Raw genomic sequence first — 121,896 nt, forward strand, 5'->3', positions numbered from 1 at the left:
ATATAGGCTTGTTTATGTCCCACCATAAATCTCAAAATTTATAAAATACAACAAACTGTTTACTGTGGATGCCTCTAGAAGGCCAAGTAGGAAACTTTTTACTTTGTACAACTTTTACCCCATAAACATATACAAATTTATTTTATTTTTTAACGATTTTATGTATTTATTCATGAGAGACACACAAAGAGGCAGAGACATAGGCAGAGGGAGAAGCAGGCTCCCTGCAGGGACCCCAAATGTGGGACTCAATTCCAGGACCCCGGGGTCACCCCCTGAGTCAAAGGCAGACGCTCTACCGCTGAGCCACTCAGATGTCCGCATATTCAAATTTTAAAGGGAGGAAAAAGCCAAACCACCAAGGAAAGTACTGTATAAAGAAGTGAAGCGTCTATTCAAGGCATGCAGTGATCTCACACTAGAACCCACTGAAGAAAGTAGCTGCCCATTGCTCCTCTCATTCCTACGATTCAAAGAACAAAACAAAAGCTCCTGGGGTCTGATCAGTTCTGAGAAGCACTGTCCACACTGACCTTGTGGTTTACCTGGGATCTTAACCTCTCTAGTTAAATGAAGACCCTCACTGGAGGGTCAATATATTAAGTGTGAATCATTCTCACTGTAGTCACAGATGAGTGGATTGGATGCTGCCTGCAAGGACTAGGAACAGAAAGAAGCTCTTTCTTGAGCAAGTCTTCCTACCATTTCCTTGGGTTCTGACAAGAAGAGTCCTCAGAGCTATTATCACCAACTTCTAAACTTGCTGAAACCCTTTTCTCATTATGTTATATATTTTGTTTAACTCTAGAGTTAGAATCACAGAGTGTTATTCTAATGAGCGACTGTTCAAGATAAAGGGCAAGTTAATTAGGAGTTAGTTTTTGTACAATTATCTGTCCAGGTCCCCCTACAGTCCCCATTCCACCTCCGCGTCTCCCTTTCCTCCAACCATTAGACTATTATTCTGTCTTTACCAGTGTTTTCCAAGGAGGAGGCACAACTTCAATTTATAGTTGAAGAAACTATGGGCTTAGAGATTAAGTGACTTGTACTCATTCCCAGAATAAGAAAGTGGCAGGCACCGACTGAAACCCAGCTTCCTGACTTCTGGCCAAGTGTCCCCAGTCTTGAAATAAAACTGCTTATTTCTCCTTTTCCCTCAAGTGACTGCCCTTTTCTTCTCTCCTCCCTTTCACTGTCAAAATTCCCACACTTGCAGTTAAGTGCCTTTGGTCTTTCCTGATAGACTGTTAGCAGGACCATGGCAGGGACTTCCTTTTCTCCTGTATCTATAGCCAGCCCAGGGCCTGGCATCAACCAGGAGCCGAATGAACATTAGTTAATGACCAGGACTGTCGATCTGATTTCTGTTGCCAAAACTCTCCCTTTTGAAGGCTTTTGTGTTTGTCTTCCTACTTGGATGATCCTTTGAAGGAGTGCTGACCATACGGACTCGTCACATCTTGGGCCCCCCCATCCTGTCCATGAGCGTGCAATGACCTCCCTCAGGGCTACGCGTTCCAGGCTCCGTGGAGATAACTGTGTGCCCCGACCGGAAGGCAGGAAGGCTTGTTCTGATCTTTCCTAAAGTGGCACATGGCACACTGCAGGTACCACTTTAGGCAACTAGCAGACATCCCTGGTGCATAGAATGCCCCACTTCAGCTAAGTGGTGGAGACCCTCTGGTGCACAGATGCTTTGGCCTCATCACCATGTCATCTTGCTCTGTGGATTAAGGTCTGAATGGGGTTAGGGACTAGGGGCCTAGTGCCATGGATTCCCTGTCTGATACTTACTCTGAATAAAATTGTGATTAGTATGAAATGGCTCACTTTATTTCTCACTCTCAAACTTTGTTTCTCAGTCTGGAGGATACTTTACTGACCCTCCTCCACCTTCTAACAGTCTCCTTGCTCTAGTTCCTTTCCCTGGACGTTATCATCAATTGATCAATCTGTTCATTACAGAAGAACTGTAGGAGACAGAGAAAGAACTAGTCTGACATTGGGGCACTTATATTTTGTTTGTGAAAAATGTGAATATAAATGAATAATAGAGTCACACACAGTATGATACTAGTGTTACAGCTATGAGCAGGATGGGAGCAAGACTCCATGCATACTTAGCCTCTCTGTGCTTTAGATTCCTCATTTATAGGATGGAGATGGTGGTAGTTTCTACTTCATAAGATGATTGTGAAGATTAAGTTATTTAATACATTTGAAGCACTTCAGAGAGGGTCTGGTATATCGTAAGTGCTCGACAATGTTTTAAAATATAAGTGCTGTAGAAAGTCTCCTTTTAAGAACCTTTTTTTTCCCCCCAGGGAGAACTGGGAATCAATTCTCCAAAATTCCTTTCACATATCCTCTCCAGACTTTTCTTTATCATTTTGACTTTATCTTTTCATTGTACCAGGGCTACTAAGCCAGCCCCAAATATTTTAAGGTCCTAGAAAGGGAGAATTGAAGAGCCCCCGATAACAGCCAGCACCAACCATCATGTATGTGAGTGAAGCTATCTGTGTCCTTCTGATCCAGCCCATCCCTCAGCTGGCTGCAGCAACAGGAGAGAGCCCCGGGAGACCAGCAGAGGCACCAAGCACCAGCCCACAGGAGGGGGAGAAACCATGAATAATAATAGTTGCTTTTCAAGCCACTAAGTGGTAAGGTGTTTTTTTTTTCACAGCAAAACACAGTAGAAATTTTGCGGTTCAGAGATGGACATGCTAACATTTTAAATATTCCGAATCCAGATGTGAAGTCTGTACACATAGTTATTTGCACTTTGAAAAATGCAAAGTAGGGCATGCTGCGTGATGTGCTTTAAAGCAATTTTTTCCTATGTAACATATTATGAATTTTAATGAATATTTATATATCTATGGTATAATTTTTGGTAGCTGCATTGTACATCGTGATTTATTGATGCATCTCCTACCAGTAAACATTTAGTGTGCTTCTAATTTTTGCCATGGTAAGAAGTGCTTTGATGAACATCCTTGAACATAGTTCTTTGCACACCTCAAGGATTATTTCCTCAGGATTATTTTTCCTGCCATAATGGAATTAATAAATCAAACATTTATTTTCAAGGTTTTGAGTATGTATCATCTGACTGCCCTCCAGAAAGGTTGTACCAATTTACATTTCACCATAAATGAGTCAGAACTCTTTTCTGCCTGCACTTTTACCAACAGTGGGTTTTTAAAATACCTTTGTATTTGGATGGAAGAAGACCTATGATCTCATGACTGTTTAATGGTATTTTTACTGTTGGGGCTGAATATATTTTCTTTTTTAAAAAAGATTTTATTTATTTATTCATGAGAGACACGGAGAGAGGCAGAGACGGAGGCAGAGGGAGAAGCAGGCTCCACGCGGGGAGCCCGATGTGGGACTGGATCCCAGGACCCCGGGGTCGTGCCCTGAGCACAAGGCACACGCTCAACATAGATACAGGCGTCCCTATATTTTTATAGATAGGATTCATGTCTTCTCTAAAACCTGCATTCTCACTCTTCTGATTTTTCCATTGTTACCTTTTTCTTACTGATTTGTGAACGATATAGATATTAATGCTTTGTCTATTCTGTATATATATCAATATTTTTCTCTAAGATTTCCCACAGAGTTTATGGGCTTAGGTGGATTTTTTTTTAGTCCACAAACAAATCTGTTTATTTCTGAGACTGGTGTTGACAGATTTATCATTTTAAACAATAGTGAAGCTTAAGTGTTTTCAGGGTGTCAGATAACATCCACGTAAAAATCCAGGTCCCTCAGTTTATGCCACACACCACATTCTGTTCTCATCGTATTTAGCCATGTCAGTCTCCCACTACTTCTAACTACAAACGCTCGGTTCTTGTGAGTTTAGTTTCTGGTTGTGTGGAGCTTGTAGGCTCTGAAGTCTGAGTCTGACGGACCTGAGTTAGGGTCTGACTCAACTACTCACCAACAGTATGAGAAGAGTATTTTGAACCTCAGCACTTCATATTTAAATGGAGACAGGATTAATGAGTTTGAATTATAGGTAATGAAGGACAATGTTTGACATATAGTTGGCACTTAAGAAATATGTTTTCCAGTCATCCCTCCATGTTTTTGCTCATGCTGGGACATGTTTCTGGGTTACCCTTCTCTTGTTCTGCATATCACAATATTTTTCCTATTATTCTGGCCTCGTTCTAGCCAGACTTCTTTTCAAAGGTGTTCAAGGAACAGGGAGCTTACCACGTGTCTTATTCAGGTTGGGTGCCTTGTATTATTATTTTAATGTTTCAGATCTAGTTGGCTAACAAATGACACTTAAGAATAGCCTAATTATTATGCCAGGCATGTAATTAGTGATCAAGGCAAATTGGTTTCATAAATACAGCAATAATTGGTATCTCAGCCTCTGGTATCTTATACCATTGAATATTTTTAATATCATTGGGGGAAAGGAGTGAAGATGGTCAAAGGTGCAAACTTAAGAGTTGTAAGTGAATTCTGGGGATCCAGAGTACAGCTTGGTGATCATAGTTAATACTTTATTGTATATTTGAAAGTTGCTAAGAGCAAATAGAGAAAGTTCTCATCATCCACAAAAATTACAACCAACGTCATGCATGTTACCTAACTTGTAATCATTTTGAAATATATACATATGTCAAATCATTATGCTGTACACCTTATAATAGTACAACAGTATGTCAATTATAACTCAATAGAACAGGAAATTTTAATTTTTAAAAATTAGAAAAATATATATATGTCACTGGAATGTATCTTTCCTCATTAACACACTATACGCATTTCCCCAGTTCTAAGAAATACTCTGGCCCCACATTTCAATGTATCTGAAACTGGGATATGTTTTGCTTTAAGAAATAGACATTGGCCAAGTGGCAGTCACATGTAGTTGGCCTTGCCTCTGTATTTGTGAGCATGGCCCTAACCGTTCTAATTGTCATCATTTCACTGAGTTCTATGCAACTCAATACTACATGTGTCAAAGTCATATGATAAGAGATGCTATTGAAGGCAGAAGTAACTGCCCAGTGTGTCAGATTAGGTGTAAGAAATTTGGCCTCTCTCTGTGTCTCTCATGAATAAAATAAAGATTGTAAATAAATTTAAAAAAAGAAAATTTAAAGCAACAAGAGGCTGATATAAGCCACTCATGTATCATACAGGAAGGACTATAGTTAAGGCACGGAATTTAATTTGTCAGAAACTTCCTTGTGGCCATTAACAGAGAAGCTGCAGAGCTTATAGTAGCAGATGATTTAGTTGAACAATAAAACTACGCTTTTGGTCAAATAGGATAGCACCAGCATCAGACTTGCATGCAGAATGAGTGTCATTGGCTAGGAAGCAAATTCCAGAGACAAGACTAGAATATTATTTTAAGAAATGCTGCCCTATCAATGATATTGAGAAGAAAACCACATATATTGATGCTCTGTGAGAAAAGGGATTCAGAAGAGTTAGATTGAGTGTACAGAATTTTTAGAAATACTTACTTTATTTTGCCTGCCTTTCCCACTGGCCTAAATGCATATTACTGTAAAATATGATATCTAAGTCTAAAAGCGCTCTTTAAATAAGCAGAAAACAAAAATCCTACATGATAACATGTTGTGTCATAGTCTAATTGGCAACTCTTCTTTTTTTTGGTGGTTCGTACAACTGAAGATGTCTTTGATTTGGATATGATAAATTGAATGGAGGCTAAAATAGGCAGTAAGTCTGTGAATTTCCAAACTTCCCCTAGTGAAGGAACAGAACTTGGTGTCTTGTTATTGTTTTGGCGGGCATGAATAATGCTGTTGCCTAGGAATGAGGAAGGAAGATCCTGGGACTTCTTTACAATCCTCTGCTATACTTGTTTGCAGACCCACCATAGGTTTAAGAGAAGCTAGTTTCTCTTAGCACCACGTATAACTTAAGTCACAGATTGCATTCTGAATCAGGCAACACTTCATTTATCATTATTTAAGCATATTTATTTATTTATTTATTTATTTTTAATTTTTTAATTAATTTATCCATGAGAGACAGAGACACAGGCAGAGGGGAAAAGCAGGCTCCCATTGGGGAACCCAATGTAGGACTCGATCCCAGAGTCCCGGGATCCGACCTGAGCCAAAGGCAGATGCTCAACCACTGAACCACCCAGGTGCCTCTAGTTAAACATTTTAAAAGTATACTTTTCCAATATAAAAGTAATATATGTGAGTAAAGAAAATGTTCCGTATTAAAAAGAGGGTATGTATGAATGTGTAACCCGCTGTATTTCTTCTTTAAATTTCTGAAAAAAATGTTTTTAAAAATTTCTTGATGCTATTTCTTCTTTACAGAAATATCTCTGACCGAAGTAGTATATATTCAATGCACAGCATTGGATAATACAGTAAAGTATAAAACATGAAAAACCTCATGCTTTATTCACAACCCGGAGCTTTCCTCTCAATACTTTTGGCCATTACATTCAATGTAGGTAAGGCAAAAACGAGTAGCTTAAGTTGCACACAGTGGATGCTCACTATATCTCTGCTGGATGAATGCATGCATGCTGAAAGAGAACTTGGAGAACAGCCCATATGTCTTGCTGATAGAATTAATTACATAGATCTTAAGGTCATTTGTCCTCTCAAGTTTGCCTTATTCTTCTCACATAGCAGGAGCTTGGCCAGGATACAACCAACTTTCCACTATTTGGCAATGGAGCACTCTGGAAAGATGTTCTCTGTCCTTACTTCATTCCTTTCAGAAATTCATTCAACAAATACTTACTAAGTGCCCACTCTGTGTCTGGAATCCAGAGGGGCAATAAATCGACAGCTCCTGCCCTCTTGAAGCTTACAGCCTAAAGAAGATAAAGCAGATAATAAACATGAACACAAAAATAAGTGTGTATGCATGAAGATTCTCATTAAATATAGAAAAGGAAGAGAACAGGTGGCTGGGAAAATAAGCAGGGCGGTGGGCTGATTCTGGAGGGCTCAGGGAAGTCGTCTTTGATGGGGTAACCTGTCAGAAGGTCAAGGAGAAACACAAGGGCAGGTTCTAGGGTGGTCAAACTTAAAGGCGGCTGTGGCCTAAGAAAAAAAATGAAGGATAAAGTATTGGGAGAAAAGACTGCTGCAGAGGTAGGCAGGTTGTGCAAGGCCTTGTAAGTTACGGAGGACTTTGAACTTTTATTCGATGTCTGCTTAGAAGCACATGTACATATACATTTTAGTTACATTTATCTTTGATTGGTAAAATTCAGGATTCAAAGCATAAAATATGGGCAGCCCGGGTGGCCCAGCGCTTTAGCACCTGCCTTCGGCCCAGGGTGTGATCCTGGAGACCTAGGATCGAGTCCCACATCGGGCTTTCTGCATGGAGCCTGCTTCTCCCTCTGCCTGGGTGTCTGCCTCTCTCTTTCTCTCTCTCATGAATAAATAAAAATCTTCAACAACAACAACAAAAAAAGCATAAACTATTCTGGGCACCTGGATGGTTCCTCTTTTCCTCCGGAGGTCGGGATGGAGCTGAGTCCTGGGATCCAGCCCCATAGCGGGGGGTGTAGTGTAAGATTCTCAGTCTCTCTGCCCTTTCCCTTCTCTAAACACACACACACACACACACACACACACACACACAAACACCCCCCCCCCACCCCGGCAAAGCCTAAGATATCCCAAATCCCTGAACGCAAACGCCCGCTGGCCTCCGTTTCCTCGCACGCAGCGCCCCCCCCACCCTCGGGAGCTCCGCTACGGCCGGGCCGTGGCCCGCGGGGGCAGCGGGGCCCGCACACGCGAGTTCGCAGGCCCCGGGAGCGCGGCGAGGCCCGGCTGTCACCCGCAGGCCCGCCCCGGGGCTCTCTAAGTTGCAAGCGGCCGCGCTCCCACGCTGGTTCCCACGCTGCGCCCCGGCTCCCCGCGCGGAGCCCCGAGCCGGCACCCAGCCCGCGGGCGGCCGGGGCGGGGGCGGGGCGGGGGCGGGGCCGCGCGGCGGGGCGGGGGCGGGGGCGGGGGGCGGGGCGGGGCCGCGGGGCAGCGGGCGGCCGGCGAGCTCGGCGGGGCTGCGGCTGCGGCTGCGGCGACTGGGCGCGACCCCGGCCCCGAGGGCGGGGATGCTCGTGGGCCCTGGGCGCCGCGGAGCCGCGGAGGTACAGCGGCCGGTCGGGGCGCGGGGGACCCCGGGGGCCCGGGGCGGCTGGAGGGGCGCGGGCGCCCGGAGCATCGGCTGGCAGCCCGCGGCGGGTGGCGGCTCCTGGGGGGTGGGGGGGGGGCTGCCTGCCCTGCCCTGCCCCTGCCCTGCCCGCCCTGCCCTGCCCCCGCCGGGGGGCGCGCGGGCTCCACGCTCTCTTTCCCGCCCAGGCGAGCCCGACCGACCGCGCCCCGGCGACCCCGCTATGGACGCGAGAGCCGCGTGGACTTCCCGGCAGCCTGACCCCGCTGTGCGGAGGCGCTCCACCCCTCGGCCGCCGCCGCGGCCCGGAGCAAGCGCGGCCGCAGCCTGCCAGAGCCCGGCGCCCGCGACGCAAGAAGGAAAAGAGGAGGAAAGGGGAGGAGAACCACAAAAGAAAAAAAAAGAGGCCTCCGGGAGCACGAGGGACAGCAAGGGAGGGAAGCGCCCCAGTGCAGCGAAAGGGGCCGGTGCCCGACGGGAGGACGCTGCGCCGGAACCTCGGAGCCGGCTCCCCGAGGCCGCCAGGGCCCGCGCGCCCCCCGCGCACCGCCAGCTCGCCCTGCAGCCCCCCGCCCCCGCCCCCGGCCCAGGGGCCCGCCCCGCGCCCCCCGGGGGCCCCCGCCGCGCCCCAGAGCCGGTCCCCCGAGCGCAGGGCGCCCCCGCCGCGGCGGCCGGCCCAGGACGGCGCGCCCCCGGGGGGCCCCTGCGTGGTGCTGAGCACCAACAGCCCCGCCGCGCTCAAGGTGGGCAAGCAGCAGCTCATTCCCAGGAGCCTGGCCTCCGAGGTCCGAGCCAGCAAGGCCCCCCTGCAGAACGGGGAGCCCCACAGGAGACTCCTCAAGGTGCGCAGCATGGTGGAGGGGCTGCGGGCGCAGGACGCGCAGGACGAGGCCGAGCCCGAGCACGACGCCGGCAGCCCGGGCTCCCTGCGCAGGGGCCTGCGCTCCACGTCCTACCGCCGCGCCGTGGTCAGCGGCCTGGACTTGGACAGCCCCACCACGTCCAAGAAGAAGAACAGGATGTCCCAGCCCGTGCTCAGAGCGGTGATGGAAGACAAGGAGAGGTTTTCCAGCCTGGGAAGGATAAAGGTGAGAGTAGGCAGGTGTGTCTCCCTCCCCCCTCCCCCCTCCCCTACACACACACCCTCCTCCTGCTGCTGCCCCTGGAAGCCAGGGTCTTGGACGGGGTTGGCGGTGGGGGCCAGGGCCACGCAGGAAACCTGAAGCTATCCTTCTCTCTTTTTTTTTTTTTTCTTTTTTAGGTTTTATTTATTTATTTATTCATGAGAGACACAGAGAGAGAGAGAGAGAGAGGCAGAGACACAGGCAGAGGGGGAAGCAGGCTCCATGCAGGGAGCCCAATGTGGGACTCGATCCCAGGACCCCGAGGTCATGCCCTAGGCTGAAGGCAGGTGCTAAACCGCTGAGCCGCCCAGGGATCCCTTATCCTTCTCTTTTAATTCTCTTTGTGGGTCAGACCCGTGCACACCGACCTCTTGGCCCTCCCAGTGCTGGCTGTCACAGCCAGGGTAATAATGCACCTTCGTGGGAAGAAGGGAAACGCTTAGTGCTGTTGTAACTTTTTAGGGCAACACGTGGGGGGACTAATGTGAAGAAAGAAATACAGCGAGTCAGGTATGGGCTGAGTGCTGAACGCTCTGAATACAGGGGGCTGAACAGAGGGTGGAGAGCAGCCCCGGTGCCCTGGGCCCTGTGCTCAACCTGGTGCTCATCCAGAGGTGTCACTTAGGGACACCTGTCAGGGGCACCGGCGACTGACTCCTGATTTCTTTTGAGCGTATTGATTACTTTATTGAAAGCGGCTTATCTACGTGAATCAATTACAGAATGGTTTGGTCAGTGCTGATAACATACTACATAGCGTTCAGGCAAAATGCGATTTTTATTTTTTTATTATTTTTTTAAGACTTTATTTATTTATGATAGACACAGAGAGAGGCAGAGACACAGGCAGAGGGAGAGGCAGGCTCCATGCAAGGAGCCCGACACGGCACTCGATCTCGGGGCTCCAGGATCGCACCCTGGGCCAAAGGCAGGCACCAAACCTCTGAGCCACCCAGGGATCCCCAAAATGTGATTTTTAAAGTTATTTGCCAGAATTACAGAAGATACAGAGAGTTTGTCATCTCTGTTGTTGCTGGTGTCTTTCGCCACCGTCTGTGGTTGTGTTTTATGCCCATGCTGTGCCCGTTTATTCTTGGATGCATTTAACAAGTTGGTAGCTCAGAACTTCAGGTTCAACTGAGCCGTGTGTATTAATTACTCCCTGATAAAGGCCTGGGAGTTGCGCGTATTAAAATACTGCCAAATATGACGAAGGGACGGGGAAAACTAAAGAAGGATATTTTGGAGTGTGCATGTGCCGCTTTCTCTGGGAACAGTTTAGACAGATCTCAGCAGAAATTCATTTTGGCAGCCACCACTTTTCTTGATTAATCAGAGAACTGGAAACAGTTTGTGTAAGCGTCAATATGTAATACGCAAGTCAGGCTATTTTATTTTTGCTCTCATGGCCTTAAAGAAATGACATAACATTTTAGGGGTCCCCTCCCAACCCCCTCACCTCTGCAAGTATAGCAGAGTTCAATTTAACAGTGATTGGTGAACCCTGAGTAGTGAAATGAGCTGAAGTGCTGGTCATTTGAGGATTCTCAAGCTGTTTTGCTGGGGTGTGGGGGACATTGTACGTTTTATTTCACCGTTTAGTGGGTTGTACATTTTATTTCACCATTTTAGTGGGTTGTAGTCAGATGAGTGAACTACTCAAGGGATCATCTGCTGTATGCTTTTGGAAATCCAATGAATGTAACAAGTACTTTTTCTTAAAATAGCTGTATTTTTTTTTATTTGGCTCATTCATACATAGTTTGCTTTGCTTTTTCTTTTTCTTTTTTTTTTTTTTTTTTGCTTGTTTCTTAGAAAAAAATGCTGAAAGGACAAGGAACATTTGATGGGGAAGGTAAGCATTTGATTTTCCAGACTTTTATTGCTGCTTCAATGTGGAATATCAATTATAAGTTGAAATCCAACTGCAGTAACAAAAACACTTAAGATGAGAAAAATGTCCAACTTCTTCCCAAATTATACAGTACAAAGCTCTGCACTAAGCTAAATTTTCATCCAGTAATACCAGCAGTGAATGGAATTAACGGCATTCTTTGTAAACTGATAACTTTGTCTGCCAGTGTCCTGGATTTTTAATTCTTATCTACTCTGACTCTATCCTCGCCTTCCTTGAAAAATGGAAAAAGGGTGAGAGCTAGTCTAGCTTTTTAGTTAAAATATCCCAATTTTGGCATTTAGCTGTTAAGTCATATTCCCTTTGACTTAATTATTCCCTTCCCCATATTTCCACATTTTAGTGTCACTTCTGACTTCCTGTTTGCTTATCAAGTTTCAATTTTAGGGAAATCTAACTCTCCTGGCTGCTAGAAACATAGTCCTAAGAATCTGTAACCCGTATAGAAAAGCTGCTTCAGCCAGGTGTTCAAGCCCTAATCAGATTAGTGGACTTTGGTAAACAGAGGGGTCAAGTGTCAACCGACTGGAAGAGCAGTGGGAAGCGAGTGAACAGCCCCACCTGCAGAGCACAGTGGAGCTGAAGGTAGTCACTTCCTATCATACTTTGAAATGTTAGGATTTTCTGACCTTTGAAGAGTCATGAAGAAGGGTAAATAAATAAAGAATCACCCAGAGTTGTAAAATACGTAAATCTTAGGTGATTATAAACTATTTCCCAATAATAATTCTTATCAACATCCGATCCCTTGGAGTAGTTACACAGGACCAGATTAAAAAAACAGTTTTCATTGCACCAATCTTAGGAAACTATATGGAGAAGAAACCCTGATACAGTATTTTAGCTGGTTTGGATAAATTCATCTCCCTGGTTTTATAATTAGAGGAAACTGGGAACTTGGAGAGGTTTAGTGCCTTGCCCACTGTCACACAGCCTGTCCTAGGACATGTGACTGGTTCTTAGTCCAGGTTGCTTCCTTTTTTTTTTTTAAGATTTTTATTTATTTATTCATAAGAGACACACACAGAGAGACACAGGCAGAGGGAGAAGCAGGCTCCCTGCAGGGAGCCCGACGTGGGACTGGATCCCGGGTCTCCAGGATCACGCCCTGGGCTGAAGGCGGCGCTAAACCGCTGCGCCACCTGGGCTGCCCCAGGTTACTTCCTCTTATATCCCTTTGTGACCATGAAGTGAACAGAGCATCTACCCAATAGGTATTTAGAGAGGTGTTTTGCATCTTCTCGAATTTGACATTGATTCTGGGATCTTTGTCTCAAAGGGTCAGAAATGTTGAGGGTTTTTTTTTTTTTTTTTAATGTCAGAGGACACAGCTTTTTTGCAGTTCTGTGTTGTCTCCTTTTAGATGGAGCTGTTTCTGTGCACTCTCGTGTCTCTTCTCAAATATAATGACCTAGAAATTTTTCTCACACATGTGTACATGAGGAATACAGAATGCCTACAGTTAATGACTAACAAGAATGTAGCTCTGGATCAGGTGCAGTAAAGTGGTAAGAACCTCTGATGGTGGAGCCCGGGACCTGGGTTCCTATCCTACTGCTTCTGTCCATCGGTGGAATTACAATGAGCAAAGCATCGTAACCTCACGGAGCCTTAGTTTCATCATGTCTGAGAGGAGGCTAACGATACTATTGCCTGCGTTGTGGGAACAAAGGAGGAATCTTATCAGCAGTGTATCCATGTGTTTTGTGTCAACCACTGAGGACTTCAAAGAGCCCTACAGAGGTGTGGTAACCGGGTCTTTACCCTCATAATCGGTTTTACATGTGCAAAACAATCAGAGGACAGTAAAATCGCGCAGTTGACTCCAGTATTATTTTAGTCCTGGTGCCTGCGGAACCCGCAGCAGTTGATGAGAGAGAAGGCGGATGTTTGCCAGCTTTGGTAGGTGGGAAAGGCGTTGTGAGCTCAGGATGTCCTAAACCAAATTCATGGTCTTTCCCTCTAAAGGTGAAGGTCTTCAGGGGTTGCCATCTCCTGCTGTGCATTTGTTGGTGCCTGCAGACTTAGGGACCTAGGGAACATCCTTACCACATCCCTTTCTCTGACACACCCCCCCCCCCGCCCCACCTCCAGTCCATCCCTAATAGCCCAATTCTCTATTCTTCCATAGTAATCCTCGTAGGTCCCCTACACAGTCAGTATCTTGCTCCAACGATAGAATCAAACCTTTCCTTTCCGTGGATTCCCACTGCCGGCAGGATAAAATACAGTCTTGGCTGTGTGAAGGAAATCCAGTTGTTTTGTACTTGGGATAAAATCCAGTTTTTTACCATTGCCTGCAGACTTCTGCTTGATTTAGACCATCTGGTTCATCTCCCTAAACTCACCTTGCCCTTCTGTCCGCCAGACACCCATGCTCTCTACCTATGGACTTTTGCCTTTGTTCTTCTAAGGTATTGTGTTTCTTCTTGCCTCAGGGCTTTTGCATATGCTCGCTCCTTTATCTCTGTAGCTTCTCAGCTTTCAGATCTTAGATTTTTCTTAGTAACACCTACCTGTCTGACTCCCAGACTGGGTCACACCCTTCTGAGACTGTTCTCAGAGCACCTGTATATAGATCATTCAGTTTATAGGTAGGTTTATGTACAAGATCATTGTGTTCTCAATCCAACGATAACTTGCCTTCTCACTCCGAGTGAAAACCAGAGGAGCCCTTTGAATGGCATTGAGGCAAGGGCCTCCATGATCTCCCCCTGTACATTCCCAGCCCTTATCTGTTAAACTTTCTCCCTTCCCTCACCCAGTTCATCCATTTAGGCCTCCTTGCTGATCCTTGTACGTATAGAGTATGCAACAGACTCCTGTCCCAGGACCTTTGTACTTGCTGCTCCCTCCAGTGGTGTATTCTTTCCCCAGCTGTAAGGTGGATTGCTTTCTTACCTCTTTCAGGTCTTTGCTTACATGTCATCATGGTGAGGCCTTCCTAAATCACCCTATTTACAATCTACATTACCCCCTTGTAACGCTCCCCTGCTTTATTTTTCTCCATTTTATTTTATTTTTCCCTCCTTTATTTTTCTCCATGACGTACCAGCATCTGACATAAGTTCTTGGCTTATTGCTTGTCATTCTCTGCTCACCCTAATGTCTGCTCTATGTAGACAGAGATTTTTATCTTTCTTGTTCATCGTTGTATTCCTAATGCTTAGCCATTGTTGGCATCAAGTAGGCATTTTCTAAACATCAGCCGAATGAATACATGATTGAGTGACATGGACTAATAGCTTTTCCTACTTTTAGCTCATGAGGGCACAAGAAAAGTCTTCTATTTTCCATTTACTCCCAGCCGTTGGCACATTGTAGGTATACAGTAGATGTTTGTAAAATAGGTAATGAATGGTGATGGACATTGAAGGAAAGGTAGGGTGTGAATCCAGTTTAACCACCACCACCACCCCCCAAAATAGTGATTTAACAGGCACAGCTCTCCTCCATGAGTGGTAGACAGAGACATGGGAACTTTGCTTCAGTTGCTATTTCATGTATGGATCCCTCCCCTTGCCCTACCCATGAATTTGAGGCAGAGCTAAATGAGTGAGAAAAGTCATTTTTTGGTTAATAATTCTTCAGCAACAAAATCCATTCAATTCTTTGTTTATTAACCTGGAGACCAAACATTGTATAAACCTGGATGTTTGTTTAGAACAAGTAGCATGATAATGGCAGTTAGTGACATATGGGGTTTGTATTTGTTGCAGAAAATGCTGTCCTATATCAGAACTACAAAGAAAAGGCTCTTGACATTGACTCTGATGAAGAGTCAGAGCCCAAAGAGCAGAAGTCAGATGAAAAAATTGTGATTCACCACAAGCCACTGAGGTCCACATGGAGCCAGCTCTCTGCGGTAAGTGTTTACCTTTTTCTTTCCAATCTGTGGGCAGGAGAAAACCAAATTGGGGAAATTAGGTCTGGATGTGGTTTTAATTTTTTCTGCTAATGATCCTATGACCCGAAAGAGAAAGATTCTTCATTTTAGGTCGTGAAATGTTTCTTAAAACTCTTCGAGCACTAGTGAGAATATGGATTTTGACACTTCTGATTAGGAAAATTAGATTTTGACAAAATGGGGTGCCGTGACACCGATATACTATACTCTGGAACTTTTTCCTGCTTGATAATCTTTTCTCATATTTTTTTTAATACAGTGTATATAGAGAGGTAACTTAATCTATCCTGAACTTTATCATAATCATGGCTCTATATATACAAACATGTATGCTTGTCTGTGGTCAATAGGGAGTTTATGATGGCTCTTCCTTGGAAATTTCATTTAATTTAGACACATGTATGTGTTCTTGCAGCTGATTTCCTTCTGTGCATCTTTTGTGTGAGCGTGTCTGACACTTACTTTGTGTTGATGAGTAATTTATCTTCTCTGCATCAAACCTCTTTTGTTTGTAGCTATAATTTCTCTTCCTCCTGGCTTAACAAATGTCACAGTGTGCTGCTGAGTTTACTTGATAGGAGTTTGGGCACAGCATCTGTGGGCATCTGATGCATTACCAAGTAGAAAGGAATTTCCATGGCTGGCTTGGGTGGTGGGAGCATTGCATCAAAAACAAGCCAGTACACCTCTGTGAGTCCCTTAGGCAACATGGGTGCAGAAGTGATTCCCTCTTAAGCTGAAATGAGCATTGTTCGGAGTCCGGAATCTCATATTCAGTCAGGGGACACGCCGGCTTAAGGAAAGGAGTTGGTCTCGTAACCGGGCCATGGGAATGGACGGACGCTGATGATGGGAATGACTTCTGGTCGGATTCTTCCTCCTTTCGTCTCCCCTGCGTTAGAATTCAGAATTGTAGAAACTGAGCCCTTTCTCTCCATCTCCGTCTTAACCCCTGATTCTGTTCTAAGGAGAGTTTATTCTTTTCCAAAGCCTCCAAGGTGTGGCATGCTTAGTATATGCCACAGACTGCAATGCCTGCAGGGACAGGGCAAGCAGCATTATAAGGGATGCTGGGGAGTGTGGATGCTGAGACCTGGTGGGGATTGTGGTGAACAGACCCCATATAACCTGAGCAGCTGCCACTTAGCTCGCACCAGCCCAGTGTTGCCGGACCTTCTGATATTTAGAGAAGAGAATGCAGAAATCCAGATTAGTTTTTAGTATTATTAGTATTAGGACAATTAGTATTGTCCTAATTCAAGGGTTAGAAAAGTGACGTGTGAGGCTAACAAAGTATTTATGGGCCGGTCTTGTCTCCTATGCCAACAGTTTGGAACTCCTGTGATATTTCTAGGTTTTGCATATGTTCAGGTGGTAACACCTGTTCACAGAGCTGACATAGTGGTAGCCTTGTAGCCTTGTATCCTGATCTAATGATCTCATGATATTATATACCGAAGCACATATGTGGAAGAGCTGGGGACAAGGCCCTTGGAGGCCGCGTTGGCTCTAAATGGCTGTCATTCCGTTGTTGGTGTGGACCATTTGGCAGAGGATCCTTGAGGAGAAAGCTGTGGATTTTTTGCGCTTTCTCCATGGCCAGCAGCTGCGTTTGTTAGCACGGGCCTAAATCTTGCTGCTGTTCTCTGAATGCTAAACAGAAATGTATACTTCTGTGCCGCTTACGCTCTCATCCTACCTGGCTTTAGTGCAGACAGGCAAGCTGCCTTCCTTAGGCCCCCTCAAGTTTGGCTTTCATCTAGATTAACAAATGCACATTAGACTAATACTACACTTCCTTCAGTACATTATCAAATAGGGGCATGCATGTCGTTTGGCAAAGGGTAAGTGTACCAATGGTGCCTTTTGTTAACAAGATTGCTATCAAAAGACTAGTGATAAGATGTAAGACTATAAAGTGGGTTCTAACTTTGGTGTGTGTTATCTCGGATGTTAGTGCTCCCAGGAGGCTCGTGTGTATTTATTGTGTTGCTTGGCAATTACATTTAATCAGAGCAGCTTTGGACTTTGCCACCTTCCATTCTTAGACACCAGCCTGCGTTTTCTTTGCGCTTTTCGTGTCTCCTTTTCACACTTAAAACATTTTACCTTTTTAAAAAATATATGTAAAGTACTTCAAACATGCAGAAAAGCTTAAAAATAAATGTGTGTAATAGATTTCTGGGTACCTGCCACCCACATTGAACAAATGTTAACATTACAGTATGTTTACTGCAGATCTCTGTTTTTTTGTTTTTTTGTTTTTTGTTTTTTTATTTTTTAAGGAATATCCAGTTAACCACCCTCCTCTCCAGTATGTTTCTCCTTTCTGCCTTCCCAAAATAATCACTGTCCTGACGTTCTCTTCTGTACTTCCCACGTGGGTTTTCTACCCACTAAAAAGATTGCAAGCAGCTCTGGCTTTTAGGAAAGTAGATATTTCAACACAAAAAGTGGTCATTACTGTTCTAGAAGCCTGGCAGTTGTCATGTCCGAGTTGCAGTTAGGACCCTGAAGAGAGGAAGCTTTGCGAATTAGGAACAATGTCAGGATGTTTCCATAGGGATCTGCACCTCTGTTTCTCTGTGTGAGCTCATGTCCTAATCCTCCTTCGTGGAGGGGCTGCAGCAGTGAGCGTGGATCTCAGAAACATCCACTCTTCCCATGCATACTTTTAATGTGCCAAATTAATAGGGTAGTCCCCATCTCGTCTTGCATCTTGTCATGTCACTTTAATACAAAACCCTTATTTGAGTATGGCCTCCATCCCAGAAAGAGAGGAGGATGCTGGTGGTGGTGGTGGTGGTGGGTGGTTCTGGGTGTGAGGGTATGTGTGAGCCCACATGTGCATTAGCTCTGGTTGATGGTTTTATTTTCTAAAAATCTATTTGTTGCAAACCCCTGCTTGCCTCCTGGAATGATGGAACTTCTCTTACCAGCTGACTGTGAGGAACATTCAGTATGCAGCAACTTGCAGTAACTTAGGGTTGTTACATAGGTCTTTAAGCCTCCAATCTGTCGTATAATGCCTTAGTGTGCTTGTTCATACATCTCCTTTGGTTCCATTGGACAATCACACAGGTGACAAGTGTCCCCACTTACATGGCTGGGAATAGGTTTCACGGTAGTGTTGGGATTATCTCACAATCAGGGAGAATTAGAACGGTGTAAGAGGCGTTTATTTGGACTTCAAGAAAAGGGAAGGTCTAGCTGCCACACACTTCTGGAGTCAGATTAAAGCAAATTAATGGTGATGTACTTCGCAGGGGTGCCTCCTCCAGCAGGTTCTCCCATCTAGCCATGGCTCTTCTCCAATAGTTAGGAATACAACCCCAGGCTCCTTAGGATCCTAAGACAGTGACAGGTTTACTCTTCATTCACTTGATTGTCAAAGGAGGTAGGATCCCATCTCTTCCAGTCGATACAAAGTAGGTTGGTGGGCAGTAGGATGTCTTCATTCCAGGGGATATAATGTTGTGCTGCTCTTGAGTCCTGCGAGAACACTAATTACACGAGAAATCATTTAAAATGATTATGGTTCCCAGTTTTGAAGGGCATGGGATATGAGGTTTTGAATGTGGAAAGTCATTGTTGACTTCCAGAGATCTGTGCCCAGAGACTCGGAACCTGCCACCCACAGGTCGGTAACCCAGTGACTCACCTGGAATGGCAGCATGAGGACTAAGTCAACAGTTCTTAGATCTCTGGGAAAAGCCTGTGGGTTTGAAGAAAAATATTGATATTATTATTCTGGAATGGAACACTAAGGACTTGTTACGGTGAGTGCCAGGTGGGCAGGCACTTGAGTCCTGGATGCAAAGTGATCTCCCTAAAGTTCATCCTTTAATGGGATTCTGGAAGCATTTACAGTATGACAGAAAATAAAAGATAGATCTTGACTGGAGTCTTTTTGTTTTTCCTCCTAACCACACCTCCTCGTCCCGAGGTCTCGAGATCACATACTGTGTACTGTGCATGTACTGAAAAAATCCTGATTGTGAAACCAGTGTTTGTTTTGTCAAGATCAGCAACAGCACCAAAGCCACACTTGCCAGCCATGCCCTGACCCTATTTTTTCTTTTTTCTTTCTTTTCTTTCTTTTCTTTTCTTTTCTTTTCTTTTCTTTTCTTTTCTTTTCTTTTCTTTTCTTTTCTTTTCTTTTCCTTTCTCTTCTCTTCTCTTCTCTTCTCTTCTCTTCTCTTCTCTTCTCTTCTCTTCTCTTCTCTTCTCTTTTCTTTTCTTTTCTTTTTTTTTTGCCATGGGGTGCGTTTGTGTAATTTCCATCACCTTGACATATCAGGTACCTTTGAAAAGGGTGTTCAGACCCCAGAGGCAGCAACAAGCACGTGGGCAAACTGCGCTGGAATTGAGCACCTGATACGGTCACCCTCTGCTCTGCTCCCCTTTGGCACTTGCTGACATGGGGCTTTATCAATAATCTTAGATCCTTTTGGGTATCTCTTCAGTTTGTTCAGAAATTTGAAACTCTCTAGTTGGGATCCGGTCTCTCTGTTTCCATCCGAGTGTTCCTGCAGCCGTGCGTAGTGTGGCTAACGGTCCAACGGGCCATCTGACGTTAGGACCTGGGTCTTGAGTCCTGGCTCCGCTCTTCGGGCGCACATTGTTTGCCTCTGGATGACTTTCTGGAACTGCCAAATTAGACAGGACGATTTGAAAAATGGTGATTTTTCTATAAATACAATTTCATTCAGTTGAACGTATAACAGACACTTTGGAGACTTAGCCGTTGGATCTGATGGGACTTATTCTTTTAGAATTTACACTGTGTTTATTGTGAAAGACCTACCGTGTTCTACTAAAAACCAGAGCTCCACGGATGTAATAAACCTGAATATCATCCTTTTGGCAGAAATGCTTTATGCGTTTAGAGGTCGTAGAAAATTGTGTCCCTTTTCCTTAAATTTTCACACTTGTCTGAATTTTCAGGGGTTCAGTGACTTGCTGCTTAAAATAATCTCTTCAGTCACATCACATAACTTTCCACTCATGTTTTGCAACATTGTGGTCTCATAAAATTATTTTTTTTACCTTACATGGTGATTAATGCCTTTTACCATATCTATCTTTTGTGTCTGTGGTTTTTTTTTTTTTTTTTTTTTTTTTTTTTTAATACTCGTTTTTCACGTCTGGCATGCTTTTAGCACTCATAGTGGAAACAGTCAAGGCTTTAGATATATACTTGTCCACACTTTTAAATTGGACAGTAGGTTTCCTGGAATGTTTATATCTTTGTAAACAGAAATAGAGATCATGTGCCTACACCTGAGACCCATGCAGAGATCCTATTCTAGCTAAGAGGGCTGGAGCTGCGGGCCTGCTTAGCTGAGCCAAGGATTGGCCTTTATGCTCCTGCCCTTTCAGTATTATTAGATTATGGTGTTCTCTTAACATTTCTGAAAATTAATTTTGATTTAATAAGTTCTCCATGTTAAAAAAAAACATTTCAGATAAGACTAAAATCTCTTTTATCATATCTGCGATCTCAATCTCTTTCCCCTACCCTATAGGAATGCTATTCTCAATTTGGTAATGTTCTTCTCAAAATCCCCGTATATACATTTAAGGGAAATATAAAGATTGCATGTGTTTACTTAAATATATACTCCACAGCTTTTACAATTTCCTTTTTTTCTGAACTATGTGTCTTATAAATAATTTTGTGTCCATACATGCTGATTTTCAGGGTTCTTTCTAGTTTCTGCATTATTCTGTACAATGCATATAGTTTTTTCCCCTTTCCTTTTGGGAGTTACACATACCTTGAGAATATAATAAAAACTTGGAGGAATGCATCTTTAGAAAAATGCACACACACGTTTATGTTTATTCATTTATATATATTTTTTAATATTTCAGTTTGAGGATTTTGTTTTTCTTGACTTTATCTCCAAATATGGGGAACACCTTACTGGAGCTTTCTATTTTTTTTTTTCAAGATTTTATTTATTTGGGGTGGGGGTGCAGTGAGGAGGAGAGGGAGAGGGATAAATAGACTGTACTGAGCACAGAGTCCGATGCAGGGCTCATTCCCATGACCCTGAGATCATGACCTGAGACAAATCAAGAGCCAGATGCTCGACCAACTGAGCCACCCAGGTACCCCTGGAGCTCTCTATGTATTACGTATAATTTCCATGTTGTTCATATCACCTTTAGAAGTTTTCCTTTTTTCTGAATTCTAGCAGAGTTGGAACTTGAACTTTAGAAGTTTTCCTTTTTTCTGAATTCTAGCAGAGTTGGAACTTGAACTTTATAAACCTTTCTGAATAATATATATAGATTGAAGGGAAAAACTGCTCAAGCTGCAGCTGAGTAATGAAAGGACAATTGAATAATAGATATGCCAATGTTTATGTTCTTGATTCTCCAGAGAGAACAATAGGGTGTGAAATGTAGGTATGGGTGCACCATGCCCCTAGGGAGGCAGAGCACAAGACAGGTGCTCCAAGAAAGTGGGAGGAGATGAGCACAGAGTTATTAAATTTTGATTGGCATAACTACAAAAAGACATTTCAACCAGAAATCTAGATTTGAGACCCAATACAAAGAGGGTCTCATTATTTCATTGAGCAGAAAACCAATGAGAGAGATGGATGAATGATTCCTTCATTCATCTGGTCTTTATGGAGAGCCTGCTCTGCTAGATGCCCGGAGATAGAGCAGAACAGACTCCACCTTGCTTTCATGTCCTTATAGACGCCCTTCGTGGTGAGACAAGTATCAAATAACCCCACAAATGAAAGACTTATAACTGTATTAATGCCATGAAGGAATGTTTGTGTTGCTCTGAGATCCTGTTCGGGGAGGGCACCCGTCTGGGCAAGGTGCTGTCAACCGGCAGATGGTGGCAAAGGAAGAGACAAAAGCCACCATCACTGGCATGTCAAGATAGGTGTCTGGGTGCAGTTGGTGGTAGGGGCCAGGGACAGAATTGAGGAGCTCCAGGCAGAGATACTGCCCTATACGGAGACCCTTTGGGGGTAATGGTGGGTAAGTGGAATTAAAAAAAAAATTGGTGTTGGGGCAGCCCGGTGGCTCAGTAGTTTAGCACCGCCTTCAGCCCTGGGGTGTGATCCTGGAGACCCGGGATCGAGTCCCACGTCGGGCTCCCTGCATGGAGCCTGCTTCTCCCTCTGCCTGTGTCTCTGCCTCTCTCTCTCTCTCTCTCTCATGAATAAATAAATAAAATCTTAAAAAAAAATTGGTGCAGCTGGGGGTTCTTGCTCTACTTGGTGGGCACTTCCTCCTCCCGTCTCTAAATGTCAGAGGTGCCCTGGCTCCTACTTGGGCTTCTTCTCCGTGCCTATTTAGTGATCTCATCCAATCGCGTGGATTTAAATACATCACATACTCTGATGACTTCCAAGTTTATTTCTCTAGACTGGACCCTTCCCGCAACTTTCAGACAAGCATGCCCAGCTTCTTTTCTAATATATTTGGCATCTCAAAGTTAACCTGGCCAAAAGTTTACTTTTGCTAATTCTCTTCTCTCCCACCCAGACCTGCTTTTTCCCACACTATACTTTTTTTTTTTCTAAGCAAATAACAATTCCATCTTTCTAGATGCCAGGGTCAAAAACCTTGGAGCCATTCCCCACTCTTCTCTTTATCCCTTAACCTCTTACAGTTTGGTGCAAAGCCTGTGTGTTGCCTTTACCTTCAGAAGTGAATTATCCACACTGCTTCTCAGCTCAATTCCTGTATCTACTGGGGTCCCCTCTACATCCCCTGTCCATGTAGCAGCATATAATTATATTGTTATTTGTGATGCTGTTAAAATATGCTGAGATACTGTCTCTTTGTTCTGAACCCTCCGGTGTTTGCATCTTCATTAGAGTCAAGACCAAGCCTTACAGTGGCCGGTGAGGCTATGGGATCTGGCCTGGTTACCTTTCTGGACGCATCTCCTGCTTTCTCCTACATCTTGCTCATTTATTGCTCAGTCACACTGATGTTCCTCGAATACAAGGTGTACTCTGTGCCAGGGCCTTGGCATTAGTGGTCTGCCCAGCTTATAGTAGCTCTTCTTCCAGAGAGCCACATGGTTTTCTCCCTCACCTTCTCCCTAGCACCTTTTGAATATTTCTTATCCTCTTCATGACGCTTACCTCTCTTACATACTGTGTGGTTTCTTTTTTTTTTTTGGTTAATTGTCCATCTGCTCTGCTGGAATAAAAGCTGCCTAAAGGTAGAAGTTTTGGTTCATTTTGTTTCCTATTTGCGTAGCACATGAAATAGCATCTGACTTACAGTAGGTGTGTAGTAACTATTAGCTGAGTTTATGAATGGATCTATAAATAAATGAATAAATGCAGAATCCAATCCCACAAATGAAAATTAATAGAAAGTTACTGAGCAGTGAAAACAGCGAGGAAGTTTCCTATTCAGGGACCATTTGGAGGCTGATTTTAATTTTTATATAAAAAAAAATCCTTAATGGTTGGTTAGCTATATCCTAGGTTGATTGATTGATTTTTTATTTTATTTATTTATTCATGAGAGACACACAGAGAGAGGCAGAGGGAGAAGCAGGCTCCCTGTGGGAAACCTGATACAGGACTCGATACCAGGATTCTGGGATCATGCCCTGAGCCCAAGGCAGGTGCTCAACCACTGGGCCACCCATGTGCCCCTGCATCCTAGATTTAATATATGTCTTTGATACGTTGGGGAACTTGGCATCTTCATAGTTTAAAATTATGTTAGCCTGTGGTAGGTATTGGCTACTATGAAATCAAATTCAATGGCTGTCTGGTTTTTCACTTGGTATTGCTTTTGGGGAGGTAAATGAGATGCATTCAAGAACAATAGCACTCGGTAAGAATAAGGTGCAATTAGGTAAAAGGACGGAAGGTTCTGCTACTTTGAGGAGTTCTGAATAACTGTGTGAAAAGGCTCCATCATACTGAGCTTTGGATTGTGGAAATCATCTATCAGACTCTCGAATTTACCCTCTCGATCTTAAGATGTGCCCTTGTGGCGTCTGCTCCTATAGTCCGATGACGGCACTGTTGCTTAAGACCACAACCTCGGAGTGATTTGTCTCCATGACGAATTGAGAAGTCGTGACTATAAAAATTATTAGTGAATCTTTAAATACAGAACTTGTGTTTAAAAATTTCTCAAAATTTGTAGATTTATCCAGCCTGTTGATTTTCTACTTTAGTCCGTGCTCTGTCTTAAGATTATCACGGCATTCGTTATCTGAATGCCTATTACTTGAAGAGGTAAAGACTATAGAGCCCACGGGTAGCTTCTACAGAAGTATGGTTGCCAGTGAAAGGAAACGGCAGATTATTTTCCCTTTTGGTGTGGGAGATAAACAAACACTGCCACCCATCCAACCCAAGTCACCCGAACATGGAGTGGTTCCCATTTTGAAGTGGCAGGAAACTCTGTTTCAGATGGTGATACGCAAAGGAGTATGATTGTTTGCTCAACTGAGCAACAGGGAGCCCTTATATCCTTATATCCGCAAGGGTTCAAGGTCTCAGGAGGAGCATGCAGTGCAGCAGCTGACTTGCGGGATAGCTGTAGCTCAGGAACTCTACCATTGGTCATTATGAGGATAATTTGTTGACATGCAGTTAAATTATTGACCAAATATTTGCAGAGGACTTACTGTGCACCAGGGACTGTGCTGGGTCATGTAGCCCTCAGGACAACAGCATGAGGGCAGTAATGTTTCTCCACCTTGTATCGAGGCAGCTGAAACTAGGAGTGTTAAATACTGTTTTCCTCTCCTATTTTTGTTAGGGTTTGGAGACTACCTGGAATGGAGCCTCTCAAGTTTCTCTTTATCATGCATGGATACATGTGCCCAGGGCTCTGGGAGAGCAGGAACGATATTTCCCCTCTGATGTTTGGCTGATGATGTGGCTCAGTAACTATCTCTTCTTGTCGTGAACTTCTTTCCCCTTTTTACCATGGCTGTCTTTTCTCCTGAGAGCTCCTGCATCCTCTGTTTCTGAGTTCTCCTAACGTGGACTCGAAGTTACCTAGCGTGGGCCTAGCCACCTCATGTTACCTATTGGCTTCCAGATACAGCCACCCGTTCAGTTTCTTGAGAGATAATCATATTGGATTAGATCAGCTCAGCACTTTCCTGCCACTTACTAGGCCACTTTTTGTTGTTGGGACAGGTGCCTAACTATTACTCTATTCCAATCAGCTTTGGCCTCCATGATGCGTTATGGTGCAAAATGTGGCCACCTTAGGTTCTTTATTTTATGGATCCTGTGAGTAGAACAGCTTTTCTTTTCTTTTTTTTTTTTTTTTTTAATTTTTATTCATTTTTTCACGAGAGACAGAGGCGGAGGGAGAAGCAGGCTCCATGTAGGGAGCCCGATGTGCGACTGGATCCTGGGATCACGTCCTGAGCCAAAGGCAGATGCTCAGCTACTGAGCCACCCAAGTGCCTCTAGAACAGCTTTCCTTGTAGGGGTCTGTGTGACCATTCAGTGACGTGGCTGACTTATCTAGTTGTAAATTTACACACAGTGGAGTCGATGTTGCACAAGTGGGGTATATCAGAGGCTTAGCAAATGAGAAATACACTTTTGCCTTGTCATCGTGTGTGTGTGTGTGTGTGTGTGTCTCAAACAAGAGTTAGAAGTTACCCTTAATACTTATATTGTACTATGCCTTTTTCTGTCTTTTCTGTTTCATTACATTTAAATAGATGTTGACCAGAAATTCACGGACTTGGTCGTGTCATTCACTTGTAGTTTGGAAAGCGCTGGTGTCCGATTCGGGAATGCATTGGTGTTGCGCTGCATCGTGGTGGGTGTGGCAAACAAAGCAAGCCTAAGTCCCAACACCTGCACCGTAGGAACTCAGGAGCTGGTTCAGAAGACAATAGACGTGAAACATCTAAACGGTGACTCTGAAAGGGGCCAAAGCGAATGACGCAGGTAGACATCCCAGAGAGCCGTAAGGGTCAGGGAGGCTTTCTCTAGAGAGGTTGACTAAGACTAGGTAGGCAGATGAGTAGGAAAGGAAAGCTGTATGAAGTACGGCTGGATGGAGTTTGATATATAGGTCACTGGACGTGACCAGTGTCTCAGATCTCCGTACGATGAGGTGCTCCCTGGCCAATGGAGCCATCACATGCTTTGTCCATCTAACAAAAAGCATCAGTTCACTTTCTTCTCCGATTTTCCAGAACAGGTTTTGCTCAGGTTAGACTGTCACCGCACATCTCAGAAACCAACTTTATTGTCAGTGATGCTGTAAGTTGCTTACTGGTTTGGAGTGCGATCGTTCCTCTCCATCTGCCACTTGACAAAAACAACGAATAAAAATGAAACGGCCACCAAGGTGTTGGCACCACCTTCACAAACGGGGGTCCTCCTCTCCTGCAAGAGGAGCACCGCAGCCGTGCTCTGCCCTCCCCAGGCCTTGCTGACTCGGCCTTTCGCTCTGAGTCAGTGATGCCAGCATGCTCACCCACCCCGACGCCGGCCCGTCCTCGCCGCTGGCACACCTGCACACCTGCACACCTGCCCGTCCTCACACTCCCGCACGTGCCTCCCTGCCTCCGAGGCCACCGTGTGGTTTGGGCTTGACTGAGGTCTTCTTTCTTGTTGCCTCTCTTGCCCTTAGCTACTTGACTTCTTTTATCTGCTGGTGGTCACTTGCCGTGTCTCTAGATTTCCTTGGGGGCAACGACAAAGAAAATGCAGGTATTATGGGCATCCTTAAACAGTTCCATTTGTCTGTCCTGCTCACTGTCTTCCTTTCTTGAGAAAGGACTTTAAAACCTATTTTAATTTTTGTTAAAAATGAGGCTTTAGTTGCACAGCCAAGACATGTTTCCTATGCAAAAATAAAAAATTACCAATAGATAAAAATAAGAAAATAAAAATTAGTTGAAATCTCTTTCTCTCCCCATCACTGTTGACATTTTCGTATAGATCTTCTCAGACTTTTTTGGTCTGTATGTACAAGTATAGAGGTCTTTTTTGTTTTTGTTTCTGTTTTGTTTTGTTTTTGCACGTGTGTGTGTAAATATAAAAATTTTTAAAGCAAAACTTCAATAATATAATATTGTCTTTTTACCCATATGTTCCCCTTAACAGTGTTGTAAATATCTTTTCATGTCATTAAACCTGCTACTTTGTCACACATTTCTTTTTCTCTTACCCATGTTGGGAAATGTCATTAAACTTTCTTCCATAAGAACCTTTTTTTTTTCTATTTTTTTAATTTTTTTTCATAAGAACCTTTTTAAAGCCCGCATTGCATTTCATCAAATAAGTGGATGTTTGGTTCCTTTACCCAATTATTTATTGTTGATGATTAGTTTGTTCTTTAGTTTTCAGTTTAAAATGCAAGATTTCAAGGTGATTAAGTTTATTAAAACAATATTTATGGGGCACCTGGGTGGCTCCATGGTTGAGCATCTACCTGCAGCCCAGGGCATGACCCCGAGGTCCTGGAATCGAGTCCTGCATCGGGCTCCCTGCAGGGAGACTGCTTCTCCCTCTGCCTCTCTGTGTGTGTCTTTCATGAATAAATAAATAAAATATTTTTTAAAAAGTAAAACAATCTTTATGAATCACAGAAGTAACACAGATAGGTTCTCCTTATTATAACATCAACCACACCCATTCAGATGGAAATCTGCTTTGATTTTATGACCATTCCCAATCCCTTCCCCTGTTCACCACTATTAACACTACTCCTCAGTGTTTCATTAAGCATCCTACTTTTTAAAACTGTTCATCTTTTATTAAATACTTGTAGAGGATTGTCTAGTCTCTTCTAAAACTGGTTTCTTGGGATCCCTGAGTGGCTCAGCAGTTTAGTGCCTGCCTTTGGCCCAGGGCGTGATCCTGGAGTCCCGGTATTGAGTCCTGCATTGGGCTCCCGGCATGGAGCCTGCTTCTCCCTCTGCCTGTGTCTCTGCCACTCTCTCTCTGTCTATCATAAAAAAAAAAAAAAAAAAATCTTAATAAAAAAATAAAACCTAAAACCAGTTTCTTTTTCACCCTTTCTACTCCATGTCATTACCTTTCCATGCCTGCCTCACTTCATTTTCTTCTCTTAAGTGCTGATAGAAGCAGGAGAGCTGTTTCCCTAACTTCTGGGGGGTTGGGTGGGGGGGCTCGAGGTTGAGTACCTGGGAGTCGGGGCTTAGTAGCCCACAGGGAAATGAGGCCAGTAAGAGCTACAAGTGAAAGAGAGGAATGTGTTTAGGGGGAGCAATGTGGAGACTAATGAAGGACTTGAATTGCCAGGGCACCCTGCTGACAGCTTAGCTTTCACAGCCTCAGAAGCTAGGAGCCCGGTGGGAGAGGAAGTGTCTGGGGCATTCGGGAGGAGGGCCCTGGTGTAGGGGAAGAGCAGCTGCAGCTCACAACTCCCAGGAATTCAGATGAGTTAGAAGGCAGTTGTCTGGGAAGGTTAAGAGCTTACAGCCTTTGGGGATGAGTCTCAGGCCTGGGTTTGAATCCCAAGGTTACTGCTTACAGGGGCCAATGACTTAACTCTTCTGTGATTCAGTGTGTTGTTTGTAAAATAGGGACAGTGCCAGCTTCCTTGTGGGGTTGCTGTAAGGTTCTGGTGCACGGAAGCACTTGATGCAGCGGTAGTTGGAGAAATAAACGTATAGAGGACTGACAAGAACTCTGAATCAGGAGTGGGCTAGATGTGGAGAGTTAACTAGAAGCGGGCTGGTTGCAATGAAGTACTGCATGCTTATCTTCTCAACTGTACAAAGGACGACAGTTTATTCTTGTGCCTTTCTTCTTATTATTATTACCTATCTGCTTGTGGTTTGTACTTTCAGCCTCATGTCTGTATTGAAATAATTTGGGTTCATTCAGGAATCCTGGCTCTGTAGAAGGTGACGCAGGCCATCGAGGAGCAAAAGCCTCAAGCCCTGGCCTGCCTTATCTGGGTTTGCCACTAATTTAGCAGACCTGAGGTTACCTCCAGGAGGCTTGCTGCTTCTTAAGATCCAAGAACGTTGGCAAGGATTACGGAATTATCATGAGTATAGATCAAAGAGGAGATCAGTTTTTTTTTAACTCAAAAACAAATTAGGAGGTCCCTGGCATGGTTGTGGACATATTTTAAAAATGATTTTATTACATGGGCCATTGTCCTCTACCTCTCCATTTTTTTTTAAACTAGTATTTTATTTATTTACCTACCCCTCCCTGAAAGTGTCGACACTGTCCTCATCATCTCATTTATCTGATCTTTGGTGACACAGATCTCTATTCCTTTTTTTTTTTTTAAGAGTTTATTTATTTATTTGAGAGGTAAAGAACTCGTGCTCATGAGCAGAGGGGGAGGGGAGGGGAAAGAGGTAATCAGAGTCCCCGCTGAGCAGGGAGCCTGATGCAGGACTGGATGCCAGGACCCCAGGATCCTGACCTGAGCTGAAGGCAGATGCTTAACCCACTGAGCCTCCCTGGGGGGGCCCCCCGTATCTCTGATCCTTTAGACTGGTGTCCTATGGCAGCTCATAGCTTAGCTGAAGGGGTCTTGACTCAGGATTGTTCACCGTGGAATGCGGTGGGCTTGGAGAGAGCCTCCAGGCCTTGGTTACAAGGACACGTTCCGGATCCTGGCAGATTTTTAGTTTTAGGGACTTCAGACATACTCTCAGGACGGCTGTCCCCATGTTATTGACAGTGAAAGAAGTCTAACTCATTTGTAATTCAGGGGCTACTCGGGTTGTGTGAAGTCTATAGAAAGGCCCTGGGAGTGATTGTGTCCCATGGTATAATTTTACTTGGCAATTCATTCCCTTACCACTTTTGAACTCTGGAGAACAAAAGCCCGTGAATAGGGAATCTCCAACAGGCATGAACAACCAGCTGATTTTCAGCAAGTGGTTAAACTCCAGCGAGTTTAAAAGTCTTAGCTCAGGTTGAGTATTCAATTTACATTAGTGCTTTATGGAGCCAGAGTGATCTTGGATTATAAATATCTGATCTGATTTTTAACTAGCTATATTTCTGAGCCTTTTTGGACGGTTAGTCCTTTGGGGCCCTCCCCCCCTGGTTTCCGTGGCTGATGGGGAAACATGGAAGGAATGTGCCAGCTGCCCATCTCCTCTAGAAACAGTGTCAGCTCACGGAGGGTCTGAGAATACGGAAAATGTTCATCTGGGTGGCCGAGAGACTGGTGTTATTAAGGTCGGTTCCCTCCACAGATATAGGACTGGCTCTATTCTATAGATAGGTTCTGTGTAAGTGTCGGGACCGGGGCTCTGTTTGGCCCTGAGAATCCTACTGGCTCATAAATAAACACTTGCAGTCGGTGAAGTCAAAAGCCAAGGAATAACTGTACAAAGTTTATGGGTGTCCTGACACAATTCTCTGCAAAGTGAAAAATCCTGTAACTGTGCTGATTGCAGGAATGGAATGAACTGCCCAAAGTCTGCCTGTTACCCTCATAGGGTAGTTCTCCCAGAAGCTCAAACTTGCAAGATGTCAGGAAGGAGCCAGGCACCGAGTTTAGGTGGAGTAGCTAATAATTAACTTTTGGCTTCATACTTCAGGGAGTTTACCCTTTTATCAGTTTCAAAATTTTAGTTCTAACTAGATAATATCATATCCATAGATAAAGTATCTTATACTATTCTTCATGAGTTTTAGCCAATTGTGAATTTCTATCTCATTTGAATATGCAAAATATCCCATTACAAAGATCATGAGTGAAGAGTTTCCATACTGATAACAACAGTGCATGTATATGAATATTATAAATATATACAAAATATAAATACAATATATAATATTAAATATATATTAAATATATTAAATATATATAAAATGGCATATATTATATATTATATGTTATATATTTTTATATAATACAGTGTATTATCATATATACTCTATTATGATAATTATTAATTACCAATAGTTATCACATATAATTTATATATAATTGTATATAATATACATTTATATATTAATATATAACATATTATACACATATATAATATATATAATATGTATTTAATGTGTAAATGTATATTTATAATATATGTGTATATATGTATATAACATATAAATGTATGTTATAAATATACATTTATATGTTAATATATGATATATACATGTATATGTATAATATATAATATTAATATATATAACATGTATAATATATATAACATATACATTTGTATATTATATATAAGATATCATATATAAATATATGCATATATATAATCTATAATGATAAATATAAAACTATTAGAATATTAGTGAGTTCTCTGTATCCCCTATCTTGATAAGTTACATATCTGTGTATGTTTTTTAACTTATGTTGAAACTGTAGTTGTGGGCTCAGGCCTGTTGTTTTATTTGAATTAATTTTTATCCACTTAAAATGTTGAAGATAATGACATGCATCATACTTTCTCCTTAGAGTCTAGAATCTGCCGTGGTAGGATTTGAACACTTTTAGTGAATTGGTTAGATTATATAAAACCAAGAACCCCACGTTGAATCCAGTTGTTAGTGTTTCGTTAAACTACTTTTGCAGGTCTACTCACCGATGACATAGTTAAATAAAAATTTAAGTCAGTGTGGAATAAGCAAGCTCCAGTGAAGTCAGACGAGGCTTTTAGAGGAGTGCTGCTCTGGCTCCCTGTGGGCGCCCAGTTGTACTCAGCCAACAGAGCTACCAATACGAAATATAGGTTATTAAAATGTAGAAGGAGCCTGTACAGTTTTAACTTTTTTTTCATATAGAGTAGCAAATAGGAATCAGGTGTTAGAAGCTGCTGTACTATTTTTTTTTTCTTTTCCACATATGGAAACAAGAGGAACACCCAAAAAAGCATGATAAACTTGGTAATATTTCAGATTCTCTCTCTCTCTCTTTTTTTTTTTTTATTTCAGATTCTCTTAACAAGAATGTGCAAACTGCAAAAAGCAGGTCAATTCTAAAACTATAGGTATAAACATAGGGTTTTCACACATTTTTCCCCCCCTAGGGGAAAAAAAAAAAAGCCTGAGCCGTCCAGGTCCAGTGAGTTAAGTTTACTGATAAGGTTTGCTGTTTTTGAATTAGAATGTTTCTAGAAGTTTTTTGAGAGAGAGAGAGAGAGAGAGAGAGAGAGAGAATGAGCCTAAGCAGGGCAGGGGCTGGGGAGGGGCAGAGAGAGAGAGTCTTAAGCAGGCTCCGAGCTCAGCACACAGCCCAACATGGGATGGGGCTCGATCTCACGATCCCGAGATCATAACCTGAGCTGAAATCAAGAGTTGGATGCTTAACCAGGTGAGCCACCCAGGTGCCACTAGAGGTGTTTTGTATTAAAAACTTGGCACATCTTCTCCTTTTTTTCCTTCTTTCTTCTTCCTTTCCTTCCTTGTTTCTTTCTGTTTGATATTTTTCTCCAGTGTGTCTGTTTTACCCTAATATTCTGTTCTCTGCCTTTCACCAGTCTCCACATATCATTCTCTCCCTTGTCTTTCTTGGGTTTCATTTCTCCAGTCTGCTCAGTCTCTGGAAGCATCTGGCCTGTGCGTGACCTTCTGCAGCCAGGCACCTGCTGTCAGGTCCTGCCGAACTTAGAGTTGACCGTGGAATGAAGTCTCCAGTGGACATAACGATCCCTGTTGGCTCTGCAGGGAGAAGCTTGCAGCCTGCCCTGCACAGGGTACAGAAGGGCCGAGAGGACAGGCCTCGGAGCCGTGGCCTGGCCGCCAGCCAGCAGGGGCTGGTCTGTCAATAACTCTCTGGAGCAAACTTTCAGGCTCCTCCCATGTGCTGCACTTCAGTTTTCTTAGTGATGATTCAAGAATGCTCCCTGGGAATCTTTTCCTTTCCTGTCTCAGTAGTTTTGTATGGGTTGCTGGTTTCTTACTGATGACGTTTTGGTTACAGGGGCGTTTTACCATTGTTTGTATTAAGCATTAATGAAACATGATGATTCTGGGAGTTCACATTTTTGCCTTTTTCAAAACTACCTTTCTTCCCTTTCAAAAGAGAAACTTTTTTGTTTTGTTTTGTTTTGTTTTGTTCTGTTCTTCTTATTGGGATGAAGTACTGTTAATCCCTCAGTAAACTTGCTGTCACCTGCGTAGGTCTCTTGAGTCCACACAGTTCATTCTCTTTCCCTTCTGATTTCTGCGTCTGAGCTCGTGAGTAATTCTGGATGACAGCGCCGGTGTATGGAAGTTCTTGCCAGGTGATCTCACCTGCAGAGACTGTGGGCATGGCGCCCCGATATCGATCTGCCAGGACTGTGTGTCAGGAAGGACATCCTGTGAAATTCCTGCTCGGGGTTAACCAAACGGGAGCGGTGCTGAAGGGTTTCATTCTTCTGGCCTGTCTCCTCCCTTATTAAAATGGATGAAGAAGCCTCTTTAGCCATGAATTCTTGCTGACAGGCTGACCCAGGGTCAGGATGGTGGGTAAGGCTAAGAACATTCCACAGGATGGGTGGATGAAAAAGAACATATGGAGACTCGATACAGGCCTGACCTAGAAGGGGTTTCAGTAATGATCACCTGACCCTAGAATGGGGTGCCCCTCACAGGGAGCAGGGGTCCCTCAGCACCTGGGGCACCTGAGTGGTGCAGTCGGTTAGGGGTCCCACTCGTGGTTTCGGCTCAGGTCATGATCTTGGGGTCATGGGATCAGGCTTCTCATGGGGCTTTGTGCTCAGTGTGGCGTCTGCTGAGGACTCTCTCTCCCTCTCCTTCAGTCCCTGCCCCCAGCTCTCTCTGTCTCTCTTTCTCTCTAATAAACGAATAAATCTTAAAAAGAGAGAGCCTGAGCTCTGGAGTTAGACAGGCCTGGATGCAGATCCTGCCCTCACTCCTTGTTAGCTCTGTGATCTTAGACCTTACACTTTGTTATTCCCACCTGAACTGGGGATAAGAGTAGTATTGACTTTCTTGAGGTTTTTTTTTGTTCTTTTTTGTTGTTGTTGTTGTTTGTTTGTTTGTTTGTTTGTTTGTTTTTACTTTCTTGAGGTTTTAGGAAGATTCAATGGGAAAGGGGGTATAAAATGCTTACCACCCATCCAGACACACAGTAACTATTCAGTAAATGATCGCTGATTTTACCCCCGGCTTAGGACTCTTTCTACACTTACTCTGTTGCTTCCCATCCTTTTCCAAAAATCAGGTTAGAGACTGTGACATATGTGTCTATTTCCGCACAATGCGGGGTGCTATGCACCAGGGGCCTTCGCCTTACAGTTTACCCCGCCAAGGATCCGTGAAGACTATGCAAAGCGGACAGGGATAGACTTAAGGGCACCATTTTTCAGATCTTTAAGTACCAGGTATCCTCCTTTCTGAAACTGACTGCATGTGCTAAGTGTCACCCCAGGATTTTTTTTTCCAGTCTCCTCTCTCACAATTGCCCTTTTTTCAGTTTTACTAAAGAAAGGCATCTCGGGGCACCTGGGTGGCTCAGTGGGTTGGGCATCTGCCTTCGATTCAGGTCGTGATCCCAGGGTGCTAGAGCGCTGGGCCCCACATCGGGCTCCTTGGTCAGCGGGGAGCCTGCTTCTCCCTCTGTCCCTCGCCCTACTTGTGCTTGCTCTCTCTCTCTCAAATAAATTAAATAAATAAATAAATAAATAAATAAATAAATAAATAAATAAATAAAATCCTTTAGAAAAAACAGAGAAGAAAGGCATTACTTTTACTCATCTCAAATCGTAGTGTGGTGTCTTGTTTCAAAGTCTCTAACTGGGCAGCCCGGGTGGCTCAGCGGTTTAGCGCCTGCCTTCATCCCAGGGTGTGATTCTGGAGACCTGGGATCGAGTCCCATGTTGGGCTCCCTGCATGGAGCCTACTTCTCCCTCTTCCTGTGTCTCTGCCTCTCTCTCTGTCTCTCATGAATAAATAAATAAATTTTTTTTAAAAAGTCTCAAACCACTGGGGCAGAAGATATTGGGAGGGTCAATTAAAAAAATTGGTTTCAGTGAAGCCTCTTTTAATGAAGCCACCATACCCCCTCCTCCTACCCTATTAAAATTGCATTCTCAGGAAAATTTATTTTTAGGGCCTAATGAATTAGAATTGGAAGCTGTTTTATTATTTTGGTCATACATTATTAGTGATATTTTTGGTGATTATATAATCTGAAGAGTCTCTTTTATACTTAAAGCTCAATGGTCACACAGGAAATTTCAGTAAATTGAATCGAAAAATGTATTTTTGCATCAAAGTATGCTAGGGTGATTAATAAGATACCCTAAACACATAGAATTACATTAGGAAATTCGGGGGGAAAACTGACATAGAAATGTGTTTTTTTAAGGAGAAAGAAAAATAATCTCCCAACTGTTAACGGAAAGCACATTTATCTCTAAATGGAATATGGTAGATATCAAATCACTGCTTTTTATAAATGTTTGAAGACCCCTGTTATATTTTATCGTTATTAGTTTCTCATAGAAGAGGAGGGCACTTAGAGCCTTTCTTGCTGTTCTTTCTGTTAAGCACAGAATTTAATTGGTCGATATTTTATGTATGCCTTACCTTTTGCTGATTTAATCTTTAGCTGAAAGATACATGGGTATCTTTCATGTGCCAGACTCAGTGCTGAGTTGTACCAGAAGATATACCAGGCCCTGCCTTCATGGAGTTTATGGGTCAGCCTCTACTCTGGTTGAAAAGCTGAATCATGGTAGGCATTGCAGTTAAAAAAAAAAAAAAGAAAATGTGGTCATTTAGGTAGAGATCGCAGTGATTCCGCTAACGGTGCCCCTGCATTACTCCAAGTAATTATTCTTTTCTTTTGTTTTTTAAAGATTATTTATTTATTCATGAGACACACACACACAGAGAAAGAGAGGCAGAGACACCGGCAGAGGGAGAAGCAGGCTCCCTGTAGGGAGCCCGACATGGGACTCGATCCTGGATCTCCAGGATCAGGCCCTGGGCTGAAGGCGGGCGCTAAACCACTGAGCCACCCGGGAATCCCCTCAAGTAATTACTCTTGTGGGTACTGTTGCTTCTCCAAAGAATGTCGGGTTAGCATCCTTCTTTGTCTAATTAATTAATTAATTAATTTTGAGAGAGAGAGAGCATGCGTGTGTGAGCCAGTGGTGGGGGTGAGGGGCAGAGGGAGAGGGAGAGAGAGAAAATCTCAAGCAGACTCCCTGCTGAGCACAAAGTCTGGTGTGGGATTCGATCTCATGACCCTGAGATCATGACCTGAGCAGAAATCAAGAGTCTGGTGCTCGATGGACTGAGCCACTAGGCGTTTCCTCTTTGTCAGATTTCCATGTGCTGGAAAGAATGCTGAAATCGGGGCTGAGGAGACTTTGTTTTCTTGTTTGATTGGGTTTCTGTGAAGAGCACGAGTATTCCAGGAAGTCTTGGTGAACAATGGCATTAAAGTTATTTCTTCAGAGTGCGATCCTGGGTGGTAAACTCTCAGAAGGGTGGCTTCGCTTTCTTTATTGTCAGCGTTCTTCATTTATGATTTGGGAAATTAATTTGATAAGCACTTTAGAAATATCTAGACCTAGGACTAGCGCAGATTAGCACAACCTGGTGGAGTAGAGTTGTAGACACTTGGCAGTTCTTTTGTGTTGATGCTAATTTATTAAAGTGATTAAATATTTACATGAGGGACCCCAAATTGCATACGTGCTGAAGTCACACATTTTACATAATTTTCATTCCTCCAAGGGCACGGAGTTAGGCCTTATGTAATAAATTGCTTGTTGAAGTAAATGAGCTCAAGCTTATTTTGCTTTTTCCTCTAGGTGAAAAGAAATGGATTATCACAGACAGTTAGCCAGGAGGAAAGAAAGAGACAGGAGGTATGTTTTCTACTGAGCAGAGGCTTTAGAGCTCCAAAGAGTGTGTGTGTGTGCTTTTTACCCACTGTGTGCACTGGTTCAGTGTCTTCCTTGAAAATGTATTCATTTTGTTCTTTTTGCATAAGAGGTATGTGATCATTGTCAAAGGAAACTACACCTAAAAGCCCAGAATCTCCTGTGCCTTTTGGGCCAAGGGCTTGAGGGGAGTGATGATGGCAGTGTTACCAGGGAGATCTTCTAGGAAGGATGTGAATCTCAGGCCTGTGAGGATATTTATTTACTGTCCCTACCTGAGGAAGAGATGTAAAATTGGCCAGTGTTGCCAATTTTGGAAGGATCCGCAGTTGATTTTGTTAAGGAGCTAGATGAATTCCTTACACAGGATGTTGGTGCCTATCAGCACATGTGGGTTGGCTTTTCATCATTAATGAACATTTATCAGGTAAAGGATTGTGTGCCTGACCCCAAGCATTTCTGCAAGAGTGTCCTTCGCTCCTTCTTGAGACACTGATGGAAGCAGACTGGGCGTCTTGTTGAATGAGCAGAATTACTTTCAGTTGTCTGAGTTTAATATAAAAGAATTCCTGTGGCTGATAAGAACCTTTTGTGGCTAGATACAGTCACGCTCTTTTACTACGCCCAGACTCTTTGCTGTAATTGACAACAAATTTGTTGGATTAAAATATGGGGAGAGAAGGGGCCCTCACGAGAGGAGAGCAAAGAAATGTATTTGTGAGAGATCTTCTCTGAATCCCAAGTGATGTCTGTAAATCCTTAGTGTCCCAGAGCAGCATACTTTGAAAATAGGCCTGGAGGAGGTGACCCTAGAGGTTAATTAATGTCTCACTGAGATTTTATGACATGACCTAGCTTTCCTTCCATAAATTCTACCCCTTGACAAAGCATGACCTCAGGATGCAATCTCAAGCCATCTGAATGCTTTTGCTTTTTCCTTTTTACACTGTGGGCATGGACTCTTATTTCTTATGGTTTGGGTGTATGTGCCTTATATAAACAGTATTTTGATGATGCATTTTTCTTCTGCTTATCTTTTTGTGCTTTTCAAGGTAATGTTTTTTTTTTCTATAGGAGAATCATGAAAACTATTTAGCTCTTCAATTATCATAATTAATAATACGTCTCTTTTTCCTTCATACCAGGCTATCTTTGAAGTCATATCCTCTGAACATTCCTATTTACTTAGCTTGGAGATCTTGATACGAATGTTTAAAAACTCTAAAGAACTGGGTGACACAATGACCAAAACAGAGAGTCATCATCTTTTTTCCAACATTACAGATGTCTGTGAGGCAAGCAAAAAGTAAGTTCAACTTGGTTGGCCTTTGGGCATTCTAAGACCTTACTTACCAACAAACGTCTATGTTACCTCAAAAGGAAGACCTTTAAAAGTATGAGGTCTCTCATTGATTCGGTGACTTTCATCTTCATCTTTTGAAATAAATATTAAGCTCTATTTCGGGTTGTTGATGTATAGATGGATGGCAGGTGCGTAATGAATCGTCACCGCGGATAGTTTTATCTGAGGTCCTTCAGTCCTTCTCTGTCCCTGCCTCTTCTCCTCACACCTGTCCTCTTCTTCTTCCTTTTAAATATTTATATGAATAATAGAATGACCTTTCATCATGAGGGAAAATAACTCATAGTAGTACTATTCAGATACAAAAATTATTTTTGTTTACACCTACATGGTTTTTTGTTCATATATTGTAAATACTATTTTGAAAATATAGTCATAGTGACCATAATGGTTTCTTTAGGTTTTCCCTATCTAACATTCCGTAAGGCACTATTAGAGAGGAGTTTGCATTATTAGGTTTTTTAAAATTTTTATTTATTTATTTATTCATGAGACACAGAGAGAGAGACAGAGGCAGAGACACAGGTAGAGGAGAAGCAGGCTCCATGTGGGGAGTCCAGTGTAGGATTCGATCCTGGGATTCCCAGGACCATGCCCTAGGCTGAAGGCAGGTGCTCAACCCCTGAACCACCCAGGCGTCCCTTCATTATTAGTTTTAATGAGCGTAGGAATCTCAGTTCATATACCAATAGTGGGCTCTTACGTTCTTCTGAGTGAACGACGGAGCCTACAGGGGAGCTGTGTGCCATCCTAAGTTGCTGCTTTGTTAGATCAAAACAGTCGAATATTGGCAGTTTTCTATAGTTGGGTCCAAGGTTTACCGTATCATTAATGAAGGTTTAGTAGCTTCAAAGCTTCTCATTTGGAAAGGTACCTCTTAAATATTTGCTTTTGTGCCTGCTGACTCCATCGCTGTGTGCAGGTAGGATCTACCTTTTGAACTTACAAGATGGAACATTCATGGTGAACAGCTGAGCATGCACGTTGGGGCTACTTCAGAGAGCTGGAGTTTGTGGTCAGATCAATGAGATCTTCATATTTGCATGATAGTGGCAGGACTTCAGAAGCCAGACTCTGCCACAGGAGAAAAGTTCCTGGAAATCTTGATACCGACACGGATAATTAAAAATACATGTTCAGAGGACACACTGGGCCTCGGGGCACACTGGGCTCATGGTGTGCAGATGGTGGCACGTACCACAACTTGGGAATCCTTGTTTAGAAGTTAAGCTGTTACTTGTGTTCAGCCCCACTGGTCCTTTTGGTACCAGTCTTGCAAGTTTCAGTAAGAGAAATGAAAATCTCTTTCCTCCTTCAGTGAAGAGGTTCAGAACAAGAGCCTTCAGTGATGTGTCCCTGTTTGAAAGGTATTCAGATTTCAAAATGGGTCTCTTTCATTTTATCGTGTGCTTTGGTTGATCTACAGAAACAAAGCTCTGTATTAGATGCACAGCTACCAAGAATTATTACTGTTTTGATAACTGTAAAATGTAAGTCATGATTTTAATTGGAATATGTTTTCTGAGAACCACAGTGGCATGCCTCCACAGAATTGTGCTTTGAATTGTGTTGGCATCAGTCAGCTTCTTACAGTGTATGAATGACTCCAGCGAAAGCTTTTAGTAAATTCTGTTGTAAATTAATCACAGTTCCTTGAAGAGAGGATACTTTGGGCCCTTATACTTTGGGTCCTGATAGCACTGCTTGTATCAGTGTGATTCATAAGGGACCTGGGCTCAAGCAGTCGCTTCTCCTTTTGGTAGTTGATTAACCTTGAGCAGGTTGCTAAACCTCACCCCCTCAATTATTTATTTATTAAAAAATAAATTTAAAAAATCTATAGCTGGTTCATCCGAAATAACTCGTTTTTTTTGGATTATAGATTAATATTTTATTTTTAATTTCAATCTTTCGCAAAATCTAAATCTTTTACGATTTTGTAAAAAGTTTTCATTTCTATACTGGCTTATCGTAAGACACCATTCTGGACATTTCTGTTTATTTTTTATTTTTAAAACAAAATTCAAAATTCTTAACTCGATCGCACAACCCTGAGATCATGACTTGAGCCGAAATCAAGAGTTGGATGCTCAAATGACTGAGCCCACTCAGGTGCCCCAAGAGGCGGTGTTTTGATTTGGATCGCTGCTGATGTGATCCCCAATCTCTCTTATGATGTATTTCAACTGAGAATGTTCATCTTCTGCATGATAATCTGATGTCTGTATCATAGAAACATATTACAGAAATTTTCTTTGATTTAGTTTGAAACACTCAGATACAGCATTTTAAAAATTCGGAAATGCTCAGCTTTGCAAAGCTCATCTCATGACATAATGCCTTCTTGCTGAACTTCTCATATTCGGTCCCCGAGTGACTGACTCTAAAGGGACAACTGCTTACTGTGCTACCCACAAAAGGGTTTGCGGTCATCAGAAAATGCTAAGATGTTGAATGAAGCCAATGACTGGTGTTGAATTAGTGACTACCGGCGAAGCGTGGTGCTGTTCAGTGTGGCATAAGGAAGATGCACACTGTCTTCATTGTTGTACTTTCCCCTGCTGGAAGATCATAGCCGGAGGTGATGGCATGTTTAGAGCAGGGTAAGGTCAGAATATGTTCGATATTCAGCTCTGGGGATTCACTGATGCGATGTCTGGTCCCCTTTCCATCGGCAGAGGTTCTGCTTGCTGGTAAGTAAGAGTCAGAAGCCCTCGGGAGTCAGAAACAGGAGCGCTCGGATGCTGGGCCCATCCGTGGGATGTCCCCGCTCCGTTCTTCTCTTTGTGAAGAATTGATGCCCGGTTTCTAGAAGGTGCATTTCTGCCGGCCTCCGCCCAGGGGCTGTTGTCCCCCGGGGTCAGCTGCTGGACATGCACAGTGTGTGCAGAGGGTCCCCTGCGGGCCACCGGCCCTGGGGTGCGCGGGCCTGGCTCCCTCTGAGGTGGGATGGTGCAGGCCCCCATGTGCCCACCCAGGGGTGTCCAGGGCTTCCTGGAGGCTGCGGGGACCCTCGGGCCGCCCAGGCAGGCGCTCGGGCTTGCCCTGGGGACGACGGGACGACAGTGAAAGAGCCCGCCACGCTGGGAAACTGAGGCAGGGCCTGCGAGGAAGGTTTGCGGGACATTTGGCACCTGGAGTCGCCAGGAGCTGGCAAGAAAGAGGAGTTGTGTTTGCCTGCCAGGCGTCTGCCCAGGTGGCCGCGGCCTGTGCTAGAGAACGTGCGAGATGCTTGCTTCTCCTTTTTCCCATCGCCAGGTTAAAACTGCGGTATTTCTTAGGAAGTCAGTTTAAAGCTACAACTGCGCTGTCTTCGGTTTCTTCAGAGTAAAATAAAAACATCCCTCAGTGTGCTTTCGAGTCCTGAGGAACTGAGTCTGTTCCCCAACCTAGAAAGAGCAGCCAGTGCCAGACTCTTCAGTTTCTGCCTTGCGTGGAAGAGTAAATGACGGAAATCATTAACGTGCAAAGTAGCCCCCAGCACTTGGTGCCCAGAAGACTCTCCTTCCTGATTTTCATCAGATTATATTAACATCCAAATATCGTGCGGCACCGAACCCTGCTCTAAATGCATATGCTTTAATATTACCTGTTGAGATTATAGTTCAAAAATTTTACTCAAATAAGGGTGCATCGTATCTGCATTGTAAAATGCATTTCCTACTTGGTCATTAAAAATTCCAAGCTCGAATGCGTCAACAGGAAACCTTCAAAAGCTTTCTAGTATTAATATCAGCATTTCTTCCTTCCTGACTAATTTTTGGAGCTAAATTTTAAAAGAAAAACATGTTAAATTTAACTAGGCCAGAATATGGAACTCTTTATGTTGTAAAGCCTGAAGTATTGGCTGTTGGCATTTTTTTTTTTTTTCATTAGCAAACATTCTTCTCTTAGGCAGTAGGCAATACGGGTTTACCACAGAATCTTTGGTAAATAAAGCAGCTGGCCCGTTACTCTGCATGTGACAGAAAAATGTCCTTTTCAAAACCAAACTTCTTCAGCTGATAGCTGAACGGCAGTGACTTTCAGAAGCCCCTTTTTACGATGTGCTTTGCCTTTTTTTTCTTTGTCCTGAAATAAATAGTGGAAGAGGCTGATTGGAAATTTATCAATATTTTAGTCCACATGGTTCAGCTTTTATCAATAACCGGTATCTGAAGTCATAGTAAAAGAAATAAGTCGTTATTTAAGTTACCATTTCAAGTAAGGGAAGAAAGACTACAGGTGTCGGAATAATAGTCCCAGTCCTTTCAGCTAAGACTGTGGAAAAGCACTGGGTCTGGAAGTCTATAAAAAGTCTCCGTAACTGATGCCACCCGTGAAAGATGACTCATGAGACACATGCCCTGAAGTTCATTTGCTTCTGAAATCCCATTAAAAAGGATCAGATAGTCAATGCACAAACCCCCAAGGATTGAAAGAAAAACAACAAGAAAACAAGAAAAACAAAAAAACAAAAACAAGAAAAACAATAAAACAAGAAAAACAATAAGAAAGAGATAACAGCAGCAATATTTTGGAACCTGAAAACAGATGGACTCCTAGTAGCTAGTTCAGGCAATCTGGGAAGGTTACCTGTAAGCCGGTAGTGAGGAGAGCCAAGAAAGAACCAGATTTGAACCCCAGAACCTCTGGAAGGTACAGGAATTGATGAAGTTGGAGTAAAGGTGTGACTAAAAAGGATTTTTGTGAAAGCCAGTCTGAGAAGTAGAGCCCAGATCCCCACTTCAACTCTACACAGGTGGACGATGCCCTGCTTCGCTCAGCAGTAGGGCGAAATAGGTGCACTCTGGCCTAAGGGATGAAGCAAACCCCCAAACCAGGGACAGTGACAGTTGACACCTTGAAGCCCCCCTCTCCCTTTGGAATACCAGTAGCCAGGTACAGGTATACCCTTCATTCTATTTTTGTCAAATGGCAATTGGCATTGCTTTGAGTTAAGTAATATTTTATAATTTTTGTCAACAATATTCATGTTAAATCTGTTATTACTACCACTACCACTATTAACTTTTGCAGGAAGCTGGCCATTGAAGATTATCACACAACATGTAAAGCCTCACACTTTGTTTTTTTTTTTTTTTTTTTTTTTTTTTTTTTTTTAAGCCTCACACTTTGAAAGATATATCTCGGGATCCCTGGGTGGCGCAGCAGTTTGGCGCCTGCCTTTGGCCCAGGGCGCGATCCTGGAGACCAGGGATCGAATCCCACATCGGGCTCCCGGTGCATGGAGCCTGCTTCTCCCTCTGCCTGTGTCTCTGCCTCTCTCTCTCTCTCTCTCTCTCTCTGTGTGTGTGACTATCATAAATAAATAAAAATTTAAAAAAAATTTTTAAAAAATAAAACTTATAAAAAAAGAAAGATATATCTCGGGCAGCCGGGTGGCTCAGCGGTTTAGTGCCTGCCTTCAGCCCAGGGCCTGATCCTGGAGACCTGGGATTGAGTCCCATGTCGGCTCCCTGCATGGAGCCTGCTCCTCCCACTGCCTGTGTCTCTGCCATTCTCTCTCTCTCTCTCTCTCTCTCTCTCATGAATAAATAAATAAAATCTTAAAAAAAAGAAAAATATATCTCGTTAGCAACATGGTCGGCAACTACGTATTATCTCTAAATCTTCATTCTCCCTATAATGGGGTCCCTAGATTATCTAACCCGTAGGGTTGGTGTGAGAATTAGAGGAGCTCATACTTAGCACAGGGCGAGGTAAGCTCTCAAGTCGCACTGATTTTGTAGATATTATCACTGTCATTTTGATCATCTCTGCCTGGTATTCCGAAATGTGTCTGGATTTATGTAATGACTTCTGCATGATGTCCTGTCTATATTTGCCTCTGCTTGCATTGTTCCAGGACTAGGTTCAAGCACTGGTCTTGTCTTATAGACTCTTCCTCAGTGGTTGGCATGAGTTTGTTTTTAAGGCTGGTTGTGGCATGTCTTACAATACGGTAAGAGCCACCTTCGTTTTGTCGTTGAATGAAGTCCAGATAAGTGGCTTTTTCCCTAATTATAAAGCGTGTTAGTCCTGACTTAGGTTAGGACTAGAATCTGAGCTGTTGGCTTCCTCTCACCCTGGTGTTTGCCTTGCAAGCAGTGGAATCCTTGGACCAGTACTTCAGAACAGGCCCTGACGTGTGCCAGCTGCCAATTAGGCCATTCTCCTGGTTAGTTTTTGCAGACATCTGGGGCTACTACATGCTTTTTTGCCTTCTTGCATTGCTTTTGCAAGCTCCAAGACTCTGTGGATTCCGAGTTGTCACATGGAGATTTAAACTTGGACAATGATCCTGGTTGAGACCGATGAAAGTGTTACCCAGCTTAGTCATTAGCTGTTATCAATCTTAAACTAGGGTAGGACTTTGGAAAAAGAAACAATGGCTGGGGTTTAGTTGCAGTATTTCATCTGCATTGCATTTACAGCTGGAGATTTTGAACCATTACATGGGTTTTTGACTCTGCCAGTTGTGAGTTAAACAAGCAGGACCACACAGTTTTTCTGGCCGATGGAAAAGATTTTAATGTAAACTTTGCGATCTAGCCAAGTTAAATCTAGCACTTGATTTAAGCATGAGGAAGATGGTTGATGAATTAGATTTCAAAGGCAAGCTCTTTTAAGCTTGCAGATTGCTCGCTTATTGTGGGATGCTGCCTCTGAATGCTATGAATTAATTATTAGCACCTGGGCATGAATTTTATGTTTTTACAGTGGTTTTCTTATTTCATCTGCTTTAATCCTTTAAAGCATCCTGTGGAGTACCATCATTTCTCTGCTACAGGTAAGGAGATCGAGACCCAAATTCTATGAATTGGTCTAAGGTCATTCACTTCTAGGGAATTGAAAATAGTAATTTTTTTTTTTGATTCTCCAGAATGCATTCCTTGAAGCTACTCTTTCTAAACTACACATATATTTTAAGTACAGTTAAAGTTAAGTCTTAAAAACTTAAGTCTTAATACAGTTAAGTATTTTAAGTACTGTTAAAGTTTCAGTCTGAAAAACTAAATTTCAGTTGAGGCCTCTGCTAAGGGTTGCGCATTTGGAAAATAATTAGGATTTGCTCTTTGGTGTACATCACCCTTCGAGCTAGTCATAGAGCATGCATGATTATTAGACTCTTTTCTGGTATTTGGATGTCTTTGACCTCCTAGAATATGGAAACCTTAAAAGCAAAGAGCATCTAGTTCTCTGACACTGCCTCGTGCACGGCACATCATAGAAATCATCTTGTCATTTCCCCGTGGTCATTGTCCACAGGCAGTCCCTGAATGTGGCCCTCTGGTTGAAGTGTTGACAGTGTCCTCTAGACACAAGCTACTTGATTATGAAAGTGTCCTATAATTTATATCTTATCAGAAGCCTTAACATGCAACTATACAATAAAATTTAAAAGACATCCAAGTCAACTACGTGAAAGTCCTTAAACTATTTTCAGAATGATTTGGGGGAAGAGAAGGAAATGTATGTTTGCAAAGTGGTGTCTAAGTTCAGATTAAAAAAAGAAAAAGAACTAAATAAATTCAGATTATTTGCTGCTGCTTTGTGAGAAGTCTAATGTTTTCAAAGTAAATTTTCATAGAAAATGAGTTTGCAAGTCCCTCTTAGGACTTAAATGAAAGAATTCTTTGTCCCCTAGGTGGTAATGTAAATACAGAGCAACCTTGCAGGGAAATACTTTAATTTTTAAAAATGTCAACTTTATGTAAAAGCTGTGAAAATATGATTTTATTAAAAAAATCTGCACTTTCTATATGCTAAGAAGACAGGTGAATACTGTTTTAAATATTAATTCCGTGTATTATTACCATGTTCTTAGCCTATGTTTTAAAGGATGTGGATTAAATCATACAAACCTTGCGATTTTAGATTTTACAAGTATATTTATAGAATAATGTCTTGAGGAAAATGCGTATCGTGAATGGTATTTCTGAAAGAACCTAACGGATACTTTATCTATACAAGTGTTTTCTTTGGATTTCAAAAAGGTTTCAGGAAGTGATTTGCGTTTAGAAAAAAATCTGGTGGAAAGGTTCCATCGAAATGTCAAGATTGGCTAAGATTGACCTTGTCACTTGTGGGGGTTTCAAACAAAGGTCCCTTTGTAGCAAGAAAACTGTCTCTGTATCGGGAGCTCATTGGAATTTCTTTTCTAGCAGAGGAGAGTGATACGAACAACCAGAACAGGGCACAATAGCAGTGCTTGTGTTTACCCGCTGAAGCTGTCCTGTCATGGAACTCCTACTTCTGAGTCTCTTGTGTACACTTCATGCACAGCACTTAGTTATACATTCGTGTATATGTTTGCATACGTAGGTAGGGATCTTTGAAAAATCTGCAAAGAATAACATGTTTTCCAGGATATCTCTGATAGCCGCTCTCGTACGTTGAAATTTTTCTTGAGGTTTGTTCTGTTGAAAAGAGAGCAGACATGATCAAGCCATGAGATTATTCTCTTGGATTTCAGTGTAATAAGTAAGATCTTTAGGAAGACTGTTCTTCAAAAATCGATATCACAGATTTTGCTGCCTTATCCCTGATTTTTGGAGCATCTGGAGATTTGAGAATCTGTGTTTATAGGTTTTAAACCATATTACGTATCAGTGAGAGTTTGGTTTGCCTTGTCTGTGCCATCCGTGGGGATCACTGTATTAGATAGAATGCCTTTAGTTGGACCCTTGTATTTTTTTTTCCCTTTTTCTTTGTCAGTCTTTCTGGCCAATGTCCAGTTTACTAACACAACACTAGTTTTGTGATCAGACTTTAGTTTTATTAATTTAGGATATCAGACTATCAGTTAACCAATTTATTAATAAATTCCAAGATGGGGATATCATTTTATTAACATTTCAGAATAGTATACACTAGGGTAGGGATCTGCTTCTTTGCTTATTATGTATCCTTTCCAACTGAGAGAGAAGAGAAAATGTATAATTATTTAAACTCAAAACACTCAAAAAAAAAAAGAAAGAAAGAAAGAAAGAAAGAAAGAAAGAAAGAAAGAAAGAAAGAAAGAAAGAAAGAAAGAAAGACTCAAAACACTCTTCCTCCGGCATATTTTTAAATAAGATGTATTCCTCTGGACTCTTTGAAGACCCCTGTGTTTGGAAGCTCAGATGTTCACACTGGAGAAATTTTGGCCTGCCTCTGTCTGTTTCATTGCAGACTTTCTTGGCATGAACGGATTCCTAATTTTGTAGACTGGTTCTTATTGATCACACACACTCATTCTCTCTCTCTCCTGAGACTAGAGTAAGGAATGCTAATCTCATCTGTAGGCAGATCACTTCATCCTTCCCCAAGTCAGCTGCTTAAGTGAGTTTTCCATCAGCATGGAGCTGATGTCTGTTAGACTAAGGAATCTAAAAACGGGAGCCCTGAGGTCCTCGTCCGCTTGGGAGTCTGTTCTCCCCACCTCACACTTGGAGAATTACTTGCTCCTACCAGTGCTTTCCCTAGGCCGTATATTCTCCCCATGGTATGAATTCAGGAAAGTTGGTCTCACGAGGGTGAGACCTTAGGCTCAGGAGTCTGCAACCTTTATCTTAGGCTCAGAAGTCTGGCTTCCCTTAGGGCCTGGATGTGGTGGGAACCTTTTGGGGATGGTATGAAAAAATGTAGCTGTACACGTTGCCAGTGTTTTGTTTTGTAATGTGGGGAGGATTGGCTAGAAGCAGTAAAGATGTGAATAACCTGCTAATAAGATAATATGTGAAAACGGTCTTCCAAGAGTCAACATCCAAGCTATGAAAACCAGATGGGGCGGAGGGCTCTGTGAGCATAACTGCATTCCCTTTCCTCTGCAGACTGTTCAACACCATGTTTGAGGAGAACGAGGCATAACATTCTGATTATCTTAGTGGGTGTATTTCTTTTTAAGGAGCCTGGAATTCAGTAGTAGGCCATAGTGTGACGAGGTAAAAGATTAATTTGTCTAGACCTGCTTTGATCCGTTTGAAATGCCCACTTTTTCCCCCCGTGAGCTGCGTATACCCCCGAGAAGAGCTGGCTTAGAGGCGGATCCATCTGGAGAAGGCTGCTCTGTTAGAACCCAAGAAAGAGTGGGTGGGAGGTCCTGCCCACCACCACCCAAAATAACCCGCACAGATGGTGAAAAGTTCAAATTCTGCCAACGGGTTTGCTGCGTGGCTTCCAGAGATGTTCTCTGCACGTGCAAGTACGATTTCTCTCCTACGATGATAGCTTTCTGCACGCGCTGTCACACACCAGTACCTGTTTACTCTCCTTTTAGTTTGTCAAACAGCCAGAGTCCTAGATGAAGACTAGCACGAGGTATGTTTTTCTTTTTTTTTTTTTTTCTTTCTGTACTCCCCAAATAAGCCAGGGCTTCCTCTGTTTTTTGTTTTTTTGTTTTTTGTTTTCCCCTTACTTTAAATGAATGAATGGTTCCACATGAGTTATAGAATTTATTTTCCTGGGGAAATAGTCATTTCTGTGAATATGAGACTTTTAGAAGGAGGTTTTTTTTTTTTCCACTAGCATAATTTATAGAGCACCTACTGTGTACCAGGCAATGTGCTAGGCATTGGAAATGTAACAATGGATAGGACAGGCACAGTTGCCATCCTGGGAAACAGGGTAGGGACTCAGCATGGCCCCCGGGAAATCAGGAAAGTCACTTTTCTAACCCTTAGTTACTCTTCCTTCTTTATGCTTCTTTATTAGATTAATCTCATAAGATGAATAGTCTTTAATAGATGTTTTAATTTGCATATAATTTAGTTTTGTCTTTATATGTAGAAATACCGTACTAGTCATATGTTGTTAATTATTTTATATTAGCAAATAACTTCATTAAATGGGCAACTGGCATATATGAAATGGGGCTTAGCAAACCGACCTTTCTGTAATGTTATAAATTGATCATGTAACTGCAGTATGAAGATTTTTATTTAAAGAAAAACAGAGCCTGGTTTCTGTCACAGTTCAAAATACAAAATATGCTTCTAGTTTGAATGCATAATTCTTCAATTTCCTTACTTCTGAGTGATTTATAAATCTGGGGGATTTGGATACTGTCAGTTTATCTAGCTTCAGGGAAAGGCATCTGATTTATGCATTACTAGAAACTCCTTTCATATCACGTCCTTAGATAATGTTTACTTTTGTTAAAATTTCTGTAACTCATGATTAGTTTTGTTTTTTAAACTTCCAGATAATTTATTTGGTACAGGAAACTGAAATTGTAAAACCTACATGTTAGATAATTAGCTTGACTAAGATCTAGCCCACTTGCTGTTCATTTGTGTCTCACAGTAAATGCTATGGTACCACTGAGCTCGATGAACACTTTTACTTTGTTTTGTGATTAATAAACGATTTCCATGGACATTTGGGATTGGAGGGGAGCTTAGAGGCCATGTATCCCAGTCTGTAACTTATAGTCTCCCAGGCCTCACAACTGATAAGAATCAGAGCTAAGTCTAGAACCCAGACTTCTGACCCTTGCTTGGCTCATTGTTTTACAGGAAAGGATATTTCATTGTGTTAATACGTTCTTATGTGTACATGGCTTTAAATGCAAACAATATCAGTTGTATAGATTTATACTGAGATGCCCTCCACACCCTCCTCCCCGTTGACCCTGTTACGGCTCACTCTCTTTAACCATGAAAGATATCCTGTTTGTCCTGCTGGCATTTCTTTATGCAAGTATAGGCAAATATAAATGGTTTCTTGCTGTCCTTCTTTTCTTAAGAAGGAGCATATTGATTATCTACTCTATTCTGCATCCTTTTTTTCTCTCATTGGAGTTTAAATTTAGGCTCCCTTAGAAGAGTTGGTGTACCTACATCCCACTTCATTTACTATAGTTAGATCAGAGCCAGCTTCCTCTATTTAGCCTGATTCCATAGTATATATGAGAACTATGGGGGTTTAGCTTTGTAAAGACCATGTAGTGAAAAATTATTAGAAGTGGAAAATAAAACTCAAGATGAAAAGTTACTAAAATTACTATTACTTGACCCAAAGAAGAGATGGTTTGGGCATGATTACCTTGTAGATAAGACAAGAAGGCTCAGAGGGAGGTAAGTTACCCCACTCACCCAACCAGTGGGCATCTGAGTGGGGACCGGCCCGCACATTTCCCCGTCCGTATCGAAGTCCTTGCTGCGGGACTATGATACCTTTGTGAGTGACATGTACAGTTGATACCTGCGATTTGTGGAGTCCATATTAGCAAATTGGCCTACTACTTACTAACATTTATGTGTAACCCAGAATTAATACTTGCTGTGCTTTTGCAGTCATTCAGACATGTAGGCTATTTAATGGCACTTTTTTTTCCCACATTTTTGTTGGTTGATTTCACCAACAAAATTTCAAAAATTTCACCTTTTTGGTTGGTGATCCTGCTGTTTAAAATGGCCCCCCGAGAGGTAGAGTACTGAAGTGCTGTCTGGAGTTTCTTGGTTCAAGGAGGCCGTGCTGTGACTTCTGGAGAAAATATCTGCGTTAGATAAGCCTTGTCGGGCATGAGTTATGGTGCCGTTGGCCACAAGTTCAATGCTAGGTAATTAATAGTATTAAGTGAAATGTCTTTAAACAGAGACATACGTAAAATGAGGTTATGTGTTGCGCAGTTGATGAAAATGTGGTGACCAGAGGCTGATAGGAAGCTAACCCCATATTTCCACTAGGAGCAATGGTTCCCCGTACTCACTAATTTAGTGTTCACAGTAACTTTATAGAACATAACTACCATAAATAATAAGAATCGACAACACATGCAAAACTCAAGTGGCCAGTTCCTTGCTAGCTCTCTTTGGGTTTGTCTTCTCTCCTTCAGCCCTAAGGTATATCAGGAGTAAAATCAATTGGATGTAAAAGAAAGGACATTACACAGCAATGAAATAATTCACGATTATGAAAACCTGTGATTAAGATTGAATTGCTTGTTTTAAGACACGGTAAAGATCGAGACTTCTAGAATGTCACCGAAGTAGTGGTACCATATGGCAAGGTGACTGATCAAGAGCATCATCGGTCGGCGTGAATTCCAGTCCCTGTTCTCCCTCTTGACCTGTGTGATGTCGGGCAAGCTTTTTAACATCATCCAGCCTCAGAATCCACCTACATAACATGGAAATGATCACGGCACCCGCTTCCTCAGGTTGTTGTGGAAATTAAATTAGTCAGTACCTGAAAAGGAGTTAGAATAGTTGCCGGTATGCAGCAAGTGCTCTTTAGATTATTAGGATAATTGCGCATTCTCATCTGCCCAGGATAAGTTCAGTTGTTCAGGTGTAATTATTATTTGTCCCCGTTCACTCTCAAGAGGTACCCAGTTTGGAGGGTAAATTATGCGTTGATGCCAGCCAGCTGTGAGGATGATTCTTCATTATCAGACGATACCTCATCAGTGGCTACTTCTATAAATAGAAGCCGGGATGATTGTTTTCTTGTTTTCCTCTTCAAGAACCAAGGTGGAGGCTCCCTTCTCCTAGTTTTGGAGGGCTGCTAGGTGAAGAGGAAGTGAAAAACAGGTTGAAGATTCCGGTGTGGCAGGAAGGTGTGTGACTTTTACTTATTTTGCTTCCTGCTCCGTGGAAAAGAGTAGCCTGGAGTCTAGTTCTGGTTGGAGAGTTACGTCTTTCCCCCTGGTCAGCTCTTTCCCCAGTAGCCAGGAAGGACTTGTGGGAAACACTACTGGTCAAGGGGTCTAAGAGTTCGGCGTTGGTTCCCATTAAAACTCGTCTTCATATTAACCCAGATGAGAAGATTCAGGACACCCACGGACTCCACTGATGGAGGGAAGTATAAACTGGTGGCTGATGCTACTGCTACGGAAGGATGACGAGGACCCTTATTCCTCTTGAAATCTTTAGAAAAAGTATTATATACCATTCTAGCTAGGAGCCTGTAAATGCGCCCTGTTACACAGGAACAGAGATGGATTGATGAGCTTTTGGATGTCCCTCTTCACGTGGCTCATTTACTGCCGTTGTTTTAATATACCTTTTTTTTTTTTTTTTTAGAACAGTTTTAGGTTACAGCAAAATCGAGTGCTAAGTACAGAGACTTCCCACATACTCCCTGACCTCCCACAAGCACAGCCTCCCTCTCTATCAGCACCTTCCACTGGAGTGGTACGCTTGTGACCATCCAACCCATGTGGATCCATCATTTCACCCAAAATCCTACTTGACATTAGGGTTCATTCTTGGTGTTGCACAATCTGTGGGTTTTGACAAATGTATAAGGACACATACCACCATTATAGTATCATATGGTTAGTTTCACTGCCCCAAAAATCCTCTGTGTTGTATCTCTTCATCCCTCCCCATCCCCAAGCCCCTGGCAACCACTGATCCTTTTATTGTCTCCCTAGTTTTCCCTTTTACCACAATGTTGAGATTTTAAGTGGTTATTTGTCCTACATGCCCTTTTGAGATGGCTGTGAGACCTGAGGCACAGCTGAATAAGCAGTTATGTACGTACGTCTGGATTTGGCAGTTCGATGGTTGGGCACGTATTTGGGAGTGGTTGGCATTTAGGTGGAATTTCAGGCAAGGGTGACTCACTGAGGTTACTGGGGAAAGGATGGAGATAGAGAAGTGAGTGCTGAGCACCAAGCCCTGGGACCTTCCAACACTAAGACATTGGGAAGATGGGGCAGGGGCCAGCCAGCAAGGGAGACTGAGAAGGAGCAGCCGGTGGGGGTGGGTAGGAGGAGGCCCAGGGGAATGGTGTGCTCTAGAAGCCAAGTGGCATCAAGCTTGCTTTTTTTTTTTTTTTCCTATTTATAAAGGAAACAAATCAACCTATGTTACAAAGGACTTCAATCTTGTAAAATCCTTTGGAGGGCCCGTATTTTGCCCTGTGTCTGTGAGTTGCAAAGTTCTGCACCAGAAGCACTTGCTGTAGGGTCACTTCTCTGTGCCATGGGCGTATAATGGAGGCATCATCTTCAGAACCTGTTTGTCTCGGTGCGGCTTTTGTGCCTTCAGAGGATCATCAGAGTAATGGCGTTCCTGCCAGATGGAGAAAGGAGGGACTGAGCACTCGATTCAAAATGGCAAGATGCCTTTTAAGTTTCCCTGGGACAGTCGGATGTAGGTGTTTCTTCCTGGTTTAATTTGCTTTCTGAATGCAAAGACAGGTGTATAAAGGCAGGTTGGCCTAAGATACAGACATATAGAATAGAGATCTTCTAAGTGGGAGCATCTCCATCCCCAAATTACCTTTTTACAAATGAACTATCCAGGGTTTGGGTTTTTTGTTTGTTGGTTTGTTTTTTGTTTGTTTGTTTTTTGTCTGTTTTGTCATTTGTTAGTGATTTGATTTACAAAAAGTATTAGCTTTATACAGACATCTGTTAGAGAAATAAGGTACCTGTTCTTGTAACTTCAAATATTGTTGTGTAAACGATAGGCTGTGCTTTACTGCTATTGACTTTGAAGTGAAGTGCTCATAAGGATCATAGTTTCGTCCTTGTTTATACCAATTCTCACATACACAGTAGCCAAAACCAACATTTGGGACATTGTTAAGGCTTTACAACACAGCTTACTTATCCTCAGAATGTCTGCCTTCAGCCAGGTGCTATTAATACCTAAATATGCCATCGCAAGAGAATTTATTAGTAAAGTTTCCATGGATTCTTTTTCCTTCCTTCCCCAGCCCCTCTGAAAATACATTATGGTCCTGCCTTGGGCTTTTGCCAGCATGCCGTAAATAATTGGATTTAGCTTCTCATCTACTTTCTTCTGGCTCAGATTATGAATATGAGTTGACAGGACTTTTCTACTGATTTTTGCTCACTAGGATTGCACTAAGATTATGAAAAAAGATGGCTGAGTATAATTTTTCTTCCTTTATTCCTTCTGTATCTGAAGCGTAAAAGTTCCCAATTAATCATAGTTCTTACAGAGGTATCAGTTACTGCAATTTGCAAACCCCAAAGTGTTGATAATGAGGGACATTTTACAACCGTATATATTTTTTCAAAATTTGATGCTAATTGCAGCAATTAATTCTTCCTCACAGTTTAAATAACATTTTGTGGGTTAATAATAAGCGCTTGTTTTCTTTCTTTTCAGGTTAATGGAAACTTTTAAGGTATAGGGAACAATCTGTATGTGTATAAGACTAATTTTTCAATATTTTATTTATCTGAGAGAGAAAGAATGAATGAGATGAGTGGGGGAAGGACAGAGGGAGAAGCAGGGAGCCCGACAGGGAGTCCCACATGAGCCTGGATCCCAGGCCCCGGGGATCATGACCTGACCTGAAGGCAAGATGCTTAACCAACTGAGCCACCCTCGTGCCCCCTATAAAACTATTTCTGATCAACACCATGTTGCTTTTCTTACGAACTGAATGAAAACCAGAGGTTGCAGAGGTTTTTGTTTTTTCTACATATGTGGAATTTGGCCTTGCACGTTCCTGACAAATGGAAACAGAAGCTTAATAAGCCCCTGAAAAGTCAGCTTCTAATCATACATAAGTTTGAGGAGGTAGAAATAGTGATTTCAGAAACGTTTTTCGACCTGAATGGAAGTTAGCATCTTTCTTTCTAAGTACCCTTTGGATGCTTTGTCATCTGGTGATAACACTAACCACCATTAATTCAGCCCTGTGTGCCAGGTGCTGTGCTAAGTCCTTTCTATTTTTGTGTTAAAGGATCCTTGCCATGGTCTCTGCGGCAGATCGTATTATATCCTTTTTTTTTTTAGCAGATGACTGAGGTTAAGTAAATTGCTAGAGTGATGAGTACTCAGATACTAAGTGGCAAGCCAAAATTCAGACCAAAATCTGATTCCAGAGCCCTCTCTAAAGGGGGTAAATTCAAATCCCTGCCCTGGCAGCCAGGTCACATAGCTGAGTACAGCAGGATGGGTGTGAGATGGTTCTCCGTGGTGGTGGAGTCGCTGTAAACAGGGGTGTGAGTGCAGCTCCAGCCACTGTGGAATTTGAGCTCAGTGTTGTGATCTGATATTTCAAGAAAAGTGGAAAATCTGGATGTGTGGGTGCAGTATATCTTGATTTTTAAATGTTGGGAGCTAATTCTGATTTTTTTCTAATATATGTGCATAGCGTGGTTTCAGCCCATTGGCCACCCATTTGAGAGCTCTGATGCACGTTTTGTTGGTTTAAATTAGCCTGATAAAATCAATTGGCCTTGTGCCCATGCACAAAGTCACACTCGTGGAGTTCCTCGGAGACTTTATAAATTTAGCAGCATTGGAGGACAGAGGAAAGGGAAATATGTTTTAATCTATTAGGGTACATGCTGTCACCAGGACTTAGGGAGATTAAGCATAAAGAACTCCAAGTACACTTCTGTCTAATAGTATGTAATTTGAGGCATTAAGAAAACACACTTGTATAATTCTCAATAACACATGCTTGTCTTTATTCCTCACTCTGTTAAACTTGGATGGGCCCTTGGTTAAATAATACGACTTTGTCAAATTTTTGACAATAGAGCAACGGAAGGGTCAAGTAGACTCGCCTTTTTTATGGTGCTAACGTAGAAGTAAACACAGTGCCCGTGGCCCGGCTGTTTAAAAGAACGGGGAGGGAGATGTGTGCAAACATGCACATGCACACAACTGAGTTTTTGCTTGTCTAATCCAAAGAGTTACTTGAGTTGATTCCCAGGTGTTAGTCTGGTAAGAAGGTGAGGCAACCACAGAAAACTAAGAAATGCTTAAAATGAGAAAATACATAGGTAAGAGAAATCTACCTTGTAGGCACGCAGAGAAGGAGGACAATGGAGACCGTCGTTACGTTGAATCCTGGGAGGTCCTAGACGTGGTGCAGATACCCACGGCGTGCGAGTCATGACTTCCCGGTGAAGGGTCTCCTACCCAGAATGCTTTCAGCATCTACTTTTTCAACAATTAAATTTTGCTACTCATGTCACGGAGTCGAGGATAAAGTTCAGGTTTTGAAAGGCATCCCTTTCATCTTGTTTTAAAGGTCTCTAGGAAAGGTGATGGTTAGATTTTTTGACCTCTGCCCTTGCACCTGCAGCTCTACTTAAATCAAACCATTTGAGTCTGACTTGGCCTGCATGCACAGCTTGGAGCGGAAGGCAGGGTATCCTGCGGCCATGGCCAAGTCGGCCTCTGGGGAGGGAGGGCAGGCACTCATTCATGTGTCGTTAACCTTCCAAGGCAGTAAAATACTTCTTCTTCTTTCTCTGTTGTTTATCTTCGAGCTGACCTTAACAACAGGAACAAAAGCATACAAGGAATTAATATACAGAAGCCTGAAAATTTGTAAAAGAAAAGTAAGCCTTATTAAAATTATATTTTTCAATAGTCTTGAGTACTTTTAACATTCCTAGAGATAACAGTAAATTCAGCCTGGCTTATCAATAGATTGCCAATTGGTAATAATAATAATAATAATATAATTCCCAATTGAGTTATTATTTCAGAAACCACTTCTCAGGGGTTAATTCTCTATAGCCGAATTTGGGATTTTTTTAGTTTGCCCCAATTTTTTTTTCCTGCTCAATGTCTTGTTTAGTTTTGCTTTAGAAAGAAGCTGGTGGGTATTTATTTGGTATAGCTATAATGAGTTCTAAGGAAAGCCCTTAGAAAAAGTACTCATGTTTAATAGAAAACACAAAACCACTTGGAAACTGTGAAGCACTCTGCAAAGTCTAGTTAAGCTCTCAGGTATAATAGCAGATGATAATTCTGTAGTTGAAATTCATGTTGGCTCTGTTAGCACAGGGGCCAAGGCGTCTCCAGTTCTTGATGCGTTACAGAAACTAGAGAAGCTGCTGACAACTTGAGCGGTGGGTCGCGTGCCGCAGGAGGACCTAGACCGTGCAGTCCTGCGTCCAGTAGCATGTCCCTTCCCCTTCCCTCCCAGGCGGTCGCCTCTTGCATTCCTTTGAAGTGGAGACCGTCACCCTACAAAGGGAATCACAGTGCAGTTTCCCCTTGAGTAAACTACAGATAGGCAGTCTCTTTTTCAAATTCCTACAACTGGCCGAGAGCCGGCTCTGCTTCTGTGGCAGGAAGGGAGGATGGAGAGTATGGTTGGGAGCGCCTGCTCAATGGACAAGCCACCCAATGCAAGTGTGTGTGTACGTTGGCCAAAGTCCAGATTAAGCTTTATGCAGGAGTTTCCACTACAGCGATTAAGATGTCAATAAAAAAGGAAGAAGGCTAGAGGATGACAAACTCCCTGCAGACTGTAAGTGGTCACTGCTCTATGGTCCAGCTGCTGCATCTGCTGGCGAGCAACACAGGTGTGGTGATTTTGTGTGAACATTCTTAGCAAGCACTGGAAGAAGATTCTGCGGTGATCTTGTCCGTCCACAGTGTGCAGGTGGCTGCAGGCATGTAGGCTGGTTTTGTAAAGTGGCTCAGAGAGCAGGTGGGGAAGGAACAAAGAAGAGGTATGCGTCCATGGGCCTTTCTTAGAGGGAGTTGTGTTGTGAAGCCAAAGTTAGAAATTTAGTTTGGACAGCTGGGTATCATCAGTGGTTTAGAAGAAGGGGATGATGGGACCAGAGGGTTTTTGTTTTTTTTTTTTTTTTTTTTTTAAGAAAGGGTTTTGGTAGGTCCTTAAAAGTAGATTGAAGCAAAGGCCAAAAAAAAAAAAAAAAAAAAAAGAGTGGAGCAAGAGGAAGATACCATTGCAGAAGATGTGTGTTTTGGTAGGGAAATAAGAGAAGGAGGGGGTGCGTGCATAAAAGGGAACACAAACAGTGGGGAAACGGGACTGCTCGTGGTTTATCAATTACTGACTAGCAGCAGCAAATGTAAAGTTAAGATGTACACACATACTAGAGAAATTTCTCTGAAGGAATAGATCATGTGCCTTACAATCCTAAATTTAGCATCATTAAAAAGAGTAAGCATCTTCCTTGTGGTCCAATGCTAGGTGAAATTTTTGGAACATTTGGATTCTTCTGGACTTAAATTGCCATCACCGGACCTCTCCAAAAGTCTTATGGGAAGGGTGTGAAAGCAAACCTTTGTTAGCTTTCTCTAAAGGAAACCATTATCCCCTCTGGTTGGGGAATCTTGTATGGTGAGGGAGCAGAAGGCTAACAGTTGTTAGTTGGGCCAAAGGCCCGTGCAGCGGGGCAGGGCTGCTTTGGGGTGGATGTACTGTCTCCAATTGCCTGGTGTGGCTAGGGAGATTTTGGCTAGATTCCTTCTCCATGACCCTATAAAGATGCTTAGCATTCCCACATCTCTCAGCCCTTTTGGATATGTGGAGTGGTTTCAGATTGTGTTCCACGGGGCCTGGAATTCCTTGAAGGCACTTTCGGGTTGGCCAGCTTGGGTGTCAGGGAAGCCAAACAACAGAAACTCTGGGCCTCCTGACCCTACCTCAACCAGGACAGCTCGCTTATATTGTTTAAATCCTGGAACTTTTCATGAAAGTCCCTTGACAAGAGATGGAACACATGCAAAATCACTCTCTGGGAAAGTAGGAAAAGAGAGTGCTTTATCTCTGAATGAAAGCTCCTGGATATCGGCTTTTGAACCCTGCTGTCTATTTCCCAGCTGTTGCCCTTTTAATTAAAGAGCTTGATTAAGAGAATAATTCATATGCCATACAAATAGTCTGTTCAAGTTGTATAATTTGGTGATTTTTAGTATAGTCACAGGCTGAGCAAAGATCACCCCAATCAGTCTTCCAAAATTTTCATCACCTCGGAAGGAAAGGCTGTATCCATTAGCCCTCACTACCTATTTTCCCCCAAACGTCTTCATCCATAGACAACTAACACTCCACTTTCTATGGATCTGACTCTTCTGAACACTTCATATTAAGGGACTCCTAAAATATAGGGTCTTTTGTGACTGGCTTCTTTCTGCCTAATGTACTGTTTTCACCTGTGGGTTCATCCTACCACATTTTATCGATCCATTCATTACTTGGTGGACCTTGGGCTGTTTCTCCTACTTGCCATTTTAAATTATGCTGCCGTGATCATCTGTATGCAGGTTTTTGTGTGAACATGTTTTCATTTCTCTAGGGTGTTTGGCTACGAGGGGGTTGGTGGGTCATATGGTAACTCTGACATTTTGAGGAACTGCTAGATTCCTTTCTACATGGATGATGCATGTAGAGGGTGGCTGGCCTCCTTGCTTTCTTCGTTACACCACAGTTCAGTCTTCAGCCCTACATTGTGTTCCTTATCCAGCTATTTGACTTCCTAAAATATAAGAAATCTCTGTAGTCCTCTATTACATAAGGCATTAAGACTCCTTGCCATGGGACTCTAAGTTCTTCACAGTCTAGGGCTGGGCTGCCTTTATAATTTCATCTTCTAGTAATTTCCCGAGTTTTGAGGATCTCTCTGTGTTAACCATTTTCATTATCCAAAGCCAGTGGTTCTTAAACTTCTCTGCGTCATGGACTCCTTTAAAAGCCCGCCATTAAAAAGAATTTAAAAATAAAAATAATAATAATAATAATAAAAGCCTGCCATTAACAAACCTGAGCTCCACCACCCCCATTCCCTGGGCACAAACCGTGCGTTCCCATCTTTGGGAACTTTCATACCATTCCTTCCCTCACTGCCCCATCTCCCTCCTCCTCTTTGGTAGTTACTTAAGATGAACGTAGAAGAGAAAGTGTTTTGTTCTGGTTTTCATCGGCAGCGCTAACAGCTGTTTGTCCAGGCCTCCTGTAGGTCCTGGAGGAGTGGAGTGAGCTCACCTCCCTAGGAGCTATGCTGTGAGTGCCACGAAGGTGGGGACTTTTGTTGGAACTGCCCTGGGCTGTCTGGGTACATAATAGGTGTTCAGTGAAAAGTCAGTGAGTGAATGAGTAGGAGAGGGAGCTGGGTCTTTCTGGAATTGGTAAAGCTCTAAGGTCAGGGTCATGAGTCATGGGGGAGCCTCCATATAGAAACTGGGTATTAGATATTAGAGAAGAAACAGAGGTTAGAAGATAGAGATTCCCAGATGGATTAAGGGGATATATTCCTTTTGTAACAAACTGTTGCAAACTTAGCGGTGTAAAACAACACATGATTTTTTTTTTCCTCTTACAATTCTGAGGATCAGAAGTCTGTGATTTTTTTTTTCCTCTTACAATTCTGAGGGCCAGAAGTCTGAGGTCCATTTCACTGGGCTGACATCAAGGTGTCACTGGGGCTAATTCCTTCTGGAGGCTCCCGAGGATGATGTGTTTCTGAGCCTTTCCCAGCACCTGGAGGTCACCTGCATCCCTTGGCATCTGACCATCTCTAAAGCCAACTGCATTGTGCTTTCTCTCTTATTTTTTTTTAAGATTTTATTTATTTATTTATTTTATTATTTATTATTTATTTATTTATTTATTCATTTATTCATGAGAGAGAGAGAGAGAGAGAGGCAGAGACACAGGCAGAGGAAGAGGCAGGCTCCCTGCAGGGAGCCTGATGCAGAACTCGATCCCAGGACCCCGGGGTCATGCCCTGAGCTGAAGGCAGACGCTCAACCACTGAGCCCCCCCCAGGTGCCCCCTTTCCTTCCTCTCTGATTTCTGCTTCCATCCTTACATCTTCTCTGTGATCCTGATCTTCCTGTCTTCTGCGTAGAGGGACCCTCCTGATTGCATTGGGCCTGGGTAATCCAGGATGACTTCCCCATCTCCAGATCCTTAATCGAATCTGCAGAGTCGCTCTTACCACATAGGAGAACATACAGGACACGAACATCTTTGGGGGCCACGATTCAGCCTGCCACAGGGCGCTCTACAGGTAAACACAACACGGTGCCTTTTGTGTTTTTGCCCACTGTGACACTTTTGCCTTTGTGTCTGTGCCTCGCCTGGCTGCAAGCCTCTTTCTTACTTGTGACATGACCTCTTCCTCACAGCGTAAGGGAATGGTCTATCCCTTCTTGGCAGAAAAGTGTTGGTTTGCCCTGGTCTGTTGTTTACCCATTTGTCACTCCCTGAAGAGGCACCAAAACACAGGACCTGAAATGGACCAATTAGATCCTCCTTTAATTTTGTCATTGATAAGTACCCATTAGAAACATTTTTAAAGTTGTTGGGAACGTGCATACCCTGTGATTTTGAGCCTTTTTGGTGGATGGCAGGATTACATTATACCTGCCACCTGAACGTCATGGATGGAAACATAGGAGCTGGGCTTTGTTGTCCTTGAGCAGAATGGACTGGAAAAGCAAGACCACTTACTGGCATTACTTAAAAGAGGTATGCGTTGCCCTTTACATGATAATTAATGTTAATGAGCATGAACCATGGGCTAGATCATGTTCTAACCACTTAACATGTTTTAATTCATTCAGTCATCATGAGAACCACATGAGGTCACACCATTATTATTCCCATTTTACAAATGAGGAAATAGGACCGGCTGATGTTAGGCAAGTTGCCTAAGGTTACGCTGCTAATAAAAAGAGGACCTGGGTTTGAACCGAGGCCATTTGGCTTCTGAGCCTGCACACGTTTTCCAGAGGTGTGTCGTAAGGGTGCACAGTGGGCCTTGCCGCAGTGCATGTGAGATTGACTTTATCTGGAGGTATTACTCACGCACAGCTGTTGTTATCTAACAGGGTTTGCTTGTGAGATAAGAGATCACAGAACCCCAATACCGAGAAAGGGGAGAGCAGGAACCCTGGTGTTTGGTAGTGAGGAGGTGATTTGGAAGCTAATAAGCTGGCGTTCCCTCTTTTTGTTCTTTCGTGCTCTCCTCCCATTGGCCTGTGGACTCTTTTTCCTTCCTTTCCGGAGTGTTTCTCCCTCTGCTGTGTTGCTGGTGGTCTTTCTTGGGCTGGTTGCTGTGGGTGGCAGGACCAAAGGTTGACCCGGTCATCTTCTCTGTTCAGTTGTTCGTTTTGTTTTACTGAGTGAAGAAACAGAAAATTCATCATTATCCACTTACAGCCAGGATGAGAATTTGTTTATCCCATAGATCCCATTCTTTCGGATACTTTAGCTAACCAGTGCTAATAACCATCTAAAAGGAAAGCTTTTTAAAAATCCTTGATGAAGATCTGAGGGGGCAGTGGGGAGAGGACGGGAGCCAGCTGCTGCAGCGTAAACTGGAACAGGTTTGAAAAATGTCAGAGACGATATGAAATTCTATTTCCCTTGCATAGACAAGCATCATTTTTCTTAGGGCCTTATGCCTTAGGAAGCTGACCTTTATGGGTTTTTTTTTTTCCAAATTGTGTCCTGGTCCCTTTGTCTTTTTTTGATGAAATTGATGGGATGCCAGAGGAAGCATTTCTTTCTTTAGGAAGACAACTTTTAGGGGCATGATTAATAAAGAAAAACAGAGATGCAGAGATTTGGGGCTTCCTTTAAACATTATTCTTCTCTGTGGATTGAATTTGGATTGAAAGACTGTGGGCACCACCTAAAAGGATCTGGAAATAGTGCCTGAAGACAAATGTGTTCTTTCGTGTGCTGATTTTATTCCAGAATGACCAGCGCACAATAGGAAAGGGGGCTTCAGCACGAAGACCGTTGTGTTTGACTTGACTTCGTTCCAGTGTTCTATAAATTTACTCTTGGTGCTCTTTCCCAGCAGCCACCAAGCATGCACATTTTCCTGGTTGGTTTATAATTGATAATTTATATTCCCAACTGCATCCACAAAAGGCTCAAGGCAACTTACAGTAAATGACATGTTTGAGTAGGAAATGAATGTGGCCGTTTAAGTGGGAAATAGAAAAGGAGGCAGTGAGGAGGAGAGCCGACGTGCTCAGCTGCCTCTCCTGCTGGCGTTTCTGGGAGCGAGGGTTAAACACAGTAATGTTTTTAGAAGTAGCCAAGGTAAAGGGGCCACAGGATTGGTTATGTAACTGTCATCCCATGAAAGGAAACAGTTCCTCAGAAGTCATAAATCTTGCCTAGGTTCTGAGTTCTTGAAGGATTTTTGCCAGGCAGTGGATTAGCAGAATTATTCTTGAGGTCACAAGCCAGGATCTCAGATGCCACATAAATGCGCACGTGCGCATATTTGCCACCCAGCCGAGCTATGCAGAGCCACCTCGCCCCTGCCCACCCCTGCCGTGAGCACCCTGGTGATCTAAGGGCATTATTAAATCAGCCCTGGTGGATGCTTGCTTCATATTATAACTCACTGTTGCTCCCCTTGGAAGATGGAACTTGAACAAAGAGGCAAAGGAGGATAGCAGGCATCTCGTATCGATTCATTTGGCACATTTATCGCGTGCTTATTCTTTGCTAAGTCCTGGAGAGCCAGTGGTGAACCAGGAATACTTGGTCTCAGTCTCCAGGGTCCTATATAAAATTTGGAAGTGATTTTTCCATTGTGTGGCAATTAATAGTTGTGCTCCAGGAAAAAAAAAAAAATGAAAACTGTAGAAATTGTCCCTAATAAGCCAGGGCATCACAGGCCCACTCATCTAGTGGCTTTCATCTCTTCTAAGGACGTCTTGATAAGAGCACTGGCACTTGCTCTCCGTCATTCATTAGCATGAGACCCTCATTCTGGAAGGATTTGCAATATGGGTGAAGGCACGTGAGCGGTGCTGAAAGAAACCAGTATGCAGTGAGTTACCATGGGAACCGGCTTCTTCTCCAGTATATTTTTGTGAAGCAGATTCACATGATAAATACTTGAAATTCTCATTTTTAAGTGAAAATAGCCTAATGGCATTAATGTCGCAGGAACTTTTAAAATACTGTTTTCCTATCTCGGTATGGTCCAGTTTACATTCCTTTGAGCATATACATTCTCGGTGAGAGGAAGAACTAGTTAAAGGGGAGCCTTGACTGATGTGAAGGGGTCTTGCGGGGGGCACTTAGCTCTCTAGTCTCTCCTTGCCTTTCTCTTCCCTGGCCCCCAGCTCCACCTTCCTTTTTTGGGGTTTGCTGGGTGCCTTGAACTGAAGGTATCTGGAGGAGTAGGATTGAAACCCAAGCATGCTCTGTGTTGTGCGGGATGGAGGTTTAAAAAAAAAAAATCCTTTGTCCGTCTCTTTCACTCCAGTCTCTTCTGTTCTATGCCTGGGCTGATCTTGGAGGTTTCGTGAGGATGATAAGAATCTCTTAACAAAATCCATCCTAGAGATTTTAAGGATCGAGCAGGAGCTATCTGAATGGGAGTTAAGGCTACCAGAATATTTTTATTTGGAATTTTGTTTTTCTTAATCTCCCATTCCCAGCCTCTCTTCATTCCAACTCTTACCCCTTGCCAATTCAGAGGCAAAATTTCAGAAGGAAAAGCTGAAATAGAACAGGACAAGATATATGGTCTGCTGAGGAGGGAACCCTCATGAGGCCTTTACCAGATCAGGATGTTGAGAAGCAACAGCCCTCTGTCTTTGTCAAAGTAGCACATTTTCCATCATGGCTAGTCTGGTGGAGGATTCCTAGGTGGACTTCATCTTATTCATCCATTGTGATTGGTCGGTGACGTCCTGCTAGAGTGCGGAGCATGCCTCTGGGCAGAGCGCCACGTAGGTTAGTGGCATCCTCTTGTCACGCACTCCTGTCCCCGACCCAGCAGAGTATTAGCAGAACTTGATGCTGATCTTTAGCGTCAACATGACCACCAACAAAAAGCCCCAAACAAACGCTCAAAGCCCCAAATCTCCCTTATCTGCGCAGAATATGAATTCATTTTTGGTAGAGTACAGAATGTTCTTCTGTTGGTGCTCTGTTAGGAAAAGTACTTCCAGCAGCAAATAGTTTGCTGCCACTTATCTGGACTATTTCTTTGTTTAGTGGAGATATTTTATGATACAGCAGCAACTTAGACATGTGAAACCTGCCTGGTATGTCACATGGCTCAGCATAAGGGAATATGACCCTCTCTGGTGGGATCCTGCAGCTGTTTAGTTGACGGCTCATTCGAGTGAGGAAGACGTCCAAGAATGGTTCGGAGTTTGCTTTAGGCAGATGGATATTAATGAAGGAAAAGTACCTTGAAAGGATGCCATTCCAGGAAGGGCACAGGACAGTGCTGATTATAACCAGAGCCCTGCTTTCTGGGCTTCTCCTGCAAGAGCGCTGAGAGCTTCCTTAGCGGGGCTAGAATCTTCCCTCGGCTGCATGCGTGGGGGAGACGCGGGTCCTGGCAGGTTTTTTGGAGAGTGCAGCTGGCACTGAAGAGACTTGGGGCTGGACTGGGTCTCATTTCGGTGACCCCGCGTGATAGGATTATAAAAGGCGTCTGTGTCTTCATTGGTTGGTGACCCTCATTGTGTCTTGCATAGTTCTGGGAACCCAGTTTGTGGTTAAAAAAACAAAAAACAAAAAAAACAAAAAAACAGTACATTCACTTGATTTATCAGTGAGTAAAGCAAAGATACTGACCAATTTATGGGTGTGACATGGTGACATGTTTGGTGAAATACCGGTAAAACAAAATTACTTGAACATGTTTCATCTTTAATTTTTCTATTTAGAACACAAATTTGGTTTATGCACATCAAATATTTGACTGTGTTTCAGGTACCATGGCCAGGTTTTTTTTGGTCATACCCTGGTTAGGGTCAGGTAGTTGAACAAAAGAGACACGGTCCCTCTTCTCTAGAGTTTGCTAAGAGAGGCAGATGTAAACACAATCATAATATAATTAGTAAGGATCACAGGTAGGACTATCAAAGGAGAAGCATAGGGGTTTATAAAGACGTAAATTAACCCAGTCCAGTGGGGCAGGGAAAGCTTCTTGAAGGACTCTTGAAAGATGAGTGGGGGGTTGCGAGGCAAAGTGGAGGGCCCCAGGGTGTAAGGCAGCAAAAAATGAATGACTCTGAATTTCGCAGGGCACCTGGAAAGCAGCATTTGCTTATACTGTGTCAGCCAGGACCAGAGCACATCACTGGCTGTGGCCTTCCTGATTGTTTTCCCTGGAGGCCACACACAAGGGGTGGTTGACCACTCCCGGGCCGCCCTGCAGATCTCAGCACAGCATAAATCTACTGTGGAAGCCTTTACTGTGTTGATGTGTGTGATTTACGTGCTGAGATGATTCGACAGCTGGTCTTCTTGGAAGATACTGTGGTTCCTTCTCAGCTCCAGCTGCTCGTCTTTTTGCTGGATGTCTCGGTGGAAGGATGGCTGGTCGTAGCAGGCAAGCTCAGCGGGTGTCTGTGAGCAGAGGCGTTGGTGTGGTTGGATCACAGGCGTGGGGCTCTGGTTCAAACTGAGGCTTGGTGGTTTTGAGTTTTGACGTAAGCTCTCTCAGCCTTGGTTTTGTTATCTCTAAAGTGGGTATAAAAGCCTTCCCATAAAGCAGGCTTGAGGGTTAAATTAAATGAGGCGGTATATGGGAAGCATGTAGCCCTGAGCTTAATGGTCATAAATATCAGTTGTTTGCTCCTTGATGTTTACCAAAGCCTGTCACTTTGAGGGAGACACATAGGAGGAGATTTCGCTGGTTGACTGATTGAATCAGATTTATTGTCTGTATTTAATAGACTGTAATCTCCTCTATAGATTGGTAGATTTACCCTACAGTTCTCAAGAGCTATCAGGAACTCTCATATCTGACTTGCCAGTTACATTATCAATCGAATATTAAGAAGGCTGTTAATATGATATGGGTACGTATATAGCTCACATCTGTCTTTTCTACCCATTGCAGAAGGGAGAAGGTGAAGCTAACAAAAGTACAGGTGCTGATTATATCAAAAACAGCTACCTCCTTGTTGGCTTTTTTTTTTTTTTTTTTTTTTTTTAACACCCCACAGTGCAGCTCTACATTTAAGATTACCGCTTGATAACACAGCCACACAGAGCTTAGAGACTATGCAGTCCTTGCAGTTCTAGGAAATATTAGAGGAAAGGATATAGGCCATGATTAAGCTTTTCTAATGTAGTTTCATCTTTTTTTTTTAATTTTTATTTATTTATGAGAGACACAGAGAGAGAGAGAGAGGCAGAGACACAGGCAGAGGGAGAAGCAGGCTCCATGCAGGGAGCCTGACGTGGGACTCGATCCCGGGTCTCCAGGATCACACCCTGGCCCAAGGTGGCGCTAAACCGCTGAGCCACCCGGGCTGCCCTGTAGTCTCGTCTTAAGTCATCTTGAAGACCCAGCTCCCGAGAGGCCACCATGGTGTCCTTGAAGGTCTGACCACTCTCTGCACAGCTGGGGAGCTCATCTGGGCAGGTTGCAATCCTCTGAAGCATGGGTGTGATTGTGCCTGGTGCCCGAGAGTCAACAGTCAAACAGGGCTAACTACTAGGGTTTCTGGTTAGGAGGCAATGTTTCCAGGAAGCCTTTTCTGGTCCATCAGAATCTTCTCAACATCTGGACTTTAGCGATGGGATTTAGAATTTTGTTGGAGAAAAGAGACATGAGAGAAGTTGTAGAGCATGATTGTTTATAAAACATGATCATCTGGGTGATGCTACACAGATGAAATAATGAAGGTATTGTCCCGAGGTGGGGGGGGTGGAATTCACAGGGCTGACATGTATTTCCATTAAAATGTTGTCCTTCCAATAAGCCAAATTACTTCCCAAACTCATTTAAATTTCATTGAGGGAACCGGAATGCTTTTACTTTGGCTTCAGGTTTGATTTGGATTTCCAGCATTCTCGGTTATTGAAATAATATCTCATTCTTCAATAATAACTTTCTTGGTCTTTTTGTAGCCCAGCTCACTTAGTAAACTATGCAAATTTGCCAAAATAACCAATAGATAATTTAACATAGGAAGCTTTAAATTATGTCTTAATTATGCTATTGTCAAAATAAAAGATGGGTGGCTCAGTTTATGTTATATTAAAGTAAGTAGCATAAACACATATTTCATTAGTACTTTGTTTTTAATCTTATACTTTGGCAGGGCTTGTACTGTGATAAATGAATTTTCCTTTTCGTTGGGAAAAGCCAAGTTACTGTTGTTTTTGGTTATGTAGTTGCATTCCTTCAGACTACAATGGTTAGTTAAAGACAAGAAAGGGATATTTGCCTCTGAGACATTTATTTCTTAGATTTACATGATAATGGCCTTTTGAATGGTTTTTCTTAATTTTTTTTTCAGTTTTCTCTGAACATTTTCCTGAAAGACACATGGAGTTAAAACAATGAGTAACTATTTTGCATTTATATGAAAACCAGCTAAACGTGAACCTGTCCTGACTACATACTACCCAGAATTCCCGTGGCTCTGAATTCTCACAGACATGTATTTTTAGCTGTCCTTTTGACACGTCTAAGACAAAATCAAACTGCTCCTTCATGCTCCTTCTCACTCCTCCTAAATCCCTGTCTTTGTGATTGTTTCTTGGCCCACCTTGATGCCCAGGCGGAAATCTTGAATAGAAACCCCAGCATCTTCCTTGATTTCCCCTCTGATGAGGTTTTTTTTTTTCTTTCTGTTAATTTTTTCTCCTAATTGTTTCCCTAATCTGTGTCCCCTCTTTTTTGACTTCCCCATAAAGCCAGGCTTTGTGCCCACATTAGCCATTTCATTGGCCTGCTTGCAGTCTCCTCTCTCCCCATTTGCACTTCTCTGCCCCAGTTTTCTCTGATCGGATGATGTATTGTCCTCATCACCTCCAGTGGTTCTCATCATCCACAGACGAAGTGCAAGCTGCTCAGCATACAGTCAGACCTTTGCAGTCTGGCTTTGACATGCATTTCAACCCTCATTCTCTGCCGTTGGTCCTCCCATGGTCAACATCTCAGCCTTACTGAATCCCAGTTTCCCAGTTTGTGCCTGTACCTATGTTATTTCCCGTGCCGCTCTGCTCCCACTAATGCCATCCTCATCACTGATGACCCTCCTCCCATTCTTTCCTTGCAGTCAGTCACCCGGCCCTCTGGACTTTGCACTGTATGCCTTTGTTACAGGTCTTGTATCGTAATTAAGTGGTTCCATGCCTCCTATGGGCTGCTCGTCTATGCGTGTTGGGAAGGATCATTTCCTATTCAGCTTTGATTTAATGAAATAATCTCTCCTCGGTATATAACCCAACTTCTTCTGTACTGGTTCTTGGCAGGATACTAGCCCTTCTTGATACATATATCATTTTTAGCAGAGTCAGTGAAGTTAAAGGTCCACCTGTAGGTATATAGCCCCAAAGACGTGAAAACAAGGACTCAGACAGATGCTTGTGGACGTATGTTCATAACAGCATCATTTATTCACAGTGGCCAGAAAGGTAGAAACAGCCTAAGTGTCCATCAGCAGATGAATGGATAAGCATAATATATGTACACACACACAACAGAATATTATTCAGCCATAAGGAGGAATAAAGTTGTTACGTGTGTTAGCATAGATTAACATGGAAAACATGACACTAAATGTAATAAGCCAGACAACACAAAGATTTTATGATCACTTATATGAGATATCTAGAAGAGGCAAATTCATAGAGATGGAAAGTGTTGGCAGGGGCACCTGGATGGCTCAGTCAGTTACATGCCAGACTCTTGATTTCGGCGCAGGCCACGATCTCAGGGTGGTGAGATCGAGCCCCACATGGGGCTCTGCACTAGGTGTGGATCCTGCTGGGATTCCCTCTCTTCCTCAACCCCTCCTCCTTCAATCCCTTCCCCCCTCAAAAAAGAAAAAAAGGTGATTAGAGGCTGGGGAGAGGGGGGATGGAACATTATTAGGTGATGGGTATAGCATTTCTGTTGGAGGTGATGAAAATATTTTGGAAATAGAAGGTGCTGAAAATTGTACAACATTGTGCATGTAATATCCTTGAATTGTATACTTAAAAATGGTTAAGATGGCAACTTTTGTTGTACATATATCTTACCCTAATTAAAAACATACATAGTTCTTGAAATTAAAAAAAAAAAAAAGATACTGACACCACCACCACCATCATCTGTGTAGCCTTACCTTCCCAATATAACATGCAGTTCTTGAAGTCAGGGACCTGTCTATATAGAAAATATCCTTTAAGAAACATGGCTTTTAAATATCCTTTAACAGACATAGTAGGGGTTTAGAGTAGGTTGTTTTTACAATTGCTGAAACTCTGAGGAGAGCATTTGATATTTTACTTGAATGTTAATAGATTCAGTCCTGACAAAGTGATATGAAGCTTTTTTGGAACATAATTTGGTATTTCTGACCTACTATTTAAGATTGTGCATATTAACCCTAATACCTTTGGAAGGAAAACCAAGTAGCCCAGCCAAGTGTGCTTTATGTTTGTTTGTTTGTTTGTTTGTTTTTCTTGTGTTTTAAACAAAGGGCTTGGATAACTAGGCTGCTTACAAGCTATGGATGAGAATCCTACTGATTATTTTCCCTAAATCCTTCTTAAAGGAAATACAGATTTTTTTTTAATGCTTTCTCCAGCGTAAATAATTTTACTCTTCTAGGATTTAAGGTATATTTCATTTTTTTAAGCTCCTATGGAAATATTAAAAAATAAAATAGGTAATGATGACAAACTAATACAAATACAATTTATAGCACAGTGTGTTTAATGTACACATAAATATATAAATTCAAGACCTCTTAAAATTTGGATTGTTTTATTGCTGGGTGCCAGGATATTCTTTGAAAATAATTGAGATGCAAATGTGAGAAAATGTTAGCCCATATTTACTATTAACCGTCTTGTGTAGATTTCTGCTGTCTCATTCACTGTCTGCCTTGAATTTTGTATTTGGAGTCCACCTAGCAAACTCGTTAGGAGTTATGATGTGATGAATGCTAAAGAGGTTATTGAAAACTAAATTTCTCTTGTAGGACTATTTCAGAACTCAACATTAGAGAAACTACTGTTACTTTCACCTTCCTTACATTTGGAAGATGCTTTGGCCACCCAGTGATAGTTCTTTCTAATAGATTTTCCTATTCCTCCCAACTTGGACAATAAGTGTGCTCTAGGGTGATTCATCTCAACTTTTACTGTGTATTCAAATCATCTGAAGATCTTGATAAAATGCAGGTTTGGCTTGGGGGACATAGGCGGTGAGATTCTGCATTTCTAGCTCTTAGATGCTTGGTTTATGGACTACGTTTTGAGCTCCATGCTTTTGGTAGAAACCTAGTTCAAATATTTGATTTTGATGTGCTGTTAAAATTGAATGCCGTGTAGGATTGCCAGATAAAATACAGGTTGCTCAAGATGTCCCATTCACTATTTTTGCACATACTTGTACTATAAAATAACTCATTTACCAGAAATTTAATTTTCAAAGGACTAGACACTAGATAGATAGATTCAAGCACACCCTAAATCTGGCAACCCAAAAATGCCATCTTAATAATTTCTGAGTACATTTAAATGTCTTAAAATAGTATTATTTGCAGAGAAAGGACACAGAATTAGGTTTATTTCAGACTTTTTTTTTTTTTTTTTAAAGAGAGTGCATGCAAGTGGGGGAGGGACAGCAGGAGAAGGAGAGAGGCTCTTAAGCAGCATAGAGCAGCAGCATGGAGCCAGACACAGGTCTTGATTTCACAACCCTGAGATCATGACCTGAGCTGAAATCAAGAGTGGATGCTTAACTGACTGAGCCACCCAGGCGCCCCTCCGACTTGTTCTCTAAGTACTTATTTAGTTGTTTTGCTCATAGGCTTTTCAATACAATGAAATACGGAAACATGACCCCATCTCCTCCAATATCTAGGGAATTGTTACCTGAAAGCAGAGAAATGCCCTATGTTATCAGTGTTTTCAGTTGAACATTTGAAGTAATAAGATGTTAATACGATAGATTTGAGTTCAGACAATCTTTATAGTTTTTCATTGTATCCCTTTGAGTTGGTATTGTGCACTGTTGATATTTCCAAGCCATGTATAATAAATAACATGAAATGAGAATGATCTTCAATGTTTTTCAGTTATAAATAAGAAAATGTAAATGAGTTTCTTTTTCTAGATTCTTCACGGAGTTGGAAGCAAGACATCAGAATAATATCTTCATCGATGACATAAGTGACATTGTGGAGAAGCACACAGCATCCACATTTGACCCGTATGTGAAATACTGCACAAATGAAGTCTACCAACAACGAACACTACAGAAATTGTTGTAAGAGATGTTGAATGTTACCCTTAATAGCCTAACCACGTTTTAATTAGGTCACATTGATTGAAATTCATTGATCTCTTACATCTTACTTAGAAATGACACTTGGTGGGCTATTTTCCAGGATTGCTTTCAGGGTGAGGATGTTGCAGTAGAAAAATCTATTCTGTGGACAACTTTCTCTCTAAAGCAATTACAAAATTATAGGTTTCTGTTATTTTCCTTGTTTTAGCTTGCTGCGAGCTACGGGAGTGATCATCATTCTAGAACTCCCCAGTTTTATAAGCCATTGAATAGTTTGCCTGAGGCCAAGAAAGTATTTGAGTTGAACTCCTGTCTGAGATCCAGAACTTCTCTACTCTTCTAATCTTCTTCCATTCGGATGACGGAACGGAAGTTTTTTATAGGAATTTTTGATGTTCCCCTTCTGGGTAGTTAGAAATGAGGAGAGCAGGGAAGGACTGAAGGAAAGCAGAAGAAAAAAAAAATGTTCTTAAAGGCATTAAGAATACAACAAAGAGGCTTTAAATTTCCCTCCTCACTTTTTCTCTTTGTCCTCTTTAGGTTTAACCTATAGTTTGTGTTTTCCTTTTCTTTTTTTTCTTTTTTTTTTTTTTTTTTTTTTTTTTTTATGTGATGTATATGGCTTTAGCCTTAAAAGTCAGCGATTGTTCAGTAATGTTTTATTTTGGGAGCCCTGTTTATGTCAAGTAGCTATCTGTTTTACACCACAGTGTACATTGCCATAAACTCGGCTTGGGGGCTGACGGCTGTTATCACTCACAGGCCCTGTATAGGCTGTGGCATTTATGACCACAGCAGTGGAGCTCTGCTCAGCTTCTCTGCAGGGTGTGAGCTCCTGCAGGGGGATTGGGGTTGGTGCTGGGAGAGACAGCCCACTGAAGCTCCCAAGTCAGTGGGAAGGGCTCCTTGAGCCGCTCCTCCCTCCACAACCTCATGAAACTCTTGAATGGGCAGGGTGGAAAATTAATAGCTGGCAACCGCAAATGAAGTTTTTAAGTACAAAGCAGGGTTTGTTGGCACCGTTGACATTTTGGCCTGGATGAGTCTTTGCTGTGGGTCTGTCCTGTGCATCGTAGCATGTTTTATAGCATCCTCGGCCTCTGTGGACTAGATGCCCCTCACTCCAGTGGTAACAACCAAAAATGGTCCTAGACGTTGCCAAATGTTCTTGGGAGCATAATCTCACCCCAGGTTTTCTTAACCTCCCAACAGCCCCGGGACTGCCGATAGAGAGGGTGCTGTGTAACTGCTAGAAAATGCAAGTTACGTGTTTGAAAACAAAGCCTTGAATCAGAGCTAAGTTTCATTTTGTGTCATTGCAGTTTGCAGGATTTTAAAAATGTGAATAGGCACTGCTGTAACTTAAGAAGTAAAGGTTCTAGGGGGCCCCTGGCTAGCTCAGTCAGTGGAGCATGACTGATCTCAGTTGTAAGTTCGAGCCCCACATCGGGTGTAGAGATTACTTAAAAATAAAATCTTTGAAAAATAAAGATTCTGTCTAAATTAACTTAATGATACCATTTGAGCTTTCACATGGAAAATAGTAGCTGTGTTTTCAGGGGTTTTGTAGCAAGTATCGTGAATTCACACACTGGAAATGCTTGAGAATCTTTGAAAACAAACATATAATAGATCCCCAGGGACCATCCCAGACCAGACTATTTAATCAATATTTGGGGGAAGGGGTCCTGGGACCTGAGTGATTTTAAATATGCAACTGATTTGGAGTTTGATTTTTTTTTTTTAACTTACTAAACATCTTTTTAAAGCTAGCAGGAAAGGAAACTTAAAATTCCTCATTTGAGAAAATGAAAATAAAACATTTCTGTGTAATTTCTTTTAATTGACTATTCTGGGCATTTACTTATTTGTGAACCAGAACATCTAATTTTCAAAATACATTTTTTTTTTTTTTTAAGTTGGAACCGCAACTGCCCTGCTTCTTGGCCTCTTGCTCCCCAGCATGAGATTACAGTACCCAGTCCCGACCCCTGTCTCCTCCTTGTTGTAAGTCACAAGGGAACTCCTCGGAGTCCCTCTGGGGTGAAGTGAGCTGCGAAAGCAAGAGATATGGGGGTCCTGGCCCCCCTGAAACTCAAAAGGCCTTGATTTGACCTCTGTCTTCATCAGATGCTAGGGCTGTTGCTTGGCCAGTGGAGGATCCTTCTGAGACTCTGTTCTTATTGGAATCCCCTTTTGGCCTTCCTTAAATATTGTCTGAATGTTTCCATCTGAGGTCCTATATGTTGGTATGTCTGGTTAAGTTCCATAAAAACGTTGTGGCAGTATTATCACTGTTGTTATGTCACCAGGAGGGGAGAAATACTCCAGCTGGCATGGTCAGAAAGTTCTCTGTCCTAGAAGCTTTGAAAAAGGTCAGAAGCCTACTAGTAAATAAATATGATATTTCTTTCTGGGATTATAATTTGGGGCTAGAGAAGTGACTTAAAACACCATCTGTTATCTTTTTAGTGGAAAGTCTATAGATTATCAGATTGCAGATCTAGCCTGTACGATGTTAATAATTAATATATTCACAGATATGTTCACCGTTAGATCATCGCCTCTTCATTTACTTCCCACTTCTATAAATTTCTAGCTCATATATTTCTTATTGTTCATATTATCTTAAAGTCCTGTTATATTTAGTCTTCACTATAAAAGGCAGGCCGTCTGTGTCTGTCATTGTTTGTTGTTTTATATATTAAAAATCATAATATGTGAATTTATCACAGTGTTTTAACAGGCATACCTAGGTTTAGTGAGCTCCACTTTATCTCACTTTTACCAGATCTGTTTTTTTACAAATTGCGTCGAGCAAGTCTGTTGGCACCATTTCTCCCAACAGCATTTGCTCACTTGGTATCTCTGTTACATTTTTGTGATTCTCACAATATTTCGGATATTTTCGTTATTATATCTGTTACAGTGATCTGTGGTCAATGATTATAACTCACTGAGAGCTCAGATGATGGTTAGCATTTTTTTAGCCATAAAGTATGTTTTAATGAAGGTATGTGCATCATTTTTTAAAATATTTTATTTATTTGAGAGAGAGAGAGAGAGAGAGCAAGTGCATGCGAGTGAGCAAGCAAGCAAGCACAAGCTGGGTGGGGGGGCAGAGGGAGAGGAGAAGCAGGCTCCAAGCTGAGCATTATGTGGGACTTGATCTCAGGACCCTGGGACCATGACCTGAGCCCAAGGCAGGTGCTCAACCGACTGAGCCCCCCAGGCACGGTGCATCTTTTTTTTTAAGACACGATGCTATTGCACACTTAATAGATGACAGTGTGGTGTAAACATGACTTTTACATGACCTGGGAAATCCAAAATTCCTTTGACTCACTTGATTGCAGTATTTGCTTTATCGTAGTGGTCTGGATATCCACAATATCTTCGAGGAATGTCTGTAATATGTTTTTGCTTCTTACCTTGAAGAGAAAGTATTTTGAATTTCTTCTTTCTTTGTTTCTTCTCAGAGCCACCAACCCATCTTTTAAAGAAGTACTGTCACGAATTGAGTCCCACGAAGACTGTAGGAACTTACCCATGATCTCCTTCCTCATCCTCCCCATGCAAAGGGTGACTCGCCTGCCCCTGCTAATGGATGTAAGACATGGTCTGCTGGCTCTTTCCTCTGCGGGTAGCTGTGCTGCTATAAATCTGATTAAGAACATTATTCTTATTTCACTTGGATCAATGTACTATATCTCTTCTATAAAATCCTCCACCTAAATGAGAAGGGGCCATTCAGTTGGAACATCTCACTGTGTCTAGTATCTTTGGAAATTACCTTCAACTTAGGCTTGTCTAGGCACCCTGAAGATTTCCGATCACGTCACTCACTTAACATTTTTCGAAATGGGAAAAACATGGGCTTATTGGAGACACGAGGCTTGGATGCTGGTTCCAGCTGAGCCGCTAGCCATGTGGCCTTGGGCAAGTCACGTAATGTCTTCAGCCTCAGTTTCTTTGGGTTGATCACCAAGATCCCTTCCCTAGAGAGTTCCAAGATGCTGTGGTGCTCCCACTGCACATGGGAATGAGATACTGTTCAGCATTAGAAGGCATGGACTTGCCTTTATTTTGCACAAAGGAGGGTATGGAAAGGCCAGCATCCTTCATACTTCAGGGAACATTCACGAAGAAAACAAGGATTTAATTTTAAATAGTGACAAGACATGGCTGGGAGAAGCGAGTAGAGACTTCCTGGTCTGAAGTGCAGCTGGGAAGACAGCTAGGCGGCAGGCCAGGGGTCCTGCACACCGGCTGGGCCGGATCCACAGCGGCAACAACGAGAGAAGAACCAGGTGGCCCGGCACAGCTCCCACCTGGCTAGTGGGCCAAATAGTGTCTCTTTTGATCAAGTTAAAATATTTTGCCATAGTCGTACTTCACAATTGGATCATAATGTTAGTGTCAGTTTCAACGAACGTGATTTTTGCATGTCAAAACACAGGATAAAAATACAGCAAAAAATTATGATTGAGTAAGGTTACAAAATAAATTCCATTTCCCATATTCCATCATAAATTCAGAGATTTTCTAAAAGCACTGACATTTTGCAGTGAGTAAAAGCATGCGATCACAGTCACTTTGTTGGCTCTGCTGCCTGGACGGGGGTTGGTAGTTGTTTTTTCAGAATTCCCAACACCCTGCTCCTCTAGCTTCCCCTCAGTTTCCTGCCTTTGCATGCTTCCCTTGTGATTTAGGGGCGTCTCTCCTTGTAAATATTGGAAAACTTGCAGAATTTTGAAAATTCAGCTCTCTGATTGATGGATTGATTGAGAAAAACATTCGTTGGGCCTAAGGATAGAATGCAGTCAGGTAATCAAAACCAGATTTTGGCTTCAAGAAGGTTTATTTGTAGGTTTCAACCACCCTTGTTTCCTGACTTTCCCACTGAGCATCTTTGTTCACATTGTCGCCGGCTGTCACTTCTCAGCTTCACAACTAAAACAAGCAGGTCTTTCAAGCACTGGCCCTAATGCTCCTTCTTTCATAAAGCCTTGCTCAGTGCCCTCCCTCGCAGATGCATCTTCCTCCGCATCTGAACACCCATAGCACTTTGAGAGAAGGGACTCTGCTATGTAAGCTTGGTGTCCTACAAGTCCTGTGACTTCTGGAGTAAGAACAATCTGGGCACAAATTCTGGCTCTTCCCCCGATAGTGTGATCCCAGGCAAATTGCCTGATTTCATCTGAAGCCTCAGTATAATATATACCTGCAAGATTGGCATGAAAACGGGTGAAGTAGTAAATGTTAAGCCTGACAATAATAGACGCTCAGTATTTCTTAACTAAATGAATGTAGATACTATACAGGCTTGTGCTGAGTCATGTAAACACTGAAGTTTTCAAAGATACATTTGATATTGCACTTTCTTCCATTAGATTTTATAAGCAGTAAAAAGTCATTAAAAAATGAGTTTATTTCATAGGATTTCTGGCATTTTCGTAAAGGACGAAACTTTGAACCGTCTAGAGAAATGCTGTTTCAAATTTTGCTATTTTTAAAAATGAGAAATGGGTGCTTTCTAAATACAGCATTTCTCGCAACGTTACAAAGTTTCAGGGTTCTTTCTCTTCAGAAAATGTATGTTAGCCGTATTTCTTTAGATCCTGTATATTCTGTGATCTCTCAGCCTTCTATATTTTCTGTTTAATTTTGAGAAAATTGCTTAAGTAGATTGGGATTCACAGAAGCTAGTGTACCATGTTGCACCATGTTGGAGGTTAATGCCGTGAATGTCCAGTTAAGCTCAAAACTTTCTGGGTCAAAGACCCTGTTGATTATTCTGAGTAAAGCTACAGTCATTCGCCCTAGAAAGTTCAGCAATGCACAAAATTTACATAAAATTGAAGTGTGCAAAGACCCTTCAGGACCCAGGATGCCTTCACGGACATAAACCAGTATTTCTCACACTGCCTCTGTACACATTAGTGGGTCATGAAGCTGATTTTTGATCCTGAGCTGTGTTTATTTAAAAAGTGACATAGAATAGAATGATATGATATATACAGAGTTCATAATGTGATTAAGTAATATTTTTTAAAAAACCCTTTTCATTTCCACGTACATATGCACTGGTAGCTAATGTAGATGTATTTCTTACCGTGGGTCTTAGTCCAAAATTGGAGAACCATTAACAAAAGCCCACAGATGAGACACTCTCTGCTTCTCACATAGCACATAAGACAGTCCTGACACCTGACTTTCGGATCTGTAGGTCTGGTACTCACCTACGTTCAAGGTACCAGTTCCCTACTTACCCCCTCAAACAGTTCCGCCTCTGTTTGATGCCTGTTGCTGTAATCGGTTTCCCAAATGTGAGAATCTGGCCACCTGGGTAGAATCTAAATGTACCTAAAGCGTCGTCTCTTCAGTCCTGCTTCATTTGGGAAGTTAAACTTGTTAATTGAGATGGACATTTTTAACAATTAAAATGACTCCATCGTCCTTGAATGGATGTGGTTTCACAGAGTATTTGTAACTCCATAGGAATCGATCCTCTTCGAAGTTCATTTTAGCATCGCCAAAACTGCAGTGTACCTATATCAAAAGAAAATCCAGTAGCTTGTTTTTCTTGATCTTTTTTTTTTATTCAGTGGTATGGTCTACAAACATATTTCTCTTTAGTGATGATGATGGTAATAATTAAAGTAGTTTTGGGCAGCCCGGGTGGCTCAACACCACCTTCAGTCCAGGGCGTGATCCTGGAGACCCAAGATCGAGTCCCACATCAGGCTCCCTGTATGGGCCCTGCTCCTCCCTCTGCCTGTCTCTCTCTCTCTCTCTCTCTCTCTCTCTCTCTCTCTCTGTGTCTCTCGTAAATAAATAAATAAAATATTAACAAAATAACTGTACATGTATTATCATTTAATCCTGGCAACAGCATTGTGATGTAGTTGGCTTTATCCACATTTTACAGATGGGAAACTGAGGCTGATAGAGACAGAGTAGCCGTCTTGCCCACAGTCAAATACCTAGTAGGCAACAGGACTTGGATTTGAAACCAGGTTCATCCACCTCTGAAGTCTTATCTCTTATTTCATCATTTGCTGGCTTTACTTGGATCCTGTTCATTTAAAGACTGTTTCCTAGTTTTGTAATCAGATTTTAATGTAATCCATCATGTTGTGCTCAGCATTGTTAAGTTTGTTATGAGCAAGAGGATGTGGCTGGACCTTGGTTTTATTTCACGTAATAAAATAAACTGATTGATTTTTGTTTTGTTTTTCTTTTACTTTGCTGCAGACTATCTGTCAGAAGACACCGAAGGACTCTCCGAAGTATGAGGTCTGCAAGAGAGCCTTAAAGGAAGTAAGCAAGGTAACTGTTGAACAATAGCGAGCTAGTCACACAGTAAACTGTTCAGCGTCTCCGAAGAGCGCGCATCTGGATCTGATGCTGAACATTGGTGGTTCTCAAAGCCATTTGGCCAGCATTCCTTCGGGAGCTGAAAAACAATATTGTTTTCTGTACTCAAATGAAATTAGTATTTTTATTGTCTTGCTATAAGGCCCAACAGACCTCTCATTTTCTTTTGGTGTCTGAATAGTCGTTTATTCATTCTTTGATCAACCAGCTACTTACCGAAGTATCAACTACCGTGCCAGGCATGATGCCAGTCCCTGAAAATATGGCGATGCGCACGTAAGACAGTTGTGGTTAATACCCTCATACACTGTGCTGTATAAAGGGAAAGGCAGATGCTAAATAAAAATTACATTACAAGGTGATGAATGATATGGTAGCGAAGAACATAGTGATGTTGAGGCTGAAACCTAAATCAAGCTTAGCTCTGAGCCAGGGCTTGGGGAGGAAAGAGAGTGTCTCAGGTATGGGTAGAAACACAAAGGCAAGAAAAATATTTGGAGGATTTGAAGCACTGGAATGTTCTTCATGTAGCTGTAGAGCCCAGTCTAGGAAAGAATGCTGGGGAGCCATGTAGGGAAGTGTGGACCTTCTCTTAGGATGATGGAGAAGCTATAAATTCATGTGTTGTGAAGGGGACAGTGGGGATGGGACCAGTTATGAGGCTTTTGTAGTTGATTAGTCTAGTGGTGACAGTGGCCTTTATGGGTGTGTAGTAAAGGGAGAGAAGCAATATATAGTATTGAGGAGGCAGGCACAGAGAGTGAGTGAGTGTGTTGGAGATCAGAAGTCAAGGAGTATGGTCCCCGGCTTCTTGGGCAACTAGCTGGACGCTTACTTACATACCTTTGCAATAGAAACCTAGGGAGAAACGGATGAGTTCCACTTTGGATGTGTGATGATAGAGGTTCTTGCAGAATGTTCAAGTTGGCCGAAATAAACAGGTCAGGAGCTCACTGGAGACACTGGAATTGGGAGACCTGGCTTTGGTGATCCCGGGCACGCGATGATTTCTGAAGCTGGGAGAGTGGATGAGATTACCCAGAACGAGCCTGTAGACTGAGAAAAGTAGTGAGTCTGAGCCACAACCGTCACGAAGAACACTACCACCCTTCATCTCATTTAGGGAGAGGAGTCCTCCCAGGGGAGACTTAAAAAACAAAAACCATCGATGAAAGGAGGAAAACCATAGTGGCCCGGCAAACAGCAGATGTTTTGGTGGAAAGACGGTCAGCCCTGTTGAGTGGCTCCTGAAAGAGCGTGAATAACGAGTGAGGCGGTCATGGGTTTATCATCGGGTGGGCCGTGTCCCCGCGGTGGTGGGTGGGGAAGCTGGATTGCAGTGTGTTGAGGAATGAGTGGGAGGTGTGGACGTGCAGCTGGCCAGCAAGGGTAGCTGTTTCAACACGGGAGCTGTCAGTGGAAAGAGAGGGCTCTAGCTGGAAGGGCGGTGTGGGAACATCTTCCTGTTTGTTTGTTTAAAAATTAGAAGGACGTGGGCGCATTGAAATGCCGATAGGAATATCTAGCTGAGGGAAAGCAGTAGAAGGTGTAGGAGTTAATGAAGATACTGTAGAGCTGGGCAGAGGGGCGCAGAGACGATGGTAGCGCCAGGAGCTTCCTAAACCCACTTGCAGCTACCAAACCATCTTCGAGTCTGGTACATCTTTGCACCACTTTGCTATGAGGTAGTTTCTTTCCTTTTTTTTTGAATATTTATTTGTTTTAGAGAGGCACAGAGAGAAAGTGAGTGGGAGGGGCAGAGGGAGAAAGTGAATCTTCACACAGACTCTTTGCTGAGCATGGAGCCTGGTGTGGGCTTTATCCCAAGATCCTGAGATCATGACCTGAGCCAAAAATCAAGCATCAGCTGCTTAAGTGACTAAGCCATCCAGGTGCCCCTGTGCTGCTGCTTTTTTTTTTTTTTTTTAAGATTTTATTTATTTATTCATGAGAGAGAGAGAGAGGCAGAGACACAGGCAGAGGGAGGAGCAGGCTCCATGCAGGGAGCCCGATACAGGGCTCAATCCTGGGACTCCAGGATCAGGCCCTGGGCTGAAGGCAGGTGCTAAGTCACTGAGCCACCCAGGGATCCCTGTGCTCCTTCTTTTAATCAACCTTCAGTGACTCTATTTTCTGTATCTTTATTCTTGCTAATAGTACCTACAAAATCATGGATTTTGTGACCTCATTGTCTATTTTTCTACTATGCATTTTTTTTATTAAAAGTAAGTTTATCTGTGTTTTACTTCATTTGGGCTGCTGTAACAAAATACCACAGACTGGGTGGCTTATACACAACAGAAATTTATTTCTCATAGTCCTGGAGGTTAAAGAATCCAAGATTGGGACCCCTTGGTGGCTCAGTGGTTGAGCACCTGCTTTTGGCCCAGGGCGTGATTCTGGAGACCTGGGATGGAGTCCCACATCAGGCTCCCTGCATGGAGCCTGCTTCTCCCTCTACCTGTGTCTCTCATGAATAAATAAATAAAATTTTAAAAAATCCAAGATCAAGGTGCCAGCATGGTCAGGTGAGGGTGTCTTCTGCGTGGCATATTTCTCCTTGAGCCTTACACTGAAAGGAGCTGAGCCTCTCTTGTAATGTAAGAGCACTAATCTCATCATGGGGGCCCTACCCTCATGACTTTTTTTTTTTTAAGATTTTATTTATTCATGAGAGAGAGAGGGAGAGAGGCAGAGACACAGGCAGAGGGAGAAGCAGGCTCCATGCAGGGAGCCCGACATGGGACTCAATCCCAGGACTCCAGGATCACACCCCGAGCTGAAGGCAGGTGCCCAACCACTGAGCCACCCAGGGATCCCCCCTCATGACTTTTGAAGCACCCCCCAAAGGCCCCACTTCCCAGTACCACCATCTTTGGAGGTTAGGATTTCACCATATGAGTTTGGAGGGATATAAAAATTAAACCTTCGCTATCTGTCAGCCACTTACACTCACCACTTGCCCCATCAGTGATCTGCACATCCCACTTGGGGAAACACTTAAGTGAAGAAAACTTAGCGTGGCAGGTGTAGAGTTTCCTAGGGTCCTGCCACCAGAGGGTCTCTCCTCCGGGATCCCACAGCCTCTGTTGCGTTCCTGGAAGGCAATAGAGGTGAGAGTCTTTGAGAGAAGCTACTAGTGAAGTTCTAGCGTTGGACTGGCGAGAAATGTCATCACATTCTATCTGGTGGTTACTGAGAAGTTAAGAATTCACACAGAAGAGGCAAGAGGAAGGCTGTGATCACTGTCGAATTGAGCTAAGCATGATATTTAGCGTTTTTCAAGAATTTCACATCCCAGTTACAGTAAACCACCACATTCCTTCAGGCATCTCTTGTTCACTGGATTCGACACTGGTACCCGTAGGAAAGGCTGGCAGGCACGGACCGGATCAGAGAATGGCTTTAATCTGATACGATAAGCATATAAAAGGCCCTCTGTGAGGAGATGCCGTTCTGGTGACTTGTTTCCTCTGCATTTCTCTCTCTCTCTTGAGCCCAAGTTATGAACATCAGGATTATTCCCCGAGTCTCCTAGTGGTTCGACTGATAGAGCCAGCTCAGGAGTTGACCTTCTTTTTCATTTGTGAAGTTTACTGATGGGATTTTATAGATTCCCGGAGGGACGGTATCAGTATTTGCAACAAACAGATTGCGTAAATAGAGCATTTGTCGTTCACAACTACAATGCAGAATTTCACTTGTTTGCTTTCCGTGAAAAGAAAGATACGGGGAGATCCCAGTATTTATTTTAGAAAGTGAAACCTGGTCTATCAGCGTCTAAGTTTTTAGAGGCAGACTCTTTCTGCCTCAGGCCCTTGGGCAAGCGTCTCTAGATGGTTATTCATTCTTGGAAAAGAATGAGTAATATCTTTTCTGGTAATTAAAATGCTAATGAAATTTATTTGCAATAGTGTGAATAATATGTCACTGAAATTCCTCATACATGTTGCTGCAACGAGTGTAAGTGCTTACTGAAATCGGGGCCTTGGAAAAAAGACTTATTGACCTCGCCGAGCAACTCAAAAGCAAGATGTTTCTGTTAAATAAAATGTGTTTACTTCCTGATGTTCTGTTCACATGCTGGGGTGGAGCTGCAAGGAGGGCGATTTGCAGGGAATCCGAAGTTCGGCGGGTGCAGAGCGCTGTCTGGTGTCCAAGGAGCGAAGGCCAGACTGTGGTTTCTTAGGCCAGTGAAGTCTTTCCGGCCGTTCTTTCATTTACTCTCTGCTGAAGGGAGTTAAGCGTTCACTCTCACCTCATAAAAATGCTATTTGGACATACTGTTAAGTCCTCAGCTTTCCTCCTGGTAGCGAAAGAGCCAAGTCTCTTTAATCTTCTCCTGTAACCTATTGCTTCTGCCATTTGCAGAAAGGTAGACATGTGTATCTTTTACCATGGAAAGATCCCTAAGCTACATTATTACGGGAGGAGCATTAAGTTGCAGAACAGTACAAATACTGTCATGACGTCCGGATAATGAAGTGTGTTGACGCTCACCATGCGTGTTATCAGTATAGAGAAATAGTCCCAGAATCCTGCGCATCAAACTTTGCGCTCCGTGGAAGGGAGGGATTCCCAGGGTTTCCATTTCCACTCTGAGTTCTGCTCAGTCAGTGCATTTAAGGGGGACGCCTGGGGAGCTCGGTGGTGGAGCGTCTGCCTTTGGCTCAGGTCATGATCCTGGAGTCCTGGGATCGAGTCCCACACCGGGCTCCCCGCAGGGAGCCTGCTTCTCCCTCTGCCTGTGTCTCTGCCTCTCTCTGTGTGTCTCTCATGACTAAATAAATAAGATCTTAAAAAGAAAAAAAAGGAATGCATATAAGGTTTGCAAACGTATATTCTTAAATAATATGTGTACGTCAAAGAAAATTTGGAAAATGTAAGAGAAGATAAACCGTATTGGTCGTTTTATCAAAGGTAATGATTGTTGTCACCCTGCTAACATATCCTTCCATTGGGATGTCTAATCCAACACCAGTGTATGGTATAAATGTACAGAGAAACACGGATTTGTACGGGACCCATTTCACTTACTATTTCTACTAGTGCTTCCTGGAACATTGTCTTGCACAAATGATTGTGTTCGTCTGATTATTTCTAAAGACAAACTTTTATAGGTCAGTTTATTGGAACAAAAATGTAAGATATTTCTTTTAAAGGCCCCCAAGTACCTTCAGAAAAAGTTGTTTCCATGGCCACCAGAAGATCTGTAAATGTCTGTCTTAGTGCATGTTTCCCAGCTCAAATATTATGTAAGCTTTGTGGTTTTGATAGATTGAGAATATTTTATTTTTAATTTATATTTCTTTATGTAACAGGTTTTTGTTTTTTTTTTTTAAAAAAAAAAGAAGAAACATAAGTTTGGCCTAAAAATACCTAGTGAGATAAATTTAATCAAGCGTTGGCAGCTGCTGAAGGAAGGCATTATTTTAATATACGGAGCCTGATTGTAATAAAAACACCAGGGCACACATGCAAATTAATGCTTGTCCCTTCGAAATGGTTTCAAGTGGGCTCCACTGATGAGACCATTGCTTAAGACAGACGTTTGGGGAACTTTTCTGTTTTTCCTATGCCTCCTGAAGCCCTGTCTTCCCACGTGGCGGCTGACTCCATCTCTTGCTAATAGAGTTGATATTTGGAACTTCAGGAAATAAGATCATAACCCAAACTTAATAATGCCATTTTCCCCCTCTTTTTAAAACAGAATAACTATAAAGGAACGATCTCCCCCCTACTACTGCCCACCTTTATTACTATTTTTTTTAAAGTGACTTATACACTGTCTCTGAGGGCCGTTTACGCAGAAACATTTGCCGAGCGTTCGCTGCATCTGTAGGTGCCGGGCTGTGGACACTGGGTTTATAAATACGGACATTTCACCGTCTCTGCCGCCCCTCCTCTCTGGAAGGACGTGCCGCAGATAAGTGCTGGCAGACTTGGAAGGCGGGAGGACCCCAGATCCGGCCGGGCGGGCCGCCCAGGGGGTGCTGCAGGGCCTTCGGGCGGAGGGGGGCACAGGTGCAGAAGGCCCGAGGCCCGGGCGACCGTGGAGCCCCGGCCGGGCCGGGCCTAGAGCAGCTGCCAGGTGGCGGCGGTGCCAGGACTGGTCTGAAGGCTGACAAAGGGGCCTTCCAAGCCGTTGGAGCCGCGGCGTGTCCTGCTCGATGTGAGCTGAGACGGCCCGTGACCCTCGGGGCGCGGGAGGCCGGGTGGAGGCCGCGGTTGGCAGACAGCAGGTGGGTCGCAGCCCCGGGGACACGCTGGGGCCTGAGTTCGGGCACGAGGCACGCGGACGGAGGGCCGAGCAGCGGGGCTCGGCTTTGGGAGGGCGGGTGACCCGGTGCTCGGCCTGCAGGCGGGGGCGCGGGGAGCCTGAGCCCCTGCGTCGGGGGCTCCTTCGGTGCAGACCTGCAGGAGGGCTGGCTCGGAGCACGGCTGGCTCGGAGCACGGCTGCCTTCCTGACCTGGAGCCCTGGACGCGGCCGGAGTCCTCTCAGGGCAGCCAGCGGAGAGCGTGCGAGAGCGGGCCATGGCAGCCGCGCCGGCCGCGTCCTGTCCCTGTCCCTGTCCCGCCGAAAGGCCGCCTGCGAGGCGTCCGCTTGGGATGTGGGGCGCGGTCCGAATGCTCCAGGGAGCCGCGTGCCCGGCCCCCGGCCTCGGGGAGTCCCACGTGCCGCCCCCCGGTCCCCGGGTCTGTCGCTCAGCCACGGCAGCGCCGGGCCCGTAGGCCCTCGGCTCGCGGGGTCCCCTCCGCCCAGACCTGGCGCCGGGCTGGGCGCTCCGACCTTACGTGGTCCGGGGGTTGGTACGAGGCTCCCTCCAGTCGGCGTGATGGAGGACGCCGGTGGCCATCGTGGTCAGGCCAGCCGGCGGCCTGCGCTGTCCCCCCAGAGGTCGGTGAGCGAGGGTGCGGGGCCTGGAGGCCACAAGCTCCCCCCACCGCTGGGCCGGCTCCCCGGCGGCCAGCCTGGTCCTCAGGGGCTTTCCGAACGCTGCCTCACCAGCGTCACCTCAGTCACCGCAGGTGGGTTTTCCCGAAGCTTTCAGCAACCGGGAACAAAATGGAGCATCACAACTAGGGAGCCCCCATGGCTCTCTCTCTTTTTTTTTTTTTTTTAAGATTTTATTTATTTATTCATGAGAAACACAGAGAGAGGCAGAGACACAGGCAGAGGGAGAAGCGGGCCCCATGCAGGGAACCCGACGCCGGACTCGATCCTGGGACCCCGGGTCACGCCCTGGGCCAAAGGCGGCGCTAAACTGCTGAGCCACCCGGGCTGCCCCGCTTGGCTCTTATATAGGAAATTACAAGGGCCGACGGGACTGTGTGCCGGGAGCTATGGAGCGAGCCCAAAGAGGTATTTCTTATCAATCACAGGCCCTCATCGGAGAGAGGACTCTGAAGTCATTCGGTTCCTAAATAATTAGTTCTGACTAACCTGGATTCCCCTTAGCTCGGCCACCCTCGAAAGATCATTGAGCATCAGGCTATACCTGAAGAGTCCCCGCTCTTGGCGTCCTGGGTGTTGGCCACATGCCCCGCAGGTAGCGCTCGGCTTGGAATCTGCCTTTGAAGTTGGCCGATGCCCAGCCACGACTGCAGCCGCCTGCCCTGACGCGGCTGAGGTTTCCCTGGCGGAGGGGAGAAGCAGGGGCCGGAGGAAGGGAGCAGAAGGCCGAGGGGCAGGCGGTGGGAGAGCCGTCGGGGGACACGTGTCCTGGGGACTTCAGGACCTTTTCCAACCCTGAATGACACCGTCTTTAACTGGGTACATTATCTTAACTGTGGGATGGTCAGAAGGGAGTCTCTGGAGCTTCCAAAGTGCAAATCATGTCTTGCATGAGAGAGAGAGAGAGCGAGAGAGAGAGAGAGAGAGAGAGAGATGTGCATTTGAAATTGAGATTTCCCTCCCTGACCTCTTAACCCTCCTTATTATTCTGTGTCCTCAGTTGGTCCGACTGTGCAATGAAGGCGCTCGGAAGATGGAAAGGACTGAAATGATGTACACAATTAACTCCCAGTTGGAGTTTAAAATTAAGGTATTCTTGCATTTCTTTGAACAGATTTATTACTGCTCTTGCTTAGATCTTACATAAATAGAGAAAGATAGTTGAGGGCGACAAAGCAGATAGGAATTTGCTTTTCAAAGAAGGGCCATAAATCGATTGCAGAGGGATTGGACTGGCGGAGGGAGTCGCAGAAGCTCCAGGCAGCTCTGTTCCTGCTTATGGTCACCTTTAAGATAAAGTTGCCTTTCTCCAGGCCACAAGGTGTTAGGTTTCTCTAACTGGCACATTTCACCCCCAACAACATTTAGGGGGAAAGGGTAGTTTAAAAAAAAAAAAAGCAGAACAAAAACAAAAAACCCAGATTTTTAGAATGGAAAGGCAATTCTCAAAGCATCCTGCAAAAAACGGTGATATCCCAGGAATTGGACCACATGTTCTCCTAAATCAGATAAAGACGCTCCTCTTCCAGTTTGCAGAACAAACAAGATTAGTAGTGGGGTGTTCTCTTCAACTTTGTTTTTCTTCCATAATTCTTCTTTGAACATGTGCTCCCTATTACTGCTTTGTCTGATACTGCTCCGGAGCGGATGGCAGGATGTATAAAGAGGAAAATGCCTGTTCATGGCAAATCTAGGTCGTAGTCCCCTGTTGGCTCACAACCGAGTTCTTAATGGATGTGAGTGCTCACAAGTGGGATTCTATTTTATTTTTTCTGCGACTTGTACATTGAATTAAAGCAAGTTAAAATGACGGGTCATTTTTTTCGTAGTAAAAGCGTTCCTGAATTGTGTGGGGGGTCTACACTGCTGTGGTGGATCGGCGCTTCATGGTTATAGTTGGAGGACCACAGGTGCAGGGTAGCTACATGCTTTTATTTTATAAATGAGGAAAATAAAGGCCAGAGAATATTCGATTGTTAAGGGGGTCAGGGGCTAGTGGTGCAGGAATCAGGCCGAGGGCCTGTACGTCTTGACTCGCAGGTCAGTGTGAACCCTTGTACTTAGAACATCCTGACTGTAACGGTTGAGATGCGGGGACGTGACACATAATTTCTTAGAACGGAAGATGATGTGTGCTTGCTAAAAACACACACACATGCACTTTGTTAGGTCCTTCTACAGAAATTTACAGCAATTTCCAAACCCGTCTTCCCCTCATACCTCAAAAAGAAACTTGTCCTTCTCTGTAATGAGTTTCTCAGTATTTTAGAAAAACTATCTAGACATCTAAAGTTTTCTCTCCTCTTTTTTAAAGGCTAAAAATTCCTAACCATTTTGATTTTTAAAGATGATAAATCCCTTCCCTAGCCATTTTTTTTTCTTCACTGAAACTCAGTTGGCTTAAGAGATCTTTAAGCTGTTTCTCTAGAACCCCAAATTAATTTGTAATTGAAAAATGCTTACCCCAGGGCTCCTTGAAAATAAGTGACATTAATTGAGTTCATCAATTTTGGGTTCTTTGTTTTCTCCTGGCTCAACGATGAAAATATTTGCAAGCCTAAAGGAAGATATTCTATGTTTAGATTTATAATGAGGTGCTTAATTCAGACCACTTAGAAATACCAGTAAAATCTGAGGATCTTATTTCCTTAACACTTTATGGACAACCGTGGACATTTTTATTCAGTTCATTTTAAAGATGAGGAGACAGATGTCCGAAGAAGTTAAACGATTTGCGCAAGCCCGTGTGTTGTCTCAACAAATTTTGTGAGTACTTTTTTTGTGGAAGGCAGCCAGGAAACCAAAACATGATCCCTGCTCTCAGGGACCTTACTGTCTGATAGGAGGCTACAGAAGCACAGAGCTGGCTACGTCTGCAGCTGTCACTGTAGATGGAAGACAACTGAGAACACTCTCTCCTTTCTTTAAAAAAAAAAATTTAGGGGCGCCTGGGTGGTTCAGATGGTGAAGTGTCTGCCCTCGTTTCAGATTGTGGTCTCCGGGTCCTGGGATTGAGTCCCCACGTTGGGCTCCCAGCTCAGTGAGGAGTCTGCTTCTCCTCCATCTTCTCCCACTGCTCATGTATTTTTTCTCTCTCTCTCTCCGTCTCCCTCCCCATATCCCTCTGTCTCAAATAAATAAAAAATACATATATATATATTCAACTTTTAAAAGAATTTAGTGATTCATCACTTATAAACAACACCCAGTGTTCATCATGACAAGTGCCTTCTTTAATCCCCATCACCCATCTAGCCCATGCCCCACCCGACTTCCCTCCAACAACCCTCAGTTTGTTCTCTATAGTTAAGAATCTGTTTTATGGCTTCTGTCTCTCTCCCTCTCTCTCTCTCTCTTTCTCTCTCTCTCTCTCATTTTATTTTATTTTATTTTATTTTATTTTATTTTATTTATTTATTTATTTTATTTTATTTATTTTATTTTATTTTTTTTTATTTTTTTTATTTTATTTTTATTTTATTTTATTTTATTTATTTTATTTTATTTTATTTTATTTATTTTATTTTATTTTATTTTTATTTTTATTTTTATTTTTGAGAACAGGCTCAATGAGAAGGGGTGGTCAGCTCTCCCTGTGAAGTATACACAAGCTACTGGGTGCTTGTAGCAGTCAGGTAGGTCTTCATGGATGTTTGAGCCAAATCTTGAAAGGTGAGTTAGGAAGGGTCTTGTAGAAGTAAAGAGTAGGAACAAATGCCCAGAGCATGGCTTCAGCTGCTGTAGCCCAGCAATTGTATGCATCTATGGGTAGGCATGAGGTGCAAGGGGAGCAAGGCAGAGCCGAGCAGTAAACAGCAGCTCATGTGGGGACCCTTGTGTGCCAAGAGGAGCAGCTGAGCAAGGTCATTTGAGAGCCACTGAAAAGTTCTAAGCAGGGAAATGACACTTCAGCAACATGGGAGAGGCCTTTTGAACTTACTCCAAATCCAGAAGTCATTTAAGAAATTTGATAAGAAAAAAAAAAAAAAAGAAAGAAAAGAAAGAAATTTGATAAGCTCATTTATCTGAGAAATTTAAAAAATCTCTGTCTAGAGGGGAAAATAAGTTGAAAAAAGAAATAGCAAACTGGAAAAATATTTGCAGCTCATATAGATCGGAGGTTGATATCTTCGACATGTAAGCTCAAAGAGATAAGAAAAAGTTAAGGGGAAAAAAAAAAGAACCAAAACATTAGCAAATTGCAAATTAGGAAACAACTCCACCACCTCCTAGATGTGTGAGCGTGGGCATTGCACTATGTCTTAGTTTTCTGAACCTTAGAATGGGACTCAGTACTTTCCCTTTGGGAGTTATAGTGAGGATTAAATTAATTACTAGACGTAAAGGACTTGGAACAGATCTGATTCATGTAAGCAAGTAGGAAATATCGATCAGAGTCTTAGTTTGACAGGCCCGGTAGGCATGTTGCAGAGTGACGAAGAGTGAATAGGATGTGAACTGTTTAAACAGATTAGACTTTTCATCCAAGAACCTTGGCAGGAGGAAGGAGGTCAGGGCTGGAGAGAAAACGTCGGGCACCAAACTAAGGTCAGTTTGTGCCTCAAATCCAAGTGTTTTTTCCACTAGACCACAGCTTTCTCTAAACGTTGCATCCACAGAGTTAGGGAAGGTTATTATTATTATTTTTTTGTCTTGTCGTGGAAAGTTTGGCCTCATGAGTAAGCATGTGGGAAAGTTGAGGCTTGTCAGCCTCTACCATGAGCCATGAATTAAGGGTAATGGAGTGGGGTGGCGTATTGGAGGGTGGATGGATTCGCGGATCGTGTTTGGGAGGAGCCTTGCTAATAAGTAGAAGTCCACGATCTAGCGGACAAAATGAAGAACTCTGAGGTATTGAGACATCTGTACATTGTAGAAGACAGTTTGGTGGTTTCTCAAAAAGTTAAAATGAGATTGCCACGTGACCCAGCAATTCCATTCCTGGGTATATACATGCACTCAATTGAAGACAGTCGTTCAGATGAAAAGTGGTATGTGAATGTTCATGGCAGTATTATTCATAATAGCCAAAAAAAGTGGAAACAACCCAAAAGTCCATCCACAGAATAGGTGACTTGATAAATAAAATGTGGTACATTCATACAATGAGGTCATGTGTAACCATAAAAGAGGAATGAAGGTCTGATATATGGTACCCCAGCAATGAACATCAGACTTGAAGGTCCCATATTATATAATTTTGTTGATATGAAATGTCCAGAATAGGCAAATTTATAGAGTTGGAAGGTAGATTACTGGCTGTCAGGGCCTGGCGGGGCAGGGGAGGACAGAATGGAGAGTGACTGCTTGCTGCATGTAGGGTTTCTTCTTTTCCTTCCCTTTCTTCCTTTTCTTTTCTTTTTTTTCTTTTCTTTTCTTTCTTTTCTTTTCTTTTCTTTTCTTTTCTTTTCTTTTCTTTTCTTTCTTTCTTCTTTCTTTCTTTCTTTCTTTTTCTTTTTCTCTCTTTCTCTTTTTCTTCTTTTTCCTTCCTTTCTTCCTTTCTTTTTCTTCAATTGGCCAACATATAGTACATCTTTAGTTTCAGACGCAGACTTCAGTGATTCATCAGTTGCATATAACACCCAGCGCTCATCGCATCACATGCCCTCCTTAATGCCCATCACCCAGTTACCCCGTCCTCCCCCCACCCCCTCCACCAGTGACCCTCAGTTACATTCCCTGAGTTAAGAATCTCTCATGGTTTGTCTCCCTCTCTGATTACTTTCCATTCAGGTAATGAAAATGCGCTTGGAATGGTGGTGGTGATCACTGCACCGTGTTGTGAATGTAAAAAGTCCGTAAAAAGTCACGGAATTAATAGGGTGAAATGATTAATTTTATCTCAACGAGAAAGATTATTCTTTAGCAGCTCTTCTTTGTCTCACTGGCCTGTAAAATTAAATTCTATGCTGAAACTAGCTTTCTAGGATGCTGCTTAACACACAAAAAAAAAGAATGAAAAGTCTTTTCTCCATAGGACTTATATCAGTGTTTTTTATTTGTGCATGCATTTCTTTTCTGGTGTTGGTTCTAGTCAGAATTTCTTAATTAGAGGAATTCATTTATTCCACTTTAGATTGTTTGGATTCTTTGGTCATTTTCATAGTTTCTTCTTTAAAGAAAAAAACAACCGAAATGAGTTTAATCTTTTAATAATAAATTTGGAAACAAAAAATATAATACCAGATTTTTTTTTTCTTTAAAAAGCACTGACATCTTAAAAACTGTCCATTTTGGATCTGTATTAGAAGTTTATTTTTGCCTAGTGGGATATGAGGAATCCATAGAAATCCATCTATTTTAAAAACAATGGATCTTAAAAACCTCTCTTCCCCTATCTCGTAAACCAAGAACAGTTGTAGGCTGGCGTGTACACAGGACCTTAACCACAATACCACCCTTGGTTTATCCCGTAGGCTTACACGCACCAGCAAGATAGCACTGTGTTCTCGGTAATTATAGCCCTTCCCTGGGACCAAACCCGACACGTGATCCCTTGTGGTGACCTCTTGGGTGTGCTGGTAGGGTTGTCCTGAGTTATCCAAGCGTCTCCGTCTGCCATCGGCCTTTTAAGTCTCAGCCATCCCATTTGGATCATCATTTGATTTGAGATTTGGGGGCTGGAAATCCCTTAATAGTCAGCTTTGAAAGGTTGAGGTCAGCCATAATCTTTCATCTTCCTTTTTATAAACCTTCAGGAAAATAGTATATAACTGATGAACAACCCCCTTATAAAAGTCCCTTTATAAAGAGAAAAAAATAGATATATACGTATATGAAATCCTTTTTTAGCTTTCTTATTTCCTCTCTAGTATCCTCAGTTTCCTCTAGCTATTTTTTAATCACTGTTCCCTGGAAAGGATGACATTTGGCACTACTATGGTTATGTTTTATGTGTCTAAGACCTTTTGCTTACTCTAGGGATACAGTTTTTATTTTATTTATTTTTTGACTTTTAAAGATTTTATTTATTTATCCATGAGAGACACAGAGAGAGAGGCAGAGACACAGGCAGAGGGAGAAGCAGGCTCCATGCAAGGAGCCCGATACAGGACTCAATCCCAGGACCCCGGGATCCCTGAGCCAAAGGCAGACGCTCAACTGCTGAGCCACCAGGTGTCCCTGGATAGAGTTTTTAAAATCATATTTTTGGCAGTAAGCATTTCTGATAACTTTTAAAAATAAACAAAATAAAAAGCGCTCCTAAAGGTAAGATTACTCTGCAGTTTTGAGAGTTTTCCAGTTGGAAACTGGGCACTGAATAAAGAAAAAGCAGTACGTAATTCCTTGGATATCGCCTTTTCCATGAGATGAAGATGGATTATTTGTGGAAGAGCATCGTTTTCACGGCCAGAAAGTGACATGATGCTTTCAGGGATGAATTTCCGTGAGGAAAGCGGCAAAAACTTCAGGACACGTGTCCTCCAGAATATAGTTAAGTAGATAATCAGTAGACAAAACATAGTTTGTGGGGAGCTTTTCCTTTTTTTCCAGGTTGGGGAGTAGCTTTTCCTTTTGAGTGAAGTCTCTTTAGTTGATAAAGTGACCTCAAACTTTTTTGTTTCTTGTTAACTCCCAATTATCAGATTCTGATTTGTGATATTTAAAACAGTAGCAGCTGATACCGAGGGATTTCGTGTTGAGGCTTTTCAGTTTTAAGTGACTCCTCGCCAGTCTTTTCAGAGTTAATGAAAGGATCATTTTCGGCTGACGCAATAATATTTTCTCGTTGAGTTTTCGTTGCCCTATAGACAAGTTAATAGTTTTTTTTTAATAGGAAAATAATTGTCCTTTTTTCATTTTCTCTTGGAGAATGTACTGTACTTCTTTAATTATATTTCACTGTGGCATACTTTTAAAATAATGGTGTACACCCTGATATGTGCTGTTTGGTTAGCTGTGAGTTTTAATTTTCCCTTCAATAATCTTAAAAGGAAAATGAAAGCATTTGGCTGTGCATACTGAATTTTTCTTCTTCTGTAGCCGTTTCCTCTAGTCTCCTCTTCCCGGTGGTTGGTGAAAAGAGGTGAGTTAACAGCCTACGTAGAAGACACTGTGCTTTTCTCAAGAAGGACGTCTAAACAGCAAGTCTACTTCTTTCTCTTTAACGACGTGCTCATTATCACCAAGAAGAAGAGGTAAGCCATTTTCTGGTGCTGGTACCTCCAGCTTTTAAGCTCTAAGATTCAGATGCCTTTTAGGGTTGATCATCCTTTAAAAGCTTGTGATGGGGGGGCGGGGTGGGGCTCCTGGGGGGCTCAGTGGTTGAGTGTCTGCCTTTGGCGTGACCCTGGGGTCCTGGGATTGAGTCCCACATCGAGCTCCCTGCATGGAGCCTGCTTCTCCCTCTGCCTGTGCCCCTCATGAATACATAAAGATAATTTTTTTAAAAAGCTTGCAATGATAGACGCATAGTTTCTGCATGTGGAGTCATAGTAGCATCCGTGTTTTGCTTTCTTTAAATCACACACACCGTCAGGACTTACATCAGCAGCAGCTCTGTTGAGCTTTTCTGGCATGCAAGCCACTCTTCTGAGCATTTTGCACATTTATATCCTTGGATTCTCCCAACATCCCTGGGGAGGTAGCACTCGTATTATTCCCCTTCGGCATTTTTCCGACTTCGTCTACCGTACAATTTTTGTATAAAGCAGATCAAAGTTGCTCCAGTTGAGAATGAGCTGGGATGCCATGCTAGTGTGTGCAGCTGAATTTAAAACCCACTGCTCTTCATGGTCGCTGGTCTAGGAAGTACTGGTCGCTGGACCCAGTACTTCCTTCTGAAAGGAATAAAGTAAATCCGTGGGCAGCATATTCCGCACCCGTAAGTGCAGGTGCACGTGCACCTGTATGCTCCCCTCAGCTCTTTCTTTATGGAACATTCATTAGGTGTACTCAGTGGATTGAGGATTGTAGAGTATTTTTCAACTGATCCTTCATAAATGTCCCATCTTTCTTTTTTAATATTTTATTTATTCACGAGACACACAGAGAGAGAGAGAGAGGCAGAGACGCAGGCACAGGGAGAAGCAGGCCCCATGCAGGGAGCCCAACGTGGGACTCGATCCCAGGACCCCAGGGTCACCCCACTGAGCCACCCAGGCGTCCCATAAATATCCCATCTTTTCTAGAATATGAACTTGGAGAAAGAACATAAATCTGTGGGATTTTTTTTTTCCACATAGGCAGGCAATGATGGTGGACTGCATTTATCTGGAAAGCGGGAGAGAATCATGGTAACAGGCTTCTAGAATATATAAGATAAATGTATAAATCTATCATGAGATAGTTGTTTAGGTGCTGCTTTTGAGTTGCTGATATTTTAGCTTGAAAGCTCCAGCTAAACTGAGAGTTTGAGCTTTTCTTTTTGTTCCTTTTAATCGAGCTGCATTAGGAGCTATTTCAGCTGCTTGGCTGTCCAGCTGAAGTGAATACTGTGTAGGGTCGATCCTGAAAAGCCGTAATTTGACTACAAATCAATACATAAAGGTGCTGATGACTGTTTCTCCTACTATTTAGGAAAATAGCGTTGCCATAACTTCAAGAAGAAAGAATTTCTCTTACCTGGCGCAGTTTAAGTAGTTCTAATAGCTAAGTGAATTTTATAAATAAAAACTGGAGACGGATTATAATTTTGTATTCTTATGTTTTGTTGGTTTCCTAGAGATCGCCTGTTTCCTTGGCTTTTTTTTTTTTTTTTTGAGATGTTTTGTTTTTAGGGGAAAGTAATTATATATGACTCTTCAAATGCAGTTACTCTGGACTTTTAACATCTTCCAGCTGCTGAAATGCTGGCTCTATCTCGATGGACCAAAAGCTTGAACTAAACTTCTCGTTTTGTTGATAAAATATACATTGACTGTTGATAAAATATACATTGACAGGATGAGGCCAATTTTAAATATAAATGTAGCTTTGATTAGGATGTCTTCAGTTGAGTTGATGAAAACGTTAAGGGTATTTAGACCAGTTTATTTTTTTTTTAAGATTTTATTTATTTATTCATGAGAGACACACACACAGCGGAGAGAGAGAGGCAGAGACCCAGGCAGAGGGAGAAGCAGGCTCCATGCAGGGAGCCCGATGCGGGACTCGATCCCGGGATCACACCCTGAACCCAAGGCAGGCGCTAAACCGCTGAGCCCCCCAGGGATCCCCTTTAAACCAGTTTAGTACAAACTTTTGCTCTCGAACTGGCCTAGAACCACCCTGTAAATCCAGGCTTTTGGAACTTGAGAATTAAGGCATACACCATTCCACTTAGCCGTGTACTCTGCCCTCCACGGCAGATTTTGCCATTATGCGGAACGTTGCTTTCGAAACTGTCCCGCATTTCTTTGCTCGGCTGCGCTTGAACTTGAAATATCAGTAAATGAAAGAAAAACAGAGCTCCAGTGAAGAGGGCCAGCTTGGTGCTTATCTCTGCCTTTACCCAAAGAGGGATTGTTTTCCCCCCCTTACCCACGAGCTCACCCTATTTCTAAGGTGCTCTTGACTAGGAGAATAGCACCGAAGGCTCAAGTTGTTTGCAGCCCGAACACGCGGTGCAGGTGACAGGCAGAGCGCGGAGACTTGATAAACAGGCCTGGTCAAGAATGTGCAGAACGCGCAGCCCTATTTACACTGGAGCGTCAGGGAGGCGACGGCGAATGCTTCGCATGCCGGGGCCGCAGGAAGGAGCTGCAAGGGCCGGAGCGCCGGTGACTCAGGCGGTGCCGGGTGCGGACGGGGGCATTGCCTGGGCCCGCCTGGGCCCGCCGCCCTGTGGCTCCAGGGCGCTGCAAGGGAGGCCCCAGCCCGGGGGAGGCCGCCTGGGGGGCCGCAGGCCCTTCCTCCTCCGTCCTGCAGCAGGTGGCCGGGGCTGCGGCCACACAGCTCTGCGGTGCGGGTATTGGTGCGAGGCCTTGTACAGCGGGTTGCGACCCTAGGGCTCTCTTCTAGGCCGGGGATGTTCACCCTTTTTTTTTTTTTTTTTTTTTTTTTAATATTGGAGTTTAAAGTCTCCCATTAGCTCCGGGCTGGTTGCAGGCCCCTGTATTTAATAGTCTCTTCTACCAAATTTCTGAAGGATGGGTGACCAGTCCGACTCTTCTGGATGAGAACGTGAATTCTTTGGTAGTTGAAGCTCTGACGGTAGGTTATGTGGGCACTTCTAGGGCACGGTTCTCACCACGGCACTTTTTTTTTTTTTTTAAGATTTTTTCTATTTGAGAGAGAGCGAGCGAGCGCATGAGCGAGGGGAGAGGGAAAGGGAGAAGCAGGAGCCCTCCTCGGGGCTCAGTCCCAGGCCCTGGGGTCATGACCTGAGCCCAGGGCACAGGCCTAACCGACTGGGCCACCCGGGTGCCCCCGCCTCGGTCTTTGTCGCGGGGGCTGCCCTGTCCCTCGTAGGATGTTTTTAGCAGCCCGCCTCGTCTCTATCCCCACTCTTTGCCAGTAGCATCTCCTTCTTAGCTGTGACAACCCAAAACGCCTCCAGACATGGCTCTCTGTCCCTTGCGAGGGCCAAATGGTCCCCATTTGAGAAGCGCCGTGCCTCAGCTATGGCAGACTGGCAGCCAGTGCTGCCTTGAGGACGGTGAAGGTGCGCCGATGTATCAGACCTGACGTGGCAACGATAGCAAAGCCGTGATAGGGGACCAGATTGCCAGGTTTTACTCCCCCATTAATGGCAATTGATCCGTGCCCTGTAATAACTTCTCTGTAGGTATCCGTTACCCTTACACAAACCATACCCTGTGTCCAGCCTTAGGGGCCACGTACTGTCGTGTCCAGTTCTGAGATGCGGAAACTGAATCGAAGACCCAAACAGGTTCAGACTCTCAGAAACCTTGTTCTGTCAGGTAGTCCACTGCCCTGTTCTCATGCAGAGCCTAATATCTGGCTTAAGTCTTCTCTCCCAGTTTCTTCTTCTGAAGCAAAAAGCAGTTTCCCCTCTTTTTCTCCCCGCTCCCCCCCTCCAGCTGTTAGAGTAAAAGGCTCACAAACTGGGTGGCTTAAGACAACAGGAAGGGATAGTGTCACCGTTGGGAGGCCGTGGTCTGAAATAAAAATGTTGGCAGGTCCGTGCTCCCTCCAAAGCCTCTGGAGAGATCCTGCCTCACTTCTTCTGGCCCCTGCGATTCCTTGGCTTGTAGCAGCGTAACTCCGACCTCTGCCTCTGTCTTCAGGTGGCCTTCTTCTCTCTCTGTCTGTAAATCTCTCTCTCTCTCTCCTTACAAGGACACCAGTTCCTGGATTCAGGGCCTCCTCCACTCCGGGATGATCTCACCCTACCTTGATTACGTCTGCAAAGACCTTATTTCTCAATAAGGTCACGTGTGCAGGTATCGGGGTTTAGGACTTGAACAGACTTTTGGAGGTCACGGTTCAATGCCCTGCGCTCCCCCAACCCGTCAGCACTGTGAAGTTATGATTATCATCACATAATGAATAAAGGTGCTTAGGAATAGCGTTCTAAGCCAGCGGTAGAGAGCACACCTTTTTTGTAAACAATGACGGATGCTGTCTTTTCATAGTTTTAGATGCCATCATGGTCCTGTGACTCGAGCGCTTCTATCTGGAGGGCCCATAGGTTACCTTTATCTACTTCTTCTGCTTCAGACCTGTTCCTTCTCCAAGGTCTCTCCTGTCCTGTTAGGGCCGCCTCCATGCATCTGGTTGCTCTGCAATAAACCCAGAAGGCTACTTTGGCTCCTTGTCCTCATTGCTCTCCCCCCTCCAGCCAATCACTGCTTCTCCCGTCTCTCGTTGGGAGTGCCCGTGTGGCACCACTTTGAATTCACCTGTGAGACACACCTGGCTGGACTCATGCCACCATCCCTCCATCCACTTTACATCCCACGGTGCAACGTAAAAGTGTGCTTTTTAAAAGACCCATCTACTCAGTCCATCCCTTGCAGATGGCCCTTGTGTGGTCTCACCTTGTACTCAGCCTTACTGAACCACCTCTCTAACCTGTAGGGCCTGGCACATGTTTCTTTCTTTGCCTGAATTGCCTCCCTTCCCACAGATCTGTTCCATCCAAGCCTTTTCGATCGAGGCAAAGTCCTTTTTTACTCTTATTGATTGATTTACTTTTTTTTTTTAAGATTTTATTTATTTGTTCATGAGAGACACAGAGAGAGAGAGGCAGAGGGAGAAGCAGGCTCCATGCAGGGAACCCGACGTGGGACTCGATCCCGGGACTCCAGGATCACGCCCTGGGCTGAAGGCGGCACTAAACCGCTGAGCCACTGGGGCTGCCTGATTTACTTATTTTTTAAAAGATTTTATTTATTTGAAAAAGAGAGCATGAGTAAGAGAGAGAGATCATGAGTGGAAAGGAACAGAAGGAGAGGGAGAAGCAGGCTCCCTGCCGAGCAGGGATGTGGGCCCCATCTCAGGACCCGGGGTCACGACCTGAGCCCAAGACACGCTCAACCACCGAGCCCCCCAGGTGCCCTCGTCCCTTTCATTCTGTAGGTCTTAGATTAATTGTCACATGCACTAGCAGTTCATATCCAGTCCTCTGTAGCGGGTCATTTCTGTGGCTCTATGGCCCCATAAAACCCCGTACTTTCTCTGCCGTATCATTTGTGTTACTGTGTTCACGTCTGTCTTGCTGACCTTTGTACCCTCAGCGGATGGCCCAGCACCTGGCCCATGACGATCACTTATAAATGTTCGATTCGAACCAACTGTGTAAATATAAACAGTTTGAGTGAATGCACTGCTCACTGGGTGGACCCCTCATGCTGGCTAAAATTTCTTTGAATTTTCCTTATATTTAGAGGATGTAATTTTTGTAATTCTGCTCCATTATATGCCCATTTTTAATTAATTTTGGCAAAACCAAGTCTGGACCTTTGTTTATCAACCCCGTGCTCCACAGGGGAAGTGTGTTTAAGGCCTGTTTTTATTTTGTACTGTCCTATCAACTAATGTTTTGAGCTGCAAGTGAAAGTGTAATCAAACCAAAGGATTTAAGTAATAAAACTAGTGAATCATCATCATCATCATCATCATCATCACACACACAAGTCCGGTGAGCTCAGGAAACCCTGCGTGCTCCGTTCCTCTTTGGGGGATTCCCAGTTGGGTCACTTGGGAGAGCTCTGGTCTGTATGTAACAACGTGCAAAGAACAGTGGCTCGAATCCTAAGGACGGCTCCTTCTCTCTGCAAGGATATTACCAAGGAGGGCGGCTCGGGCCCAGTGGCCAGGAGCAGCCCAGCCCTTGTCCGATCGTCCGCTGCCCTGTGCTCCGGCCACTTGTACCCCCACGTGTGTAGCTCCGTGGTTGCAGATGGCTTCGGCAGGCCCAGGCATCAAGATTCATTCAGAGACCCAGGATGGAGGCACGGCTGAGAAACAGAGGCTGACCGAGGGGGCACGTTCCTCAAGTGGCTTTTCTTTTCTTTTCTTTTTTAATCAGCAGAGGAAAGCCTTTCCAGACAATCGCCAGAAGATTTATGTCTCATGGGTCACGAGACGTGTCATCATAGGGGAGGCTGGGAAAGCTGACGTGTGACAAAGGGGAGCAGGAGAGGCACGATTGTTTAGGCTCAGCCGTGCTGCGTCCCCCGGGGCTGGACACCGTGGGACGTGGTGGACCAGAAGCAGGGGAGGCTGACGGCTGATTCGATGGGAGACCGCTCCAGCCGCAGCTAGGAAGCCCGCTTGTCCACGGAGCACTAATTAACGTCCAAGTCGCCTGGGAAACAGAAAGAGCTCCGCGAGAGAATCCACGCTTGCCTTTAGGATAAACGCAGGACAGGGTGGGCCGTTGAGTTTCAAGAAGCCGGAGGTGATTGGAGGTCTCGAACCCACTGGTTTGGCTGGTGCTGGTCACCCGGCTGTGGTTCCCCTGAGTATCCTGTGGGTCGGTCATGCCTCTTGGTTGCCATCGGGCCACCTGTGTCCTTCACATTTGGAGCACACGGATCCGTGGGCCTGGGTGTTGGGCATAATGCAGAAGGGATGCAGAAACCTCATCTAGTCTTCTTGTCTGTGCCAGAATGTATATCGTGTTCTTTTTATTTTTTTATTTTTTTTCATTCTTCTTCTGAATTCTCCAACAATGATGTTTTCAGGTACTCCCTGCAGTTAAGTGAGTAGTAAGTAATAGCCGTGATGATGAGACCTGTGCTGGGGAGCAGGTGCCTTTAGCAGCATTTCAGAGTGTGGACACAGCGCACCATTGGGTTGTCACAGCGACCTAGTAGTAGTAGGGTTTCTGTTCTATGGCTGAGGCCTCTGACGTGGGGGAGAGAGAGAGAGTCAGTCAATGGAAGTAAACCCGAATGTGAGGATTACTTAGTCATTTGTAATGATCCTGTTACCAACTTAGGAAGCTGCTTGCTTGCTCTTCAGAGCTTGTCTAGTCCTGCTTATGCCGGGGAGAAAGCTTCGGTTCGGTGCTAACAGCCTCTCGGAGCCGCCCGTTTCCCCTTTTCAAGGACCAGGGGTTCAGGGGTTTGCACAACAGGGGCCTGCGTCGTGGGATGCGGAGATCTGTGGTGAGAGGAATGAGGCCTGTCTAGTCCATGATGGGCCACGAGCCACATTTCTTGGCAACAGTGGAGCCCGTTAGATCCTTATCTGCCCCACAAATGTGGTCCTTATAACCATTTGTTAAATCGTTGACAATGAAATAGGAAGCATGTGGCCTGTTTGTTAGTCTTCAGAATTATTTTGATGAACTGAGCGAGTAAGCCTGGCTGAAATCAGTTTCTGAATAAATACCGTGCCTTGTTTTGTTGGAGTGCCTGCCAAATCCCGACTTTCTTGACCCTAGGTATTCAGTTCAAATCATGCTTGGTCCACTTGCCTGCCCATTGGCAAAGTGCCTGTAATTATCAAGCCTTTAACAAAACGTCAGGCCATCAAAATGCATTATCTGTCAGGAAAATTAAAGAGAATAGCTGACGTCTGCTGAGTGGTGCGCTAGGCGTGCGTGCAAGAGCTCCGCGTGCAGAAAGAAAATAAGTGCATTCTCTCACTTAATCCTCACGACGGTCCAAGGAGATCGGTACCGTTATCCCCATTTTACAGATGGGAGAACACAGAGGGTCACTAGCCCGCTCAGGATCACAAAGTGAGTGAGAGAGTTGGGATTCTTACCAGACGTTCTCGTCCAAGGCTCTACTCTTACCTACTCTACTGCACTTCAGTACTTTAAAATCGTGTGTTACTTGACCAAGAACTTGTTTGTATTAATCTGAAACCAAGCTTTAGGACGGAAAGCAGCATCAGTGTGTGGCGACGTAGTGTTTCAGCCTCTTCGCTCAAAATAAGTTTCAGTGCAGATAGTGGTCTTCGTCCCAGAAGTGTTAACTGGAGTATTTGTTTTAAAGATTGACTGATGGGTTGATTGATTTGAGGGTGATATCAAGAGAGACCGTGCACGAGGGCAAACATGCACAGGGAGAGGGAGAAGCGAACACCCTGCCGGGCCGGGAGCCTGATGGGCCCCACGCGGGACTCGATCCCACAACCCTGAGATCATGACCTGAGCCGCCCAGGTGCCCCAGCTAGAGTGTTTTTATTCTAGTGAAGCACAAGATCCAATATGGGGATTTAGAGAGGGAAGAGAAGCAAATTGAACTCTGCACCCGAAGACGTCTTATCACCGGTCTTGAAGGAAAGTATTAATCTTTGATCCTTTGATCTTATAAAATCGCATCAGGTCGTGTGAGTCAGCGCTCCAGCAGAATGGCAGAGCTATTATGAATCCCTGAGGGAAAAGCAAGGGGCTAGGAGAGGATCCTGAGAATGACCCGAAAGAAGGTTGACGGAGAAATGACGTCACAGGGTCATTAGCAGAGGACGATAGAGTTCCAGGGTGCCACGGGAGCTCAACACCATCCGATTTTGTAGATGCCAAGAATGGTGCTGAGATCCAGGTCATTGGGTTCGGTGGGGTGCTCGGCCGTGATGGCCTTGGGGAGCGATCCCACCGGCATGCCGGGGCAGGGTCTGAGGAAACAGAAAAGGCAGGCAGCCGCTAGCTCGGGAGGCCTTTGTCTTGGCACCAGCCAAGTAAATGGCTTTCACAACAGGGAACCTGTGCACACATTTTAAACGAAGTCTCTGGAAAGGGAACTACTGCTAGTAAGAAAGTTACACATCGCTGTCTTGACATTTGCAGAAAATCGTGTTTTGTTTTGGATGATTCTTGATAGCGTCTCCTAAATGTCGCTCTTTTATGAAAGGAAGGATTGGAGGCGCTGGTTGGGATTCCATCTGTCAGGTTTTGGCACCTGGTGGCTCAGTCAGTTGAGCGTCTGCGGTCAACTCAGGTCATGATCCTGGGGTCCTGGGATGGAGCCCCCACATCCCAGGGGATGGGCTCACTGGGGAGCCTGCTTCTCCCTCTGCCTCTGTCACTCCTCCTGTCTCCTCTTTCTCTCTCTCTCTCTAATAAATAAATAAAATCTTTAAAAAAAAAATTCCAGAACAAGGCCACGGTCAAATGGGAGAGGACTCACAGTTAGGCCTGAGGTGCAGTGAGGTGGTGGGAAAGCTGGCCTTCACAGTCTAACCTTTCCCCCCCACATCTTTCCTTTCCCATGTCTGGCTCCTTCGTGGCCAACTAGCCTGTTTCCCAGGACTGGGCATCCTCAGCAGGTACTGGAAGTAAAACGTTTGCTAATAAGGATTAAGGTAGAAACTCTCCTGAAGGTATTTGCATGTTTAAAAGCACCTCCCCCCCCCCAAAAAAAAGCACCTCCTTGCCCAGTGACAAGGCAAGCCCTGATGGTCTGGGCCCAGGAGAAAGACCTGTCCTGTGCCCATTCTTCCTCATGACTCAATGTCCACAGAGCTTGGGTCTAAGGAAATATCCTTGTTGCTGAATGAGATTGGGTCCATTTTTTTTTTTTGACTTTTTCACATTTCTTCAGATGTTCCAACATTATTTATTGACTAACCTGTTAAAATGCCCCATAGATTTGCAATGTAACCTTTACTATGTCCTAAATTCCCAAATGTGTTTGGGTCAGTTCATGAGCCCACTGTTCCGTTTCACTAATCCATCTGTCAGCTGAGGCTCCAGGCTCGGTCTTTGACTCACTGTCGTTTTACAACATGGTTTGAGTATGTCCTAAGGCTGGACCACTCTCATTCTTTTTTATAATTCCTTCTGACCGTGCTTACGCGTTTATTTTTTCTATGTTTGAGAATCAGCTGGACTAGTCCCCCTCTTCAAAAACATCCCAAAAAACCTTGTTTGTATTTCATTGGGTTGTGATAAAATTGTATTTTAATTTAGGAAGAATTGATGCGTCTGTAATATCAAACTTCCCTATCCATTCAGGCCTTCTTCTCAAGTGTCTGGAGGCTTTCTCTAGCAGCCTGTGAGGTTTAATCCTAAATGTTTTATGGCTTTTGTGGCTATTATAAATAAGATGATTACTCTGATTACGCTTTCTGAGCGTCATTCATATCTAGGAAAGTTTTTTTTCTTTTCTTAACCACTTTATTGAATTAACTCTCACTTCATAAGAGCTTTTCAGGCAATGATGTCATCTGCAAATAATCAGTTGTTTGTAGGGCCAAAAAAAAATTCCATTGTGCAATAGTCACTTCAACTCGACCGTCACACATCCACAGACATGATGCACTTATTATTCTTTAAGTTTTTCTTTATAAGCGTGGCTTGTAAAGTATTTCAAACATACAGAAAATTATCAAACACTGAGATACCTATCACCCAGATTTAAGATACTTTTTTTTGCCATAATAATACTCTCAGATCATTCCTCCTTCAACAAAAAAGCCTGATGTAATCCTGCAGACGCATCTACAGTATCTCCATCCCATCTTCCTCCTCCTCTCCCCAGAGTAACTCCTGCACCAAGATGGGTGTCGGTCATCCTGCACTCACCAGTGCATGCGTCTGTATATGGTTTCGGTGTTTTCAGAACGTGTGCACGTTGGATGCAGTTGGAAAATGCTGTCCTGATTCCAAAGTAATAAATATAGGCCCATTATGAAAAATTCCAACCTTTAGAGAAATTCGAGGAGACGGAAAGCTAAAAGTGATCCATAGTAATGTTTCTAAGAAAGCTACTACACACAGTAAGGTAGGTCATGTTTAACCCACGCTGTGAGGCCGCAGATAGTAGGACCCAACACTATCTGAAGTGCTTAAGAAAGGAAGGCCTTCCTGGGGGAAGAATGACTGAGGTATGTGTTTACCACCATGTCCTGTTCTCTACCGATGGTTCTCTATCTGGGTGAAAAAGAAAGCGAGAAAGGAATCTCAGCAGAGGCTACTGGGACTCTGGGTAGGGTTCAACAGGGAGACCCGTCCTTGTTTACACCACAGAGCAACAAACTTCTATAGATTTGATTGCCGCCCCTGATAGCAGCCGCTGCTTGCACAAAGCAGACAGCCTTGATGAGCAGCTGGCAAACTTGGAGCACGTATAAGACAATCAGAGGAAGTCTACATATAAACCTCCCCATGCAAGGAAAGGTGGTTTTTCCATTTGCCCTTTTCTGAGCAATTTAACTTCCTAATTACATGATCCAGATTGTTTCAGAGACTATGTAAACCATATGTTTGTTAAATGATAGAGACAAACATGGGGAAGTCTGATTAGCATCAACTTCCCTCAGGAAAGGGGTGGCTTTCCCTAAGCCTGGTTTAGCCTGCGTTATCCTTGTTGGACGCGGGTAAGGAAGCGGAGGAAGGGAATAGTGTGCAAGTAGCCGCGTCTGGCTGTGGGTTCTCTCCCCTTCTTTCAGCTGAGGCACATAGTGTGATGCAGAGCTATCCTTTGGTAGTAGCATGAGTGAGTAGGTGCCGGCTGACATCAGTGGAATGAATGTCCTCCAGTATTTTTTTTTTTAAGATTTATTTATTTATTTATTTATGATAGACAAAGAGAGAGAGAGGCAGAGACCCAGGCAGAGGGAGAAGCAGGCTCCATGCAGGAGCCCAACGTGGGACTCGATCCCAGGTCTCCAGGATCACGCCCTGGGCTGCAGGCCGCGCTAAACCGCAGCGCCATCGGGGCTGCCCATCCTCCAGTAGTTAGCAGATTCAGAGAGGAGAAAATACAGTTATTTTGAACCTTTATGAGAGTGAGTGTGGGAGTGTGTGTTGGGGCGGGGAGAGTGTGGACGTGCTAGCCAGAGGAAGTTGCTTTTTAGTTTCATTCCATTGGGTTTGAACAGTAGAGGGTGAGAATAAGTAGTCAATTTATTTCGCTACTGTTAAATGAAACCAGGGTTTTTTTCTTAAAATATAAATTTGTTGAAAGAGTAGTGAAGATGTCGCAAACATTATTGATTATGTCATGAAGACGTTTTACAGGTCTAAATGAAATAATGGTACTGGGTGACGGCTATTGAATCTGTTAAAAACAAAACCAAACCACGTTTCCTGCATCCTATTTTGGATTCAGGAGTGCAAACAGTGGGACAAGTTCCCTGTTCGGGCACAGTCCGTGACACAGATGTGCAGGTGTGTAGAAGCGGATACCTCGAGGTGAACTCACATAGCTATAAATAAAGTGGCCACAGTTCGTCTTCCCAACTGGACATTTGAGAAGGCAACAGGCATAAATGAGGTCACACGGTCACCCCAGCTCTTAATGCTGTTGTGGTTGTCATTGCTTAAGAGAACAATGAGAAAAAAAAAAAAAACACTTGATTTTTCTACTTTTCCTGGCTTTCATTGTTCCCAAAGGATAAAGATTCAGAGCATCAGTGAAACACACTCGCAGATTCAGAGCATCCGTGAAACACACTCGCAGAATATTATTTGTATCTATACAAATTCTGAGGAACTCAAAAAATTAAGAGGAAAAGAAAGACTGAACTAGTTTATTACATGCTCATTTACGTAGCTTTCCTGGGGCCTCTGGGTCTTGAACTCTACTGGGGACCACCGAATAGATGGAACCACTTTAAGCTGATGACAGTTTGGAACTTGAGTCATCTCGAATGATGGCTTTATGGCAGATACAGCCCTTTACCTTTTATTTTTTTATTTTTTTATTTTTGGAAATATGAAGAATATTTGTGCAATGTCATTGGTTAGGGCACTGTCTGAATACTCCTATTCACAACATTAGGATGCTTGGATTTCTCTGAGGAAACAAAAAACTATTTTTACCTGGAAATGAGTGTCTTTGACTAACAGGTCATCTTGTTTAACTTTTGTGAGTTGGACCAAAAGAAGTAACTAGGAGGTAGAGAAAGAGGATGATAACAAAGAAGCCCTCATTCATCTTATTCTTTCTCTTGTTTCAATGTTGTTGAGGTTTGCTTTTTGGTTTTTTGGGGTTTTTTTTTTGCTTTTGTGTTTGGCAGTTCGGTTTTTATCCTGAGTCGTGTGCTATTAAATCCATGCTTAAGAGATCTAGATAATATTATAAACTTTTCCTGCTCTGCCAAAAATTGACTGCTTTGTTTCTGGTAAACAAGATTTTATTTATTTATTTATTTATTTATTTATTTATTTATTTAACCTGGAGTTGTCTGAGTGGCTCAATTAGTTAAACGTCAAACTCTTGATTTCAGCTCAGGCCATGATCTCAGGTTGTGGGATTGAGCCCGCATCAGACTCTGAGCTCAGCGGGAGTCAGCCTGAGATTCCACCTCTGGCCCTCCCCATGCTCATGCTCTGTCTCTCACTCTCAAATTTGTGTGTGTGTATATATATATTTAATGTTTATTTGTAAAATATATTATCCTGCTTTCTTCTTTTTATAGAAACCATGTGAACTTTGATAAACCGTATTGTGGTGTGAGAAATATTTTATATATCCTAACTCCTGGCTTTGTTGCTCTGTAGGGAATCTCAGAAGAGCTTTGGAAATGATCTTGCCATGTGAACTTTTAATTAATACAGAGAATTACTGTAGCAACAAGTGAGACAATCAGAAGTCAGGATTTTGCTTACCGTTCATAACTGTGTTTGCTGTTTTTTTTTTTTGCGGGGGGCAGGGGTATCAAATTAAATTTTGAAAAGATTTTATAAAGTTGTCTAAGGAGAGTCACAAGGAAGTGGTTGACAGGTGGAAATGTATACCACTGAATGAAAGAAATTTTAAGAAATCTTTTTTTTTTTTTTTAAGATTTTATTTATTCACTCATGAGAGACACAGAGAAAGGCAGGGAACCCGATGTGGGACTCGATCATGGATCCCGGGATCAGGACCTGAGCCCAAGGCAGACGCTCAACCACTAAGCCACCCAGGTGTCCCAAAATTTAAGAAATCTTGAGCAAAATAGCCTATCTTGAAATTCCTAGTATAATTGACTAGGCACAAAGAGTTTCCTTGGAGTTTGTACATTTACATTGATTCTTAAATAAGGTAAATAGTCACTTTTGTTCTTAGAATATATTAGAATATATTGAATAATCATCCATTTATTCAACAGTTATTCCTTGAGGTCTCCCATGTTCAGCTGCAAGAGACAGATGCAGGCAGAGTAGAGGGAGGGCCCTGATCTAACCAGGGTTGGGATTTGCCAAGGAGTGATTGCAAGGAGTGATTTTAACTACGTACCAAGAAATCCAAGCTGGGTAAGCTAATAAGCATGAAGGAGAGGACGCAAAGTGAGTGTTTAAGAACAGGGGGAAGGTGGTAGAGTCTGTAGCTAAAGAATGGTTGGGTTGAGGATTAGAAGATGAGGAGGCGAGTTGTAGAGACAGATGGTTGGAGAGGGTGCTTGACATTGGGATTGCAGAGAGGTTGCGGTCGATGGCAATGACAAGGTCTCAGGTGTGATGATGGTCGGGTGGGAGGGCAGAGGGTCAGATGGTTGGGAAGGGGGGGAGTAAGGAAATGAGAAGCCAGGGTAAGGGGAGGCTCCCCTCCGTGGAAATTCAAGAAAGTAGTGGTGGAGAGAGACAGTGAGCCAGTGACTCATAAGGGCAGACGACTCCTAACCCATCCAGGAGTCTGTCCCCAACTTTGATTATGAGATAGAGCCGGACAGCATGAGCTTCAAAGCTCAAGACTTTTGGGGAGGAGGAAGTGATCCTTTTCTAGCAGCAGCGACGAGACGCAAGCCCACAGAGAGCCTCCAGGGGAGGCCAGGTTTTCTAGCGAGAGCCAAGTTTCTGTTAAGGCAGGACGGTGAAGGGGAGGGTTCAAGGCTAAGGCTGAGGATTTATAGGATTTTGCTGGATTCCCCACAGGGATCCGTTTTGGGAGGACACAGTAGAAAGGGTTCAGAAACCAGTCGGGGGGTGCTCAGGGTGGGGGGTGGAGGCAGATGAAGCACGGTCACAGTGTGACAGGACGAGTCAGGGGGAATGAGGACTACTGGGGCTCTGGGGTGCAGGCAGGGAGAGCGAAGTCCGTGCCGCTGGCCCCTGAAGCAGGTGGGGGGGCGGCGTGTGTTGGGAGAGGAGGAGTCTCCGCAGACCCCTAGGGCTCTTCCGTCCTGTGCCTAGTGGTTTGGACAAGGCTGGGGGTGAGCCCTTGGTACCCAGAGCGTGGGCAGGTCTGGGACGCCCTCCCTGCTCCGTGGGCCACGGACCCCGCGTGTGGGTCTCACTTGTGATCACAGCCCCAGGATAACGGAAGGTGAAGCTCGCGCGTTCAGATTCCCTTTTAATACTGCTTTTAACTTAGCATATGATGGGGAAATAGTCATTCCCAGGCTGAATTTGGGAAGGGGCTATTGATTCATAAGCAGCATACGGAATTCAGATTCCAGGTCCTGGTGTGGGTTTTTTTTGTTTGTTTGTTTTGTTTTTGTTTTTTAAATAAATCCTCTCTTCCTTTCCTTCCTGCCTCCCTCCCCATCACGTTCTCCCCACACTTCAAGTCGCACGTGACTGGAAAACGGACAGTGTCACCGTCTTGTCCACGGAGTCGCTGACACGTTCTTTTCCCTTTTCCCCGCAGCGAAGAAAGTTACAACGTCAACGATTACTCCTTAAGAGATCAGCTGCTGGTGGAGTCTTGTGACAGTGAAGAGCTTAATTCTTCTCCAGGGAAGAACAGTTCTACGATGCTTTATTCAAGACAGAGCTCTGCTAGCCACCTCTTCACCCTGACGGTCCTCAGCAACCACGCGAGTGAGAAGGTGGAAATGCTGCTCGGGGCCGAGACGCAGTAAGTCTGTGCAGGGACTGGGCTTCCGAGCACCTGCTCTCACTGTTCCCTGCCTGTTGCCCTTGGCCTGAGACGCCCTGAAAACAGCGACGGGAGCTACTGGCTCTGTTGTGCTGAGCACCTACTATGCGCCGAGCACTGGATCTCTTGCTTCCCGAAAGCTCATCTTTCCCTTGCGATGCCCTCTCCTGTCTTGAGAGATGGAGGTTACTACTTTCATCTTCTTGAGTCCTGACAGATGCATTGTGGTGCTTGAGGTGGTGTCCTTTTGTATTTAGAGAGTGCTTTAAACGTCCCTTCATTTTAATCATCGGTGAAGACATGACCCATGAGCCATGGGTAGTTGACACCTGGTAGTTTGAGTCTAGACCATGAGTTTTCCTAGATAAGAGGCCGTTTTGCAATCCCCTCCCGTCAGCCAGACAGCCAAGAGCCCAGTGATTTCTATCAGAAGAGACACCCAGTTTGGGGAGACCTTAATGAATCCACTTTCCCATCAGAGTTGATGCAGAGGCTGACTAAGCTTGCCTGCTGTGTGCATCTGTGGCGGCCCCGGGGGCAGGGTGCCGTCCAGCCTCACGCTGGACAAGGGCAAGGCAGCTTCATCTTCAAATCCACTCCTTTGATTTGGCCCATATTTGGCCCGTTCGGAGGCAACGGTTGCCCTATGTATTTGCTTAGAAACTGGAAACCTCCCCCGGAAACAGTCCTCACAGGCAGGTGGAGCAGGAGGAGAGGAGAGGAGAGTCCCCTGCTCGTTGTCCCCAGGGGTCCTGCACATCGCTCCCACTTGGGTCGGCCAGGGTGTAATCAGAGTGGGTCAGCAGCTGGTGGGTAACAACCCTGAGGCTGTAGCAAAGTCTTAGCGAAAGTAGAGCCACGAAGGCATCTCTGGCTCCGGCGAGTATTTTAACAGCCTCCCTCAAAGAGAGACACCAGAAAAAGAGTGAAATTATAAAGCGTCCACCGAAAACGTTTCAAAAGGGCCGTTTCATCTCTTTTGGCGCTAGACGTGACTCTTCAAAGGCTGAAGGAGACCGAGAGGGACAGGTTGATGTAAAATCTACTTGGGATGTGAAAATAGCCAAAATGGAGTATTCCAAATGAACTTGAGAGGTAGCAGAGGGAATGGGCAAAGGAGCTTCATCCTCTGTGTTTATCCATAAAACAAAGAAAGGCCTCTCTCTGAGGTCCCACAGCGCTTCCATGGAATTGCTAGAGCCCCGCCGCGTTCCAGGCGCGCTCCTCCGGCGGGTGTGGGTGCGGGTGCTTGCGGGTCTGTGCAGGTGGACAGCAGGAGCCCCGTGCAGCACCTGGGCTCGGGACGGCCCTTCTTCAACCCCGAAAGTGATTAAATCCCTTGGCCAGTGAAGACAGACCCGGCTTTCCTCTGTTGGGGGGAAGCCTCTCTTAAAGAGAATTTCATCTGTTTGAGCTTTGGATCTTCTAGGATTTTTTACTTTATTTTATCTTTTTATTTATTTTATTTTATTATTTTATTTTATTTTTTAAATTTAAAAATATTTTATTTTATTTAAATTATTTTATTTTATTTTTTATTTTATTTTTTGAATTTAAAAAATGTTTTATTTTTATTTTATTTAAATCATTTTATTTATTTCATTTTATTTTTTATTTTATTTTATTTTTTTATTTTTTTTTAAATTTTTTATTTATTTATGATAGGCACACAGTGAGAGAGAGAGGCAGAGACACAGGCAGAGGGAGAAGCAGGCTCCATGCACCGGGAGCCCGACGTGGGATTCGATCCCGGGTCTCCAGGATCGTGCCCTGGGCCAAAGGCAGGCGCCAAACCGCTGCGCCACCCAGGGATCCCTATTTTATTTTTTAGATTTAAAAACTGTTTTATTTTTATTTTATTTAAATTATTTTATTTATTTTATTTATTTTATTTAAATTTAAAAAATATTTTATTTTTATTTAAATTATTTTATTTTATTTATTTTTTATTTTATTTTTTAAATTTAAAATATTTTTATTTTATTTAAAATTTTTTATTTCTTTTATTTCTTTTTTATCTTATTTTTTAAATTTAAAAAATATTTTATTTATTTTATTTTGTTTTTTTAAGTAGGCTCCATGCCTGACTTGGAGTCCACGGGGGGCTTGAACTCACAAACTTGAGATCAAAACCTTAGCGGAGGGACGCCTGGGTGGCTCAGTGGTTGAGTGTCTGCCTTGGGCTCAGGCCGTGACCCCGGGGTCCCGGGATCGAGTCCCACGTCGGGCTCCCCACAGGGAGCCTGCTTCTCCCTCTGCCTGGGTCTCTGCTTCTCTCTGGTCTCTCATGAATAAAGAAATAAATTCTTAAAAAAAAAAAAAAAAAAAAACCTAATCTGAGATCAAGAGTCGGAGGCTTAACTGGCTGAGCCGCCCAGCTCCCCTGACCCCGCACCCCCTTCATATATGACTTTAAGGATGAAAACGTCTTAAAGCTTTGGAGGTTAGTGCTTGTCCAGACCTGCTAGGGGAATCTCCGGAACAGGTGTGGGCCGGTCGGTCGTAGTTAGCAACGGTGGAAGCGGTGGAAGCGTTACTGGTTTCGCTTTGCGTTTTCCTTTTCTCTTTATTGAGGGTTGCCTGTTCCCTATTCCGGTCTTGCCGGATCAGCAGAGCCTCCCCTGTCCCTCTCATACCCGATGTCACCTCCACCTCGTTCCTGACGTCGTCCCAGGAGCATAGGCCGTAAACGGACACGCCGGGCCCTTCGTGCATACCACGGTGGCTCCTTTCCGGGCACCTGCCGTAGCATCTGTTCACCCTCTTGCCTTTTGACGTCGGCGTGGACGGAGAGGATGTCGGCCTCCTCGTCACGGAGGTGCTCAGGACATCGCGTCGGGCCTGCCCGCACGTGGTCTGGGCCGTGGGGCTCTCTCGGATCCGTAGTTCTCTGATTGTGGGCGAAAGGGGCCGCGGGGCAGGTCTCCGTGGGTGGAGGAGCCCCCGCCTCCGACTCCAGCTCAGTTGCAAAGTGAATAAACGGGCCCTTCGGAGCGCACACGGCCTGGGACCTGGGACGGCAGCGCTGCGGACGCGAAGCCGGTTACGGGCCAGAGGCACTTCTCTCCGAAGCAGCACCCGGCTGTTGAGGGAGCCCGAATCATGTGGCGTGTGGACACGTGCAGGTCAGCCCTGGCCTCACCTCGTCCTGAGCCATCAGGGTTTTGGTCTGTGTAGACTATTAATTCTCTTTGCTTCTCCGATTTTGCAAAAACGTGTAGGCGAGGATGGTTTTTAAGTGTCCCCTCTTTTACGTTGTATGTGGTTCATACGGTCTGTCAGCAAACTGGTTGGGAGAACAAGGTTTTCGCCCCATTCTGGACTTGTCATACTTGCAGAACTTTGGTCACGTATGTCCTTTGGTTACTTATTCTTCGGTTGGGAGAAAGGGAAAAAGGAAAAAAAAAAAAAAGACATAACTATTGACCTTCTTGGAAAAACTGTTGTCAGTAGGAAGGGTGTGGCCCTTGGACCCCAGGCCAGGTCACGCATTGGAAGAAGGTGACATTGGGGAACTGATCGCAGCTTCGATTAGCTGAGAATGTAGCAAAGGGCAGCCCGGGGGGCGCAGCGGTTTGGCGCCGCCTTCAGCCGGGGGCGTGATCCTGGGGTCCCGGACCGAGTCCTGCATCGGGCTCCCTGCATGGGGCCTGCTTCTCCTCTGCCTGCGTCTCTGCCTCTCTCCCTCTCTCATGAATAAATAAAAAAAGCGGAGGGGGGGGGGGCGATGCCTGTGGAAACAACAGGGCGGTGAATTTCGGGCGTCCCATTGTTTGAGATACTTTTGGAATAAAGTACCGAGTGGGCGGTGCGGGCCACTGGCCTGAGGGGACGCTGGGACGAGGCCTGAGTGGCCGGGCTTGACCGTGACTTGGCCGGGTCAGGGTCGCTGGGGGTGTCCGACAGGTGGGTGCCTGGGTCTGCGACTTGCGGCGAGCGGCGGACACCGCAGGCCAGGCGGCCCCTCCGCAGCCCCCCCCAGCGGCCCTCGCACCCTAGCCCCTCCCGCGGGGCCCTAACCTGTCACCTGAGCTCTCTTAGCCTCCCCTGGTGGCGGCCAGTCGTGACCGGCCAGCCCCCACTGCTGTCCCTAAGCCCGCAGGACTCTAGGGGAGCCCTGGGCACCCGTGTGGTCCGCGCGGCCCCGAGACCTGCTGCTGTTCAAACGAGCCCTCCTCTGCAAAGCTGCTGCATCTTTTTTTTTTTTTTAAAGATTGATTTATTTGAGAGAGGGAGGGAGGGAGGGAGCAAGTGTGCAAGCAGTGGGAGGGAGAGGGAGGGAAGGAGTGTGCAAGCAGTGGGGGGCCAGAGGGAGACAACCCGAGGGAGGCTCTGGGTGAGAGCACGACCCCACAACCGAGACTGCGCCCCGGTGCCCCCCACACCCCCGTCCGTTTGCGGGGTGGGAGGACTCCTCCGTGCGCTCAGCTGTGTCCGCCTCACCTGGCGTAGCAGGTTCCCAGGACGTAGGTTTGGAGGCGAGCCCCTCGCGAGTCTTACACACTCGCGCCCAGAAGCCGGCCTGGCCGCCGCCCTAGTCCCCGCCGTGGCCTCTGCGCTGCCGGACACGCAGCTGCCTCTGGGTTCCGCCGGCCTGGCCACGTCGGCGTCGGGGCTGGGGTGGCTTGGGTGGCGGTCCTCCGGCCACAGGACGTGCGTCCAGGGCGCCGCCGCCCTCCCCACCTGGGCCCTCCTGGGACACCTGGGGGCCTGGGCACGAGGCCCCGAGGGCAGCGGCAGGTGGCGCCCCGGCCGCCTGGGTCTGCGGTGGCATCTGCGTGGCGTTTGGGCCCGAGCGGCCACGGTCCTGAGACACGGGGACGGGCCCCGGGAGGGCCGCCCGGGTTCTTTGCCCTTCATATTGCAGCTGCAGCATAGGGTCCCCTCACCCCATCCCCAGGGACCCTCCTCAGAACGTGTCCCTCCGCAGGACCTAGCGGCCTAAGGGCTGTGGGCCCGACCCCCGCGTCCTGACCAAGGGCCTTGTCGGGGGAGCCTGGCCTGGCCGCCGCGCCGCCCTTAGGGATCTCGCTGGCGACGGGGAGTACGTGGGATGGGGTGACACTGTCCGCTGTCTTCGTGTGTGACACGCTCCCAAGACCTGTGTCCGCCCAGAAGAGCCCAGGAGAGATGCTCATTTACCTGGAGCAAACCTAGGTCTTACCGGTGGCAGCATGTGCCCCTCGCGGCATCCAGAATCCGCTTCCAGGAGCCCCATCGGGGAGCTCAGGTCCTCCGGGGACCGCAGCACCCACCCCGGAAAGACAGGCAGGCAGGTGACACTAGCGGGTCTTTGGTCATCGAGGAAACAGGGATTGACCCACTTTCAGGGTTTTTCAGGCTTCCAAGGTCCTGGGGTCCCCAAGCAGGGCTCCTTGAGGTTCTGGGGTCCCCGAGCGGGGCTCCTTGAAGTCTTGGGGTCCCCGAGCGGGGCTCCTCGAGGTCCTGAGGCCCAGGGTCCCCCGAGCGGGGCTCCTTGAGGTCCGGGGTCCCTCTGCCCCAGGAGTGGGACCCCTGGAGGAGGAGGCGGCGCGTGGGCAGGTGCGCGTCAGGAGCGCCAGCACCGTATCAGCCGCGATCCTGCTACGTGACTTTCCAGATCAAAAACCGGGGAGGACTCTATCCTGGAGAGATGCTTAAGCGAGACTTCTGACCTCTCGTGAAATGACTACCTTGTTCCGTATCATCGCAAAGCTTATTATTTAAAAAGTCTCAGTTATTCCTTGAAAAAAAAACTTTTGGCTCTGTTCATTGGAGCACTTGCACACGGTCCAAAAAAAGGTTAAAAGAACTTAGTTCAGGAAGGCTCAGGCTGGACGGTATTAGCTGCAAGGGGAGCTCAAGCACCTTAAGGTCTGGATTCGTCGGGTCTGAAACGGTGTGGCTGGGGGGGGGGGGGGTGGGCGGCGGGGAGGATGCAGACAGACCGACCGCCTCGGAATTTTTTAAAATGGAATTTACTCTTTTGAAATGTGAAATCGGATCAAGTGCACTGAGTGTCTCCTGCAACGAGGTGTTGTGCAATCGGCTCCTTATTAAACGTTGCACCGTCGCAGGACAGATCCCAGTTGACCAGTAATTAGCCAACTTCATCCAGAATCTTCTAACAGGATGACCAGTGTTCCGCCCACAATCCCCAGATTATCTTTTTAAAATAAGATACCCGCCCCCTCGGCCCCAGCGCCCTCCCCGACCCTGAAGGCCAGCCCCGTAACCCGCCGGGAATCCCTGTCTCGGTTCCCTCCTTCTTTGTTCAAGGGCCCTGAACCTGGATGTCCCCTCTGTTTAGGAGCGAGCGGGCCCGCTGGATCACCGCCCTGGGACGCAGCAGCGGGAAGCCGCCCCTGGACCGAACCTGTGAGTACCGGGAGGGCAGCTGTGCCCCCTGCTGGCCGCTGGCTTAGTATGAGTTTTAAAGATTTTATTTATTTATTCATGAGAGAGACACAGAGAGAGGCAGAGACACAGGCAGAGGGAGCAGCAGGCTCCGTGCAGGGATCCCGACGTGGGACTTGATCCCGGGACCCCAGGATCACGCCCTGGGCCGAAGGCAGACGCTCAGCCACTGAGCCACCTAGGCGTCCCAGGGCCGCTGGGTTGATAGTCACCGGCCACCATCCCTGCTCCCTGCTTGGGAAGCCACGGGATCTGAATCCAAATCCAAGGTTCACTCTCTTGTATAAACGTGGCAATTTAGTCACCCCCAAAGGCAGGTGCATCACCATAGAAAGTACGGGGTGATTGCCAGGATTAGGTTAACCTGTATGGAAAGGCCTCCTGCACTGTGAAGCTCTTAGGTTTTCAGCGGTCGGTAGAGGGCAGGGGCCGCACGTGTGAGCCTTCTCCAGACGCTCTGAATCTAAGCGGAAATGTATTTTTTAAAAAAAATTGGCCATCCCTTGTGGCCTTATTTATTAAAGTGATAGCACTGAGGACATGGATTATTTACATCAAGTAAGAATATCCAAGAGGATCCATTCTGCTTGGGGAGTGGGAACCGCTGCAGTCGGGCGGGGTCACGTGCCTGGATGAGCGGCTTCCCCCCGAGATTCCTGCCTCTGGATATTTCTCCCCGGAGGTCAGGTGGAGAGAACCAGGGGCAGCGCTGCTGCTCATCCCGGAGCACCGCAAAGTCACAGCTTCGCGCTTAGAGCAGCAGCTACCGTGGTCGGTTTGAGCGTCGCCCACAAAGCAGGTTTCTTGTTAAAACACTAAGAGCTGCCGTCCGTGACTCCGTCCCAGGAGTCCCTGGGGTTCCGATGGCCGGGTTCCGATTCAGCATTCTGGGGGAGTCCCTGGGGTTGGCCGGGTTCCGATTCAGCATTCTGGGGGAGTCCCTGGGGTTGGCCGGGTTCCGATTCAGCATTCTGGGGGAGCTGCAGAGCGGTGCCTCCCTGTCCGGGCGGCGGGGGGACAGGTGTCCTGCAGCCGGGCCGGGCCACAGCCTGTGTCTGGCCTCGGTTTCCCCACGCACAACGGCTGTTGTGTGCTCTCTGGCCGGGCCCGCGGCTCCTTGTCGGGCTGCTGGCTGCGGGGACTCGGGCACCGTGGAAGGCCCCTGGGGCTCCTGGGCGTCTGAGGCAGCGTTTCTGCCTGGGCCTGAGGTGCATGGCTGTCCCCGCCGCGCTCAGCGTTGTCGCCTTCCCCGTCGCAGCGCTGACCCAGGTGGAAGTCGTTCGGTCGTTCACCGCCAAGCAGCCCGACGAGCTGTCCCTGCAGGTGGCCGACGTGGTTCTCATCTACCAGCGGGTCGGCGACGGTGAGTGGCCCAGCTTGGCACAGGCGTGCATCACCCGCCTCCCCGGGGCTGCCTCCCGGGCGCCGGCTTCCCCTTGGCAGCACGGCTGCCTGTAATGTTCTGTAATGTTCTTGTAATGTTTTGGAACGTGAAGCAGTCACAGTCAAAAGCGACTGGAAGAGTCCCCCCTTCCCTGTCCCTCGGTGACTCCGTGCTGCTCTCCAGAGGCTCTTCCCTCCTCACTCCTTCCCTTGCCTGCAGGCCCTGTGCCCAGCACCCCCCTCCCCGCCCTGCCCACTCACGGGCTCGCCAGCCGCCCCCGATGGCGTCCCACCTCGGGGTGTCGCTCATTCTGTCTTGAGGCCTTCCCCTGTTGCCCTCTCCTCGCCTCCGTCGGCGGCCACACGAGCTGGGGGCGGGTGGGGGGCGGCCCTGCAGTCCCGGGCCCAGGGCCGTCCCCCGGCTGCCTCAGGAGGCCCCTGCTCTCGTCTGCAGGCTGGTATGAAGGCGAACGGCTGCGGGACGGGGAGAGGGGCTGGTTCCCCATGGAATGCGCCAAGGAGATTACCTGCCAGGCGACCATCGACAAGAACGTGGAGAGGATGGGGCGCCTGCTGGGGCTGGAGACCAACGTGTAGGCCAACGCCGCCTTCCTCGGCCGCAGCCTGCGTGCAGCTCGAGTGAGAACAGCTGCCGACGCGGGGCCGCGTGGCTCAGCGTGTGCACGGCCAGTCGCTTCCACACGGGGCTCGCGGGCTGCATGGGGGCCGGGTGTGGGGGCTCAGCTGCTGCCGGGTACTCAGCAAGGGTGCTAGATGCCGGACCCTGGTTGGCGCCTTCCCCGCGTGGCCAAGAACGCCACTGCCCCCCTTTAAGGGCTCCTTCGTAGGGTTCTCCCAGGATGAGCAGGAGGTTCGGTTTGGGAGAAACGCCCGGTTTTGTAAATACCTGTGTCGCCTCTTCTTGGTTCGGATTCCGATGCGGAGGATCTCGCAAGGCAGGGCTCCGAGGGGAGCTGCTGCGTTGTTCTAGACCCTTCCCAGGGCAGGGAAATGGACACTTGAATTTTTGCCGCCTCTTCCCTCCTTCGTAGGCGAGATGCTTGCCGTAGAGATTTTCGTTTTAAATCCATCTCACCCGATATTGGTCTCTAATAAAACCCAAGCTACTCAAATAAGATAGAATTTCAATGGTTCACAGAAGTGAAAAAAATCCTGCCTACAGGAGAGGGTCCTACTTTTTTTAGATCGTCCCGAATGAGCTGATAAACTGACACGAGGCTGCTTTCTCCGCCTTTCACCATCTCTTTATTAAAGATTTTTGGCTGTTCCTACTCCTGCTCCTCAACAGGAAGTTGGCTAAAACCCAATCTCAAGGTCAAAGTAGGGCTCCCCAAGGTCTCCAGATGCCAGCATGGTACCTAACTGAAACGTACCATTTGGTCTTTAGGGGAACCCACTTGATGTGCACTAAAGGTCTTGCTGGCAGGATTTGGAGACCTTAGCTGTGGATGTCCACAGAACTTCATCTGCTCCACTGGGGCAAGGAGAGACGATTCTCCGTGTTCTTCTACAAAGGGAGAAAACCTGGCAAAGGGCACGTTATTCAAGGACTCAGATCTGCGTGTGGCTCGTCCCACCTGCCTGCCGCCTGCCAGCCAGGTACCCAGATCGTGGATGAGGCGAGCGAAGTAAAGCCCCGCGCGCGTGGCTGCTAGGAAGTGTGCTTGGCTCACACCCCGTGACCTGCCCTCTCAGCAGTGAGCCGTGTGGCGCACCCGGGGCCTCTCGTCCCCGGATCACTCTCCTTTACTTACGTACACATTTCCAGGTGTAAAAGACAAGCTAGGCCCCGAGTTCCTTGAGATCCGGGCCCGGCAGCGAAGTGATAGCGGTGGACGCGGTAGGAGAGGTCTGCAGGTTGGTAGAACGAGGTGTGGGTCTCCTGTCTCAGGTCACAGGCCTCTTAGAGGTTAGGACGTTGTAATCTGATCTCGTGACGTTTGCATTTAGGAAGGAGGAGTAAAGGTGTTGCTTGCAGAGGGATCGTTTTGTGTAATTTCTGGCTAATATCCATTTGAAGCTAAAAAGCAATGATATGAATCCTGTGAATTAATTTATAAGTAGAGATGTTAAACAGTCTTGGAAACGTGTGCATTTTACAAATCACAGCCTTATGGAGAAAGCAGGCCGGTACGGTTCTCGGGTAGAGTGGGGTCACACGGCGGGGGTTTAACACATTCAGGGTCTCCTTCCCACCCTCAGTTGTCCTCTTTCTCGGACAGCGCTGTTTTCAAACCTAGTTCAGTTCCTACGGACGGAGAGCTGCTTGGAGCTGTCCAAGGACTTCATTCCGTGGCCTGCGGAGAATGAAAGTACTCCTTTTTGTCCCAACGAATTGATACTGCTTGTATACTTTTGGTGAAATAAGTGAATTTATAAAGATTTTGTATATAACTGTTCTTGTGTATCTGTGTGATTTAATTCACTCAAGCATATGTTCATTTAAATATGTAATTTGCTGGAGATCCACTCAGGAGGGACCTACAGCTAGCATTAAAGGGCACCGACCTTTCCTTGTGGCGTCCCTGTTGGCATCAGCTGCCCTGAAGGCTGCAACATTTTTAAGAGCTGAGCCCCGGTGTTTCTTCCAGTTTCCACCAAACTGCGCAGACGGAGCGAGTTACCTTAATAGTTCGTGGTTCCCGAGCTGCCAGATCGGACTGACTTTGGCTACCCACTGTCCGAACCTTTGTGAAGTTTTCATCACCTTGTGAGTCTTGGTGGAAGGGGTTGGGTTTTCTGCGCATAACAGAATCACCCCAAACGTAAAGGCTTCCAGACCAACACCCACTTCCGGTCCCTCAGTTCCACCCGCAGTGGGAAGGCCGGCACGGCTTGCAGCTTCTCGCCTTAGAGCGTCCGTCGGCTGCTTGCTCAGCCAGCGCTGGTCTTTCCTGCTCATGCCGGTTTGAACCTGTGCTTACTCCTTGCCACGGGGTCCTTCATCTTCCAGGCACCGGTGGCATGTTGAGTCTCTCTCACACTTGGAATCTGACTCCATCTTCTGCTACCAGCTGGAGAAAACTGCTTTTAAAGAAATCGTAGAATTATATTGGGCCTCTAGGATGGTCACCCTTAGGATTAGCTCAAAACCAACTGATGTGTGACCTTAATTAGATCGTGAGATTCCTTGACCATGCAGCAGGACAGGATCACAGGTTTAACATGGGGGGCGGGGAGTGTGACATTGGGGATCATCTTATAATTAATTCTGCCCTCAAAACTGCTGTAAACTTTAAATGCTGGATACTCAGTTTCCCTGTATCTCCTATTTACTAACATACGGCATGTGGTAGGAAACGCCAATCAAAGCCCTGTTGGATTTCTACTCAAGTTAGTGATGGAAGAGGGAAAAATATGGGTGCACCTTCTCTAGAACTAGCAAGATATATTCCCCTCTTGGCGGCCACGTTTTCCTGGGCCTTTAGAAAGCAGCAGCGGCAGAGCTACTTGGGGCCTGGAGTGCTACATA

At 44.6% G+C, this 121,896-nt stretch overlaps 1 protein-coding gene across 1 annotated transcript; it reads left to right on the plus strand.

The window, feature by feature from the left end:
* Positions 1–8,395: 8,395 nt before the first annotated feature.
* ARHGEF26 (Rho guanine nucleotide exchange factor 26) lies at positions 8,396–120,823 on the plus strand. Its single transcript, XM_038570206.1, has 15 exons — positions 8,396–8,523; positions 8,825–9,260; positions 11,112–11,151; positions 14,931–15,076; positions 36,846–36,902; positions 38,063–38,223; positions 72,026–72,178; positions 75,679–75,808; positions 79,457–79,531; positions 87,536–87,625; positions 94,519–94,673; positions 110,394–110,603; positions 116,914–116,981; positions 118,279–118,383; positions 118,858–120,823. Exons 1-15 carry the CDS (start codon positions 8,396–8,398, stop codon positions 118,998–119,000), a joined length of 2,097 nt encoding a protein of 698 aa, XP_038426134.1. The 3' UTR covers positions 119,001–120,823.
* The last annotated feature ends 1,073 nt before the right edge of the window (positions 120,824–121,896 follow it).

Source organism: Canis lupus, chromosome 23, assembly GCF_011100685.1.
Source record: "Canis lupus familiaris isolate Mischka breed German Shepherd chromosome 23, alternate assembly UU_Cfam_GSD_1.0, whole genome shotgun sequence".
In the NCBI taxonomy this organism is placed as follows: Eukaryota; Metazoa; Chordata; class Mammalia; order Carnivora; family Canidae; genus Canis; species Canis lupus.

Bases quoted from the DNA above. Each gene is read 5' to 3' on its own strand.
- ARHGEF26 (XM_038570206.1), top strand. From the start codon at position 8,396: ATGGACGCGAGAGCCGCGTGGACTTCCCGGCAGCCTGACCCCGCTGTG. The intron at 38,224-72,025 runs GTAAGTTCAACT...TTCTTTTTCTAG, and splicing joins GTCTGTGAGGCAAGCAAAAA to ATTCTTCACGGAGTTGGAAG. The intron at 79,532-87,535 runs GTAACTGTTGAA...CTGTGTCCTCAG, and splicing joins CCTTAAAGGAAGTAAGCAAG to TTGGTCCGACTGTGCAATGA.